Source organism: Phodopus roborovskii, unplaced genomic scaffold, assembly GCF_943737965.1.
Source record: "Phodopus roborovskii unplaced genomic scaffold, PHOROB, whole genome shotgun sequence".
NCBI classification, from domain to species: Eukaryota; Metazoa; Chordata; class Mammalia; order Rodentia; family Cricetidae; genus Phodopus; species Phodopus roborovskii.
In genome coordinates, this window is record NW_026126407.1 from 19,648,633 (window position 1) to 19,756,759 (window position 108,127).

Below are 108,127 nucleotides of genomic sequence, written 5' to 3' on the forward strand. Positions count from 1 at the left end.
GGTAGAGCAGGGCCTAAAAACGAGGCAGACTGAAGTCTCGTGCAATAGCCAACTTTATTCAGAGCATCAGACAATTAATATTCTGAGGGCTTTGCTGGGGTGGAGCATGGTCATGAGCAAAGTTCACCATGAGTTTAGGCTGTATACAGTCAAAAGGACTGTGCTTGGAAACATCTTTGAATAACAGAAGATGGCGAGTAATCTGAAGCAAACCCACTCCTATTTACTATACCTGGGAGGGGCGCAGAAGCACATTCCAGAACAACCCACTTTATGGAGGAACAGAGGTCGCAAGACTCTTATTACAAGCTCTCAGAAATCTCCTCACACAAAGCCAATCACAGATGGTGGTCTGACAACCACCTGTGACACTACCTAGCTATAACAAATACTGATGAGCCGAGAAAGGGGAAAGGCTGTGGTTTGGTTCCTTCTTACTTGTAAACAACATTCTGGCTGTTTGGATTTATGATCCAGTAAGTTTGCTGGCAAGCTATTTCTCACAGTCAAGACTTTAGTTTTCTTGTGTGTGCTCTTGGTACCATTTTGTGAAGAAATATTGAAAAGTGGCCAAATGGAATTTGAAGAGGTGTTGCCAGATGTGAGACTCCACTGTGCAGCCCTGTAAGGCAGGCTCAGGGGGAGAATGGACCACACAACTAAAAGGACCTCCCAGGGTACAGGAGGAATCTGACCAAGACCAGACGGGCCCAACAAACAGGCCAAGAGTGGTCTGTTGTTTTTAACTATGTTGTTCTATTTACCAATAAGGCTTGGGAGTCACAGATACTGGTTCAGAGGACAAGAGATAAGAGAAAATGGGGGTGATGTGATCAAAATACACACACACAGAGAGAGAAGTGGTGAAAGAATAAACAGTCTTGTTTTTTAAATCTTGAGGGAAATCAGGAACATTCAGCATGCTTGTCATTTGCTGAGTAATTGGTTATGTGACAAGAAAGTTTGTTTTGCTTGCAGAGGGCTCACTTTGTTTGCATTTCTGAGTGGCCTGGTTTGCATTTATGGCTTTAGATTTTTGATGTAATCTTTATGAGAGTCCTTTGGACTCTTCTTGGTGTGGAGGGAAGACCATTAGTAAGTGACCCTAAAGACTGTCAGCCTCTCTCTGGAGAATCCTCACAAGTAGTTCCAGGCATCCATGGCTGCTAGCTTCTGAACCCATAGCCTGGCTTCAAAGAGCTACAGAAGTTGCCAAATTTAGGGAAAGAGATACACTTCTGAGTACAAAAGGCACACATAACACCAAACACATAGATCACTTCACACTGATTAAGGGAACAACCCCTCAAGAGTGCATTAAAGTTGTAAACACACATGCACTAGACACAGCTGTACCCACTTTCATAAAACAAATACTAGCTATGAGTCACAGACTAACCCAATACAGTTAAAGAGATGGTGCCTTCATTATCACATTCTTAGCAACAAATAGGTCATCATACCAAAAAAGAAACAGAAAAACAACAGAGTTAAATGGCATCTTTGATCAATTGGACCTAACTGTCATCTATAGAGCATTCCAACCCAAAATACAGAATACACATTATTTTCAATAGCCCATGGACACAATGGAATAAAGCTAGAAATCAACAACAAGATAAACTACACAAAAAACAGTCATCTATGGAAATTAAATAATGCACTATGGAATGCTGAATGCCTTATCATAGAAATCAAAAAAGTCACAAATATTTCTAGAATTGAACAGAAATTAAAACACAACACATTCAAACTTGCAGGATACAAGATAATCAATCTTAAAAGGAAGTTCCTATCTGTGAGTGCCTACATTAAAAAAATTGAGATATCTAAAATAAACTATTTAATGGTGCACATAAATCACATAAATGGGCTTAAAGAAAGAAACTGCATGAGCATCTCAATAGATGAAGGAGAAACTTTTAACAAAAATCTAGTGTATTTTTTTCATGAGGAACACACATTAGCACAATGAAGGCTTTGCACAATAAGCCAACAGCCAGCATTATAGTAAGGGGGAGTCAGTAGGATGACAGTCAGGAGCAAGGGTGTCCACTTTCTCCACCCTTATTCATGACAATGTTTGGACAGTCTTAGCAAAAGCAATAAGATAAGAGAAAGAAATAACAGGGATACAAACTTGAAAGGAAGGTATCCCAGCATTCTTATTTGTAATCTGTAGAGTTGATACAGTCCATCAAGGTTTCAATGGCATCCTTCACAGAGAGAAAAAAAAAACAAACTTAAAATTTGTTTGTAAGCCACAAAATACCTGGAATAGCCTAAGCCATCTGAGCACAAAGGATGCTGGAGTCATCCATCACCTGCCTGATTACAGAGCCTTAGAAAACAAACAGCACAGTACTGGCACGAAACTGACACATGGATCAATAGACTAGACTCAAAGACACAGACATAAGCACATACAGCTACAGTCACCTGCTTTTTATTAAAGATTCCCAAAAGACACACTGGAGAAAAGACAACCTCTTCAACAAATGGTGCCGGGTAAACTGGATGTCCACATGTAGAATGAAATTAGTTCCCTATCTCTCACCCAGCACAGAAAACAAACAAACAAACAAACCCAGAGCTGCAGAGATGGCTCAGGGATTAAGAGCACTGGCTGCTCTTGTAGAGGACCCAGGTTCAATTCCCAGCACCCTCATGACAGCTCACAACTGTGTGTGACCTGTGCTCCAGGGAATCTAAGAACCTCTCCTGGCTTCCACAGACATAAGTGCAGGCAAAGCACCCATATGCATAAAATAAAATTAAAATAAAAACAAAAAGAATACAAAGAGTGAATTGATAGAATTGCTTTGAAAAGATAAACATGATCAACAAACTTATCTAAATAAAAGAAAGAAAACACCTAAATTAATAAAATTCGAAAGGTAAAGAGAGACACAATAGATACTAGTGAAATTTCGAAAATCATTATGACATAGTTTTAAAATCTATATTCCACTAAATTGGAAAATCTAAAATAAATGAATGAATATCTATAGACGAATATGACCTCTCAAAGTTGAAACAAGATGGGATAACTGTTTAGATCTATAACAAGAAATGAGATTAAGGACTTGGATCCATCTGGAGATGATTCTGTGGTAGGATATAAAATCTTTTAGCATGTGGCCAGGAGTAGTATAGTGGGCCACCTGATAATTCTATTTTTATCTGTTTGAGAACCCCCCCATGCTGTATTCCATAATATCTGTAGGAGGTTACATTCCTACAAGCAGAGAGTAAGACTCCTCTTTAGGAAGTTCTTTGCTATTCCTATTATCTATGTTTTCCTCTAGCAACTATAGTATCTGTAGATGTCAGAGAACAACTTTTGGGAGGTCTGTAGCTCAATATCCAGTTTTTTAATAGGGTGTCACTTTTCCAGTGTATTTTCAAAACTTAGGTGGCTGTAATATGTCTGCTTCTGTGCCAGTATACGCCATCTTTGTCACTTTAGCTCTGTGATATAATTTGAAGTTAGGTGCTATAATGTGTCTGAGTATCCTTTCTGCTTAGAATTTCATAGTCCTTTTATTGTTGTTTTCTTGAGATTTTTTTGGTGTGTGTGTGTGAGAGAGAGAGAGAGAGAGAGAGAGAGAGAGAGAGAGAGAGAGAGAGAGAGAGAGAGAGAGAGAGAGCACTTCACCCTGGCTGGCCTGGAACTCTCTAAGTAGCCCACAATGTTTTTAAACTCACAGAGATCAGCCTGCTTCTGCATCCTGATGCTAGGATTAAAGGTATGCAATACCACACCCAGCTCCTTGTAAATTTATGATTTTTTAAAAAATTTTTTGAGAAACACCATTGTAATTTTAATGGGAATTAAATTGAATCTGCATATTACCTTTGGTAACATATCCATGCTACAATAGTAATTCCGCCAATACAGAGGCATAGAAAGTCATTCTACTTTAATTTCTTTCTTTTTCAATTAAAATGTGTGTGTGTGTGAGATGTTTGTTTGTGTGCATGCCATCGCCTATGTAGGGAAAGAGGGCCCCCCAAAGAAACACCCTGATCAGAGCCAAAGAAACACATTTTGGACCTGCAACCAGAACCAAAGAAATGCACCCTGACCCTTATACCAGTGCCACAGAAACACACTTTGTCCCTGGAATCAGAGCCAGTGAAAGAAATACACCCTGGCCCTAAAGTTAGAGCCAAAAGACTAAAAAGGACCACTGAAAGAAACACACTTTGGCGCTAAAACCAGAGCCAAATCTGACCCTAAACCTGTGCAGAAAACCAACCAATCCCTGAGCAAAAGGTCTAGCCAGTCTGAACTTAAGGGCTGAAATCTGACCAATCCCCACTCTGGAAATCTCCCTAGGAAAACTCCACCCCCTAAGAATTCCTATATAAACTCCTTGTCCATTTTGTGGCTGGTCGGCCTCCAGGGCTGTCCTCTGCCACCTTAGCAAAAGGCAGCCGCTCTCCTGGATTCTTTCCTCCCAATAAGTCTCTTGAAAGAGGTTTGGTTGAGATCTTCTTTCACTTCTTTTGCCGGAGCACAGATGCAGAGACGGGCAAAGTGAAGTTGGTACACTCCACTCTCTGGGAGACTTGAGCCGAACTGTAACTTCACCAGGAAAACCCTCTCCTGCCACAGCAGAGCTGATACACTGGGGAAGCCTTTCCCTGAAGCAGGGCTGTAAGCTGCTATGCTTACTGTGACCTGTGGTATTCCTTGGCCTCGGAGTGCCACGATACCTTCCCATCTGAGCTGTAACACTCAGTATTCTTTGGCTCCCAAGTGCCAGAGTCCCTGTCCATCCCATCCAAACTGTCAAAATGCCTACAGTCTATGTGTAGGAGTCAAAGCTTAACTTTGTAGAATTGGTTCTTTCCTTCCTTCGTTATCCACAAGGATCAAACTCAGGTCACAAGGCTTCTGGAACAAGCAACTTTACCCACTAAGCCATTTAATTTTTTTTCAGTGTCTTAAAAGTTCATGGTAGAGGTCTTTCACTTTTTTAATTAGGATAAGTCCTAGGTATTTTCCCTAATTTCTTTCTCGGCAAATGTGTTTCTATTATATATTGTAAGTGTTGGCAAATTAGAAAGCCTATTTGAGGCAAGATACTTAAAAATATTCAACTTTACACTTCTGTTGCTCTAGAGCCACTTCTGGTGCCAAAATCTGTATTAGTCTGGGTTTTCTTATAGAATTAATCTCTCTATAGAAAAGGGATTCATTAGAATGGTTTACAGACTGTGTGGTCCAGCTAATCTGACAATAGCTGCCTATGAAAAGAAGGTCCAAGAATCCAGTAGCTGTTCAATCCCCCAGGGCTGGATATCTCAGATGGTCTTGAGTATGTGCTGGAATTCTGAAGAAGTAAGCTCTAATTACAGTGAAGGAATGGACCTACCAGCAAAAAAGGATGCCAGCGAAAGGTGTGACCCAGATTAAAGGTGGATCTTTTCACCTCTAAGATCTGAATTAGAAGTGAGTCTTCCACTACAAATGACTTGAAAATCCCTCAGAGGTGTGCCTAGGCATTTGGGCTTTAGTTCATTCTAGATGTAGTTAAACTGACAACCAAAAACAGCCATCAAATATATGAAAGCTCCTGCTTTTAATAAGTTGATTTTGTATACTGTAACTTTACTGAAGGTGTTCATCAAATCTAAGAATCTTCTGGTGTAGGTTCTTCCAAGTATACAATGATGGCATCTCTAACTAAGGATAATTTGGCTTCTTGTAACTTTTGTTTCCTTTACACCTTTCATTTGTTTCAGTGTTCTAAGACTGTAGGTACTGAATGAAAGTGAAGGGAACAGATGCTCTTGTCTCATTCAAGGTTTTAGAGAAAATGCTCTCAGATCTCCATTTCATATGTTGGATAAAAGTTTGTCATATGTAACTTTTATTATTTTGAGGTGTGTTCCATCTGTTCCTAATTTCTCCATCAATGTTATAATTTAAAGCATGTTGAGCTTTGTCAAATGCTGTTTCTATTGATCTTTTGAATCAATTGCATTACTACAATGAAGCCTACTTTGCTCATGGTGTGTGATCTTAATGTGAAGCAAGTGTTTTGTTGTGATTTTTTTTCCATCTATGTTTATCAGAGACATCAGTCTGTAGTTTTCTCCTTTTGTTGTGTCTTTATCCAGTTTTAGTCTCAGGACAATACTGACTTCATAGAACAAATGTGGCAGTGTTCCTTTCTTCGTGGAGTCATCTGAGAAGGACTGGTATTATATCTTCCTTTAAAGTTTGATAAAATTTACCTTTGAATCCCTATGGTCCTTTGTGGGGAGACTTTTAACTATAGCTTTAATTTTATTGCTTGTAATGGGTATATTTAAGTGTTTTGTATTTTCCGGCTTTAAATTTGGTAGGTCATATTTGTTTAGAAATTTGTTTTAGGTTTCCCATCTTTGTAGAATACAAGTTTTCAAAATATTCCCTGATGAGCCTGTGAATTTCACTGGAGTCTGTTGTATAACAACTCCCCTTTTTCCTGCAATTTTATTATTTTTCCTCTTTCTTTCTATAAGTGAGAGTGCAGTGAAACTTCCAAATTGGACCACTCCATAGGTAGAAAGAAAAGTTAATTGGAGAAATTAATTGTCAGACTGCCTCTGGGAATAGAGGACATCAACTTGGCGGGAAAGCCAAGTGGATCTTATATGATAGCAGCCAGCAAGATGGCAGCCGGGCTATTGAACTGATGCAGGCTGTTAAGATTAATAAGAAACCAGATGCCCTTGTCTAAGGTGGTTATCTATTTTGGAAGATAAGAGAGAAAGTAGTTTTTCTGGTAAACAGAATTGGCTTTACATGTTTCCTAAAGAGTGCTGAATTTAGGCTTCTGTTTATCTGGTCAGAGTCTGAGGTAAAAGTTCAACACGTAATATTGATATGGGGGAAATCAGGGTTCCTATGAGTTTGGCAGAGGCGTTCTGTCTTGCCTTCAATGTGGTAGGTAGGGTGCTGGGTGCTCATGGTCACACTAAATTTCCACCAAGCCAATGACCTCTGGGTTCTTCCCTTGAAAACATGAAGAATCAAATTCATGGACCAGAAAGGTTAAATTTTGAAAAGCTTTAATACAGATTCATAAGTGGAAGCTTAATGAAAGAGAAAATATAGCTCTTGTGCAGAAGGGGTGGGTCATCTGAAGTAGAGTACCATTCAGGGTCTTAATACTAGCATTTATAAGGCTTTGCTAGCTGGAATCATAAAGAAGTAGAAACTGGTCAGTCCAGTTGGCCATTCTCAAGGTGTCCAGATGCCTCTCAGTTTTCATCACATCCTCAGATACAGTTTCCAGAAAGGAGATCATTCGGGAGAAGAGAGATGATGAGAAGCCAGAACTCCCTCCTAATACCCCTGGCCCTTGGGGAGGCAGGACCAAAACATTTTAGGCTCAACACTTCTGGTGGCCTTCAGCAAGACAGAACTGATGACAAGAATAAGGACACCCTGGCTTTCAGGAGGGAAAAGCTTTCAGGGTCCTCTATCCTGGAGACTGGCCCGTTGCTATATCCTGTTCTTATTAATATCAAACATCTATTTGAAGCAGCACAGTTTTCTTTAAACATCATCATGGTAACATTTACAAACACTGAATGACTGAATTTTATCAAAATGTCTACTTGGGGAATACTAACACACTGGGATTTTCAAAAAAAAAAATAGTTTGGGTATTTGTCTGACATTTATCTGAGTGTCACACAAAACTTAATTTTTGTAAATATCTATCTTTTCTTATAAATATGCTTATGTTTTTTTATTGGGTAGCCACTACCATAACAATGAGAAGAACTGTATTTAAAGAATTATTCCTGTCTGGTGCAATCTTGTTTAAATTACATGATAGTTATAAAACTTATCTTTCTAATCATAAAGTTATTTTAATAGACAGATCCTAAAAGCTATTGTGTATGTTGTGTTTAGTTCTCTAGACTGGCAACCCTTCTATATTGAAGAGACATTTAAACTTTTGCTTGATAAAAATTGACCTAATTGGTAAAAATGATGGTTTGTTTTAAGGTATATTTTAAATACAATTATTCTTTACTTTTAAAAAATGTACTGGGCAGTGATAATGCTCACCTTTGATCCCAGCACTCAAGAAGCAGAGGCAGGCAGAAAACTCTGTAAGTTCGAGGCCAGCCTGATCTACAGAGCAAGTTCCAGGACAGCTATGCCTGTTAAACATAGAAACCCTTTCTCTAGAAACTAAAAAGAAAAAAAAATGTATTTTATTGTTTTATGTAATTGAGCATTTGCCCAGCTAAGGTTTGCCCAGCTAAGGATGTAAATCTTAGCTTCTAATTCCCTATGTATGCACATCTATGTGAGAGTGATGAGCATAAACGAATCTAGAGAGGGGCCCATGAGAAAAAAAAATTACTTTCAACATAAAATTGGTCTATAATTAAATCTCAGTAAATATTACCTATGTTATATTTAAAACCTAAAATGCTATGATGGTTGGATTAGTGTTTTAACCTCTCTAGAGATCTTAATTTTCTGAGCATGTTCTATGAGGAACTGCTGTTACTGTTGACTTACTGTCCTGGTGAATAATGCTACAGAAAATGTTGTGGTGTGTGTGTGTGTGTGTGTGTGTGTGTGTGTGTGTGTGTGTGTGTGTGTGTGCATGTAGTTCTGAACATTTAACAGTTTCTACCCAAGTGCGTTTTTTTATTTTGATATTGATGCCTTTCCTCTTCCATTGGTTTTCATTATGTCAATTCATATCTGCTGATAGATTAAAAAACAAAAGAAAAAAGCAACCTTCCTAGCTGAAAACTGCATTTCTTGTAGTACACAAACAATGAGTCTTGCACCCTCTATTCCCTCTGACTCAGCTCTGGGATGTCAAAATGTTTGTTTAAATCTGACCCTCAGACTCTCAAAAAGAGCTTATTTTTCTTTCTAACAAAATTTCCTTTTATATCCACTCCAAGATGCCACTCATGGTGCATTAAGCTGTAACTACATTTACTCTTTTGGCATACTTTAGAAAATGACTCTGAGGTCCCCTGCATCCCAGGCACTGTGACCTCTCAGCTGTGAGAGGGATGTCATATGTGCTGCACCAGACTCCTACGCTAGCCTGTCTCTTTAAACTTAGCTGCAGATGGTGTTCTTCATGCACACATAAGTCCCCACTCAACCTGAGCTTCTCCACACCATCCATGCCTCCCTGGCAATTCAGCTCCCATTTCCTATTTAACTCTTCAGTCTCCCTCATGTACTTACTTTAGAATTTCATATATGAAACTGAGGGGACAATTCTCCTCAGAGAACATCCTTCCTCTTCATGAGATGACTAATGGGGATTTTGGTACCATCTGGTTACCCCTTCTCCATTCTGACCAGTCCCAAATGCAATCCGAAGTATGGTCATTTAACCAGGATCCCTACTCTCTTTCAGGAATTCAACAGATCCACTGTGGCTTTTGGTCTAACCCGACAAGATAAGGCTACCATCCCGACCACCCACTGCACACATAAGAAATCCTGCATCTGGTCTTTAGCACAGACTGCTTAATGGGTTCATACTTGGAATCTAGTTACAGCCAAGCCAAGCTCCTCGGGGGTGCCTGGTTTGGAATCTCGTTGATCACGTCAAGCCACTGACACAGGAAGTGATGGAGGAAGGGCCTGCCAACTCCATTATAAAACCCACTATCATAACAGGATGCAGGGATAACACTTGGAACTCGTTTGTCAAGGAAGTCAGCTGAAGCCAGGACCTCCATGTCCAGGCAGCCTGGATGCACAGTTCAAAAGCCAATCTCTTCAGATTTTAAACAAAAGCTTCAAAGACCACACCAGGAGCCCCCCAGACGCTCTCCCCATTTTAAGCAAGGCCTCCAATGTCTACCAGAGACCTTGACAAGAGTGAGAAGGGCGCAATGCAGGTGTAAAGAGATAAACATGAGTACTGGATGCTACTGCAGCAACTGCCACGCCCAGTGCATTTCAGGAGGTCCTAGAGCTCCACCTAGTGACTGCCTGCTGCAGTCTCGGGGAGCGAATCAGCTGTGGGTCCAAGGACAGTCTCCTGTTACCATGGTCGGCCAGGAATGTCCAAAGTCGCTGGGCTCCCATAAGACCATGTCTAATCTGCAAAATGAGGAACCAATGGAAGTGAGACCCTCCCTATTTCCCCCCAAGACCCCACCCCTATGTGAGGGAAGGCCAGCCTCCATCCAAGGACCTCACACACAGCTCAAACGTAGCTCAGGAATACAGCCTTTGCCTAGCACGTGTGAGATTCTAGATTTAGCCACAGAAATGGAAGACAGTAAGGAGGAGGAGGGGGAGGAGGGGAGGAGGGAGGAAAAGACAAAAGATAAACGAAAAGTTGACTGTTGTCTAACTTATCTGGCTTACTTAATGATCGTCTAATGGTGCCACTCCCTATGAGCCTAAGTGCTGTGTGGCATTTTTCTTTCAAACCACCACAGTCTCCAAGACCAATGAAGTCTGCATCAAAATAGCTGTGGGTTCATTTTTTCCTTTTTAATGCTGGGGCTCAAACCTAAGGTCTCATAACATATGAGGCAGGGGCATGGCCACTATGATATACCCCCATCACCTCTGGCCTTTAAACTCTTTCCCCTGTTTCAACTCTCTTCAGTATACCCATCATTTCCTGGTCTGTAGGTGACTGTTAAATTCTGTTTCCAAACAGATGCACTTTGGAGAGCATCTCTGACTGTTATTCAGGTTGGTGCCATTCTAGGCTCTTGGCTGTAAATGGGGTTATAAGAGATATTTTGAAGATGGTGTTCCCCAGACTTTTGGTCTTGGGGGAGCCACATCATCCATGAGCTGAGGGCCCCACCCAGGCCTTAAGCACCAGAGGACACAGATAGCACTCTCCCAGACTTTTTGGTCTGGGGAGGGGGTCACAATTAACCAGCAGCTGGCTGGTGCATCTGGCCCCCGGTGATCAGGCATCATCATACACCAAGTGCTGCCTACGGTCTCTAGGCCTGGGCAAGGGCGAAAGGAAAGGTAACTACTCCTTTATGGCTGGGGCAGGGGGTACTCAACCAAGTACCACCTATGACCCAACTAAGAGCCCTGGTGCTGGGTGGTCAGGCACCAATATGGCGAGAGAGTACAGGACGGGAAGGTGGAAGACAGGGAAAGACAGAATGGCTCATGGGCTGGGAAGAGAGGTGGATCTGGAGAGGGGAGGGCAGTGGAGAATGGGCTGGCATGAATGGCTGGCTGGCCACTGGACTCCAAGGAGATGTCTGGGCCTGAGCTATGACCAATGGTCAGACCTTGGTCCCTAGCCCAGGAGCAGCTGAGACCTATGTTGAGTTCTACGACTCCTGTTGCTGCTGGGCGATGTGCAGGGACATGTGGTCTGGGCTGCCACCTGGGGCCACATTGGTATTCAAGGGCCATGCTGCTGTGGGGGCAATGCTGGTCCAGGTAGCCTGCGCTGTCATTGGGACCATGGTGACATCGGGCCAAGGCTACTGCTTAGAACCATGTCTGGGTCCTTCGTCCTACCACAATTAGGGTCTATATTGATGTCTGCGGCCCAGTTTCCATCAGAGGCCACATATATAGATGCCCAGGGGGTCTGAGCTGCAACCTGTGGCCAGGAGGGCATCCAAAGGCCATGATGTTACCAGAGACATCCTGATCTGAGTGGCCTGTGCTGTCATCCGGGGCCATGGTATCATCTAGGCCAGGGCTGCTGTAACGAGAAGGGGTTTTTCCTCCCGCCGCCAGGTCTAGTCCTGCTGCTGCGCCAGCCCCAAATAATACACAGAGACTCTGTATTTGGTACAATACTGTTGGCCCTGTTACTTGTTTCTTATCGGCTAGCTCTGCCTTAATTATTAACCCATTTCTGCTGATCTATGTTTTTCTCTTACCGGGGAGCCGGCGGCATACTGCTTTCTCCAGACTCTCCATCTTGGCTCCTCCTTACTACTTCCTATTTCCTCCTTGTCTCCTAGTCCCTCCTATCTTCCTTTCCTATTGGCCAACAGTGCTTTATTATTAACCAGTATGAGAAACATATATACATAATGGCATCTCCCATCATCTTCTCTTTTCTGTTTAAATAAAAAGAAGGGTTTTAACCTTAACATAGCAAAATATATCACATAACAGTTATCAAATAAGAATCACAGTTAACATTATTTAGTCCATTAACATTTATCAAGATTTATCATCTATTTTATCTTTGTGAGTCTAAATTTATATATGTAACTTATCTTTAATCCTGACTAAGGAAAACTATAACCATAACTATCTGTCTTCAACTCCTTTAAAGACCACAGAAGGATAGTATATAAACTCTAGATATGACAGAGACATCTTGTTTTGTCAGTCACCTGAAGTGAAGTTCTATTGTAATCTTCCATCTTTAGCCCATAGGCCATAGTGTGTCTGGAAGACTCTTCAGCCAAGCAGGAAACTTTAAACTGTCTTCTTGTATTGGCAGTTTATCAGTCACTTTTCTCTGTGTCCTGCATAATGTCTGGCAGACTCTTCCATGAAGCAGGAACTCTGTAGCAATGTCCATCTTGAATCAGCAGTCACTTTTCTGTGGGTCCTGCATGTCCAGTTTATACAGCATAAAGTCAAACAGTCCAGACAAGAGCAGTATCTTGTCCAAATGGCTAGTCTTGCCATATTGGAAGTAAACTTCATAATGACACCAGATATTGCGGTAAATAAGGATCAGGATAAACAAATAGGCAGAATAGATGTTTATTCAGGGAGAAATAACTTACAACCTAGACAGATGAACACCAGGAAATTCAACCCGATCCTCTCCTGTCCGAGTCACGCCAGCAAGAGAGAGCGCCTTCCTGGCCCCCTCCGACCTCCTTCCTCAGGTCACCTCCGCCCATCGCTCCACCCCCCAATGGGCGTGGTCAGTGCTACAGAAGGACTACCTCACTACAGGCTGCTGCAGACATTCATCTCTGAGTTTGTGGCCCTACAGTAGCCAGGGTCTGAGTTAATGTCCTGGGATCCTGTTGTCATCAATGGCCATGCAGGTGACCAGGGTCTAGTTGGCCACCTCAGACCATGTCAATGTCCAAGGACCATGCTGTGCTTGGGGCCAAGCTGATCAGGGTGGCTAGCACTGCCCCTTGTAGCCATGGAGAGGTCTGGGCACAGACCACTGCCTAGGGTCATGCCTGGGTCATGGCCCTAGAGTTACCAGGGAATCTTGGGTGGTGTCCATGGCTCTAGTTGCCACCAAGGACTCTGCACACTAGAGCTGAGCCTGTGATCAGGGATACAGGTGAACCAACCCTAAGGGCATGAGGGCATGAAATCGGGAGAGCTGACTCCCCGCCACCCACCTCTTCTGACAGGCAGTGACATGGGCAAGGGAAAAATGCCCTCTCCCCTCTGCCCCTTGCTACCTGTGGCAAGCAAGAGACATGGCCCTGGGGTCAGGAGAGTGAGAGAAATACCCTGCCCCATAGCAATTGTACCCATAGGAGACTGAACCCTGCACCCTGCACCCTGCACCCTGCACCCTGCACCCTGCACCCTGCACCCTGCACCCTGCACCCTGCACCCTGCACCCTGCACCCTGCCTGGGCAGCACAATAGGGCTGGCCCTGTTGTCAGGGGCACAGGTGAGCCAGCCATGAAGGCATGAGAGCAGGATAGCTGACCCCACTACCCCTCCATGTTCCCCTTACAACAATTAGGAGAGAGGGCCCTGCACCCTGCCTGGGAAAAACAGTAGAGTTGGCCCTGATGATGAGTGAGGAGGACCTGAGTTTGAGGATCTGAGAGCAGAACTGGCCCTGCTCCTTGCTGTATGCATCGGGTGAGCTAGCCAAGGCAGTGCCGGAGACCTTGCCTGGATAGTGATGATGAGAAAAGCTAGTGAGCTGACCAACCCATCTACCACCCAGACCCAGAACCAGGACTATGAGTTGGCCCACCCCAACATACACCTCATCTGTGAACTGTTGGAGCATGTGAAAGGGATGAAGCTACAGACCAAAACAGCAGGACCTCCGTGACACAGGACAACAGGGTACCCAAGAGGAGCCCCCGTGAGCACCCATTATTGGAGGTATAGCAGAAACCAGCTTCGAGTGAGACCAATGACTCACAGCAAGGAACAGTTGCAAGTAAAGATGAATGGATTAAAGAGTAAACTGTGACTCAATAGGCCACACTACAGCTTCCACAAGATTCATGGGGTTTTTTTTCTCCCACCCCCTTGTTTTGTTTGGTTTGGGTTTTGTTATTTGTTTGCTTGTTTTTAATTTGGTTTTGATTTTTGGGGAGGTTGCAAGGGCAGAGGGTAGATGCAAGGAGACAGGGAGATAAGGGGGATTGGAAAGCAAGATGTGAAATTCACAAAAAGAAATCAATAAAAGGAGACACTTAGAAGCCACTCCTGCTAAAAAAGCATCTGCTAACCACTTGGGCCATCAGGGTAACTAAACACAGGACAAAAGCCTGGTCCCTCTGACTTCATTCTATGCCTGTCATCTTTACTTTGGACTAGATGCTTGCTTTATTTTGTGCAGGTATTAGACACTAACAGAGTGTTTCTCCTTAACCTATTTTACTACTCCGCTAGGCTGAAGGCAGAAATCAGGCAAGGTCCTAAACCTGAAGTCAGCTTGAATTTTAGAAGAGAGCCTCTTAGCACAAAGCAACTTCCAAAAGAGGACCGCTATCCATGATGGCAAAGCTGTATCCTGGAGCAGAAGTGAGCCTTTTGTGGGAACTAGATTGACCTTATCAGGCAACAACAATAATGAGCAGACTAATAATATATTAGACAATCCTGGCAGACCAGAGCTGAGACAATGACCAACTGGGACTTGGTCAGGAGTGCTTAATTATCTGTATTCTTTCCCTCTGCCCTAGTTCTTGTACTTAAACTAAAACATCCCCCTTTTCATTCATCTTTCCAATGCACATTGATTACATTTCCTTCCCCTGCTTTACACCATATTGTTTCTTTAGCTGGCCTTAGTGGGACCCAGAGCCATGCCTAGCCTCTTATCCAAACCTCCAGTTACAGTGTCCATGGCAGACAAACAAACCAGACTCACCAGGTGGTGTCAATCTCAGTGTGTTCCTCATCATGAGCTAAATGGAAATACCAAGGCCCAGTGAGTTTGCACTGCATACTGAATGAAGAGCTGTCACAGAGGATTTGTAGCTGGCCATTCTGGGTCAGTGTCCAAGTGTCCATGCTCATGTCCTGCAGATGTCCAATGAAGAGGATGTGTTGTTTGGGTTGGCCTAGAGGCTACTTATAAAATGAGAAGAAAATTCTAGCTGGAAGAGAGACTTTGTATACTGTGTGCCCATTTGGTAACTTGGAGGCCTGAGGTTCTTAGCAGTCTTGCTTGGTGGATCCCAACTATCAACAAGAACCTGTCTGAGCCTTGGTTTGGGACCCATAATGACTGAACTACTTGCCTGTCATGGTTTTTATGTCAGGGATCCCATAACGTCAAGGAGAAAGTGGTTACATGGGCCCAATTCTCTGGATCAATTACATACATCACCTCTCCTTCCTCCTTACCAGTAGTTGCCTGCAGTTTCCACTCAGAACGACAAGACCCTAAGATATGTCAATGTGTTCATTGTCCTACCTGCATCTGTCTGCCATACCCAACAGCAGTCGTCAGCAGTCATATATGGTGCTTATTCTCTCCCAGTGTGTCACCCTTGTGCAAGGATGTGCAATCTTCTCCATAGTCTCCAGTGTTAGTGTCTGTGCTACACACATGAGCTACAGACCTCTTGAAACCTGATTGGTGTACCTGAGGATCTGAGTTTTTACTTGTATGTTTTTAACATGTTCATGTTAAACATGTCTTTCTGTTTTATTAGTTTTTATGGAATTTCATTAGATTTATGGAAGACACAATTAATAGCCCTCTGGTCACCTGCCCTGTGCATTCTATCTATCATTACCTCTCTGTGTTCTTTACTATTCTTAAATTATAATTTATTTTGTGTGTGTGTGTGTGTGTGTGTGTGTGTGTGTGTGTGTGTGTGTGCATATGGAGGGTAGAAACAACTCTGGGGAATTAGCTCTCTCCTTCCACCATGCTTTTCTGGGGATCAAACTTGGGGGGTTGTCAGATTTGTAACAGACACCTGAGCTATCTCTCCAGCCCCACATTTATGTGTTCTTAATGCCAGCTTTCCCTGTTTACCAAGACTTAGCCATCTCAGAAAGATCATATCTGTGCTGAAACTGAGAAGGTCTGGCTCCTACCTTTGACCTGCATGTTGCAAGCTTTTGTCTAAGTAGTAACCCACAGGGCCTTTAGTGGGGTTTCTTTCTATCCTTTCTATCCAGGTCACAGTTATGTTCTTGCTGTCTCCCAGTGTTTATATTTTTTATAAACCTAATTTGTTTTCATTTAATGTGTATGTGTGTTTTGCCTACATGTATGTCTGTGCACCACATGTGCAGTGCCTGCAGGGGCAGGGAGAAGGCATTGGGTCCTCTAGAACCAGTTATGGGTGGTTGTTAGCCACTGTGGAGGTACTGAGCCCTAGTTCTCTGCAAGAGCAGCAAGTGCTGTTACCTGCTGAGCCATCTGTCTGCCTCTACTCTTTCCCAGTGTTTGAAAGCCATTGTTTCTGGGCCATGACCTTCTGATCTCAGCTGCTTGGGCAGCTAGTGAGACCTTGTTAGAAAGCAAAGAGTAAAAAGAGGGTTTAGGATGTATCTCACCTACAATGCATCCATTTAGCAGGCACAAGGCCTTCCGTTTACCCTCTGATACTGAAAGAAAAAAAAAAAAAGAAGAAGAAGAAGAAGCACACAAGACCAAAAAGAAACAACAAAAACATCGCTTCTTGTATATTTTACCAGTTTCATGTTGTTTCTAGAGCAGGAGGTAAACTCTGTCCTAGTACTCTGTTCTAGTTTCATTTCTGTTGCTATGATAAAAATATTCTGGGGGGAAAAAGTAGCTGAGTACAATTCCAAGTTATAGTCCATTGTTTCAGGGACATCAAGTCAGGAACTCAAGTGACTAATCATGTCCCATCCACAGTCAAGAGCGAAGGAAGAATAAACACAGCCTTCCTTGCTGGCTCTCAGATAGCTTTTCTCATAATTGCCTAGGAAATGGTGCCACCAACAGTGGGCTGGGTCTTCCTACACTAACTAACAAGACAACCACCCACAAACATGCCCACAGGCCAAACTGATCTAGCTAATTCCTTATTAAGACTTCCTTCCCTCCTGGCAGTGGTGGCACATACCTTTGATCCCAGCACTCAGGAGGCAAAGGCACTCTGATCTCTGTGAATTACTGGCTTGCTCTCCATGGCTTGTTCAGCCTGGTTTCTTAGAGAACTCAGTACTACTAGCCTGGATCAGCACCACCCATGATGGTCTGGGCCCTCCCACATCAGTCACTAATTCAGAAATACCTTTTATCCTATGGTGGTGCACACCTTTAGGCATGTCTTTAATCTCAGCACTCAGGAGACAGAGACAGGCAGACCACTGAGTTTGAGGTCAGCCTAATGTATAGAGCAAGATCCAGGACAGCCAAGGCTACACAGAGAAACCCTGTCTGGAGGGTGTGGGGGACTGCTTTCAGTAAGTCCACAAGCTGCTGGAGCTAATGGAGAAAGCAGTCCTGCAGAACCAGATGTCATCTCTGAGTAGTGCTGGTCCTAGGCTCATCAGCCAGCACCCAGTATGGAGCCTGCTCTGCTTGCCCTGCGTGAGACTGAGAGCACAGGTTGATGGTGCTTCCTGTAGGCTACAAGCACAAAGGTCAAGTTCCAAGCTCTGAGAGGGAGGGCAGGGATGAGCACAGGCTTGAATGGATTATGCTCTCTGACATATACCCTGTATAGGCACAAGATCACCCAGACTCTGGGCAACTGCAGGATGATGGAGAAGATTCTCAACAATGGTTCAAGTATTTATGATGGGTCAGAAACCAAAAAAACTTGAACCAGATCAACTTCTCATTGCAATGAATATTTGCATGTAAAGCTCTTTGAACAAAAAACTATACTGTGTGGCACACTGCAGCTGTCACTATGATGAACAGATATGAGATGGAGAAATGGGAAAGATGGAGGAATGGAGTGGTGTGTGTTTGGTGGAAAGAGGGAGAACTAAAGACTTGACTTTGGTGACAGGCGTGAGAGGATGCAGTTAATGGGGGGATCGTGTTGCTGCCCAGTAGGGTGGGCAGACTCAGCCCCCAACACAATGCCCAGCTGAACTATTGCCCTGGCTCTGAACAACAGAATAGTTCATTTTCTGGATTGGACCTTCTCAAAAGATCCCTTATGGTCCCTGGAGGCCGTATTGATTTCTTCTGTACTCACCTGTCCCAGGCTTTGTTGAAGCCTGAGGTTCATGTGGATATCCCTGGTCTGGGCTGCTACTACTGGCGGGCAGATGGATGCCCATACTCTATGCTACTGCAGGAGATCATATATCTGTGTTTATGTTGCTACTGGAAGGCCATGTTGATGGGAGTGGCCCCTACTGCTGCCATGTTGGGGTCCATGGTCCTGCTGCTACTGGGGGAGGTTTTGTTTTGCTTTAGTTTTGTTTATTTGCTTTTGTTTTGAGATAGGGTCTCACTCAGTATGTCAGCCCTGGCTATCCTAGAACACTTTATGTGGAGCAGGTTGGCCTCAAACTCACAGAGATCTGCCTTAGGGTTCAGAGGACACTTGACATAAACAAAGTCTGAGGCAAGGGAGGACCCTTTTTCATGTCAGAGTCCACTTGCAGCAGGCTTAAACAGCACATGACCAACACTGAGACAGCATAGACTTAATTTAAATTATAATTAGTCAAATTTTTATTTTAAGTTGCAGCTGTCCTCAGTTCTTGTGGTTGGATTTGGATCTAAGGTCCAGCTTGGGATGGGAGGTGCTTTTAAAGGCAGATCCCAATTCCTTCATCCCCATGGAATTTATAGGTAAGTGAGGAATTACCTCACTCACAAGCAGAGTTCACAGAAACCAGAGCAAATGGTTAATCATTTCATAACAGTTTTACCAATCTGGGGACAGAGGGGGCAAGGAGCCACAGTTGCTAGGAGTTTATCTTTAGGAATGTAAAAATGGGTGCCTAGTACAAAATGGAATTTTTCATAGCCATTACAATGTATATTACACTAGGCTGGCCTTGAACTTGTGATCCTCTTGCCTCAGCCTCCCAGGTGCTGGAATTATAGAAATGAAGTGCCATGCCCAAACTCACAATACTTATGAGAGTTAACCACATACAACTTCTCTGAAGTCCTGGAGATCAAACTCAAGGCTTGAAACGTTCTAGGTAAGACATTGTCTGCATAGAATCTAAAATTCCTGGTTGACTTTTTTATAGGCCAATATTCTTTTCTCTAGCATACCTCTTCTTTAATGTGTGAAGTGTTTTATTCTGTGAAGTTTTTTTGTATGTACATGTGTTTTGCTTGTTTGTTTTTTGTGATTCTCCTATAAACATGCTTGGGGTTTCCATTACCAAGTACACTGGCTAGGTTTATGTCACTTTGACACAAGTTAGAGTCATCAGAGAGAAGAGAACCTCAAATGAGAAAATATGTTCATAAGATAGGACTGTAGTCAGGCCTGTAAGGCATTTTCTTATTAGTGATTGCTAGGGAAAGGTCCATTGTGGATGGTGCATTCTGGCCCTGGGTTCTATAAGGAAGCAGGCCGAGCAAGCCATCGAGAGCAAGCTAGTAAGCAGCATCACTCCATGGTCTCTGTCTGCATCAGCTTTTGCCTCTAGGTTCCTGCCCTGCTTGATTTCCTGCACTCACTACTTTTGATGATGAACTGTTAAGTGAACTGTGAATGAAATAAATCCTTTCCTCCCTAAGTTGCTTTTGGTCTTGGTTTTTCATCACAGCAATAGTGACCAAATTATAAATCAACAGGTAATTTTGAATACTCAAATATTCCTGTAGGCATTGGAGAGTAGGAAATAAAACATACAAATTACATCCTCATCTTTTCTTTTTTCCTCTTTTTTTTTTTTTTTTTTTTTTTTTTCCTTTTCTTTTTTTGGTTTTTCCAGACAGGGTTTCTCTGGCTGTTCTGGAAATAACTCTGTAAACCATGCTGGCCCTTGAACTCACAGAGATCCACCTGCCTTTGCCTCCAGAGTGCTGGGATTAAAGGAATGTGCCACCACCACCCAGCGTAATTTTTCATTTGGAGAAAAAAAAAAAAAAAAAAAGGAAAGAAAGAAAGAAAAAGAAAAAAAACGGCTGGGGGTGTGGCTCAGGTGCTAGAGTGCCTGCCTAGAATTCATGAAATCCTGGGTTCAATCCCTAGGACCTTAAACACTGGGCAAGATAATGTTTACCTGTAATCTCAGCACTTCCAGTGTAGGTACACGAGTTAGGTCATTCTCAGCTAAAAAAGCAAACTAAACAACTGTATGCTATCAGATAAAAGTGATACATTCTTTCAAGTAAAATAAAGCAGAAAGTGGGCGTGGGGGGAAAGGTGGTTATCATTTGCAACAGTGTAGCAGTGGAAGACTCACTTAAAGGAAGCTTCTGATGAAACCTGGGAGGTTAGTTAGGGACTATATACTGTGGGATGCTGGGTTGATGCAAAGCATTTTAGGTAGGGGCTCTGGGCGTCTGCTTATTTGTCCTCAGCTTTAAAGAAAGAAAGAGAGAGAGAGAGAGAGAGAGAGAGAGAGAGAGAGGGAGGGAGGGAGGGAGGGAGGGAGGGAGGGAGGGAGGGAGGGAGGGAGGGAGGGAGGGAGGGAGGGAAAGGGAAAGGGAAGGAAAGGAAAGGAAAAGAAAAGAAAAGGAAAGGAAAGAAAAGAAAAGAAAAGAAAGGAAAAATTGAGGCAGGGTTTCTCTGTGTAGCTTCGGCTGTCCCAGAACTTGCTCTGTAGACCAGGCTGGCCTCAAACTCATAGAGATCTGCCTGCCTCTTCCTCCCTAGTGCTGGGATCAAAGGCATTGCACCACCACCTCCCTGAACAATACGGATTCTTTATTCTAGTTTTCCATTTATTAAACCCCACAGCTTTAAGAGTTTAGGGATCATGACAATCTGGATGACAGGTACTGTTTTGTCCCACCTATGTGGGCAAATTGTTTACACATAATATTCCCTTAGTACACTGAAACCCTCAGATGCTCAAGAGCTAACTATAAAATGGTATAATATCTGCCTCTAACCTATATGCCCTGCATGTACACTTCTGGGTTGCCCCCCCTCCCACCTTTTCAATATGAGTCTCACTATTTGCTTAGGCTGGCCCCAAACTCCTGTGTTCAAGTGATCCTCCTACCTCAACCTGACACAGATACACCAACATTCCCTGCTCTTCTGTGTGCTTGAACCCATCTCTGGGTGATCTCAATTCATCCATCATAGGTTGTAAATGCATGGACAGTATGCTAAGCCGTATCTAAGACCATTGTTGCTTCCAGGCCAGGCTGCTGCTAACCAGACGAGCCTCAGCTGCTGTTGCTCCTGGGAACCATGTCATTAAAATGCTGTCTATTTCTATAGGACACCCCACCACCACCACCACCATAAAAGCACTCCACTGAATGCCTGCTGGGAATTTCTTTCTGCTGTTTTGCCTGCTAGCTGCTGTTACTGCAGTGCATTTAACGAACTGTCTACTTCAGCCTTTTTCTGTCTTGGTGAATTATTTCACTGCTCCACATCATGGGTACCTGTCACCAGTGTAACACCTAGCTGCTATAATTTTTTAAGGAATAATGGTGTGTGTGGGGGTATTTATTCAGTAGATACAATTTGTATGGAGGAAAGACTGAGTTGATTGACGGCTTAATCTGTGTAACCCCCAGATAGGAGAATTGAATGCATTATAGGTCTGTACTCTCCCCCACTTAATAGGACCTAGTGTATCTAATGTGGCTAGCACAAATTGAAGGTGCTGTACCGAATGAGTAAAACACGAGATTTCAAAGCCAATGCAAAATTTTTAGGCTAGTTCACTAATAATTTTACAATATCACACATTGACACGGTATTGTCTTTATTGGATTACTTGTAAAAATTAATTTTGTTTGCTTCTTGTTGCTTTGTAGCCACTAAAAAATATTCGTATGCCGGCTGGCATTCAACAGGAGAACACTGGATTAGACTCTAGGGAAGGAAACTCAGTCTGTGTTCTCGCCGCTCCCAACCCCTGCTGTTGCACTGCAGTACCCAACACAGTCGCCAAGATGGCAGTCTGCAGAGACGCCTGAAAAAGAAACTCTAGTGACCAACAAACAGAACCTGGAAAACCCGCCTCGAAAGAAAGCGCAGACCAGGGCCCCGCCCCACCCCGTCTGGCGTCCCGCCTCTTTGCGGCAGAGCTCAGGCCGGTACAAACCGGTTTAGTGGCCTGAGGGACGCTCGGTTTTACCCAATCAATCCTTAGCACGCCCCGCCTCCCAAGTGGAGACTTGAAACGTCACGTCGCTAGCGTCTCCGGGAGGCGGCTCCAAAGCAAACCGGAGCAGCCCTCCAGCCTATGATAACCGCCGATCGTGCCTCGGACTGGCAGACAACCAATCATGTGACGCGAGGGCGGGATTCCTTTGGCCCCACCCCCTTTGCCCCAGGCATCTCGCCGGAGCCATTGGGCTCGAGCGGGGCTGTGGGGCGGGGCCTAGAGCGGTGGAGCCTGCGCACTGCGGCCACCAGCCTGGGTGACGTTATCCTCTCCCGTGGACAGCCCCGCCCTGCCCCGCCCTCCTCCAAGCCGGAGAGTGGTGCGTGAGCGGTCGGTGCTGCAGTCGCTTGACTCGGTTTTCGGCGCGGTCTTTGTCCGCCGCTTTGTTCTCGCCGCGCTGGCGTCGTCCTCGCCTCCATCGCCGCCCGCCCCGCGCGCCCGGGCCTTGCCCGCCATGGTCGCCCGGCCCGAGCCTGAGGTCGAGGCCATGGATGCTGAGCTGGCTGTAGCGCCTCCGGGCTGCTCGCACCTGGGCAGCTTCAAGGTGGACAACTGGAAGCAAAACCTGCGGGCCATCTACCAGTGCTTCGTGTGGAGCGGAACGGCCGAGGCCCGCAAGCGCAAGGTGAGCCCTAGGCCTGCCCCTCCTGCCTGGAACACGGGGAGGGGGCGGGGGGTGGAGAGGGAGCGGGGCGGGGGGGCGGGGAGGGAGTCTTTCGGTGCGGGGTTGGGGTGAGGGGAAGGCTCACGGTGCAGGGAGGGGACAAGGGGTGGGAGCGGGAGAAGCCTCGCGGTGCGGGGAGGGGCAGAGGAAGGGGCGAGGCAAAGCTTCGCTGTGCAGGGAGGGGTCTTAGGGAAGCTTGGTGGTGCTGGGAGGGGGCAAGAGACTTCCTGGAGCTGTGGGATGGTGGTGAGAGGAAGCCTCTAGGTGCCGGGAGGTGGGGTCTGAGCAAAAAATGATTCTGAGGAGGAAGACTCCCCTTGGCGATCAGCCTAGACGTTCGTTGCCGAATAGTCCTTGTCTGTGAAGGTCGCCGTGCGGGGTCGGGGTCTGCAAGGTGATTCTGTGGATAGCGGCAGGGATTGAGACCCGCTGCAGACAGATGAGGCTGGCAGGGCCTCTACACACTTAAGTTGGGAAGCGAGATTTTAGGTTGTGGGAGGTGATTGACATTCGCAGCCATTGAGGCAGTGGCTATTTTGTTGTTTACTGATCTTGTAAATCTCATCAATGACAGTTATATTACTCGTGATTTGGAAATGGGAAAACGTTCTTCTTTAATCTTAGACTTCATTACTACAATTTGATTTTGAAGATAAAAATGGCAATTTTGTTTCCATCTTGAGTAGCATTAACACTACTCAACTGACAAATCCGCTGGTTGTATGTCATGTTAAGTATTAAATTCTCTTTTTTATCAATCATGGTGGAAGACACCGCAGTGATATCTTTTAGGTGACTGAAGACTTTTATGTTCTGTAACAGATAGCTTGTTAGGATCAAGCTTGTTAGGATCAGATATTTTTGGTAATAGAAGCATGTGCCTTTAAACAAACAAACAAAAATACTAAGACTTGGGTTGTTTTGTATTTTTAGATGTGAGTCTTTCTGTGTAGCCTAGGTTGGCTTTAAACACCCAGTCCTCCTTTCTCAGCTCTGTGAGGACTGAGATTACAGAGGTGAATGTCTGATTGACACCAGTGTTCCACAGTCATAATTTTGTCACTGATACATTCTGTTGCTTCCTGGATTGAGATGTGTTTGTAGTAAAACTCATTTTTACATGAGAGTAAATGGGGGCTCCTCCCCTTTATGCTTTTTCTCCCCATCCATCCCCCCTGACTCTAGTTCTGCATAGCATTACACAAGGAAATGAAAAGTTCCCTTTTTAACTAGGACTATTTAGCTCGATATTTAAATTTCCACTGTGCTAGAAGTCTTAAATGATCCTCACAACCCAGAATTCAGACACCAGTGCAACACTCATGTTTTGTTGGACTACAGTGAAGTAGGAAATGGAGGCAGGTAGTTATGCTCGTGAAGGTACCTGGGCTTCAGCTTGTCTGCAGAACTCCACTCTCCTCAAGTTCCCTCTGGCTAGGCATGTTTTCATTTCACAAGCCAGTTACTCTTGTAGAAAAGTTTGGCCACACATGATGGTGCAGAGGAAGGAATACAAATTATCTAGAAAAGTATTGATCTTCAGCCATCAGAGCAATGGTTCCCCCCAAGACAAATGACAGCAGATATGATATGGGGGGAAGGGGAACCCTTACATACACTACTGGTGGGGGTGTGATCTGCTAGAGATAGACTACCATGTCACTGAGCCACACCACTCCTGGATTAGATAGACCCAGTGAGTTCTAAACACAGGACAGTAATGCAGAAAGGGGACTTGTGAGGTGGGGAAGAAATCCAAGAAGTTGGGTAGAATTGGAGGTGAGTTTGAAAAAGGTACAATGATAAATGTATACTAAGATATATAATGAAACCACTCTATGACAACTACAGAATGAAAGGAAAAGCATCATGGGTGTGTCTCAGGTTGTTTGTAGCCTTAATGTGAGTGTTGTGATGAAGGCTCCCTTCGAAGGCTCCCTTGGATGCCCACGTTAGCTTCCAGTTCCCACCATCCACAGAGCTAGCTTTGGGTACTGGCTGATAGGTAGGCTGACCCTAGGCATGCTGCTGCCAGCTCAGGAGCCACATTTCTTCTCAAGACAGCTTTTCATCTTTGTATCTGGAAAGCTCTAGAGGCTGGCTGTGCTGCTCCACAGGTGCCTCATCAGCACCCTGTGCACCCCACTGTGCCTCTCCCTGGCTGCTTCATTGCTGATGCCTCAATGGGGTTTTTAAAAACCTGAGCCTTGAGGATGACTGGAAATTCAAACTTAGCAGTTTTGGTATGATGGAAACTAAGGTAATAGCTGACAAGATGTGTCTAACATGCACATGGCAAACCTGCAGCTCTGCCTTAGTCTCACTGTGCACACACATCTGTGTATGGTAGAGTCATGAGAAAGAGAGAGATAGACCTTCCCTGAGGACTTTCTAATGCTCCCACACTTGCATGGCTCCTTATTTCCTGTGTTGGAATCGTACCCCTCTTATTCCACAGTTTAAACTCTCTTCTCTCTTTAATGATCCCCCCCATGCTCTTCCAAATATGTTGGCCCTTTAAATTATTGCAGCATTTTACCTATTAATTTACCTATGTAGGTCCTTTGTTTTGTGTTCTACTTTTCAAACCATCTGTAGAGGATGTGTACATTTGATGATTTAATAGACTAGACATAAAAGACTACCATGGGGCCAGCAGTATTGCTCAGTTTGTAGAGGTGCTTGCCACTGAACCTGATAGCCTGAATTTGATCCCAGGACCCACATTGTAAGAGAGAGCCAGCTTCCACAGATGGTTCTCTGATGTCTGCATACCCCCTGTGGCATTTGTACATTCGCACACAAGTAAATATAATACATTTTAAAAACAAGACAGTACCTCAGAGGAGAGCACCCATCTCTTCCTGCAAATCCTTACCTTCATCTGCATTGATATTTCATAAGGCTTTCATGGTGTTTGGTTTGCTTGCCTGCCCCTGTGCTTCATGTGGTGGGAGCGATGTGGTGTCTACTTACTGTGTAGCCCCTTTCAGTGTTGTGTGTGTTGAGATTCATTCATGCTACAGATTAAAGCCTTCTCTTTTGCTGCATAATACTCTGTTGACCAACCAAATCAGCATTTATTTATACTCAAGATGAACATTTATACACTACTGTGAACATTCTGTTGTGTCTCATTATTTATAAATCTAGGAGCTGTACAGTTTATATATTCAGTATAATACTTTCCTTTTATAAAAACAAAAATCCTGCAATAAACAACATGTCATAAAAATTGTTATATATATTTATGTAGTTTCTTTTGTTGTTGGGTGTTGTCGTTGTTGTTTGAGACAATGTTTGTAGCTTTGGGGTCTGTCCTGGAACTCCTCTGTAGACCAGGCTGGCTTCGAACTCACAGAGATCCATCAGTTTCTGAGATTAAAGGCATGTGTGCTCCACCACTGCCCGACTTTATTTATGTCATTTCATTGGTTTGTTTTTGCCATTCTTTATTTTGTTTTATATGTATGAGTGTTTGCCTGAGGTATGTTTGTGTACCATTGTGGGCCTCTGCAGAGGCCAGAAAAGGATGTCAGGTCCTCTGTGAAAACAGCCAGCGCTTTTAACTGTTGAGCCTTCTCTAGTATCATTTTTGCCATTCTTTTTCCTCAAATTATCTGAGAATCAATTGATGGCATCTAGGTAATTATTGCCATCTACCTTCAGAAGAATGAGGACATAGTCTTATGACCATGGTAATGAACACTGCCCAGGAATAACGAGTGAACATGGCCATCTCATCTCATACATAGTCCATACTTGAATACTGACTTGTGTTGCCTTCAGTTACTACAACTCCCTGAGCTAACCTACAGTGAGAAGTGGCTGTGACAAGATGTTCAACAGGTGGACCTGGATCCAAACCTAAGCACAGGTTTAGCAGTAAAGAAACAGAAACCTAGTCGTCAAAAAGTACAGCGGATACAGAACAGTCAAACAACTCTTCACAGCCATGCCACCCAGAGTATGCCAGCTTCCATCTTTGAAAGAACACTGGAGCATGAGTTGGAGTATTCAGTAGTATGCAGTCTGCCTACCTCCACCAGATTTTGGCACATTGCATCTGCTCCCTGTCCTCCCCAGTTGAAGTCTGCATGGTTGTCTTGTACTGTGTAGCCTGTGGTCATGCCCATATCAACATGTCTGTTCATTGACTTGGTAAATATTTGGTCAGTTTTTGAGTACCATTGTTATCTTACTTGGGATTCCAGTATCCATGAATGATTCTGTTTGTCAGTTGATAATTGTGATGGTTATAGAAAATGATCTTTGTTTTGTTCACATTGCAGCTTTATATGGAATTCCCTAGAAAGATGACTTTGGGAGAGCTAGGATGTGTGCTTGTATAGTAGTAATTTTAGTATGAAATTTAGTATGAACTTCTGTTTTTTACCAGATTTAAGTAATTCATTCTTACTGTTGATACCTATGTCAAATTGTGCCCTAGTTGCCCAGTGAGCATTTATAACTCTGGCCCTTCCTCTTTCTATACCTGACCCGCAGTGCTACAAACTGGCACATTCTTGGGTAGTGTGAGAATGTAGAATTGTCTGCTGCTGCATTTATTTGCTATGATTATATTGCTGGGTCTCTGTGGCCTGATTCTTGGCAATGGATTTTTCTCTTTTGTTTATTTATTGCTTTGATTCATGTCTATTTTCTGTAGTTCTTGGATTGTTTTATATTGTTTTTTTGTTTTGTTTTTCTTTTAAACTCATTGTGCATCGTTTTTAGAACCTTGGTACCTGAATTAAAGATGGTTGGGTATGAGCTGCTGGTTGGAGTGCAGGTGGCACTTGCCTAGGGCACCGTTCATTCAGTACTAGGGGTGAAAAAGTGATGGGAAAAACCTGAAAGAAAGGAGTGATATGTTAAAGAGTAGAGACTCAGAAGAAATCTCTTGTACTTCCTCCCACCAGCGTCCCAGTTGTGGTCCTCTGACTTGGACTCTATGTTTCCCCTTGGGAACTCCTGTTGCATCCACACTGCTCATAACTCCTCATTTACATTTCAGGCAAAGTCCTGCGTCTGCCACATCTGCGGCATCCACCTGAACCGGCTGCACTCTTGCCTCTACTGCGTCTTCTTTGGCTGTTTCACAAAGAAACACATCCATGACCATGCAAAGTCAAAGCGGCATAACCTGGGTAAGGCACCCTCCTGCAGTAGGGTCATAAGCAGGCATTGGCTCAGTAAGCATGTCATCATACCCCAAAACCTCCTTATAAAACTGAACTTATCAAGTGGGTGTTACCATTTGCTTGAAGCCTTTTTGTTTTTTGCTTTAGCAATGGGTTTTCCTGGTTTCCAATAATGCAGGTTCATGAAAGACTAGCTAAGAACTATATGTCATAAAGAATATGAAGTAGTTGTGCATGTGTGTGTGAAGTAGTTGTGTGTGTGTGTTGTTGTTGTTAGTCTCGTGCTGTGAAATTGCCATGCAGCCAAAGATAACCTTGAATTGAACTTCTGATTTTCCTGCTTCCACCTCCCTAGTGCTAGTATATTAGGTTATGTATACCATGTCCAGCTCTTGCTTTCTTCTTTTAAATAGTCATGTTTAAAAGCTTCTGACATGGGATACTCTTTTGTCAGACTTTGGCTTGCTATGATTCCAAGCATGCATGATCACATTTGGCTTGATCTTGGTTAGTGTTAGCATATACAGCCACCAGTTTCCATCTTAGCATTGTGTCCATCTCCTTCCCCAAGTCCCTAAGTTTTAGTTAGTGTGATAGATTTTTCTTGTCTTTCTTTTTTCTTCTTGAGACAAGGTTTCTCTGTATAATAGCCTGCTGTCTTTGAACTTACTTTGTAGACCAGGCTGGCCTCAAATTCAGATCCACCTAACACTGTGTCCTGAATGTTGGGACTAAAGGTGTGCACCATCATGCCTGACAGATTTTTATTTTCATTTCTCTTGAAATAGTTTCTAATTTTCCTAACATTTCTCCTTAAATTCAATTGGGTTGGTTTCTGTCCCATCCATGTGTTTTCCAAGTATTTTTTGTTTTGTTTTGTTGTTTTGTTTTGTTTTATTTTTCTTTCTCCTGCTAATGTAGCGTTATTCCATTGTGATCAGAAAGCAATTGTTTCAGTGGTATGCTTGCTTCAGAGTCTGGCAGCAGCTCAAAGTGACACCTGGAATCCTGTCACTCAGCAATCTCAGTCCCTAATTTTGAAGTGGCAATTGGAAATATACCTTTGTAAGTTTGGTTTCTGTGCTGTGAAGTAAGGTTTTCTGAGTGGAACCTGTTTCACCTGTCCCTGGAAGAAGAACAACACTTAGTCAAGATAAGAGGAAGCAGCAAATAGTTGCTCTTACAAGATTGCCAGCCATTGGGGATGTAGCAAAGTCTCATTCTCCAATCAGGTTACTGAGAACTCTTGTGGACCTAAAATAAATACTTTATGAAGTTTTGCCGTAGTTTTGAGTTTTATGCTTGCACAGCTGAAGCAGAGCATCCTGATTCTTGAATCTGTACTTTGCATTCTTGAATCCGTACTTTGCAAGCCACAGATATGCACCTCCCATTCTTGCTCAGCCCTCCAGGAAGCTTCTGGAGACAGCAGACATACTCCACCTACCTGGATAAACCCTCATAGTTGGAACTCCTGAAGCTTACAGAAAAAAGTGTTCTGGGCAGCTCGAGTCTAGAACACTTGGTCCGTGTTCAGCTGCCTGAAGCACTATCTTACCATGCTGGATTTAATTTTGTTCTCTTCCCTCCTTTCTGTCTGCAGCTATTGACCTGATGTATGGAGGGATATACTGCTTCTTGTGTCAGGACTACATCTATGACAAGGACATAGAAATCATTGCCAAAGAGGAGCAGCGCAAGGCATGGAAGTTACAAGGTGTGTGCACGGTGCTTAGAGAAGGTTAGGTGACAGAAAATAGTCAAGGAAGCTGGCTTACTCTTTGTAAGAGAGAAAAAACAAGTCCTACTTTTCCTGTGTCAGTCACACAGCTCACAGAAGTAAAGAAACTAACACAGGAGCTATGTAGATTTAGTGAAATGGTTTGGTCCTTAGGAGAAGACAAATGGCTCTTCCACCACAATGCCCCAGGCTGTGTCCATCTTCCCTGCAAAAGGTCTGTTAGACAGTACACTTCCTCCCTTTCTTTATTCAGTTCCTAGCTGACAGATTGAGATACTGTGTTGCCTCTTGCTGGACTGGTGGAAATTCCTTAAATGTTGGACCAAGTGTCTGGCTTAATGGTGGAGCCATTGCCTAGCATCTACAAGGCTACAAGGTCTTGAACTCCAGCACTATAAAAAAGAAAGAAACAAAAACTGTTGAAATAGGCCTGTCTTAATTAGGGTTTCTGTTGCTGTGAAGAGGCACCATGACCATGGCAACTCTTATAAAGGAAAACACTTAATTGTAGTGGCTCGCTTACAGTTCAGAGGTTCAGTCCATTATCATTATTTTATCTCTATAATGTCCTTAACACAGGAGGTCAGTCACGGTGTGCCTGCCCCTCCTTGAGGTATGGTGACAGTAGAACCTGATGAGACAGTGAGACACAAGGAACAAAGGAGCCAGTCAGCACTGGGTTTGTGCAGATTGGCATCTGGTTTAATGGATGAGCCTCTCCAGCAGCTCAATCCTTCATTCCCAGGGGCATTAGCCTGGCCAGGTACTCAGTGCCCCTGTGATTGTGACTCGTAAGGGGCAGTGCCTGGGTCAAGAAGAAGGCAAAACTCATTCTGATTCCATCTGGTCAAGTTTATTGAATTGGAGAGTGCAGTGTGCTCTGCATTACCTAGTGGGTACATTGTCGTGGGTTCCAGTCTTTTGTAGTACGTTCAGCAAGCAAATTGGAGGTGCATTTTCAGTAGGCTATGGTGCATGTTTTCACTGTCCCAGAACTTGGGAGATGGGCAGGCCGATCTTTTGAGGTTGAGGCCAGCCCACTCTACATAGCAAGTTCCAGGCCCGCCAGGGCAGCACAGTGAGACCCTAACTCAGGCAACAAACAAAACAAGGAAGTGCACTTCTCTTCCTTTGGCAGTCCTGAGGATCAAACGTGGACTACACATACTGTCGGTGAGTGCTCTGCCACTAAGCCGCACCCTAGACTCAAAGTACATTTTCTCTGTCAGTCTCCTTTTCAGAAAGATCCTTCATGAGTTATCAGGGTGTCCCCATTGGAGCTGATGCTACCATCTCTGGACCCCGGGATCCAAGGCAGTCATGAAACATTAGTGTCTGTCAGTTTGATGGGTCGGTCTTGTTGCTTTCCTTGACTCAGTCAGTAAACATTCACTGAGGGAAACTTGTGTGGTGATCTGGCACCTCTCAGCATAGCAGGGTGTTAGCAGAAGGGTGCCTCTCTGAAATGGAGCCCAGTGTAGGTCAAATCATCACAGCTTTTATTTAGAAGAGAACTTCGCTAACAGCGCCTGAGACTCTTCCCTTTCCCTCTGCTTAGGTGTGGGAGAGAAGTTTTCGACTTGGGAACCAACCAAGCGGGAGCTGGAACTGCTGAAGCACAACCCGAAGAGGCGGAAGATCACCTCCAACTGTACCATCGGTGGGTGAGACTCACAGAAACCTCGCACCTGGGCTGGCCTGGGTGCCTTCCTGGGTTCGTTCAGCACCCATTCTTCAGCAGCCGCTGTAGGTGTGGGACCCAGAGGGACGAGTGGAGGTGATCCCTCCCAGTTTCTTTCTTCACGGAGATGAGATGCCAGTGAGTGAGGGTGTTCACCAGCGTAGTTGAGCACCGGATTCAAGAGACTAGGCTTGATACAGGTTATAATTTTATTTGGGGAGAAGTCACTCACATAAGAAACAAATGACCTCTTCAAGTTCCCACTCCAAAGATCCACACAGATTGCTCTCTGCAACCCAACCTGGAGCGAGAGAGCCAACTGTGCCCTGACCCCAGACCTAAAGCCACTCTCCATCATGTCCACACCTGTGTCCATTTGGGTGCGGTCAGCACTACAGGTGTGGGCGGGATGGGCATCTCATCACACACCAGATTGATTGATTGATTGATTGAGTGAGTGAGTGAGTGAGTGAGTGAGTGAGTGAGTGAGTGATTTGAGGCAGGATTCATCTTGTGTAGCCCTGGCTGTCCTAGAACTTACTCTGTAGACCAGGCTGGCCTCAAATTCAGAGAACCACCTGCCTCTACCTCCCTAGTGCTAGGATTAAAGATGTGTGCCCCCCCCCCCATAACCACTTCTTCTAAGAAGGAAGAAATAATATTTTAGAGCTTGCTTTGAAAAGTATTTGCCTTATTACAGAGGCTCCATTCTGACCTGCCTGCTTTCATAGTAAATACATAAAGGACAAATGAAGGGGGCAGTGGTGATGAGCGGTCTGCTATCCTTTCAAAAATTAGAGAACACTACACTTTCCTGCTCGTCTCATGCTGCTTGAATGAGTTGATGGAGATGGGAAGGAAGCTTCGCTTTGGCCAGGATCTGACATCCTGGGTGTGAGATCAGTGCACAAGTGACCCTGCTCTTGATGACTCCCCATCCAGGTCTTCGAGGACTGATCAACCTGGGGAACACATGCTTTATGAATTGCATCGTGCAGGCACTGACCCACACGCCGCTTCTGAGAGATTTCTTCCTGTCAGACAGGCACCGCTGTGAGATGCAGAGCCCCAGCTCCTGCCTGGTCTGTGAGATGTCCTCTCTCTTCCAGGAGGTGAGTGCAGGAGCAGCTGTAACTGCCTCTTTCCCCCTTTTAAAGAAGTGAAACAGTTGGCGACAACCTTGCTCATTAGTTTTCACTATGTGACTGTACTGTGGAAGCCATGGCTTTACAAAGGGGTTGCTAGAGATACTGGTTGTTGGTTTGGTTTTTGGAGATACATTACTACTCACCAAGGAGAGGAACTCTCAATCAAAGTGGGCAGAGTCACCTTATGGATGGCATTCATCTCCAGTAGTCCTGGCAGTTTCTTGTATAAATACTGTTGTCTGGGGGCTGGAGAGTTGAATCAACAATTACCAGCACTGGCTGCTCTTCAAGAGGACCCATTTCAATTCCCACCACCCACATGGCAGCTCACAGCTGTCTGTAACTCTAGTTCCAGGGGATCTGATGCCCTCACACATAAACTTGTAGGAAAAACACCAATGCTTATAAAATACAAATAAATTATTAAAAACAAAGTCTGACCCCTGCATTCAGGAAATCCTGCAGATGTGCCCCAGCCCCTTTGCCTACTTTATTCTCAGTAGATAGCCCTTCCCAAGTGTGCTTTGTCAAAGGCCTCTGCTCTGCACACTGGCAACACAGAGTCAGTGCTTGCTAATGCTGTCCTTGATCTCATGATAGCTGCACTTGTGTTGTGCCTATCCATGCCTATCCCTAAACAAAGTGATGCTCCTTGTTCAGGCTTGGTCTCAGCACCTAGTGTCTCAGTGGTCTCAGATCAAGTATCAGAGTAGAAATAACTTTTCCATCCCAGAAATGGGATGCCCTACCCTGCACAGAAGCCAGCAGGCTGCCCTCATTCCTTTCAGTGATCTTTTACCAGTGTGCATCCAGGCATCTTTGCTCTTTTGTTGTCAGGGCTGCCTTGGGCCACAGTCCAGGGTTGATACATTAAGGTCCATGTGTGGCATTTGCGTCAGTGCTGTCCTACCAAAGAATGCTCTGTGGCCAAACACTATACTGCCTGGTTCAAACACTTGTGTGTGGTTTCCAGTTTTTACTATTACAAGTTGTAAGTGCATTAATATATACAGTTTTGTGTGAAGTGTTTCTAGCACCTTCCTTGGTTTAAGTTAATTTTCATCACTGCCCTTGCTTTTCAGTGTGTAGTCTTAAACAGTCTACTACTCTAAGTAGCTTTGGTGCTATGTAAATCTCAGTTCTAGTCTCTAGTAGAAGTTGAGCATCACTATCTGATAAGTAAAACCCCAAAAATTCCAAATCTAAGACTTTGTGGTCAATGAATTCCATACCTTCCCTGGGATAGTTTAGTACACATACTTCATAACTTACCTTCATACTATATGTTGAGGTTTTTTTTTGTTTGTTTGTTTTGTTTTTTTGTTTGTTTGCTTGTTTGTTTAGACCTGGGTCCTATATGCCTCATTTGCAAAAATTCTAAAGTCTTAGACACTTCTGGTCCCAAACTTTTTGTGTGTTCAGCTTGGCTGAGGCTGTTTTGTGGCTTGACTCACCCATATACATGCAAAGTGCATAAATAAAAAAAAAAAAAATTTTTTTTTTTTTTAATCAGTTTGTGAAAAGAAAGGTAATGCCAGACAGCCAAGGCTAATATACAGAGGAACCCTGTCTTGAAGGAAGGAAAGATGGATGGACGGGTCTGTTTGATCAAACTACCTACCCAGTCTGCAGCTGTGGATATGTGTGTGTGTGTGTGTGTGTGTGTGTGTGTGTGTGTGTGTGTGTGTGTGAGACAAAGACTGGCAGGTGTCCTAGTTGTCCCTTTTCCTTCTCTCTAAACAGTTTTACTCGGGGCACCGCTCCCCACACATTCCGTACAAGCTGCTGCACCTGGTGTGGACACATGCCCGGCACCTGGCGGGTTATGAACAGCAGGATGCACATGAATTCCTCATTGCAGCCCTGGATGTCCTCCACCGGCACTGCAAAGGTGGGCCTGCCACCATCTCCCTGCTGGGCTGGGGCAGGCGGGGAGTTCCCTTAAAAGTGGAGCAGAGCAAGGCTGGTGCTCACCCAGGCATCTCTAGGAAAATGCGTGATTTGTCTTGGAGACAGTATAGTCAGGTTCTGTTTCCACTAAGGAAAATGGCATGGTTTCTTCTAAGGAGTTCTCCACAGTTTGTTTTGTTAATACCAATTGATTTGGGGTATTTTTGGAGACACGATCTCCCAAAGCACTGGTCCCCTTGTCTCAGCCTCCTGAGTGCTGGAATTATAGGTGTGAATCTCTACAAGAATAGTGGTCACAGAGCCAGTGTGCTGGCTCATCTGTAATCCCAACTCCAAGATGGCAGAGGCAGGCAGATCTCTGCAAGTTCAAGGCCAGCCAGAGCTACCGTACCCTGACTCAGGAAAGAAAAGGAAGAATGACACACCCCACCCCACCCCTGCTACCAATAGCCTTCACATACCTCATAGAGTGTTGATACCCCTGGTGTCCTCCTGTCTCTGCTGGGTGATGTGGACTTGGTGACATTACTAATGGTAATCACACTTCTTTGTCCTCAGGTGATGACAATGGGAAGAAAGCCAACAACCCTAACCACTGCAATTGCATCATTGACCAAATCTTTACCGGTGGGCTCCAGTCTGATGTCACATGCCAAGTGTGCCAGTAAGTGCTCCCATCAGCTGGGCAGTCACTAGGAGTGTTTTAATCTGCCATGGCTGTGCCATATCCTGGTGCATTTCCCAGTCAGCAAGGGAAGGTCTTGTTTGGACCTGAAGCCTAAAGCTCAGTACCACCTTAGAGAAGGCTCCCTGAGTTCTGTGGTGTTTGTAGTGAAGCACCTACACCAGTTTCAGGAGAGGGACAATTTTATTTAAACAGCTATGCTCTGGTCATTTGACATACGATGCCTCTGACAGAAAAGACACAAGGAATCAGCAGATGGCCTGAATCTGAAAGCTTGGAGCTCTTCCCTTGGGGACTTTAGAGTTTTACTCTGCTAGCAATTAGCAGGGTGTCCTCAGCAGCTTCATACATGTTTCTTGTGGTCTTCAAGACTAAGAACCAAAGCAGATAGCCCCTTCACATGGCAGATCATTGCCTTCCGTGCTCCAAGTGTGAACTGGCTCCTTTTCCACTTGCTTACATAAGACCACAGTCCTTTCCAGGTGTAGCCATTGCTGAGTGCTTCCCCTCCAGGTGCAGATCGGGTCCTTTGGCAGTGGCTGGAGAAGTCCCTACCCACCCTGCCATGCCTGGTGGCTATGCCTGGTGTGTGCTCCACTGGCTCACCCCAGGCCACTGCCGTTCTTACTCTACCCCTGGGTTTGAAAGCCCTGGTCACCTTCCCCTGTGCTCACCTGTATTCTGAACAGGGTTCAAGACTGCCGTGCAGGAATCTAGGGGTGCTCCTATGGTTTTCCAGGTATGGAGCTCCTTTGAGACTTTTGAAAAATGTAGAATTCCTCCCTCCTTGGCCTGTAACTACTACATTCTGTTAGCAAGAGGTAGCCTTGAATTTTGGTTCATATTGAACCCAATTTCCTATTCTGAATTTCCCCACTTTAAAATTGTGAAGTAAGCCTCCTGATAGGAGTCAGTGTAGTTGTAGGTTTCTTATTCTGCCTTCCAGTTCCCAAATAACCTTCTTAAATGCAGTGGTCCTTGTTTGTGGGACTGCCAAGTTTGGCCTGTGTACACTGTGGATGGGGGTTTCTGAGTGGCTTTGCCTATGCAGGGCACCTAGTTTCTGAGCAGTGTTGCTGCAGTTCCTAAGTATTATGAGCTGGATCCCAGCATGCTGAGCTCTGATACTCTGCCAGACTCACCAAATAGTCATTACGGTGGACGCTCCTGTTCTGTCCTGAGGCGTTTGGTGGGCATGTAGGCAGAACAGGCAGCATGTTTGGCCTATCTCTAGGGGCTGCCTCCGGCCACAGTACACACCAGTCCTCACATGCTCTCATGTGTTGTCATCTCTTCCTGCAGCGGCGTCTCCACTACCATAGACCCCTTCTGGGACATCAGTTTAGACCTGCCCGGTTCTTCCACCCCATTCTGGCCATTGAGCCCAGGGAGTGAGGGCAGTGTGGTTAACGGGGAGAGCCATGTAGCAGGCACCACCACTCTCACAGACTGCCTGCGAAGGTAAGACACATCCTTGTGGTGTTGGTTCAGAATGCCACTTTGCCCTTCCAATTGTGTATGGGGTAGGTCATGCCATTCCGTTGCTTACTGGTAGCCAATGGGTGATGATGCCATTTGTTTATTGAGCCATTTGGGTCTTTGGAACTGCTGCTGTCACCATTTATAGCTTTGTGTGGCTGGGTGCTCTATTGTTCTAAGACAGGTTGAGTTGCTGGAATGTATAATAATGAGAAAATTAGCATTCCTCCAGACCTCTCACTAAAATATATTTGTGTGTGTAGGAGATGGATGGATGGATGGATGGATGGATGGATGGATGGATGGATGGATGGATAGAGAAAGAGAGCTTAAGAGAAGCAGGAAAAAGATAAAGGCATTACTGTGTTGTGAAATACAATGCTTGTAACTGTTGGTATGCGCTTTGGGTGGTAAAATAACCTGTTCCCTTTTCTCTCTGTCTTTTACCTTTCCCTTTCCACTTACTATCTTTCTTTCTTCCTTTCTTTCTTTCTTTTTAATGCATGTTTTTTGTTTGTTTGTTTGTTTTTGTTTTTTAATGCCTTGTAGATTTACCAGACCAGAGCACTTGGGAAGCAGTGCCAAGATCAAGTGTAGTGGTTGCCATAGCTACCAAGAGTCCACAAAGCAGCTCACCATGAAGAAGCTGCCCATTGTGGCCTGCTTCCATCTCAAAGTGAGTTTCTCAGAAAACCAGCCATGGGAGCACCCAGCATTAGCCTGCAACATGGCCTCAAGCTCAGCAGCTCAGTTTAGAGCCTCTCAGCATGCACCAGTCCCAAGAAGCAGGAAGTGGAGCTGCTTCCTTCACCTTTCTGTCTCTTGCTGACAGACTGTGCACCTCCTTGTGAAGAGAGGAAGGAGCTGCTGTAGGAGGTGGACTTAGATTTTACTACTTCTGTCTCTGCGGACATAAGCCTGCTCTGTCATACTCCATCTTACCACATGGAGACAGGGTTTCTCACTGAACCTAGAGTTAGGCTTGAGGTTGGCAAGCCCAGTGGTCCTGTCTGTGCCTCTCACGGTGCTGGGGTTACAGGTGCCTGCATCCAATGCCGGTATTTTATGCAGGTGCAGGTATTTGAACTCAGGTTCTCAGGCTCTTGTAACTGCTGAGCCATCTTCAGCTCCTCTTACAACTTTGTTTCACTTAAAAACAGAGACCCAGGCTAGGGGGTGTGAGTCCGTGTAGAGCTCTTACTTAAAATGCACAGGGTTCTGAGTTCCACTCCAGAACTGAGGGAAGAAAAGATGCAGAAAACAAGGGCCTGAGCTTTATGGTCTAGTCACAGGCCAGCGGGCTCTTTGTGGGAAAAGCCAAGTAGTGGAAATTTGAGTCTTTTTGTTGTTCCATGTATGGGTGTTTTACCTGCATGTAGGTCTGTGCACTGCATGCATACCCGGTGCCCACAGAAACCAGAAAATGGTGTTGGATCCTGTTGGATTGGAGTTATAGGCCGTTATGAGCTGCCATGTGGGTGCTGGGAATCAAACTGAGCTCCTCTGGGAGAGCAGCCAGTGCTAGTATTTGAGTCTTTAAAGGCTGCATGTGATCTGTTTCCTATCTTTATTTTAATATCCTTGCAAAATGTAAAAGATCAGTGAGAGTTTGGTAGTACACAGCTGTAATCCCAGCATTCGGGAGGCTGAGTCAGGAGGGTCCTGGTTCTGTGTCAGCCTGAACAGGGCTGTCTAAGAAAACTCAGTAAGTTAGAAGCTCTTCAGGGGCCCCTTGCTGGGAGCCTCCAGGCTCTGTGTCCCAACTATTGCTCAGTCTGATCATTTGTTCCCCCTCTCCCTTCATGTCCACAGAGATTTGAACACTCAGCCAAACTTCGGCGGAAGATTACCACATATGTGTCTTTCCCCCTGGAACTGGACATGACACCCTTTATGGCCTCCAGGTAGGAAGGTTTGGTGCCCCTGTGTGTGTCCAGGTGGCATGGTGACAAGTTGTCTGGGTGATAGCCTAGTGCCAGGCTTTAGACAGGCTATCTTATAACTGTATAGACTTCACCTCCCCAGCTTCATTACTTGTCCTGGCTTTACCCTGGGTACCTATCTGTACTGTTAAACCTGGCCGTTACTTCATCAGAATACTCAAAGGCAAACCACGTGACAGTTTTTGGTTAATGAAGACAGATTTTGAAATACAGATAAACAGGGTGAATTGCATCAATGGATTCTCTTCCTTGAGATCAAATCCTGTGTACCATAGACCACACAAATTTAACCCTCAAAGATCTACAGTGCTTACTAATGTGTTTGCTGTCTGTGGCTACCATCTATAAATGTGGTAGCTTAAAACAATAGAAGTTTATTCTCACAGTAATAGAAGCACAGAAATAGGAAGTTTGTAGAGATGGGTCCTGACAGGGTTCCCTTGTGTCCTTTTCTGGCTGTTACTGCCCTGGGCCCAAGGCCCTTCCTGAGTGTGTGTGTCTCATCTGTTTTCTAGGTACTGGTGGATAGAGGTAGAGCCTGTCTATAAAAGGCCTCATTTCAACATCTCATCACATCTGCACAAGTCTTCTAAATGGGTCACATTCGCAGTTTTTTGAGGGTCAAGATGCAGACAGAACATTTCAGAAACCACACCTCAGCCCACTGTACACTCTTGATAGGCTTCCTATTATTAGTCTTTGATGTCCTTCCTTGTGGCTGTGTTCCTGTGTTCACAGGTCACTAACTGACATGATGTGAGAGACCATGAGAATTGTCTCTTTGGAAAATGAAGTATTAACATATCTAGGGAGGGGGAGACATTGTTGCTGATACCAAGGTCTCGTAGGTCTTGCTGTCCTTTAACTTTGGCTGTAGTTAAATAAACTAGTTTGAAATGTGCCTTTCCCTGCACAGCCTCTCCTCCCATTCTACCCAACCTGCTGCTAGTGAGATACTTCATGGTAACCCTTGTGCTCTTTAAGAATGTTATTATGGGGCTAACTTACAGCCTTTAGAAGGAATTCTTTCTTTATTTGGTGTGCTACAAGCAAGACTTCACAAAGCCAGTATCAGAAGCTCCTGGGGCGGAAAGCGGCTTCAGGGTTCAGAGTAGGAGTGGGTTGCTGCCACAGAAGCAGTAGGAGGTCCAGGATCTCCAGCCCAAGCTGGATTTCTCACCACTTCACCACTGTGTGGGGCAGTCTGCCTAGGAAAAGTGGTGTGTATGAAGTGTGCCTCTTGGCATCGGTTAATGCTGTCATTGGAGCCTCTCTCTCTGGTGAGTTACTAATTCAGTTTTATTACTGCCTTACAGCAAAGAAAGCAGGATGAATGGGCAGTACCAACAACCCCTGGACAGTCTCAACAATGACAACAAGTACGTGGGGTTGCAGGACCTGGGGGCTGGGGGAATGGGCATTTCTCAGGCAGCTAACCTGTCCTTCCCTCCTTCCAGTCTCCCCTCTGAACAGTCTCCCTCCTGGTGGCCACCCCATTCTAGAGACCTGTGGTATGAGGGTCTGCCTAAGAGCTCAACCTAATGATCTTGCTTCTTCTGGTATCATTCTTCTTGCTTTGGTAGCACAGGCTGATGGCACTAGTAAAGCAGTTACTGCCACTGTGGATTGCCACTCAGTGCAGTTCTAGGAATTCATGGTTCAGATGCTGTCTCCTTCCACCCCAGGTACTCCCTCTTTGCTGTTGTTAACCATCAGGGGACCTTGGAGAGCGGCCACTATACCAGCTTCATACGGCAGCACAAAGACCAGTGGTTCAAGTGTGATGATGCCATCATCACCAAGGCCAGCATCAAGGATGTGCTGGACAGCGAAGGGTATGTCTAAGGGGTGGGGTTGGAGGGCCTGTGCTGGTGTTTGTCCACCTCTCATGTCTGACCAAAGCCACAGGCTAGGCTGCATCTGCCACAATGGAAATTCACCTTAGTTTAGTTTGGCTTTGTTGCTGAAGGGACAGTGGCTCCTTGGATCAGATGTTACTTTTAGGTTGTGATTACAGGGTGGGAGTGTTGCCGAACAGAGTTCTCTAGATCTCTGTCTATGCCTCTTGTAGATCAAAGAACATTATAGTCAGCATTTGTCCTAACAATGCTGTGCAGCATTCTGATCAGCTTCTCTGCTGCTTTTGTTACTCATGGTGTGTCATCATTCACCCCAAGCCTCCTCGGGTCCTTAGGATTCCCAGCTCCAGCGTCAAGACAGAACCTGCCACAGATGCAGGTGGTGTATGTGAGGCTCTGGAGACTGGGAGCCCCTTGGAGAGAACTCGAGGAGAAAAGTGTATTACTTACTGGGCAGGGGTTGGGGTTGAGGGAGACAAGGCCCCTGCATGAAGGTAGCACCACTGTGAACAGGAGAGTTAATGACTACAGAGGGTCACCAAGTCAAGTTGGGTGATGGGAGGCCAGAAATGTCTGTTTTTTGAAGACTTGAGATGCTACAGTACCCATTCAAAAAGTCAAGCTTGTGAACCATTCTTGACTGGCATAGCTATTTTTAAAGTTAGGACTAAGCCCACTTTTCCCTTTACCTCCTCAGGTACCTACTCTTCTACCACAAACAGTTCCTGGAATATGAGTAACCTCCTGCCCTGCTGGCCAGGAAGAAGAAAAAAGATAAAAAAGAACAAGTTGGCAAGCTTCCTGACATGATCCCTGGTCTCCCCACATCAGAACACCATGGTATCCCTCCTGTGCAGACATGCCTCACACATGGCCCCTCTGCACTAGAAGATGTCAGGGTGGGCATGAGCTGTAAGATTGAGTGGAGTGTGCCCTTGGTGGACAGGAACTAGTGGGCCACCTCTTGTCAATCTTGTGGTATGCTGAGGGTGATGTCTTCCCAGCAGATGAGCCTCTGCCTGGTGTTTCACCCTGTCATCCCACACGGGTTTAAAAAGCACCTGTGTTGAAAATGAGCCCATGAAAGCTGTAGAGTAGGCAGAGATGATGCCAGTGGGCAGAGTGCTTGCAGCACTCTGTGTCCGGTGGCATTAAGAACAGGGAGTGCCTGTTCTTTCTAAAGTAGTAAAATAACCCTGAGCCTAGGTTGAGGCCACCCACAGGCTAAAAATATCTGTCCTACAGATAACTTAGCATCAACTGCATGTGGAAACATCAGCCCAGAGGTTCCCTTTGTTTTCTAGAAATAGGCATCTTCTTACCTCTACCCCTTGCTCTTTTTCCATGATAGTGACTTTCATAAATGTGCTAGTAGTAAAGTGAATGATTATCAAGTTTATGTGGAAATGTGGGTGATCCTCTTTCCTTCTGAGAACAGAGTGTCTTGCTTTATGGTTAGTGCTGTTTCCTTGCCCTGTACCCTGCCTTCCTCTCCACACAGTTAGCCAGTGGCCAGGCAGTGGAGAATGGGGTCTCTGTTATCTTCATCTTTGCAGTAGATGGAATATTATTCCTTGGTGGTTACAGTGACCCAGTCTTCCATGTTTCTTCTTGGTCATTGGTTCTTTTGCCTGTCCAGGTGGTTTGGTGGCTATGTGAGAATTGAAGCTGAGTGCTCTTGATGGAGACTGCATTGCATCGTTTCACCCACTTGCCTCTGCTCTGTGTTCACTATAGTTTCAGTTTTCAGTTTTATGGCCAGAATGAAAAGGCTTGGTGACCAGTTCTGCTGACAGGGTTAATCAATGAAGTTTCTTGTAAGATATTTTGCATGTGTTTTTGGACAAGGCTTAGGTTGTCTATTTCTAAGAAATTAAAATCTAGAGTCTTAGTGCTTTCTCTTTATACCACTGCCTTTTCAGTGGTGCTTGCCCAGGAGCCTATTGGCACATCACCCCAGGAGTTTCAGGACCAGCAAGTGTTTCCTAAGAGCCAGGCTTAGAGCTGTAGGTCTACAGCAGGTATCATGTGCACCACTCATGCGTAGCAAGTACAGCTGTATTCTGATCGTCTTTAATTTACACGCCCTAAATTTGAATTACATAGAATTATGTGTACAGAATTTTTTTAACTGTTTGAAGATAAGACTTTTCTTCACTGTCAGGCTACAAAGAGGCAGGGCAGGTTCCATCCCAGCTCCTCAGTTGGTTGTGATGTGATGAGGTAGCAGTGGCAAAACTGAGAGGTTGCTATTGAGTCATGTAAAAATCACGGAAGTCAGGGGGGGGGCAGCTAAAGCCTCCTGTGTAGTGTGTACACTTGCCATGTTCTCCTCTGTTGTGCATTTCTATTTCTGCATTTAAAATAAAGAACAAACTTGAAGCATGTTTTAGAAAATGCCCTTTTTGAGAAATATGGGTGAGCCCAGATTCTCAGGCATGGATTGGTGTTTGTGGGACTCAGCTATGGAGCTGCCCTTGGGGAATCATATTCTTCTGTTTGTGAGCACCCATAGGAAAGACTTCACTGCAGTTGGCCTAGAGGAACCAGAGCCCAAAACGTCCTGAAGGCCTGCCTCCTTGATACTCTGGTGGATGGGGCATCCAGAAGCAGGGGAAATGAGCAGGTGTGCTGGCCAGGCCTGCTTCCTCTATCCCCACAGCACACAGCCCATCTCTGCCTGAATTTGGGGCACTGAGGAGGACAGAACCTGTTTTCTGTCAGAGCGGCTTTCACCTTTTATATCCAAGTGCAGCATTCCCCTTCTTTACTGCGGGCTTAATTCTAAGTACCTCCCTCTGTGCCTGCAGCAAGGAGGCCAACCAACTCCATGACTGCCACACCTCTATCTGGCCCTACCTCTGTGTCCTGGGACCCTCAGCATGATGTCTCAGCTAGACAGGCATATGTGGACAACTGAGGAGCACGAGGTCTGAGCAGTGAGCTTGGGAAGTTCTTCCAGTTACCCCATTGAATAGCAAGGCAGGAAAAGGGTTTCCCATCCAAGGAAGTGCTCAGATGGCCATGAAGCGTGTCTCCTCCTACAGGGCTGCATTGCCCAGCCCCTCACTCCACACTGCTGGTACCAGCCTCACGGGAGACCACACTAGCCCTCTTCAGATGTCTTCAATTCAGGAGGTAGGATGGGATCCGTGATTCCTCTCTTCATCCCAGGAGCCCCCCTCAAGCTGGGCACTGGTCTGAGCACCCTACACCATGTGAACCTGAGTGCTGTTGTGTTTGGCTTGGTATATATGCTTTTCCTTGTGTAAAATTATTGTTCTTTTTGACAAGTGGCTTGTTTCATTTATTATAGCTTTGAAATAAAAAATTGGGAGGCGGGGAAATCTAATGATTGTACTATGGTTAGAAGTTTTATTACCAAGACACTTTCTCCCCTGTCATTTTGAGGGATTTGGCTGTCTCCTCCCTTGTGGCTTTCAGTCTTTCCTATATCCTAATAAAGCTGCATTTTATTCAGAAGTGACTGCTGACTGCATTACTAAAACAGGCAGCCACAAGGTGGGTAGGAGCAGCTGAGGTGGTAGGGAGAGCTAGCCATGGGTTGTCTGTGGTTAGAGACGTTGTGCACTCCACCTCCCACCTGCCAGGTGTAGAGGCCACAGTTTAATTTCTGCTCTTGAGAGGCAGAGGCAGAGGCAGACAGATCTCTGCCTGGTCTGAATAGTAAGTTCCAGGTCAGCCAGGTTTACACATCAAGACCTTGGCTCAATACACAAAAACAAACACTGCTGTCTTCTACGGGGAGGAGGAGCAGTGAGGTGGGAACATTCCTCTGGGCAAGGCCATGACAGTATGCCCAAGCAGAGGTATGTAGTGGGTACCGACGTCTATTCCCTCACTTCCAGCCTCATCAGAGCTCATCTGGTTAGAGAAGACCCTTGTCTCAGAAGCCAGTGAGGTCTGGCATTCTGCCACTCCTCTTTTGGATGTTCTTCTATCAGAATGGTCGAGAGAAATACGCCCCATAGAGTCCAGAGTTGATTCTTGACCTCACTGTATGGCAGTCTCGTCAGATTAAATGGGACAAGCTAGGAACCACAGCTAGAAACTTTCTCCCCCCCTCAGAGTTTAAGACTTTGGGATTAATACTGGAAATGGTGTGGTTATAGCTCCTAGATAGAGGACACAGTGCATATGTTAGTATGTATAACATTGTGGGTTCAATCCCCAATCCCCCAGAGCAGGGGGCCTGGAGAGATGGCTCCGAAGTTAAGAGTACCTTTCCAGAGGACATGGGTTCAATTCCCAGAACCCATATGGTAGCTCACAACTGTCTATGACTCCCAATTCCAGGGCTTCTGACACCCTCACACAAACATACAGGCAGGCAAAACACCAACGCACATAAAAAATGTATTTGGTTAAAGCCCATTTAAGGGGCAGATACAAAGGGATGGGGAGATGAATGGGATCTTGATGTGGGATGTGAAAGCCAAAAATATGTGTTTTTTTTTTTTTTTTTTTTAAGCCCATTTAAACAAAACACTCAATTTTTCTAAGACGAGAAATAACAAGTCTGACTTAGTTGCTAAGCCTAATATTGAGCAGGTTTCATAATCACCTGAGTTCTCACCCAATACTGCACTGGCTTTTGAGGCACCAGCATTACATGATGGTTTAGTTATAGTGTGAAGCCTGCCATAGACATCCTAAGTTCTAGGTCCAGCCAGCAGGTGAAGTGATGGGAACAGAAGCCATTGCCACCGTCCTCTGCCATGCTGGTGCAGAGTTGGCAGGATGGTGTGTGTGAAGGTGCAGCTAGCACATGGTGCTGTCTGGTTTACTTTGGGATCCTGATATACCCAATCTTTAGAACTCCAGTCACAAATTCCATCAGACAAAACGGCAGAGATGGGGCAGGACTGGTGCCGTCATTCCCAGCAGCATCTCATGGAGACCCAGCTGGAAACAGCTTTTCCCTCCTTGGGCATCTGGTCACTCCAGCAGGGCAGTGTTAATGTGGAAAAGACATCACCTGCTTGAGCAGCTCCCCTGTCTTCTGGATGGACCAGAGCTCGTGCCTTAAAGCTGTGTCTGAGATAACGGATGGCTGCTACAGGTGGTGACCTTAGGGCTGAGTGCTCAGGATACTTGTTTGATTATGGGATGATCTAATTGGCTCACCTGGCCTCTGATAGCCCATCATTAGCTCTCCAGTCCAACTGAGTCACATGTAGGAGGATGACTGCACCCAGCTTCTTGGGCTCTGGAACAGGATCTTACTGCATGAACCACAGCTGCAACTGCATACCCTGGCTTGGCCCAGCCCTGGGTGAAGGATAAGATGTCCCCAGAAAGGAGGCTTGGCCTAAGATAGGGGGCTTCCTTCATTCACTAAAGGCAATTAGTTCCTGAGAGGCTCAACTGTGAGCTTAAACAGGCAGTCCCCCTGCAACAAGGGAGTATGTCTTTGGTCCCTGAATTCCAGGTCCTTGGGTTAGTCCAGGCATAAAAGACCATGAACCAGGAAGGTGTGGGGGGTCCATTTTAACCATATTGAGCTTGAAGCACCAGCCTAGATCAGTCTACAGAAAGGACCCTGCTCCCTCCTGAGGTCAGGGAACAAGCCACTTTTTCCACCTGAAATATTAACTTGTATAAAGCCACCAGGATTTAGTCGTTAGGCTCTACTCTGGCATCACCTAAATGACCACCTCTGGGCTCTGCACACCAGTCAGACCACATTTGCATCCTCATGATGCCTCTCTGGTCACTAAAGCCTTGTGGGGAGGGGCAACCTCATCCAAACACAAAGGGAACTCACACCCACCACAGGTTCTTCAGATACCACCTTTAACATGCTGGGCACAGAGAGAGCAGCCCCCGTAGCAGGCAGAAAATGCACAAAGCTCCAGGAGCAAACCAATTGGCCTTAGGTTCAGGCTAAGAGTCACTGGGGTTGGAGGGAGGGGAAAGGAAGTATCCTCTGCTGTGTTTGAGTAGCAGAGGCTATCTCAATGCATGGAAGGGTTACCCCTGTTGGGGAAGAGCTGCCAAAGTGAAGCCTTCTGGGTCTGAGAGCGCCTGAACTGCCTCAGCCTGAGAGAGCAGCAAGGCAGTAGATAGTCTCGTCCCATTCTGATGACAATCATCACCTGAAACCTAGGAAGTGCCCACCACCCTCCATGTGGCCCCACCACCCTCCAATGTGGCAGAGCCCCAAGAGGAAAGCTGAGGCAGAACAAGGACATACTGAACTCAGTTGCCATCAAGAGCCAGCAGCTCTAAGGGAACATGAAGCCATCAGGGCTCCAAGTGTAAACAGGCCGACAACCCAGACCCACCTCAATTCATAACTAGATCTGCTCCACCTCTTGGAGAAATGAAGTACATACCTGGCATTCAGTCAGAGCAAATGAAAAAAAAAAAAAAAACGGCCAAGAGACAGACAACTGGACAGAAGCAGACAGCATGTGGGAGTAGGTGGGGATTGTAGCAGAGAGATTGTATCAGGAAGAATCAAGAAGAAACATTAGAGGCAGCTGTGGTAGGAGACCAAGTGTCTGTCCTAGATGCCCTGAAGAGAAATCTCAGCAGGTGATGAAAGAAACAGAATTTGAGGTATGGTGAGAATGATCCAAAGTGAGCCACAAAGACAGTGGGGCCTCAGAACTTAAAGATATAGGAGAGAGAAACATCAAACCAATAATAATAACATAATCCTAAAAGGGCAGAATAAATTAACCAAAACAAGAAACCCTTAAGCATCACATGCAGACCCCCGGGGGGGGGGGCAATAAGACAAAGATATGTATTATAGAGGACAAGGCCAGGGATCTGCAGCCAGGGAAAGATGAACACTTGCTGTACGTGTGTTACAGCTCTGGAGGGAAAGGTATCACAGAAGTGTTACAATTCTTTGCCTGGGAAAGTTTTCCCTAATGTAAGTGTAACAACTCTGGTCCAGCAAGGGAGGGTTTCCCCAGTGAGGTTGTTACACCTTTGCTCTACTCAGCTCCGCCAGAGTTGGGAGCCAGCGAATAACACAAAGTCACACTGCACAGCAAGCCTCACTCGAGATGTATTGGAAGGGAGGAGTCCAGGAAAGTGGCTGCCTCTGCAAGGGTGGGAAAAGGCAGCTGCAAACTCAACAGGCACAGGCCTTATAGAGGGGTTCTGTTTTCAAGACAGGGTTTCTCTGTGTAACAGCTCCGGCTGTCCTGGAACTCACTTTGTAGACCAAGCTGCCCTTGATCGGCCAGCCTCTGCCTCCTGAGTGCTGGGACTAAAGGCATGCGCCACCACACTCAGTTTATGTAGGGTTTCTTAGAAGCAGAGCTTTCCAGTGTAAAGATTTTCAGGGTGGGGATTGGTAGGACCTCAAGTCCTCAAGCTTGGAGATTGATTGGATTTCAAGCCCTGAGTTTGTTAGGGATAGGGTGTGTTTCCTTGGCCCTGGTCTCGGGGCCAGGCTAGTCTTTCACTGGCCCTTTTTACTCTACAATGCACCACAGGAAAACCACATGGTGTACATCCCTGTCTGGCCACACCTGGTCCATTACAGAAACATTGATCAATGGTAGGAAGAAAGATATCATCAAAGAGGCTGAGGGAGGCTGGCCCCGAAATCCAGGTAAGAAAATCAGAAATGAAGACAACTGTGAATGAAGAATAAAATTTTATCTTCAAGAAAATGGTTGTGTTAAGGAAAATACGATTAAGCAAAGCAAATGCCAAGTTTTCTCACATTTATGGAGTCTAGATATTTTTAAAAGACATTGGGTTGAGAAGAGACCAGTGGAAGGAAATGAGAGAATTATGGTGGGGGGGAGGGGGAACTACCAAAGCACATTGTGTACAGGTTTGTAAAAGCTGCAGCAAAATCAGTTTTATTCAATTAACATATACTAATAAAGAGTTTTTAAGGGGCAATACATGTGGAATCAGGTTATATTCTGCAGGCTGACCCAACACAACAGATAAAAGTGGCAACAGAGCCCTTTCTTTACAAAGAGAAAGTAAGAAAATTTACACGGGATCCACTGATAAGCTGAGCACTGTCGAGATTGTCTTTAAACGATGCTGAGGCTGGGCTCTCAGCACCCTGTATCTTGGCACCTCTCCTCCCCCACCTCCAGTTCCAGAAACATCTTGCATTCACAGCCCCTAGGGTTTGGATAAGCAGAATTTTAAAACCACAGATCTTAAAGTCTAGAAATAAGTTTGTTTCCTAGACAAGCTGAGCATGTGCTTGTATGTTCCTCAGCCCACAGCCAGCATAGGCCTGTAGCAGTGGCCAGGGCCTTCATAGCAACCATATTGTAGGGCGTTGATCATGGTGAGCACTGTAATGATGTAGACTGGCCCAGTACTTGATGAGACATATCTTGAACAAGAGCTTGTTAGATGCCAACTTGTCAAACAAGGTAAAGCAGTGGTGGTTTCATAGGGTCTCTGCCGTGAAACACAACACATTATGTTGAAATCCTAACCCTTAGTGCTTCAAATGTGGCCTTACTTGAAGATGGAGTTTTACAGAGAAGTAAAAACAATTAGGTGGGTTATAACATGAAATCTGAAAGGGAGAATGAACCCCGGGGTGGGGCATGGGGAGACATAGAATGTAGAATGTCAGAAGGACCACTAACAGGGTAAGGAGAAGTCAACAACAGACCTGGCATGTATAACCTCAGGCATGTACAGCCTCAGGCATTGCAGCCTCAGGAAGAGCCAATTCTGCACACCTTGACTGCAGGCTTCCAAACTCTGTGGATAGCCACTCTGTGTTACCAGAGCTGTCATCAGTGTTATATTGTGAATAGCAACCTTATCTCTGTGCAGTCTACTAGCTATGAATGGTGAGAACAGGGGCACTTATGTAGCTTTTGGGGTGGGTGGGTCTGCCAAGTACTGGTGTAGGAAGGATGAAATTTCAGTGTGTACAATTTCACACTTAAGCTTGCTGGGAAAATGCTTCCGAGGATATTTTTGTGCATCTGGAGGTTTAAATGTAACTAAAAGGTTAAGTATAGGTGCTCATTAAAAATGGATGCAATTTGAACATACTCATGTTGAGGTGCAGGAAACACTCATCATGTTTTTAAACTTTTGGCCTTCACCTGGAGGCCCTCACCTTCCTGGCTACATTGCATTGGCCGAACACACATGAAAACACATTCCTGCATGCACCAAATTCACACACATACACACGGTGCACATACACACACGATTTGTACAGACACACAATCCGCATACACAGGTATGACACACACATACAAATTACTTAATTCACAAACACACACTACATTCAACTATCTGCCTAAGGCTCTAGGGAAGAGCGCTTGTTTGTAAGAACTATGAGAACATTGCTCCAGGTGACCATTCTCCATCTCTCTCCACAAAAGAGGAGCGCACAGGTTGACTGCTCTGCCTCGAGTATGGGACACAATGGCACAGGTGGCTCTGGGGAATGGGGGCGCTGTGGGTGGTTGCTTTATTGTGGATGGGTGCAGCCAGGCTGCCTCTCTCATGTCGTCTTCCCGTCTCTTCTCCATCCCTCACCTCCTCTTGCACTCCATCCTCTTCATTGTCTCCTTCTCTGGCTGTCAAGCTCCGGGACCCGCGTCCCCGATGGGCACACGCCCAACTCCCAGGCCGCCAACTGATGCGCGCCCACAGGGCTGCGGGGCAGCGGTGCCCGCAAAGCCGAGAATCCCCAGTGTACGAGAGCTCTCCTGTGTGGGCGACCTGCGCTCTGGGAAGCAGAAGCTACACGTCTCGACAGGCTGGGGTGGCAAGGCCACCTCGCTGCGAGCTTCCATCTCAGGGCCTGAGGAGATGGAAAAGGGTGCCGTGGGCACCGAGGGCCACACCATGATTCCTGATCCAGGAGCCCAGCGCTTCTACAGCCACTGGCCACCCCAGGATTCGTCCTCTTGCATGCAGTCTGTCAAGACTGGGCTCACTTCTCCCTGAACCCTGAAACCACCTAGCCCCCCGCCCCTAGGTGACCCTCCATCTGGATCTTCTGTGAAAACCGAAGCCAGCAACCTGACACCCACCCCTTATCCTGGCCTGCTGCTTGAATCTTTCTCTGAGATGCTTCAGGATGTCCTTCCCACCAGGAAGTAGGGGTAGTGGTGGATAGGGAAGGGAAGAAGACTATGGGTGCTTGTCTGGGAAGGGAGCCTGGCTTTCCATACTTACGCTGGGGAGTCTTGGCCTGTGACCCATGCGTCCCTGAACACTGGCTAGGAAGTGCCTCTCTACGCCGGAGGAAGCAGGCCAAGGCCACCAAGAAACAGCATAAGATGACACAGAGGCAGAGCCCCAGTGTGCAGTAGATGAGGGCCAGCTGGTCGGTGCTCAGCCTCAGTCCTGTGGATGCTTCAAGACAGACAAGAACATGAGTTCACGTGGCACCCCCCCCCCCCAGTTTTCCCTTCTTGCAAAGGTGTTATATTTAGGCCTGTAGCTACCCATACCCTTCCTCATTCCAGGACTAAGTGCCCTCCCTACCATGGGCTTCCTTTTTACCGCATTAGACCCAAGCAATCTACATGGTCATCCCCAGGCCTACCTTGCTGGTGAGGATAGGAGTTCCCTTTCTGGCCCCAAAACATCACTGCTATGCTTCCTGAGTACTGGGGGAATTGGCCCCTTCCACCCCAAACTGATGGCACATTTTTCCAACATCTTAAACCTGGACCCCCTGGACCTGCCCCATCCTGTCTTCTCCACATGCTTTGGAGGTAGACAAGCCCAGGGATGGATGTGTGCATGTTGGTATACAAGGATGCAGTCCAAGGAGGATGACTCCTCCTAGCATCAGAGTGAGCTTGGACTTGAAATCAGGACCAGGGAGATGACTGAGAAGTCTGGGCCCAGGTGTGAAGCAGAAGGACTCCAGGAACTGGGGCATAGGAGACTTAACAACTCAGGCCAAAACTCTGCTCCTGGCACTGTTCCTCCCAAACTTATCCTGTGTCCTGCAATGCAGGGACTGGGGCACACTTTGTGCTAGTGAGTGGAGGGACCACTCCCTGAAGGAGGACATGGCAGTAATAAGCTTAGGGGATAAAGGATTTATCAGTAAACTTGCTGAGAAAACACTAAGCTGCACAAAAGTAAAGTTTAACAATGGAGCACGGCCTCTGTCAGGCAGTTTAGAGGTCAACCCTGGCTGACAGTGCTCACACATCCCTGTGCCTGTAATCAGGACCCCAGGTAACAACTGCCTGGGAAAAGCAGGGCTGGTTTGCCTAGGATAACTATGACAATACTTCACATCTGTCCAAACAACCACCACTTGGAGTCTGTCTCTGCAGAACAATGGACAATTGCTCAAAGTGTAACTTGGGGCCATGAGCTAAGGGGACATCTGTTCAGGACTGGTTCCCTTTTTTGGATTAGCCAGATCTAGTCACACACTATTATTCAGTTTTTCCTTTATTAGTTTATTAAGAGCTTGGGGTGTTTTCAGACTGATACAGCATAATAGCACGGCAATAGCTCAGCTCACTCTGGTGCCAGGTGCTTTTTGAATTGGACTTTCCTTAATTCTGTTCTCTGATTGGGGTGGAGATGGAAGACAAAGGGGGTGGGTCATTACTTTTGTTTTTAAAACCAGGATGTAATTTGTAAACCATCACATTCACCACTTAGTGAATTTTGAATTTTTTTAACATGAAGTTGCACAACCATCTTCACCCCCTAATTTAAGACTATATCTCCAGTGAAAAACTTCCTGTCTCCCGGTTTTCTCTCACCTGGCCCCCAGTGACATTCATCTGCCCTCCATCTCTAGGACTGACTGGCCTGTGCTGGACATTTTGTACCTTGCAATGACAGGTTTGGAGAAATGATTCGGGATACTCATGTAGTATCCATGAGACATTACTGGAAAAACATATATATTCATGTATGTATGTATGTATGTATGTATATGAAAAGACCTATGAGATTCTATTTCTCTTTTAAGTTGTTAGTTAGATGCTGACTTTAACTGGGTTCCCTTAGTTTCCAGGCATTCACTCCTTATACAAACAGGAGTCTGATGTAACAAACAGCTTATTCTATAGAGACTGTATCCTTTTGCAGGGCTTTGGTACAGATCCAGCCAGCTACATGATTACCAGACAAAGAATACATTAATTGTGATGTTGAGGCATTTTCCTCATTAACTTTGCCTGTTGACATTCCTCACAAAGTTGTAATAGAGGAAACCCAATGGCCAACCTCTGAACTTAAAACATAGTCTCCTCCATGTATGTACATGATGGTAACAAAGCAGTCATCAATCTCACTGGTCCCTGTGACAGAGCCTGCCAAGTGTTCTTTGGCCTGTCCGCTTCCTCTAGTGAGGGCAAAACTACCCAACTATTTTAATACACTCTCAGGGAGAATTGCAGTGCACGCATAACAGTCTCACTTTTCGAGTCACAGATGCTCTGTTTCTGTTGCTCTCATAGCTCACTCCAAAGATGCACACTGTCATCATTCGACTGATGTTCCAGACCTTTGCCATCAGTTGTTAGGGACCCTTTGATGGATCCTCCTCTGAGGGGCTCTAAATGCTTCCCACCCTTTTGCCAGCCCATAAGCAGTTAGAGCAGTCTGTGCCTCCAAGTCCCTAAGCAGTTAAGGTGATGGCTGAGAAGGGAGAATGTGGGAAAAGAGTTAGACAGACCCCCTGGGGGCAGACAGATAGGGGGAGGGAGGGACCATGGTTAATGGTAAACCTCCAAGATGGCCAGCTTCTTCCTTACCTGAGGCAAAAAAAAAAAAAAAAAAAAAAAAAAAAAAAACTGCTGCTTAAAACAAAGGCTTGATGGTTTTTTCTTAGTGGGGCCCCTGCTAATGGACTGGCCCTATGAGATGAGTTCAAAGCCAGATTAGGAGGCCACAGTATGAGCCAATCCTGTCCTTGTTCAAATCTGTGCTAGTCAACCCTTGCTGGTCATAAGCACACACCTTCAACCCCAGCACTCAGGAAGCAGAAGCAGGTAGATCTCTTCAAGTTTGAAAGTGTGCCTGTCTACAGCAAGTTCTAGGACAGCAGTGTGCATACTGCCTCAAAAACAAAGCAAAAACAGAAAGCAAAGCAAAAACAAAACAAAAACCAACAAGGAACGAAACTGAACACCCTAAATTAAGAGGAAAAGACTCTAAAGATTTAAAAATCAAAACCTAGTTCTTGAGGAGAGACTGGATTTGGGGGGGGGTCCCAAGTCCCCTCTATTTGTAGAGGGTTTTGCCTCTGTGCCTCATTTTTGGGTGTCTGCATTAGTCTCTAACTTCTAATAGAGCCCCACTCCCAGACTGGCTTTTACTTCACTACTGGGAGGACCCTTGTAACAGTAAGGAGGGATTTCCTACATGGATTGTACCTCTCATCTTTCAATTCCCTCCAATCTCACCAGTGAAACCTCACGTCACCACCCTTGTTCCACAAGACTGTCTGAATCGGGACTGTCATCTGAACAGCTTCCTTACGGACAGCTCTCCTGGCACTATCCACGGCTTTCCATCTGTCTGAATCCTCCTCTGGTTCCTAACACTGGGGACAGGAGGAAAACCTGCCTCCCCTACTCTAGGAAAATCCTTTCAAATCCTTAATCACCCATCATCCCCATTCAAACCTAACCCGGTGGTGGTCTCTGGGCTCCTGGAACCCCCTTACCTTACCAGTGTTCCCTCAACACCAACACCTTTGCCTAGTTCAAAATGAACTAACTAATTAATTAAATAAGCCTGTCATTCCTAGTCAGCCTAAAGCCTTTCACTGGTGTGTCCCTGGGACACCCTGCAGAGGGAATGCTACACCAGATAACCATTTTTGACACCATTCCCTGTCTTTCCTATAAAGCATGGCTCTTTTGGGGTTGTAGGACAAGCATCTATGTGTGCTGGACTGGAACCTGTACTCTAAGCCTTTTGTCTCCACCATTCCCTTTGTCCCGCATTAAGCTCTGGCCCCTAGCTCTACACCGACATCAACAAGAGCACAATGAGCCATCCAACTCATCCCTCTTCTTGCCACTCTGGGCTTTCTTCCAGGACAATAAAGGAGGACATCAGGAATAGGGGGTTCTAACATCCATCAATCAACCTCCCTGTTTCAACAGCTCACAGACAGCCTACAATTCCAGATCAGCTCCACACCCTTCAGGTCCTCCTCCAGAAACGATGTTACAATACATCGACAGATCAAAACGGATGCAGGACCAGGCACAGAAAACTCAGGAACAAGCCTCCTCTGGGTGGGCTCCTGGTTCCTGCTGGTCCTGGCTCCTCCCCTCCCACCCTTTTCCTCCTTAACATCCTCATACTTAGAATTTAGCCTGTCTTTTCAACTTTTTCTCCTAGACTGCATCATTGCCTTCCCCTGGTCCACCACACAAGATGAAGTAAAGACAATGCCTTTTCTAGTCACTCCAGACTTGAGAACCCCAAGATGATACTCCCCCATCAGAGAGTAGGCAGATAGAAAATGGCACCCCATCCCTTGTGTGTAAAGGGTCTGGGATTAAAGGAAATTTCCCCCATTGCCCCTCTTGAAAAACCGATGCCCTAAGCAAGCAGAAGGTCCCAGGAAATCTGCCACCATGGAATTTCCAGAAAGCGGCTAATCCCCTGGAGAGTCAGAGAAAAGCAACTGACCTGTCTTTCATCCTGCCATTCTGAGAAACAGCTCATGTAGAAAAGCAGTTCACTTCCTCATCTGCCCCTGACAAGACCCTCCCCTCTTCCTTCTGTTCCCTTAACTATCCCACCCCCCAAACCACATAATTTGCATTCCTCTCTGTAAGTTCAAATGCTGTGCCTCTGGGTCTTGGGGGCGCCACCTCTCGAACCAATAAATGTCAACTTTCGTCATCAAGGTCAATCTAAGTTTTCATTCTTTCATTTCCCTCTGATTGTTTAATTCTTTCGTTTACCAAAAAAGTTTGCCACCTCCACCAGCACCTGTGGAATCACTCTCTTCAACTCTGTTCTTGGCTGGGCTCGGTTTGATCCCACACCATGAGAAGCTCAGAGAGGTTATGCAGAAAGGGACAACCCTGGGAGGCTGCCAGTGCATAGGGTATCGGAAGCTAGAGGGAAGTGTGCATGGCTCAGCAGTCACCAATTGACTAGCACCATGAGGATGGGGTCCACACCCGGGCATGCACAGTATCAAGGGGAAATTTAAATGGATTTGGATTATTTTCACAAAGACTAGGTTCAGTGTTTGAGTCATCAGATTTGAGCAGTATACACCATGAGTGCTTGTCAAAATGTCCCACTTCTGAAATTGTCATCTAAATGGCTTTTCTCCCCTGGAGTGACCTCCCTGGCTTTTGGCTATTTGCCTAGAGTCTGGGCCTCTTGAAACAAAGACGCTTGTTCCTGCAGTGTGCTGCCTGGCCTCCCATCCATCCCAATCCTCAGCTGCTGTAGGCACTCACCTGAAGCTGCCTGCAAGACTCCATGCTCTGCTCCCTGGTACCTTCCTGAGTTGCCTGGCCTGGCGTCCACCTCCTCCGCCTGTGGTCCCCTGAGCTCGGGCTGGAGCTTCACCTGGCTTCGGGCCTTTTTCTCACAGAAGTGTGCACACTGCTGAGGGTGCTGTGTGCAGGTAGAGTCACAGCTGACACAGACCCCCAAGAGATGGTCGTAGTACTTGCCTTGCTCTCTGCGGCAACTGAGGAACTCTGTGAGACACAAAGAACAATGCGACTGGGTGTTCCAGACTTACAGGAGCTTGGAGTCCGACGATAAACTGTGTCAAAGCAAAGAAACAAAAACAAACCAACCCTGTACAGTTCAGTGTGAGAACAGCAATTCCAGTCGTGCCCTCTGGATGCTCTCTAGCTGTTGACTTACATTCTGATATTTATATCTGTATTTATACGCTCCTTCCTGTACCTAGTTCAGGATGTTTCTGTTTGTTGTTGTTGTTATTTCTTCTTTGACCCCCCCCCCCAAAAAGAATTCTTCATACTTCTTTATTTCAAAACATGGTGGTTTTCTACACATATTTAAATTTTTCTAGATTTATTTCTTTTATTTTATGTGCACGAGTGCTTTGCTTAAAGTATGTATTGCATCACATGCACACCTGGTGCTCGTGGAGTTCAGAAGGGAGCATAAGATCCCTAGGGATGGTTGGGAGACACCATGCAGGTGCTAGGAACAGGACTGGGTCCTCTGCAAATTAGCGAATGCTTTTAACCGCTGAACCATCTCTCTAGCCCCCTCTATGTATCTTTTAAAATTAAAGTCTATATTATTACATTGTCATATAAATTGTTTATTTGCATTTTCAGATCTCTTGGAGGAGAAATGCACTGCAAGTTAGTGGAAGGAATAGGAGAGAAATTGCCAGAATCCTCCTTGAAGAGCTGGGGAGGGAGCTGGAAAAATCCATGGTGATATATTGGTAATACAAACGGGAACCATGGCAGCCTACATAGGTACTGATGCTGAGCAGAAGGGTCACAGGATGAGGATTAATAGAGAAGTCCTCCAGGATATCCATAAGAGGCACTGAAGGCTGAATGAAAGGAAGCTAGGGGAAGACTAGGGAAATGCCTTCCAGGCAGAGGAGTAGGCAATTTCCAAGGGCATGGGGCAGGAAAAAATGGACATGTACAAGCAGCTGGAAGGCTAAGGGTAAAAGACCATGCGGTACGTCTCATCCCTCTCTGCTCCTCCACCTGGCTGCAGACGGGACAGAGAGGTTCTGGGGCAGGCGAGGGACTGGCTCAGACTTGAGAACTCACTGCAGAAGTCTGTACAGCTGCGCTGGCTCCTCTGGCTGCAGGACACACAGGAGACACAGGATTTTGTCAAGGAGTCCCAGTACTGCTCCTTGGGGCAGGATGCCATAGTCACCCTGACCACCAGTTCTGTGGAAGGAGAGATGGAGCGTTAGGAGAGCAGATAACCAAATGGAGCCCAGGTGGCCTCTCCTGCCGCATTCTGAGATGGTCTCTGCTCAGCAGGCCAAGCACAGCCAGACAAAGCTGGCTTCCAGCCTCAGCTGCGATCTGGGGTGATTCTTCACTTTTTACCATTTCCCATTTGTGGCATAGTTTCTCTGAGGATCCCTGCCTAGTAGAGTTACATCCTGTCTGTCCCCACATTGTCCTCCACGTGTACCAGGTCTCCTCTCCATAATCTCTGCTTATTTCTCCATCATCCTTGACAGCCATCTAAATCTTTACTCCCGGGGAACTGTGGGAAACAGAGGGCCATGAGGACCAATTTATGTTTAAACAATCTGGCACTGATGAAGATATCCAGCATGGGCTGAGATGGCTAATGTTAGGGGTCTATGAGTCAGCACAAAATGGCTGACAATGGACATCTGGGGAACCCAAAAGCAAACAACAATGCCATCTCTTCTCTTACTGTCCTTGACAGAATGCCATTTTGTGTGACTCTGTATAAATATGGCTTTGAGGTCAGAGGCAAGGGCATTAGCCTTCACCTTTGCCAGCTTGTCTGTGTATGTCTGCCTGTGTGCCTGCATGCCTATGAGGCCTGTGTGCTGGTCTGCACGTTTGCAGGCGTGTGCCTAGGTACCTACCACTGTCTGCTTAGTGGTCTGTGTGGAGGCCTTCATGCAGAATGAGTAAGGGATCTTTTTTTTTTTTAAGATTTATTCATTTTAATTTTATGTGTGTGCATGTATGTGTGCCTGGTGTCTGTGGTGCCGAGGAGAGGGCGCTGGATCATCTAGAACTGGAGTTATAGGTGGTTGCGGGCTGCTTTGTGTGGGTGCTTCTTGCCTCACGTGACCCTTCTCCTTTCTTGGCATCAGAGCACGGACCTCAGAAGGACCCTACTGTCTCCAGCTACCATGAACCCCTCCTTGCTTCTCTCTGTAGCCTTGGCATTCACGAGTGGCTGCTTCCCACCATTGTTAAGATTCACCCCGGGCATCATTTGGCAAGGCCCGGTCCTAACCTTCTCTCCAGTGTTGAGTCCTCAGGATTTAGTTGGTGCCCACTAAATGAACAAAGTTTTTACAAGCAGCCCTCAGTGCCAAGCCTACAGGGGGCACTCAGTGTAGAGTTCTTCCTCTTTTCCTGTTCACTGACACATGAAACATCACAATGGTGCTTTGTATTATGGCTCACACCGAGGCCCAGCTCACACCGAGGCCCGGCTCATATCAAGGTCCAGCACACTTGCTGCATCCAGGAGAAGAGCAAACATTCTGACTTGTCACTGTGGGCTGAAGATGCTGTCTGGTGTGTTACACACGTGATCCTTCTCTCCCCAGAACTGCACGCAGCCGTCTGCTTTGCCGCTATGACGCTGCACTCTGACTCTGTGTCATTTGTTTTGGCCACAGCTTCTCCTGAAGTACTTTTCAAAGTGTCTGTTTACCCTTCAATGAAAGAAAGCTGACTTTCCTGTCTTAGTCAGGCAGCCTTGTAGCTCTGTCGGAAGTCCTCAGAGGCAGGGATAATGACAGCAGCAGAGGGTGGTAGCAGCACTTGAGGTTGGCAGGCCCAGGGACATTGCTAGGTCCTTCCCGGCACAGGGAGTAAGGAGAAGCTGCCTCCTGATTATGGGCCTTCCCCCATCTCCTCCTCCAGCCTGCACCTAAGCAGCACATGTCCCAGTGAGTGACATCCTCAACTCTTTCCTTCATTTTACTTTGAGACAAGACCTTGTTAAATTGGACCAGGTTGGCCCTGAACCCCCTATCTAGCCAAGAGAGGGCCTTGAACTTGTGATCTTGCTACCTCAGTTTCTCGGGTACTTGGATCATGGGCCTGCACTACCAGGCCAGCATCCATAAACTTTTATAAAAGCAAGAATTACTGCACACTTGTTATGAGTTGACACTCCTATTTCTCTACATAATTTAATAGACACTACATAAAACAAATATTTAAAACCTATGGTAATAGTCATTCAGTGTTCAAAGAGAAAATATGTAACAGCACAAAAAAGAGATGGACAGAGATTTTTAGGAACAGAGTTTTGCATGTTAATGAAACTAAGTAGATATTCAAAGTAAGATATCACAGGATCGATTTGTTAATTGTAATCCGTAAGATAATCACTGAAAAAATAAAATTAAAATCTGCAGAAAAGAGATGGGGCAGAGCCATGACTCAGTGGTTAAAGGTGCCTACTACCAGTCCTGACCACATGAGTTCAGTCATCTGAACCCATACAGTAGAAGGAGAACATTGGCTCCCACAGGATGTCTTCTGACCTCCACTCACTCTTCAAGGCACCGAACCCACACACATATACACATTCATGCCCAAAACAAATAACATCGGAGCAGTATATAAACAGCACAAATAAATCTTTATCAGAAAAACATTAAATATAAACAGTCTGAACTCTTGTATTTGAAGGCAGAAATGGGCAGACAGATTTGCAAAAACCCACAAGATTCATCTATATGCTATTTATAGAAGATTTGTTTTTGTTTGTGGTGGTGTTTCCGATGGAGCCCAGTTAACAGAGCTAGGCAGTCTCCCCCCCTTAGCCATGCCCCAACCCCAGTACTTAGATCAAAGAACACAGAAGATCTAAAGTAAAAGCATAGAGCAAGACACTTCATGCAAATAGTGTTCATAGAGCAGATACAAATTTACAATCACTGACAGACAGAATGCATCTTATGCCAAGCCCCAAAGTGACATTAAAAGAAAAGAAAACCCCAGATATGTCCATGAATACAGGTGCAAGGACCTCAACAAAATGTCAGCACATCCAACAAGCAGCGTGTTAGTTACCACAATCAAAGTGGATTGTCCCTAGATTGCAAGTACTCAGTTCTACAAAAAGCTATCAGTTCCATGTACAACACTGAAGGAACTAAGGAAACCACATTCATCCCAATGGATGCAGAAAGGTATTTGACAAAACAACACCTTTTCTGATAAAACAAAACAAAACCAAGAAAACACAAGATGTAATAAATGAGGGTTAAAAACAACCCTTTCGCACAAGAAAGGCCATAGGCAAAAGATTTTACAGTTAGTAACATGCTTATGGGGAAACCCAGAAAGTTTTAGGTAAGATCAGGAATGAGGCAGGACTGTACCCCTCATCCTCTTCTCCACATGGCACTGGTCAACCACACACTCTGGCTGCTTTCCAACTCCCTGTTCTGGATCCTGTGGCATTTTCTTTTGGGTCAAGGTAGCCTCTGGTCAATGCCTCATCCACTTCTCTGAGAAACTTTATGTGTTGATATCCTTGGTGAATATGTATCTGTGGACATGGTTGCTGGATACAGGTGAAATTAGGTTAAAGGCCTGCCCTAACCCTAGCACTTAGGCAAAATAATAATGATAATACTGAATAAAGTTACCCAAATTGGAATGAGAAAAGGTAAGCCCACCTCTGTCCACAGATGACATGATCCTATAGTAAAAAGGACTACAAAAGTACTAGAGCTGATAAAACAGAACATAGTTACAAGGGGGGGGGGAAATAACAATCAAAAGCTGTTGACTTTTCATAGACTTGCAAAGAAAAATACTAAAGGAAATTAAGGAACAATTTAGCTTATAATGACACAAAGAAATAAAATACTTAGTAAATTTAACCAATGAGGTGAAAAGTATATGCCAAAACTAAAGAATATTGTGGAAAGAAATTACCTAAATAAATCAAAAGATGCTATGTTCGTAGACTGGAAGACTTAAGAAGTCAATATGGCCCCAAACAATCTACCAATCATGTAACTTATAGCAAAATCCTAACAACCGTTTAAAAACATAAACAGAAACCCTAAAAATGGAATTACAAGGAGCTGAGCAGTCAAAATAATCTTAAGAAGGACAAAGCTGGAGAACTCACACTTCCTGGTTACGTGGTGCCCATGTAGACAGGGGTCCAGCCAGTGCAGCCAGAAGGGAAACACAAACAAGTCTTTGCATGTGTGAGCCTTCTTTACAGGAGTATCATGAGCATTCAATGGGGCAAAACCCAGTCTTTTCAATGAATAGTGGACATCATTCAAATTAGGATGCTATATGTTTAAGATGTTACAGCAATCAATCTTGAATGGAAAGCTGGATAGACACATGCAAAAGAATGACCTTAAGTACTTAACCAATACCATTAAAAATAACTCAAAATTGGTCACAGGCTAATGGTATGCCTTAAAAACTTTAGAAAATGGACTAAAGAACTGAATAGTCATTTCCCCAAAAATACACGTGAATGTGCAACAAGTTCGGGAAAAGGTGCCCAGCTCAGCACTGGAGAAAGACAAACAGAACCAGCGAGCAGCCATGTTCCCTGCTAGGACTGCTACACAGAAAGGATAGGGGACAGGGACACACAGTGACGATCCTGTGCATTAAATAGGATTAGACAGTAATACGGTCACTTTGTCAAGTGGCTTGGCAGTTATTTAAAGCATTCAGCTGAAACCAGGCTGAGTTTAGTCCCAGCATTCAGGAGGCAGAGGCAGGTGGATCTCTGTGAGTTCGAGGCCAGTCTGGTCTAGAGAGTGAGTTCCAGGACAGGCTCCAAAGTTACACAGAGAATCCCTGTCTGGAAAACAAAAAAAAAAAACAAAAAAAAAAAAAAAAACAAAAACCAACAATGAAACATCCAACTGAGTCACTGTGAGAGCCAGCAATTCCAAATCTAGACAGCTGACTATTCAAAAGAATGGATCCACCCAAAATATAAACATTTTCACAAAAGCACTGTCCTCAGTCTGCAGAGAGGAGCAACCACCCAAATGCTGGCCAGCTGATGAATGGCCAGCTATGAACACAAAATATTGGTCATGCTACAACATGGGTGACTTGTGAAGTAAGACTTAATAGGAAGTTACAGCACACACCGAGTGACGCTGCTGGTATAAAATATCCCAAGAAAGAAGCCAACCTCTAGAGATGGGAGATAGATTGCCTGGAGGCTGAGGCTGGAGGTGGGGGAAATGAAGATTGACAGGGTTTCTTTTGAGGTATCGAGAACATCCTAAAATTAGATTAGGTGATGGCTGCACAATTGTGATACAAAATCATTTGCTTTAAGTGGAGTTACTGGCCTCCCTGAGGAGAGAGTTAGATGCACAGGCCAGTTGAGAGGCTCCATGACACACTGGAGGTCTGGAGCCACCACAGACACTGGGTCCGATGGGGAGATGCTGGTTGAAGAAAGGGCAAGTGCTGGCTGATTGATCAGAAGGAGCTGTGCTCATCCTTCTTTCTTATCCACAACCAGATCCATGTAGAGCCCAGAAGTACCAGCCAGTCCCTAGGATGGACAGAAGACCCCCAAGGATGACGGTGGCTGAGGCATCGAGGAGGTGTCTTCTCAACGAAGGCCAAACTACAGCTTTTTGCTATTAACCAAATACTCATGGTTTATTTCATTTTCATACAAGACATTTTTTCCTATTTGAGCAAAACAAAACTGTTATGTGAAATATATTGAAGTGCTTATTTTCATTATTGCATATCATCATCATTATTTATAATTTTTTTTTTTTGAAACAGGATCTCACTATGTAATCCTGCCTGTCCTGAAACTCACTTTGCAGAACAAGCTGGCCTCAAACTCACAGAGACCCACTTGCCTCTGCATCCCGAGTGCTGGGATTAAAAGTGTGTGCTACTACACCTGGCCAATGGTTTTCTATTTTTAGTTTCATGTGTAACTGTTTGAGTTTTTATTGTTATAGAGGAACTATGAGCAGAAAGAATATATACCTATTTCATGGTGGTACAAATATAAGAAATATTAAAATATTATTTAAGTCAAAGGATTTTTGTTATTTTTAACTTTGGAGCCTTTGGACTCTTCACAAGGTTCGGAAGGGTTGGAAGCAGGTTTGTGTCATTTTGTAGGTGAAGAGAAGTGGCTCATCCGAGGCCAAGGGTAAGTGTATGCACAGTGCTAACTTGAACTCTTCTCCTGTCTCAACCCTCACCGCAGCACCAAGAAGCTGCTATAGGTCCCAGCACATTCTATCTGAGCTCTAACTCCTGGTCCCAGGTCCTTTGATATTTCCTCTTGGGTGAAGGTGGCCCGGTCACTGACCCATGGTATTCCCTGAGAAACTTATGTATTGGCACCGTTGGTGGACTTGGTTGCTAGACAGAGACGAAAATTCTAGCAAGGGCCTGCCTGAGGCAAGTCTGTGTGTGTGTGTGTGTGTGTGTGTGTGTGTGTGTGTGTGTGTGTGTGTGTGTGTGTATTGGTGGGGGATAGGTGGAGCTGCTGTCAGCAGTGAGTCCTGATGGGGAACCTTAGAGGAAACCCCCAAAACCTCCTCGGCACTACGTGTAAACAGCCCTGATTTATCAACAGTCGTCAACAAGGAAAGAAGGAGAAGGGGACAGAGAGAGGTCAAAACATGGAACCCAATTTGTCCTGTGGGCCGTGAAGGACCTGGGCCGAACTTAGCTACCTAGGACACCATAGGTACTTCATGCTGAACACCTGTGTTCTTAGGTGTTCCTTAAGAGTTCTTAGAAACTTGTGACACTCAAGCAGGGACAGAGTTCTAAATGCTGAATCCTGAGGCACCTAAAATCTACCCAATTCACTTAAAAATCATCCAGGGGCATGAGGAGAAAAACTGAAGCATGTAGATACAAAAAGAAGGTCCCCACATGTTTGGCCAACCCCCATAACCCTGGCCGGCAAGACATGAACCTGGAGACCTCTCCCATGGTCAGGCCTGGGGTTGTCCCAAGGCTTCGTAGCCCTGGCTTGTGCCTGTATTGATATTGCTGAATTCCCAGCCCCTAGAGCATCTTTTTGGCCCTTACCCACCACAGCTGGCTACTCACCACGCTCCTGTGCCACTGGCTCCAGCCTCCTGCCTGCCTTGGCCCACACCACTCATTACTCAGGGCGTTTATTATTAGTCTGAGATTTTGTTAGGCCTCGGCCACACTTCCTGGGTTTTCCCCTCGACCTGGGCATGTAAATAAGCCACCCTGCTGACCTGCGCCTGCGCCTCAGTTCAAGGAGTACAGGTGGGTAACCTGTCCCTCTTGGCTCAACACTGGGGGCTTAGCTTGACCTGGCTGTGAGACCACAGGGTTTGGTTACTTCTAGCTCCTCCCTGACCCACCCTGATTCCTGTCCACTGCCCACTCTCTAGGCTGTCCAAACAGCTCTTGACCTCCCCAGACAGCTTTCCCTCCCTCCGTCCTCTTGGACCACCTCATTATGTGTTACTACCTGGTCAATACCTGTTGTCCTTCTTCAATTCTCCACTGAAGTATCGCCTCTCCCAGGAAGCCATCTGTGACTACCCAGGCCATTAGGTGCCTATGTTCTCCGCAGATCCTGCAAATCTGGACTTTGCTTCAGGGTTCAAGGCCCTGGCAGGGACTTACATAGACAGTAACCTGTACCTCATGTTCTCATCAGAAAGGTGGGCCTTTGAGTCACTGTGAGAATGACAGGAGTTCACAGTCACTTGATTGTTGTTCGTCTGGTTTTCGGTTCTTCTGAGACAGGCGTCACTAAGTTGCCCAGGGCTAACTTGAACTCAAAATTCTCCTGGCACAGATTGTAGAGTGTTGGGATTTTAGGTGTGCTCCACACTCCTGACCACCACAGGCCCCTTCTTACAGCGAGTTCTCAGCACATAATGAATTCTCCAGTAAGCAACATGGAAAAGTCAATGCTACAGCCATGGTTATCCCATGCTTTAAGGTCATTTCTGCATATTCCCAGGTCTTCAGAATCCTGAAGAGATAGAAAGTCCAACAGTTCCACTCCAAAGTTCATTGCAGTAGTGTTTACAGTAGCCCAGATATGGAGTTAATCTGCATGTCATCAGTGGATGAGTGGATAAGAACCATGGTATGTGTCAACAACAGGGTTCTATTCATTCTCAAAAGAGAACAAAATTCTGCTATTTGCATCAATCAACATGAATGGAACTGGAGACCCTCATGTTAAAAAAAAAAAAAAAAAGTCAGGCTGAATGTGGTGGTGCACACCTGTAATCCAGTGCTTGAGAGGCAGAGGCAGGCAGATCTCTGAGTTTGAGGTCTACGGAGTGAGTTCCAGGACAGCCTGGGCTACACAGAGAAACATTGCTGAGAGAGAGAGAGAGAGAGAGAGAGAGAGGAAAAGAAAATGAAGTCATGGCCTAGAGTGAAGGCCCAATAGTTAATAGCACTGACTGCTCTTCAGAGGATCTGGGTTCAACTCCCAGGACCTACATGATAGCTCACAACTATCTGTAACTCCAGTTCCAGTGGATCTAATGTCCTCTTCTGGCCTCCATGGACCCCAGATACACATGTGATGCACAGACACATATGCAGGCAAGACACCCCTACACATAAAAATTGAAATTATTTAAATAGAAAGAAAAAGAAGTCAGTCATGGAAAGACAAAGCCATGTGTTCTCATTCCTGTACAGAATACAGAGCATGTAGATCTTACAGCTGGAGAGAAAACCAAGTCATCAGAGGCGGTTGAGGGTGAAGGACAAGAGGACAGGGACAAATTGGTCAGAAGGTCCCAGCTTCAGCTAGGTAGTTCTGTAGTTCTGTATAGCAGGCTAAGCATGGTTAGCATATAACAGTAATATGTTACACAGCTCAGGAATTACACAGTTACACAGCTAGAGGAGAGCTGCTGTGTGGCTCAGTGGTCAAGTAAGGATGGACAACCCCACCCACCCCGTCCCACCCCACCCCACCCCACCCCCGTTCATCCTCAGCTCTGAAATACATGATAACACATACCTTGATCCCAGTGTTCAAGAGGCTAAAGTAGGAGGTCATGAGCTCCAGGCCAGCCTGGGCTACGCAGTGAGACCTGGAGAGTGTGGGTGGGGGAGACAAATCCAGTTTAGGATCTGGGGTAGTGGTGCTTAACAGTCACAAGGCCCTAAGTTCAAACTCCAGGACAGAAGGGAGGAAGAAGAGAGGGAAAGAGGGAAACAGAGAAAGAGGGAGAAGGAGGGAAGGAGGGTAGGAGGGAGGGAACTAAACAATGACAAACTCATGTCATCCATCAGGGTCAAACCTTTGAGTATGATCCAGAGGCAGGCTGCAGGTGATTTAAGGAAATATGAGCATCCTTCTGCTGGAGCTTGTGACTGCCCAGAGCCATTCTAGGGGACAATCTACCCAGAACTGACCCCTGAAACCCGGAAGTCCATCACTGAAAGTTCATTAATGGCAATGGGCTTAACACAATGCAGCTGCCCATCCACTGGAGGATGACTGCATAGCCAGGCCAAAGAAAAGGCAACAGCTGCGGTGGGAGTGGGAGAGCCTGGGCTGGGCAGGCCTCTTAGAGGAGAAGTGGAGGAACAGGACACTGACAGTAGGATGTACACACACATGCACACATATACATACATATATGTATGCATATAACACATACACATGCACAACAACACACACATATACACATGCACATATAACATGTACATACACACACATGTTGTGCACACATATACCTGTGAACATATACATGCATGCACATACATACACACATGTACACACACACACACTGGTGCTGTTTTCCCAGAATGATGTGCCTGGGAAGGTGATATATGACAAGACAGGACAAAAGGGTGAAGTTTGAGGGAACCCCAGCCTTACATGGAAGTTTTCATAGCTAATGTTAATGAATAGTAGCAAAACCACAGCTGGGCTAAGGGAGTGGCAGGGAGAGCCCATTCATTGCCAGGGACATTTTGTAGGAGAACAGGGCAAGCTTGGGGTTGGTGGAATGCCTGGGTTGAGTCCCCTCCTTGCCGAGGGCTGCCTGGGGCTCAGGCCTGTGAGGGGAAGTTGTCTGGGGCAGCCAAGCACCCTGTGCCTTCCACACCTCGAGCTGGGATGAGTTAACTGAGGACGGCGGTCCTGAACCTCACACACCATCTTGGCCAATACTTACAATGTTCCGTGCATAAAATGAGAGACAAACAGAGCCCAGGTTGCTGTGGGGAAACAGCAGGGAAGAGAAGGGGAGGGTCCCCCTAGTCACATCCAGTCACCACTGGCTGATGCTTCAGTGCACATGTGCTCTCTCAGAATAGTGCTGGCAGTTTCCAAACCTCATTCTGAAACCAGACTCTTCTGTGCTGTCTCCTGGGGCACCACCGGCTTCTCACTGTGAGGCACATGGCCAAAGTTTTAGGACCCGGAGTAAAGACACTTTGCACGCCACAAGGCTTGAGAGCTGGCTCGTTTACATTAGTAGGGTCCAACAATTACAATGCATAGGCAGTTGAGACAAGTCCAGAGAATAAACCCAGACCATCTAAACACTGGGTATGCCATTTCCTACTTTTTAGCTGTACCACTGAGGGATGTGGCCACTCCCATGCCCCCCTTTGCTTACATCACACTGGCTGGGACAGCTCAGACTTGGCATTTCCCACGTGACTCAGTCTCTGGGGTATCCTCCAGCAGCTCTCACGGGCTTGCTGTGGCCCCTGCTCTGCTTCAGTGCTCAGTCTATTGTGTCCTACACCATCTCACTGAAGGCCTTGAGTTGCCTCAGTGGAATTACCTAATCAAAGGGAATGTTGCCCATCATTATTGCCCAATGCCGCTTGTGCACATGATGGAGTTTCAACTCCCAGACCATGGCAGCAGCTAGCTCTGACTTACCTCCCCCCTAGTCCCACTCGATAATATCCTCTGAGTGGGTTCTAGGATAAGCAAGTGTCCAGTACGGACATTTTTAGGGCTAGAGCTGAAGCCCTTGTCAAGACTGCAATTTACACATGAAATATTCATGACCACTTCCCAGAAGTGCTAGACTGTGCTTGGGCAAATCCCAAACTGAAGAAGCAGACAGTAGACTTATTATTGTTCGTTATTATATCAAGTCCCCAGCTTCTTATGGGAGAAAAAATTACTTTTTCTTGTGAATTTTAAAACAAAGGACATGGTGGAGATGGGGACACAGGCAACCACGGGGGGGTGGGGGGGGGAGACTCCGCCTGCTCACAGAGTCTCTTTGGCTATGCCCACCTGCGTCTACCTTCCTGAATACCAGCTCTGTCTCTCAGTCTTGTTGTCTAAAGCAGTGGCTCTCAACCTGTGGGTTTTGACCCCTCTCCCCCTTGGGAAGGATTGAATGGCCCTTTCACATCACATATCAGCTACCCTGCATATCAGATATTTACATTATGATTCATAACCGTAGCAAAATCACAGTTATGAGATAGCAACAGAATAATTTTATGGTTGGAGTCACCACAACACGAGGTACTGTGTTGGAGGGTTGGGAACCACTGGTCTAGAGTGTTCTCTCTTATTCAACCTTCCATTTCTTTTTTGATCTGTACTGTAGTTTATCTCCTGTCCTCTAACAGTCCATGTTCTGAAAGCCTGACTTGGGGCCTAAGGAGATGCTGGGAGGCGGTGAACCGCGTGGCAGATGGGACCTGTGGAAGGAAGCTGGACCATCGGGAGCCTGGCCCTCTCTGTCTCTTTGCTCCCCCGCTGCCTGCCCTACCACAAGCTCTGAAGCAGCAGAGCAGGAGTTAAACTCAGGGAAAACACCAGCTAAGTCAATCCTCTCTCCTACAAGTTGCTTCTGTCTGGTTCTTCACAATGATGGGAAGAAAATACCAGGCGTCTCCATGGGAGGCAATGGCCCCTTTGTAAGCAGTGACAACTGTGGGTTGTGCTTAGCTGTTTCCCCCACCCCCACCCTTGTTTGCACAGCCCTGGCTTATCTAGCTCAAACTCAGAATAAGAAGGATGACCTTTCTGTTGACAGCTTAAATTGATGATCCTTGGCCAAAACAAATGTCGCCCTTGCAAAGCTGGTGGCTTTCTAAATGTGCCATCATTTCTATATTTTTAGTGTCTGTGAGGAAGGGCGCTCTCTTTTTGCTGTCTTATAGATAGGTGTCATGCAGTCATGTGTTAAAGACGTGGGCTTGGTCTGTGGTATTAAAGGAAGCTAGTGGTATGTGTAGGGGGTCAGAGAATACGTTGTGGAAACGAACCTTCTCTCCTTCCACCATGTGGTTTCTGGAGAATCAGACTTAGGTTTAAATCAGACTTGGTGGCCATCCCCCTCCATGGGTCTCTAGAAACTTTTAGATCTTAAGATAGGAGAAAATCCATTTCTCTCCCCATTGCTCCCTTGTCTTTCTGGCTGAAGTCCTCTATTGTACAAATAGGGTTGAGAAAGCTGCCTTCTCCAGGATTCTTAGGGCTCTAGAAGGGAAGGGACTTACAAGAGGATGGTCCTTCACAGTACTACCTATTTTACAGATGGGAAAATTGAGGTCGTGAAATTTCTGGACTCTGAGCTATTTGAACATCTGGCTTGTTCTCAGACTCCAGCAAAGACCCCAGCACACACTGTCCATCGTCCAATGGTTTTTGAATGAGTAAGTGAATGGAAATTAAAAAGCAAGTGAACAAAACCCCAAGTTCTGCTTCCTAGTAGAGGTGACCAATTCGTGGAAGGAGACTCAGTGAACCAGGTCCTATGTGAAGAGGAAAGGCCACACTCTGAGAGGTGAGGAGGGGCAGTGACTCAGAGAGCCCTCTGTGTACAGCCTGTGACTCACTCTAGGTGGGAGCACTCAAGCCAGGAGTGCGTGCTCCATCGCCTGCTCTTCTCTCCCCCTCCCAGTGCCTGACCGCAGGCATCCCTGGAGTGGGCCAGTGACATCCCTGGTAACACCCACAGCTTTTGCCCTACATTCCTGCCCTGGCAACACTTGGCCTCCTGTGCTCTGCAGCATGAAGTCTTGGCTCCAACATCTTCTTTGAGAGTCTGTTCAACCACTGGCCAGAGTCCCCAATGGAAAGTTTCTACACTCCATAAACCTCTTCACCAAATCAGACCAAATCAAACCAAATTAGAAAAAGCCCACTTTTAATGGATACATCACTCCCAGATGGCCAGTTCCCCAGAGAAGAGACAGGAAAGGAGACAGGAAAAACCACAAGTCTTGTTCTGGAGGACAGTTTAAATACCCTGTGAATATCCCACTACAGCAGTGTTCTTGAACATCTCTGGGGGAGGGGGTCATCATTTGGGGGCCTTTCTGAGATGCAGCAGGGTTTGGAGGGGGATGGAAGAGAGGGGCTTGGGTGGAACCTCAACCATAACATCCCAGAATCTTTGGGTATGTGGATGCCAGCAACCAGGGCAAAGCTTCTATCATAACACCCATCTTAGTGAGGGTCACTATTGCTGTGATGAAACACCATAGCCAAAAGAAACTTGGGGAGGAAAGGGTTTATTTCATTCACAGTTCCATGTAACAGTTCATCATCAAAAGCAATGAGGTCAAGAACTCAAGCAAGGTGGGAACCCAGATGCAGGAGCTGATGCGGAGACCATGGAGGGGTGCTGCTTACTGGCTTGCTCCTCATGGCTTGCTCAGTTTGGTTTCTTATAGAATCCAGGACCACAAACCTAGGAATGCCTCTTCCACATCAATCACTAAGAAAATGCCCTACAGACCTACCTATAGTTGAATTTTGTTGTTATTTTTGAGACAGGATTTGTGTAGTCCTGGCTGTTACTGTCTTGGAACTAGCTTGGTAGATCAGGCTTGCCTCAAACTCACAGAAATCCACCTGCCTCTGCCTCCTGAGTGCTAGGATTAAAGGCGTGTACCATCACCACCAGGCTTAAAGCTGAATCTTATGGAGGCATTTTCTCAGTTGATGCTCTCTCCTCTCCAGCGACTCTAGTTTGTGTCAAGTTGACATTAAAATAGCCAGCACAAATGACCCTTGTCAACTTGACACACAAATCTATCAGTATTAAGCCACAATCTTTACTTTCTTATTCATCCCCAATATCTCACATTAATAGGAACATCACAATATAAAATATTCTAAATTTTAAAATCCCGCTGTGTTTACAAATTCAAATGTTTCAGCCTGGTCTATAGAGCGAGTTCCAGGACATCCAAGTTACACAGAGAAACCCTGTCACAAAGGGAAAAAAATTAAAATACTTAAAAGTTCAAAGTCTCTTTTAAAAATACCCAAACTGTCTCTTAAAATTCAAAGTCTTTGTAAAATTCAAAAACCTCTTTAAACATTTCAAGTCTCTCAACCATGGGTTCCCGTAAAATGAGAAATAAATTAAGTACTTCCTTACTTCAAGAGGGAAGACACAGGGCACAGTCACAATCTGAACAGAGCAAAACCAAACTCCAGTATCTCAAAGTCCAACGTCGGAGACCACTCACAGTCTCCTGGGCTCCTCTGAGGGGCCTGGCTCACTTCTCCACCTCTGCCAGCTGCAGCACACAGTTTGTTTTTTGGACCCCGGCTGGCTGCACTCCACCTTTGCTGCTGTTCTTAGTGGTCCTCCCACAGTACTGGCATCTCCAAAACTCCTTGGATTCCTTGCTACAAATGGGCAGCAATTGCACCAATAGCCTGTCCTGGGCTCTCTTCTGGGATTCCAGCCCTGCCACACAGTGCCAACCTCAACTGCTCTCTGTGACCCCTCATGCCTTCAAGACAAGCACTACTTGAGTGAATCTGAAATATCATGTTCTGCTGTCGGGGGGTACAGCCTTCACCACTCCTGGCACACAGCTTCCTGTGTGCTGACCCTGAGGAAACACTTCCCAAAAAATTTCACCTCAGCAATGATGGTCTCTTCTTAATCACACCTGACATTTCAGCCCCATCTGACCAGACACCACAGTTTCTTCATGTACACCAAAGGCTTAGGAGAACCTTTGCTTCCCTGTAATACTTCACAAGCCAGGCCTCCATCCTCTGTATTACTTTCAACATTCTTATTTTCCAAGCTCCCATAGAAAAGCTCACCAAGCTTTGAACACTCAGGAGCTTTTCTTTTCTTTTCTCTTTTAATAATATTGTCAAGCATTTTCTTTTCTTTTTTTAAAGATTTTATTTATTTATTGCATATACAACATTCAGTCTGCAGACCAGAAGAGGGTACCAGACTTCATTACAGATGGATGTGAACCACTATGTGGTTGCCAGGAACTTGACTCAGGACCTCTGTAAGAGCAGTCAGTGCTCTTAACGTCTGAGCCATCTCTCCAGCCCTCAAGAGCTTTTCTAACCCAAAGTTCCAAAGTCCTTCCACAATCCTCCCAAAAACAACATAATCAGGTCACAGCAATACCCCCACTCCTGGTACCAAATTGTCTTAGTTAGGGTGACTATTGCTGTGATGGGAAACACCATGACCGAAGCAACTTGAGGAGGAAAGGGTTTAGTTAACTCGCAGTTCCCTAAACAGTTCATCATCAAAAGCACTGAGGGCAGGAACTCAAGCAGGGCAGGAGCTAATGCAGAGGCCATGGATGGGTGCTGATTACTGGCTTGTTTTATGGCTTGCTCAGTCTGCTTTCTTAGAGAACTTGGGATCATGAGCCCAGGAGTAGCCCTACACAAAATTGCCTGATCCCCACCCCATCAATCATTTCTTAAGAAAATATCCTATAGGCCTGCCTTTAGCCAGATCTTATAGAGGCATTTTCTCAATTGAGGCTCCTTCTCTAAGTGACTCTAGCTTAGACAAAGTGACATAAAACTAGCCAGCATGCCATCTGAGCATATCCATCTATCATAATCTTGTGTTTCCTCTGCATGCATTTCTGTGCTCATCAGGACCATTTGCTTTCTCAGCTAGAATGTGAGCTCCAGGCCAGGTGTGGTGTCCCAGTTCTCAGAACACTGAAGGAGAAAAGCCACAAGTTTGAGGTCAGCCATGGTGGGTCATATAGTCCAGCTTGGGCTGCACAGTGAATCTCAGCAAAACTTGACAAAGGAGAAAGAATGTGAACTCCAGGACACTGGGCCTTTCTCTTCACTTGCAGGGCTGTGCCTGGCATGCGAATGATACCAAACAGATGACAGGTGGTCAAAAGGAGAGGAAGGATGCTGGGATGACTGCTGTGCAAGGGCCTTTGGCATCCCTGCAGAAGGGGACTGTGGCTCATGGTTCCTGTAAAGTTGCTCATTACTGAGTTGGAGTGGGTAGGCTAATAGTAAATGATCAAAGTTTGTTAACCACTTGTCATGTGCCAGGCACAAGGCACACACTTGGTATTTCATCTCAGAATGAAGGCAAGATGGCTGCTTCCATTTCCACACATAAGAAAGCAAGGTTGGCTGGGAAGATGGCTCAGAGGTTAAGAGCACTGGCTGCTCTTCCAGAGGACCTGAGTTCAATTCCCAGCACCCACATGGTGACTCACAACTATACATAATGGATCTAATGCCCTCTTCTGTCCTGCAGGCATACATGCATGCAAAACACTGTGTGCATAATAAATAATAATGATAAAAAAACTAAAAACAAACAAAAAAGAAAAGAAAACAAGGTCAGAGAGACTGAGCATTTTCTACACAAATAGTGGTATGGTGGGGAGTGGATTTGCTTCCACAAATCTCAAACCTCAGAACATGCACTGCTCCTACCAGGTACTAGTGTCCCTGGCCTGTGAGAACCACATTCCTGCTGACCCCTAGGCTCTTTAACCAGTGGCCCCAGTCGCTGAGAGGACAAGCAGGTAAGGGGCAGAGAAGTCACCTACAGGGTTCCTAAGCAGTCAAGTGCTAGATGTAGACTGTTGGCAACAGCAAGCTTGAGGCAAAGCAAAGACTCTGTACGGGTGGAGCCCACAGTCGGCTGGAGGTGGGGTCAGGTGGGCAGTGGCCTGTTTCCAGGAATGTTATTGAGCATTCTGCTGTGGTTTGGATAAGAAGGTATCTACCCAGGTTTGCACGTTACCGGCTTGGTGCTGACTGCTGTTGAGAGGAGGAGCCTCAGGGAAGCAACTCTTTAACAGGTGGTAGAACTGTGGAAGGTGGGGCCTGGCTGGATGCAAGCCTTTCAGGGACATCTTGTCTTCTGTCCCTTCTTCCTACACTCCTCTCTGCTTCCTGTGCCCTGCCCCGCCACACATTCATCTCAGAAATCTGCACCTCACCTCAGATCCACACTATGAACGCAGCCACCCACTATAACCTCAGAAACTCTGAGCCAAAATAAGCCCCTCCTCCTTGAAGCTGCTCTGTGGGGCATGTCTCCAGAGCCACAAGATCTGACAGTTTGTGGCTTTAGCTTTATCCTGCAAGGGGCTCATGGTCTATCTCAAATCCACGGCTTCTTAAAAGATCCTCTCAGGAGTGGGGATGTAGCTCACCAGTGAACTGCTTGTTCAGCATATGCAAGGCCCTGGGGTCTAGCTCCATCACCCTCCCTGCCACCACATGCATACATGTATCACCTTTCTTCAGTTGCCATCTCCTGTACTATAGCCACTGTTCAATGCCTTTTCCTCCTTTGCAACACTAGGTACGTGCATCTTAGACTTTTAAAATGTTAGGTTTCAAATGTTATTTATGAGCTAATTTTATTATATTATTATTATCATCATCATTATTATTATGGCTTTTGAGACAGGGTCTCTTGACATGGCCCTGGCTGTCCTGGAATTCACTCTGTACACCAGGCTGGTTTAGAACTCACAGAGATTCACCTGTTTCTGCCTCCCAAGTGCTGGGATTAAAGGTGTTGTACCACCATGCCTGGCTTGTTTATGCTCTATTTAATTTTGTTCTTCAGTCTGAATATTTTCTTCTGACTTATCATCCAGTTCCTTATAACCCTCTCCAGCTGTATCTAATCAGTTATCAAACTTACCTTTTAAGTTTTTAATTTTAGTTACTGAATATTTTAGCTTCACATTTTCTAATTTGTAACTAATCCTTCTTCAATCTTTATTTTTTTCTGTCTACTTACCTTTTTCTTAAATAGTAGATATTTTTAGTGAAGACTTAGACTTAGCTTCACAGGAATACCCTTAGCCAACTCAGCAACGGCCTCCCTCCCACCTGATGTGTCCTGTACAGAGGGTACTGTGCTTTTCTCACAGCTGTGACACAACACATGACAAGAAGCAACATCAGGAAGAGTTTATCTTAGCTTCAAGAGGCTCCAGTACATCGTGGCATGGAATGCGGGACAGCGGGCTCAGCAGGCAGCTGGCCACATTCCCACTGCCTCTGCAGTAGGGAAGTGGAGAGTGATGGACAAGGTACCCAGATCATTTTCTTCTTTTTGTTCAGTCCAAGGCCCCAGCTCATGGAACAGCCCTGACCATTGAGGTAGCTCTTCCAACACCAACCAACCTGATTAGGTAATCCTTCTAAGACTCACCTCTTAGGTGATTCTAAATCCAACCAAGTTGTCCAAAGAGATTAAGCATCACACAGGGATGTATGTGTCACAGTCAGTGGATCCACACTGACAAGTCATTACACCTCAGAGTGCCTGGTTTGCATCCTTCACTGCACCCTAAATTGGCCTCTAACTGAGTGCTCAAGTAAGAACAGAATTGTGACTGCTCCAGTCCCTCCCCGCCAGGCCCCAAACCTTGGGCTGAGGGCTCCCTGGCAGGAGACTCCCAGGAGATGAGAATCTGAACTTAGGTCCCAGCCCCCAACTGGAGGAGCAGCAAGACCTGCCTGACCTGCTTAGGGTCGTAGGTGGTGTCCCCAGCAGAGAGGAAGAGCCCAGATAGCTGCTGTCTTGTGGGTTTCAGCCCTCAACAGTGGCCATGTTGCCAGTTAAATAAAGTGAAAAGGCAGATTTCTTGATTTATTTATTTTAAAATAACCATGCTAAAGTCCCCAATTTGTTAGCACACACTAACTGGTAAGTCCAACTAGGCAGGCACTGAGGCCAGAGCGAGAACTCCTGCTGCCTCCTGTTGGCAGACAGCTCTGGCTTGAGAGCCAGTGCCTGCATGCTGAGGATAACTGAACTTACACAGTCAGGGCAGGATCTGGCGGGTGCCGTTAGGATGAGCAGCTGGCACGAATACTTAGGACACAAGGCATCGTCCTCTGTCAGAAACTGGGTCCTAGGGCGAGTCACATGGCCCTGCTCCCTTCCTTCCTTTTGAAGCCTGTTTCCCCCTCTGAGGAAGTGAACCATGGCAACCTCCACTTCCCAGGGTGCAGGGAGCTTGCCTTTGAGAACACACCCAGCGCCTTGCACCAGCAAACAGCAGCTCAGCAGCTCGTGTGGTTTCTCACTGACAGGGTGTGGGGGTACACTCCCTTCCCTCCTGCTGTGCAGTCTGAGATAGGGCTGGATGGAGGGAAAGCAGCACAGAACCCAAGACCCAGCGTTCTCCACACTTTGCAGTGTGCAGAGGCCGAGAGAGAACCCGAGAGATGACCGCCTCACACTGCAAAGACCCAGAAGAGCTGCAGACTACCCAGGTCTTTATAGCAGACAGGGGAAGTATTTACCACTACAGGCAGCCAGGACAGAGGGGACATTAAAGTCCCATGCGGCTGATCTCCCCTCTGACAGCCTCATCTCCAGGCCCGTGGTCCTTAACCAAGACCCACTGGGACACTGTATGGCAGGGAGGGTTTCTGGTCTCTCCCTCTTCCAGCCCCCAGCAGCTTCTTTTGATTATATCTATATAACCAGGGCCCACACCCCAGTCCAAAGAAGGCTCTTTCTCTGTCCCCCAAACAGGGGTTACTACTGCCTGTAACTTTCGCCTTGTCTAACAGTGAACTTCACATGCAGGAATAACACAACATCTGTTTGTGGAGTCCAAACCCGCCCCCAGCATCATGTGTGCATTCCTTTGCTGTGTATAGCTGTCCTCCATTCACTTTTATTGCTAGTTCCCTTCTATTCGAACATCCACAATCTTATCCAATAGTCTGTTCGTGGAGATTTGGCGTAATTACCGTTTGGAACCATTATAAATAGGGCTGGCATGAGAGTTTTTAAAAATACAAATTATAGTGAAAATGCTAGCATACCTGAGTTGACCCTATACCCAGGAGTAAGGTGGCTCCTGAGAGGAGGTGTGCATTTCGCTCAAGTGATGATTGCCACATCATTTGAATACTTTCTTCAGTTCTTGTGCCCTCTACCCTGTCACATCCTGAGGCTCCTAGAAAGACCCCTGTTCATGTCCCTCTGCCACTTAGAGGTTGTGATGCTTGGGCAAACCTCATAACGTCTCTGAGCTTTGGTGTCCCATCTGTGAGTGGAGTGAGCCACAGCATCTGGCTGGGAAGTGGGGTGATCTGCAGTGTCCTGTCTGTGAATGGGTGGTCCCCTGCCTCACAGGGCTACAGTGAGGGGTAGGAGAGGTACAAGCTCTAGCCTTGAGTGACAACTCTCCTCTGCCTTGGAGGAAGACACAGCCACTGACCCACATGAAAGCCTGGGAACGGCACTGGACGCTTTTCCTTGTTGGAGCAGGAAAGGCCCTGTGCTGGGCTTTGAAGTGCTGTCCCACCCCACAATGGTTCATGTGCCCGAACCATTATCCTCAGAGTATATAGTGAGTATCAATGGTAATGGTATTTGGAAATTGGGGGGAGATTTGATAGGGTTATGAGGATAGGGCTCTGCCATGGCATTATTGAGTTTGTTTGTTTACTTATTTATTTACAGAGTCTCTCTGTGTAGCCCAGCTGGCCTGCAATTCATGAACCCCGTGACTCAACTTCCTGGGTGCTGCAGTGACAGGCCTGTGTCACCAATCTGTTTTCTGAGAAGAGTCAGCATGCCTACTGCGCCTGTCCTGGGGCCTTTTGCTGTGCCATGATGCAGCAGGAAGCCCCTAACTAGGTGCTTGAATGACTCTAATGCCATTCACTGGGACTTCTCTGCCTCTAGAACCAAGATCCAAATAACATCTATTCTTTATGATTTCTTGGCCTTAGGTATTTATGAACCAACACATCCTGGGCCACCCTAGGTCATTGTTTCCAGGAGCATCCATCTGAGATCAAGATGTGCCTTGTCAACCAGCAGGCTTTTCTAGCATCTGCCTATTGGACCTAGAGCCCAGCTGGCCCCCCTGCAGAGCGCTGGCCTTGGCCCCATGACCTGTACCCTACCCCCCGGGTCATTTCCAACATCCCATCATAGTAGAGACCTGTAGCTTGGAACTAAGGGGCTGAAAATAGAATATGGCTCTCCCCTCTTCCCAGCAGTGGTCACCCCATTGTAAATTACATTAGAGACAAGGCACACAGCCAATGGCTAGCCATGCTAAACCAGAACCTAGTGTACCTGCTTCTTGAGCTGTGCCAGAGAACCACGGTTGCTGGTCTCCCAGCAAGTCTCCTCCACATCCTACTGGCACCCAGCCCATATGCAAACCATGTAGGAGTCACCTTCAAGGTCATTCTGGGGACCTTTACTCCTCCTTCCCTGCCTGCCCTAGTAGCCAGCTCTGCTCTCACCTGAATCAGGTTAGAGCCCTCCTCGAGGCCCCTCCTGCCACCACCTGGACCCCTCACTGTTATTGTTACCCAGATGTATGTGACCTGCCAACATCAAATAGCTTATCTCTCCTTAGCAGAATTCTCTTCTGGCTCTCCATCTCTTTTGCAAGCCTAGTTCCTTCCCAAACTGATGTCTGCTATTACCCGCACTCCCACAGCTGCAGATACAGGGTTTCCTTCCCGTATCTTAAGCTTGCCAATCACACTTCTGCCTCAGGGCCTTTACACACGCTGGACCCTGGGTCTGGACTGCTTTGCCAAAGATCCACTGGGGTACCCTTTAACTTCCTACAGATGTTCAGATCTCACCTAACTGCACTATTGTGTGGTCCAACAACTACACAGAGAAGGAAAGAAGGGGAGGAGGGGAAGGAGATGAGAGCCTCACCAAGTGTGCCCTCAGCCAGCCTGAGCCTCAGTCCTGTTTCCCATCCGAATCAGGGGCATCGGATGCTGGCATTCATGGGACAGCCCTTTGTGTCTACTACCTCCTGGGTGTTTCACTCTGATGCTGCTACTCCGCACCTGGGGTGACCACCAACCCAGGACAGTGTCACCTGGTGTCCCCTCTCTACACCTTTCTTCTCAAGAGTGGCTTGGGTTTCACATGCTACAGCTAAGGTCCCAAAATAGTCTGTGGCCACTTGCTGGTGCCAAAAAGGAAGTGAGAGAGGTGCACCCCTTCCCCTGGGTGGAAAAGGGCTCTTTTGCAGTGACGTTCAGTTGTTCCCCGGAGCTTTGCTGTCCTGGTTTCCACCTCATCCTCCTCTGGGAAACAAAGGCGTAGCTGGCTAGGGAGGCAGGTGCACGATGGATTCTCTACAGTACATCATTCCTGTGAACCACCACAGGGGACGTGGTATGTCAAGAAAGTCCCCTGGAACCCGAGTGAGCTGTACTAGTCTACTGTTTCTGCCCTGCTTGCAGCACCATATTGCTTGGGGAATATGGAAACACATCAGGAGGCTGTAGAAATGTTACCATATCATACATTCTGAGGCGTTTTGAATTCATGCCCCCATAGTTCCCAGTGTTGGGGGTAAGGTTCTCAGAAACTTATATTGTTTAGTTGATTCTATGGAACCTTTTAAAATCCCAGGTGGTTAAAGTTGCAGCCAGCTCCCCCCACCCATGGGAAACTCAGGTCAAGTCACTTGTCTCCTGAGGCTACTGTGGAGATGGCTGCTACTTTTAGCAGGATGTTCAGCCTGAAGGAAAAGTTAAAAGAACCTTTTCTATCCTCACATATATTTGGAACATCACAGGATAACGCCGGCAAAGCAAGAGTGGCATGTTGCTGAAAGGAAGCAATTTATCCCTGATTACATCTCACAAAATTCCATCCTCAGAGAGTTTGGAGTTGACAATCATCGCTGCTGAATCTAGTCCCCCTTAGAGATGCTGTTCTCCTCCGTGGCCTTGCTCTTGGGCTGATGTATCTGGGAAGAAGGAAAACAAGTTCATCTGCTAAGTTATTCTTGAGTTCTCACCTCTGCTTGTTGAATAAGCTGAGGCCTGAGGGACTTCTGGGCATCAACAGATGTCCCCTGACAGAGAGGGATCATCTGTCAGACACAGGGCCAAGGCCCAACTGGGTCTTTCATTCTTGCTCTGATATAATAGGTATTTAGAAATTGCTTTTACTAAAAAGCATCAACTCATCCCTTGGACATAGAAGGCATCTAAACATAGGACAAGGCCCGGCATCTCTGCCTTCATTTTGGGTTCATTTCCTTTACCTTAGGTCAGATTTCTGCTCAACTCTACACAGGTGTGTTGGTTTTAACAGTGTGTCTGCCTGCCTCATCTGTTTCAATCTCCTTCCAGGGTGAAGGCACAATGGAAAGTCATTGTTCTAGACCAGTGTCACCTTGGATTCCAGTAACAGCACCGATAGACACCCCACCCCCAGGGTGAAGGCGTTTATCCACTGTGGTGAGGTGCAGCCTAGAACAGATAGTCATCCCATAAGAGCAAGCTTGCTCTCCTCAAGTGACAGAAATTATAACTGCTTCAGAACTGCCTTGTAAGACAAAAACTGGGAGAAATTATCAAACAAATTGTACCGTGGCCAAGACTATTTAATTGTGCATAACTTTTAAATGTATCTGACTGTTTTCCTGCATGTATGCATGTGTACACATGTGTACTTGGTGTCTTAGACCCCTTGGAACTACAGTTACAAAGAGTTGTGAGCTACCATGGTGCTGGGAATCGAATCTAAGTCCCCTGGAAGAGTAGCAAGTGCTCTTAACTGCTGAGCCATTTCTCCAGCCCCTAATTATGCATAACTTTTAATCCTATTCCAATTCTTCCTCTGTTTAAGTTAAATCTCAGGTCAGTACTTGGAAGACTAATTTGGGGTGACTGGGCCCATTTATCTGCTCCTCTCCCCACAGCATTGATTTTTCCCTCTGCTTTACACTATTGCTTGTTTCTTCAGTTGCTGTATTGAGATGGGTGACTAAGCTGAGTCAGTTGCAGCTGCCAAAATGTACTTTTGCCCCCAAACTCCAGTTGCATCAGGAGAAACACTTCGGGTAGCGACACCAACCACAGGCAGCAATATAAACGGTTTGATTAATTTTAGACACGAGCCAAATATTCTCTTCCTAAAGCCTCTAAGGAAAGACTTAGTGAACAAAACCCAGAATCACGTATTCCAAATGTGTCCGCCATGTGTTATTATAAAGAGTACCTTCTGTCTGTGGAAAAAAGTAAGTTCTATTTGCATGTATAGGAAAAAGCATTATTAAGACTGTACACATGTAAGAATGCCAGGTGCTGAGACCCAGTGGGACCCCGTGACAAAATCTTCCATGCTATAGGGCATTTCTGTCTTGTGTGAGCCACATTTATAAGTAGTCAGTGTCATCATGAGCAGTACACATATGACGTATAAGTACCAAGCACTGTGACTCCAAAATAGACCATTTTCATAGGAGATGGGACCTCTCTGTGCCATTGACAGCCACTGTCCTATGTGCATTCTGGATTCCACTCCATGGAGTCTGAGGCATATGTTGAACTAGGTGTATTTGAGCCAAGGCAGAGACATGCCAGTGTAGACCAAAGGCCCCATATAAAAGAGGAATCCCTACACTTTGCTAACCTACTGACAATTCCCTCTTTCCTACCTCTGGTAAACACATTCACTGTTCATGCATCACTGTCCTTGACATCATGGTAATGGCTGGTACAGGGGAGATTAAAGGTGACTGTCTTGAGCATTAAATGGGTGAAAATATTCTACAACATTACCTGGCTCTTACTTTGGCCGGTTTGGTTTGGCTTGGTTTGATTTTTTAAGTCAGGGTCTCATGTAGCCCAAGCTGGCCTAAAATTTACTAAGTAGCCCCGGATGACTGGAATGCTGACTCCTCCTACCTTAATTTCCAAGTGTTGGGGCAGCAGATGTATGCCTTCATGCCAGGGCATTTTGACTTTGACTTTTCCTTCGATTTTTTTTTTCTGGGGACCAAGCTCATAAATGCAGCCTATGTTTATGAAAACCACCCTCTCACCTGAGCCCCCATGGCTGCTCCTTGGCTAAGATTTCCATAGGGAGCAAAAGGTCAAGAATGAAAGTAGAAATTAGCTCACTTTAACATCAGACTTCAGCTGCCCAGATTCTGACCTCCCTAACTTGGGACATCTTTCTTTTTATTGTTATTGTCACTTTATATTTTTATTGTTTGAGAATTTTACATATGAATAAAATATATTTGATCGAATCCACACCCTCCCCTCAAATCCTCTCCCTTTCTCTGTGACTTTCCCCTTCCTATTCCGTGTTTTCTTTAAGTTGCGGAGCCCACTGAGAGCTGCCTGTTTGCACAAGGGTGGGGGACCATCCACTAGCGCATGGCAAGCCGCTCAGGAGCCATATCCCCACAGAAAAGTCACTTCTGGTGCCCCCCCCAGCAATTATCAGTGGCTCCAAAACAGGGGCAGGAGTCCATGAGCCCCTACCTACCCATGCTGGGGTTTTGACTGGCTTCATCTTGTGCAGGTCTTCTACATACAATCCCAGCCTCTGGCCACACATGTGTGTGACTGTGCTGTCATGTCCAGAAAATAATGCAGACACCCATTCCTTCTGCTCTTGAAATCTTGCTGCTCCCAAGTCTGAGGTGACCCCCAGGCCTTGCAGGGAGGAATGTGATACAGATTCCCATTGAGAGTTGAGCCTCCACCCTGCATACTCTCTCAGTCCCTGCACACTGACCAGTAGTGGTCTCTGTATTGGTCACTATCACTGTTAAGAAAAATAAATAATAAATAAATAAATAAGTAAGCTTTTCTGGTGAAAGATGAGCACTGCATTAATGGTATAAAGGAAAGGTTAGGGAATGGTTTATGACTTTGTTCATTTAGCAGAGGCATACATAGTATTAGGGTCTCCCTTAGCGCTCAAGACCTAACCAGCTACATGGTTTTGGTCCAGTTAATAGTACTACACATGAGTTCAGTCTTGTGGAGTAGACCTTAAATTCAATCAAAACATAGGTGGTTACTTCCATAACATTTGTGCTATGTTGGCACCAGTGGGCATATCATGCCAGGCCAGTCGTTATTAAAGCTTACAAGGTTATAGCTGGGTAAGAGTGTCACTTATCAGTTCAACATCTAATGACTCTTGCCACCTTGTCCTAAATAACCAAAGTCAAGGTGATAAGTGATGCTATAAAATTCATTGTTTGGGGGCTGGAGAGATGGCTCAATGGTTAAGAGCACAGACTGTTCTTCCAAAGGACCTGGGTTCAGTTTCCAGAACCCATATAGCAGCTCACAACTGTCTGTAACTTCAGTTCCAGGGGATCCTATATGCTTGCCCAGATATAAATGCAAGCAAAACACCAACACACATAAAAATTAATCAGTTAATTACAATTTTTTAATTTAAAAAATTCATTGCTTAAATTGAACTATGGTAACATATGACTTTAGTCCCAACACTTAGGGGACAGAGTCAAGAGGATCTCTGAGTTTGAGGCCAGCCTGGTCTATGGAGTTAGTACCGGGGCAGCCAGAGCTATTTCACAGTGAAACTTTGTCTTAGAAAAATAAAATAAAGAATAAATTGCTGCTTAGCAAGACAGTGAACTGCCCAGTTAGTTATCTCCCCAGATATGGACCCCACCAGACAAAATATTTGTTCTTAATTGTATAAAAATTCCCTTTCCCTTTTAAGGAAGGGTTCTCTGAGAATTTGCCCCCTACATCTCTGTCTTTCCTTGTGGCATATTTTATTTAATGAATTTTTCAATCTATATATCTATTGTAGTCTGGCAAATACTTCTACTTTCATGCCTTTAGCTCATCACGTTGTTCCTGGCACATCTTGGTACCCCATAGGCAATACTCTCCCTGACTCCCTTGGCTTCTCCACCCTGGAGAGTTTGTTGATCCAACCATGGGCATGAAGGCTTCATGGTAGTGTTGTACTCCAGTGAGACCAAAGACCTATGAGCTAAGGCATAACTTCCAGCCCTTGTAGAAGGCCTTACTTCCCATTTGCAACTGGAGGACACTGGCCGAGGCTATTCTTTGGTAGCTCCAGAAGAGGAAGATGGCCAGCTGTAAGTCCATAAGGAGTCACTTTGCCATCCTTCTAGAAGCCATCCTGCATCCCCCACATGTGATGTGGCTGACAGTAGCAACTTGTCCAGGGTGCATTTCTTCAGATTGTAAGGATTCCTTCCATCTCCCCCTCACCCACCTTGCTGGTCCTGGCATTTGCTGCCACTCTCTGGAGCAGGCCAGAGTGGAACATGTGGCTGACTGTGTTATGCCCACCCTTTGACCATCCTGGCTGGAATTCCTGATCCAAAAACATATGGATAGTAAACCCTTTACTTTCCACCATGACTGAGTCCTAACCAGCTTTGGCTTGTGATGTTTTCTTTAAGTTCAGTCTACCCTAGCCAACAAAGGTGATTTGTCACTGGGGTAAAACTGTGAACAGAGGGGTGTATTATAGTCATGGTGGCCTGGGCTTCCCCATGAGAACATTGTGCATGGTTTTAGCTAGCCTACACTATAATGCAAGAGAGCAAGGGTACCCCAGCTTAGAACACACCTCAACTGTATCAGTATGGTAAGACTAGGTCCCTGACAATAAGGTAGGCCCACCATCTTCAAGGGACACCCACATTCAGTAGGACCCAAAAGATAGGACTCTGACCATCTTTCCTATGATTGGTCCCTAAGACACAGTCTCAAAAATTGAACTAAATTTGATCCCCAGATTTATAGAAAGTGGGAAAAAGAAATCATCTTGTTTGGCTTTGTAACAAAGTAGATCAAGGATTCTGGCAACCTCAGGGCACCCTTAGCTACAATCGGCCTGTAATTAATCCTTTTTGGATGATTTAGGGAGGACACTAAGATGCCTTCGTGGCTGTACACTCCATGGCTTTCCCATGGAGCTCTCAGTTGTGACCAGGATGCTGCATGTGGCATACTAGAGGCTCCTACACAAACTGACCTTCTAATTCAGCCTCAGATGACACCTTGATGGCCTTCCTTTGTGTGTACCCCAGCCTCTGCCCACCCACTGGCTGTTCTGCGACCAGCCTTGCCTCCTCCTGGCAACACTGCTCCCGCCTCCCTCTTAGCTTCTCCTTACCAGCACCTTGTCCTCTGCCCACAGAGCTTTCTCCCACTGCTCATGAGAACTGCATCCCTCCTCAGACACTCACCCAGGAACTTCACGTAGTGAACTTGGAATGACAAATAGCTGTGCCCTCTCCCTCAGAGAGCATCTTCTCCTTCATGAGGAGGCTAAGGGGGAGACCTTAGCAACACCAACTACCTGCTCCTTCCTCATGTCTGACCTGTCTCAAAACAACCCAAAGTAGGTTGTTTAGTTAGGATTTTCCACCTTCGTTAAGGACGTCAAAAGACCCACTGTGGTTTTGACCTAACATGGAAAACATCTGTATCTTCTAACCACCTGCAGCACACATGACAGGTTCCAGTCTGGTCTTTAGCACGCAGCTGGCCTGATGGAGCCCATACTCATAGCCTAGTTAATAGGCAGGCCGGGCTCCATTGTGATGCTAATACAGAGCCCCAGTAGCCATAGCAGACCACCAATATAGAAAACAATGAGGGGAGTTCTGCCAAGACTGCATGATTGTCTTTACAAGGGAATCAAAGGCTGAAGCCAAACCCATTAACTACAACAGGTTATCAGAGATAACAGGGGAACCTGGAAACCCTGTCTTCTTGTTACAATCTAGGGCACCTGGAGGCATGCTCAAGTATCCTAACGACTCTGGGAGTCAGGAAGGCCAAGCCACTCTGACTGTGTTACACAACTGCTATTCCCAGCACTGACATTAGATAAAAGCTTGGAAAACTAGACCAAGGTCCCCAGACCTCTTTGCCAACTTTACTGCCCACAGCCTTCAAGGTCTTTAGAAAATGAGAGCCAGGTGTGTCCGAATGGGACAAAGTTGGTAAACTGGCAAGCTCTATGGGTAGTGGTAATGACTGTCCAGTTCCTGACTAGCCCAGGAAACCCTCCAGTGCCATCTAGTGGCAATCTGGTTCAACCTAAATGTACAAATGTATTCAAATGAGGTGTGTGGTGAAGGATGGCCACCAGTGTGACCCAGCACAAAATCCTACATTTACTTGGAATATGAGGAGATTGGATTTTTGTTTGTTCAGGCATTTTTGAAAGGGGATATTGTAGCACACCTGCACAGTTCTCAAGGGTTATAGATGACAACCTCATGTTGTAATGTCAAAAGGTTAGACATGCTTAGAGGAAACAAATCCAGCCTCAGGTTGAATGACTTTGTTGGTATTGTTGAAGTCACTCAGAATATCTCAGTTGGGAGTGTGCAAAGCCAATGGGATATGACACTACTCTACTCTGGGGCAATTTCTAATCAGTAAAATGGGTTCCCTGTAAGGGAAAAAAATACTTTTCTCTTGCTCCTGGGGGATGGCCAACTGTTTGTCCAGGGTCTCATGTTGGAATAAACCTTGAATTAACTCTGCCAGACCCTGACTAAGGCCCTATGGTGACACTCCAGCTTTTTCCTCTGTGAAAGTGAAGCCTGGAGACCCCAAGATGTTGGAGATGCCAAAGCTCTAGGCTGTCTGTTAAGGAAAGCTGCATTCATGGAGTAGAGGCAGCCCAAGAGAGAGCAGTGTACTTCAGACAGTAAAGTTGGATGGGCAGAGCCATCTAAGCCCTTTTATGTTGAGCATGGAGCTGTAGGATTTGGTATTTGCCCTGCTGAGTTCTGGTCTTGCTTTGGTGCAGGATTTCCTTACTATGCCCCAATTCCTCCCTTTTAGAATGTCAATGTATATTCTGTGCAGTTGTAAGGAGGAAGCATGTAACTTGCGTTTTGATTTTACAGAGGGTTACAAATAAAAGAGATTGCCTGGAGTCACAGATTAGGCCAAGGACTTTTAAACAGTGAAAGGCTATGCAGCTGAGCTAAATGCATTTTGCAATGTATGTTCATGACCCGGTGAGAACAAGAGAATGGAGTGTGATGGTTTGGGATCGAATGTCCCCATCGACTCATGCATTTGAACACTTGCTCCTCCGTTGATGATACTGTTTGGGGAGGTTTTAGCCACGTGACCTTGTTGGATGAAGTTTGTTACTGGAGGTGGCTTTGGGAGTTTAAAGACCTTTGCCATTGCCAGTTGCTCTGTTTTGTGCTTTTGGTTCAGGATGTGAGGTCTCAGCTTGCTGTTCCAGCCACTGTGTCTGCCTGCTGGCATGCCTCCCCACACCAATAGAGACTGATAGACTCTTACCCCTTCTGTAACTGTAATCCCAAATAATCCCTTCCTGCTATAAATTGCTTTGGTCATGGGCCTATTCTTTTTCTTTTCTTTTTTAACATTGCTTTTCTACTTTTTTTCATTTTAAATTTCTTTATTTCTTTTATTTTAAAACAATCTTTGCTCATTTTACATACCAATCCTAGTTCCCACTTCCTCTCCTCCTCCTTCTCTCCCTGCCTTCTCCCCACCCCACCCCTCATCCACTCCTCGGAGAGGGTAAAGGTTTCCCATGGGGAGTCAACAAAGTCTGGCACATCATTTTGAGGCAGGACTAATGGCCAGGTATTTTGTCACAGCAATAGAAAAGTAACTAATAACCAGGCATGGTGGTATTTGCCCCAGCCTTTAATCCTAGCACTCAGGAGGCAGAGGCAGGCTGATTTCTGTGAGTTCAAGCCTAACCTGGTCTACATAGTGTGTTCCAAGCCAGCCAGAACTACACAGTGAGGCCCTGTCTTAGAGAAAGAGGGGACTAATACAAGGAGGAAAGGGTTTATTTGGCTTACAAGTTGCAGTACAGCAACTTGCAGGACAGGAACTCAAAGCAGGAGCTGAATGCATAAACCAGTAGAGGACCACTGCTCACTGGCTTGTCTCCAGGCTCACAGTGAGCCATCTTTCTCACACAGCCCCAGCTCTCCCACTTCTACTCACAGTGGGCTGGAGCCTCCTAAATCTCCCACAGACATTGTCATGGGCCAATGTGATTTAGTAAATTTCTTAATTGAAGTTCCCACTTCCCAGGTGTCTCTAGGTTTGTGTCCAATTGACAGCTGAGAAGCCATAACCAGAACTAAGGGTGAATGAAAATGTCATAGAAACCCACTGCTTAGTAAGATTGTGCCAAAATATAACGTGGTTTATTAAACAAAAATCACAGTGCCAGGTACTCCCTAGGAATCACTGGCCAGGGTGGCCTCAGAGTCCCTACAATAATACAGGCTATTTACCATTGCCCTTAATTTTTCATCAAACTACACGGCAAGGCCTTTTGCTGCAGAACATAGAGAAGTCCATCTCAAACAAACCCTTTCCTCCCTTAGTTGCCTTTGGTCAGGGCATTTTGTCACAGCAATAGAAAACCAAACTAAGACACACACCCAAAGGGCTCACAGCAGTGGCCAGTGTGTGCATGTGGGTACTATTGCAAACAGTCCACTGCCAGGCTGACCACACATTCCATTGGCCTGCTGTGCTAAAGAAACGCCTAAGAGCTTGCCTTGCATTGTCACAGGTGATTTTTGTGCTCACCTTCATGTAGGCTCCTAGGCACTTTGCTCCCCAGGGAAGACACAGCCTCTTCCTGTTCCCCAGACTTTCATCTCAAGCTCCTCAATTAAAAAAAAAAAAAAAAAAAAAAAAAAAAAAAAAAAAAACCCTGGGAAGGTTAGTTAGCTGCCAGACAGGCGTTCTTAGGAACAAACTTCTATACATATGGAGATGGGGCTGCTGGCCTTTTTATTTTGAACATCTTTTATTTATTCTTTAATAATTCATGATTATAAACAATGTGTCAGGAACCCATCCACCCTCCCCAATCCTCCTTGTCATTGTCCCCAGACACCTCCCACCAGGTCCTCTTGCCACCTTCATGCCCCACCCTTCATTGTAGCCCACGAGTCCAGTTAGAGCTGCCTGCTGGAATGCTGACTAATCTTGCTGGCTTGATCTGGACCAGATCTCAAGTATGTAGCACAAAGACCACATCATGTTCAGTTCACAACACCCCTCTCCATCCTCCAGCTCTCTGCAATATTCCCTTAGGTATGTGGGGATTGATGCAGATGTCCCATTTAATGTCCCATTACAGAGCACTCACGGTCATTTATCCTTAGCACTCTGACAGTCATGAGTCTCTTCATTGACAGCTGCTCACTGCAGAGAGAGGCTTCTTTGGCTAAGGTTGAGAGCAGAGCAGCCCTAATCCATGAGTGCAAACATAAACATTTAGAAGGCAATTTGACATGTCCAGTTGGCAGGATAGCAGTAATAGGTTCACCCCTCTGGCCTGTGACCCCCAGAACTGTGGGATTTCACCACATTTACAATACCAGGCAGGAATTCCTTTTAGTGAAACAGGCCTCAAAGCCAATAACTTTCGTGCTATTATTGTAGCACTGGGCAACCGGGCACAGTCTGCCTGGCAGGTCAGTGCTGTAGCATTCAAGGTTCACTGCTGGCCAAACCACTGATGATTTTTCTCCCCAGAACCCTTCATAGCTCCTTCTAGCCATATGAAAACTACTCAGCAAGGAGACAGTTCAGGTCAGTTCCCGTTTGATTTGTCTATGTTCTGCAGCTACAGTGTGTTGTGTCTTCAGCAATAGGGTCTTACTATCTACCTATCATGAGAAGCCAAGAGAAATAGCAGTAGCTTTTATTGTTTTGGGGTCCTTGAGGCCTCCCCATATGTGGCAGGAGATTTTCATTTAATAATCCATGTCTTCTAGGAGAAGCAATGTCACCCATTCTGGCTTAAAAATTACCTATTAAAATGAGATTATAAAGTAGTAGGTTCCCATAAAGGCTTTTATACATTTCCAGTTTTGGTTAACTCACTGTTCCAACCTATCTGTCTCTCTAAGTCCTCACTTAAATTTAAAGCCCTAGAATTCCACACTCCCACTTTTTATAGCATTTGTGTTCTACTGTCCTCTCACCCTGCAAGACCTCTTCTTCCATACCTGTTTTGGCCCCTTTAAAGTCTCTGATCTCTACAGACACTCTAAATTAAAGAGAAAAAAAATCCCAGAAACTGAAGCTAGGGTCTACATATAAGAGGGAACATGAGGTATTTGTCTTTCTGGGTCTGGGTTATTTTTCAGTTTCATTCATTTTCCTGCAAAGTACTTAATTTCATTTTCCTTTACAGATGAATAAACACTATTGCATGTATGTGCCACATTTTCATTATCCATCTGTTGGTAGGTGTCTAGGCTGATTCCATTCCCTTGCTATTGTAATAGAGCAGCAATGCCCATGGCTGTGCAAGCATCTCTGAGGGAGAATGTGAAGTCCTTCCTGGGTGTGTGCCCAAGGAAGGTATAATTGAGGTATAAACTTGTTCTATTTTTAACCTTTTGAGAAGCTTCCACACTGGTTTCCATAGTAGCTACACCCATTTACACTGCCACCAAGTGGACAAGCCTCCCCTTCCCGGCATCCTTACTAGCGTTCATTGTTCTTTGTTTTATGATGACTGGAGTATGGTGAAAAAGAATCTGAAAGTAGTTTTAATTTGCATTTCCCTGAAGGCTAATGATGTTGAACTCATTTTTTAAAAAAATATTAGCCATTTGTATTTCTTCTTTTGAGGACTCCCTATTCAGTTTCATGCTCTATTTTTTTTTTTAATTGGGTTGTTTTCTTGATGCTTAATTTATTATTCTTTATATATTCTAGATGTTAATCCTCTGTGGGATGTATAGCTAGCAAAGATTTTTTTTTCTCCCATTCTGTTGGCCACCTCTTCATTTGGTTGAGTTTTCTTGTCCCATTTGTTGATTATTGACCTACTTCCTGAGCTATCGGCATCACGAAAGTCCCTACCTGTGCCTGTCTGTATCTTGAAACGCTCTCCTTACATTACCTCTAGCAGTTTCAGAGTTCTAGATCTTATATTAAGGCCTTTCATTTTATCCATTTACAGTTGATTTTTGTTTTCAGAGTGAGAGATACATGTTTAGTTCCATTATTATCTTCACTATAATATGTATTTTCAGTATCTTTATAAAAAATAATGTGTCTACGGTCTTGTGGCCTCATATCTGGATCTTCCATTCTATTGCATTGACCTGTGAGTTTGTTTTTGTACCAATACCATCTGTTGTATGACTATGGCACTGTAGTGTAACGGGAAGTCAGGTAAGCTGATAACTTCAGGAGTCTTCTTTTTGCTCATGACCCTCACGCTCTTATGCTTCCGTAAGAGATTTAAGATTTTATATATATATATATATATATATATATATATATATATATTTAAATTTGAAACAAGCTTGTTTTACATATCAATCCCATTTCCTGCACCCTTCCATCCTCCCCTGTTTCCCCCACCAACCCCCATCCCATCCCCTTTCTGCTCCCCAGGGAGGGTGAGGCCTTCCATGGGAAGTCTTCAAAGTCTGTCATATCATTTGGAGCAGGGCCCAGGCCATTGCCTGATGTGTCTAGACTGAGGGAGTATCTCTCTATGGGGAATGGGCTCTCAAAGTCCATTCGTATACTAGCAATAAATACTGATCTACTACCAGAGGCCCCATAGACTACCCAGTCCCTCCTACCTAGCACCCATATTCAGGGGATCTGGGTGGGTCCTAATGCTGTTTTCCCAGCTACCAGACTGGAGTCCATGAGCTCCCCCTTGTTCAGGTCAGCAGTTTCTGTGGATTTCTCCAGCCTAGTCTTGACCACTTTGCTGTTTTTCTATTTCTGTGAGGAATGTCACAGTATTTGGATTGGGATTGCATTAGTAAAGTAGCCACTTTCAAACTATTGATTCTTTTAATCCATGATCATGAGAGGTCTCCTCATCTTTTGGTGTACCTCTCAATTTCTTCCTTTAGAGTTTCAAAGTTTACATTATAGAGGTCTTTCGCATTCTGGGTTAGGCTATTCCAAAGTATTTTTTGAAGTTATTGTTCCCCTGGTTTCTTTTTCAGTTTATCATTGATGTGTTTAAAATTTTGTTTTGTGTATATTTAATATAACCAAGTCCATTTAAATGTGTTTTGTTTTTCAAGACAGGGTTTTTCTGTGTGTGTGTGTGTAGCTCTGGCTGTCCTGGAATTCACTCTGTAGACCTGGCTGTCCTCAAACTCACAGAGGTCCATCCACCTGCCTCTGCCTCCCTAGTGCTGAGATTAAAGGTATGCACCATCACTGCCTGGCTGATACATTTAAATTTTTGTGTTAATTTTGTATATTGACACTTTGATAAAAGTGTTTATCTGATGGGGGATATCCTCTTGTATGCTGTGAATGTATGTTTCTCTTATTGGTTGCTGAATAAATGCTGATTGGCCAGTAGCCAGGCAGGAAGTATAGGTGGGCTACCAAACTAGGAGAATGCTGGGAGAAGGAAGGCAGAGAGGAGCCGCTGAAGGTGTAACATGCTGGAGAATTACAGGTAAGCCACAGGCTCATGGCAATACGTAGTTTAATAGAAATGGGTTAATAATTAAAGAAAACTAGTCAATCAGAAGCCTGAACCATCAACCAAATAGTTTATAATTAATATAAGCCTGTGTGGTTTTTTGGGTACTAAATGGCTGCAGGACCAGGCAGGACAGAAACTCTGTCTTCATTTATCAGCTCCAAGAGTTCTCTTCTGGAATCTCAGAGTCTCTTCCATCATCTGCAAACAGAGATGATTTGAGTCCCTCTTTTCCTATTTGTATATGTTTTATTTATTGCACTAACTACGCCTTTCAGTTCTATATTGGTTAAAAGTGGAGATAATGAACACCCATGTCTTGCTCCTGATTTTAGTGGAAGTGATTTGAATTGAACTCAAGACCTCTGGGAGAGGATTTAGTGTTCCTAACTTCTGAGCCATCTTTCCAGCGCCCAGCAACGTTTCAAGCTGTGCTCATTCAGTATCATTCAGATACTCCAGAGTGACAAGTGTGCAGATAACACTTCTAGAAAAAGTGACAAAATTAGGTAAAATAAAATGTGTACATTGAAATGCATATGATTATAAAATGTAAAATCAATTTTAGACAGATAATAAATAGGAAAAGGAAGTCTTTTAGCCTATAAGTGATACACTTATGGTAGGACATCGTGTGACTGGCTGAAATGTCAAGGGGTGATACCAACTCACATTGAGAATTTCTTCTCAAGAAAACTGCAATCCTGGGAATGAACCAAGCACTCCAGTACCATGCTACATGCCCAGCTCCTCCCTGTGCTATCAGACCCAACTATTCAAAAGGTACCGAGTGACTAATAGTGATCTTATTATGTAGAAGTGACAAGATACTAAATAACTTGAAATAAATGTTTTTTTGTAAATGTTCTTTTAACTGTCAATCACACAGTAGGGACACTTTAAAAAACAATGTCTCCCATCAATTTATATAAACATGATGAGGAACTTAGAAAGTGCACCGTTAGCATGTTTTTAAATTTTGTATGAAACAGTGCGTGCGTGCAGGTGCTCTTGGAGGTTACCTCCCCAGATCTTCCTGAGCTGAGGTTATAGGCAGCGGTGAGCCACCATGTGGGTGCTGGGAACAGAGACTGGATCCTTTGCAAGAGCAGCCAGTACTGATCCATCTTTCCAGCCCCATGAACGTGTCACTTAAATATAATCATTTACCACATGCTAACATGTCAGTAATAAAGTAATATTCTTCTATTGGAATTTAAATTTCTACTTAAGATGTTAAAAAGGAATTCATAATTTTTATCTTACCAATACAGAGAACTTGTATGTTTTAATGGTTGTTTCATAGCTTAGTATTAATGAAACAAGTACAGATAATACAAATAAAGTCCATGAGATTTTAAATTTAGAGTTTTTATATACACACAGCTCAACACTAGTGGCATCCTTAATTACCATTATAATTCTGTGTCGTCATTTAGCATTGCACTTTCTAAAATTATTTTATGTTTATTTTATTTTATGTGTGTTTTGCCTATATGTATGTCTATGCACTATATTCATGCCTAGCACCCACAGAGGCCAAAAGAGGACATCAATGCCTTGGAATTGGAGTTTCGGGTGGTTGTGAGCTGCCATGTGAGTGCTGCAAATTAAACTCAGGCCCTCTACAAGAGCAACAAGTGCTCTAAACCACTGAGCTCACTCCCAGCTTCATGCTACTGTTTTACTATTACATGATTTTAGCGCTTGTCAATTCTGCCAAAATCATTTCCTTGTTTTGAATTTGGGGCATGATCACAACCAACCAATCACTGAGTCTTCTGTTTTAACCTCTGAGCATTCTCCTAGGCCGGGTGCCGCTAGAAGACATGTAATATGATTTCAATCTCAGTTGTATTTTATTTAAGATGCTTTGGTTAAAAGGGTCTTTTAGCTGGGTGGCAGTGGTACATGCCTAAAATCCCAGCACTCAGAAGGCAGAGGCAGGTGAATCTATGAGTTTGAGGCTAGCCTGGTCTACAGAGTGACTTCCAGGACAGCCACAGCTATACAAAGAAACTCTGTCTTAAAAAACAAAACAAAACAAACCTTTTTTTAAAAAAAAGTTTTGTTGTTGTTGTTGTTGTTTTGGTTTTGATGCTGGATGTGGAGGCTCATGTCTTTGATCCCAACTACTCAGGAAGCAGAGGCAGATAGATCTCTGTGAGTTCAAGGCCAACCTGGATAATAGTTACAGACCAGACAGAGCTAGCTACATAGTGAGACCATGTATCAAATTTAAAACAAACAATAGGGCTTCACTATGTTGCCCAGGCTTGTCTCAAACTTTTGGGCTCAATTCATCATCCTACATTGCTCTTTGGGAAAATGGGAAGTTTTTAAAATATAAAATCTCCAAGCCTACTCATTCCTTTAAATATAGTGGAATGGTGCAGACTCAGGACAGTCTCTTCCATCTTAAGTATGCTTCTCAGAGCTGTTCTGGAAACTTCATCCCACCGGAAACTCATATGGCAGCCACAGCTAGATGTGAGTTACGGCACTATGTAAGAACTTCACGAATGGATCTGAGATTGAGACCTGGAACACTGAACCTACACTACGGGAGGGAGCTCAGCAGGGCCCAGACTGCCTGCTCCTTCCTGGCCTGGCCCAGCAGACACCTTATTCACACCTCACACTTTGCTCCTGTAGCCTACCATACCCCACCCCCACGCCAGGAAGAGAAAGAGTTAATCACATGAAATGACTTACTTGTGAATAAAATCACCAGAGGGGAAAATGTCTTTAAAGTTACTTTCCAATCACCCTTCTAAATCAGTTCCTTGAAGGGAATGAGTACTGCCAGCAGGTGGCAAGATGCACAAAGCTGTGTTGATCTCGTGCAGTCAGAATGAAGGTGAGTCTGAACTGAATTTTAACTGCAAAAGGAAATACGAATTTAAGTAAAGTATCAGAATTCAATATAATTTTTATAGAATACTAAAATCTTTTAGTTGCCAAGTTTGGTTGTATTCACCTTATAAAACACAGCCTGACTTCTGGCAAACCTTACATCTAGCAATGTGAAAATATGTCTAAGATGGATAGTCTATCCAGTTTACTAAACCATATAAAACATGAAGTAGCTCCCTTTGCCTCCCTGTGCTTCTCCCCGCTCATCTACTCTCAGTGTGTTGGTGCCTTGCAGTGGGGCATGCTGGGACAGAGTCTGTAAGGCTCGTATTCCTGGTTTTATATCAAGGCCCTTTAAGTCGATGCAGTTTTCTTTTGTGTTGTAAAAGGTGTCACTGAGTCATGCAGAACATTGCCAGAGTGTCAAAAATGAGCATTCAGGAGGTTGTCTGCCATGCGTAGACATACCCTAAGACACACCCCGTTTGAATTCACATAGTATGAGAAGTTTGTGAATGAAAACTCAGTGCTGTTGTGTTGGGCACCAAGTTCCCAGCAAACCCGAGCCACAGCCAAGGGCACTAAAAACAAATGAGAAAGAAGCTGGCAAAGATCCACAGCCACAGTAGGGGAGCCCGGAGCCACACCTCCACTCAAGGCAGAGCTAGGAAGCTGTAGCCCATATCCATCCCCAGGACTCCCTGAAGCGCCCCTTCTTGATGCAGAAGTTGAAACAGGTAGTGTCACTTCTGTCCATCCTTGTTAGTAGCAGAAACAGAAGCACAGATGGGTGTTGTGATGTCCCGCCCCAGGGCAAACTGTTCCTCTGTATCAGGCCCAGCCGGTTGACTTGTATTGATCGAGTCTTGCTAGAAAATCACAACCCCCCCCCACCCCTATGTTAGAAGCCTCTTCAGGAGGGGAAAAAAAATGACAAATGGAACAATATCGCCTTAAAGAAAGATCATGTGACAGTGCACATTTCATTGCTTTGGAATACTTTGGGACTCTCTGTGAGACAGAGGACTGGAGCACAGAGAGATCAAATCATCTCTAAATTCATGGCAATTTGCATCTGCTTTCTGCCAATGGTGACTTTGATAGCAAGAATAAATGAGCTGTCATCTCAGCTGGATTCTGGGGAGAAGTGTGCTGTGCTGAGACATTGGCGCTATGATGCCCAACATGCTAGAAGTGTGTTGCTCTGAGCAGTAGGCTCTATGATGTCCAGAATGCTAAGAGAAGTGTGCTGTGCTGTGCTGTGCTGAGAGGGTGACTATGCAATGAGCAAATGGCCACATTCACCAACTCGTTGATTTTTCAAACCCGTACTTTTGTGAGTCATTAATGAGTTGTGGTGCATTTCATATCTGGCTGAGATGGTTTCTAAAGTCACTAGAAATCACAGGATTGACTGTCTCATCTTGCTTAATTAAGGAGTCCTTAGAAGGATTGTCACTTGCTGCATCCTAATAAATGGAATATTTACCTATGAATCATTCTGCATCTTATGAGAATGACACATTGAGTTACAAAATGAGAGCAAGATCCATAAAGGAACCATGAACAAAAGTACCAAGCAAAGGTAGACCTGATAGGCAGGATCAGGACATCTATTCACAATGTGCCTGGCCATGCCATAGACCAAGAGAGGAGAGCAAGAGCTGGCCAGTGGGGTTGCATGAGATTAAAACTCTAGGAAAGAAGCAACCAGCAGAGTGAAAAGATCCTACAGAACAAGAGGGGGTCCTTCCGTGTCCATGGAACATTTGACAGGGATTTAGTAACTAGAATCTATGAAGAACAAAAAAATTAAAAACACCAAAAACAAACCCATAAATCACCTAATCAATAAATGGGTAAATGAACTAGACAGTTCTCAGAAGTAATAAAATTGGCCAATGGATATATAAGAAGATGTTCATTTGATTCCTGTATCCATTAGGAAAATGCAAGTCAAAATTACATTGAGGTTCCACTGCTCCCCAACCAGTATGGCTAGCATCTGGAAAACAAACAGCAAACCCTAGTAAGGACATAAGGGCGAGGAATGCTCAAACACTGCTGGGAGGAACAGAGCACAATGCTGGCTCAGCCACTGCGGAAGAGACTCATGGTAGATCTGCCAGAGCAGTGCCATCCCTGGATATGCACCTGACGAATATGAGGGCTGCCACCCAGTTCTCTCCATGCCCTTTAATGGACTTCATACTTAATGGCAATGTTAGAGGATCAAGCCAACCATGGCAATACCTCCATGTTTCTCTGGAGACCTGAGTGGCTTGACATGCCATGGATACTCTGGGAACCCCAAGTCCCTTCCAATAAACTCTCTTGCCCTACTGGGGACACAAGGTGACCTCTGGAGTTTGGCTGATTCACAGGACCCAGATGCCTACACCTATGGCTTGGAAAGGCTGTGATTAGAGCCCATGTTACCTGGTAGCCTCTGGGTGGTCAGACTTCCCACAGAGGTATACATGTCTTTCCTAGAACTATGAAAATGTATTAGATGACCTACATGATATGGGCTGAGTAGTCCAACAATGACTAAATGCATGCTGGAGAGGCTGTGAGGCCAGTAGATGCTCAGTCATGAGGCTGAATGCTCCAGCAAAAAGGCCCTGGAGGATTCCAGAGAGTCATTGCTCTTCAGTCCATACTGGAAGGCCAAAGAAGTTGATGGCTGCATCAATAATAGGATAGATGCCCTCATTTGCAACAAGCAAAGGTCAATAAGCAAACATCATTACTTTCTCAACCTCTTCATATTTGGGCCACTGCCAGACACTGCCCACTCTGTGAAAGGACCTCATGCCTCCCCAAGGTAATATTTCCTGGAAGCCCGGGAGTCATGCCTCTCAGTTGATTCCAGATGGCAATTAAGATAAACTATCATACAGGGCCTGGAGCCACAGAGGGTTGGTTGTTTTGGTTTTTTGTTTTGTTTTGTTTTTTGAGACATGGTTTCTCTGTGTCGCTCTGGCTGCCATAGAACTGGCTATGTAGACCAGACTAGCTTCAAACTCACAGAGATCCACCTGCCTCTGCTTCCCGAGTGCTTGTCTCACCACATCTAGAGTGACACAGATTTTTGATCCCAGCTACTTAGGAAACTGAGGCAAGAGGCTATGGGTTTGAGGCCAACTTGAGCTGTAGAGAGCCCAAGGCTAGCCTGGGCTACTTACTGAGACCCTATCTCAAAATAAAAGGTGGGAAGAAGCTGAAAGACAACATTGATAAGTAAGTAGAGGGGTAAGCCATGCACAATTTTAAGAGCTCCTGAAACAAACAGAAAATATAGAAAAGTGAGTACAGTGGTCATCAGAATATCTTTGAGTAGTCACAACTCTGGTGTGGGGTGGTTAGGGAGAGATGGACACTGGGAACCCTGGTGGAATCTAGTCAATGAGCCACAGAGGAAGCTACTTCCTGCCACAGTCTTCATGACAGCAGAGTTACGAAAACAGTGACATCCCCACCAACAGGTGAGTAGGTAAAAGCAAATGGAGTTACATTTCAATGGAGCTTGTTTCAACAGAAAAAAAAAAAAAAATTCAGGAGAAGAGAATGGGACTGGACAACGTCACAGTGAGTGAAGCAGAAAGACAAGTGTGTTGTGTCTTCTCTCCCACATGTGCCTAACAGGAAGACAGGGAGGGCATGGTCACAGCACATGACACACTGGAGTAGAAGTGCCATCATAAAACCCATCACGTTGGATGAGGAAAGTATGCTAATTTAAAAAAATAATATGAGATCAGGTCTTACTCTGAAGCCCAGGCTGGTCTGAAACTCACTAGGTAACCCAGGCTAGCCTTAAACTGATGGCTATCCTCCTGTCGAAGTCTCCCAAGCGCTAGGATTATAGGCAAGAGTCACCCCTACCCAGCTTACAAGCTTTATTTATTTTTTTTAAACACACACACGCAGTCTTGAAGTACCAAAAACTTGTCCCAAACGTCTGTTGGCTAAACCCACCTGCCTGTGCAGAATTCAGTCCTTGCTTTCTCAGTTGCTGGTGGCTGCTTTCTTTTCTTAGCTCGAGGCTGCATTTCTTTACTCACCTTCTCTGTCTGCCTCCATCTTAGAAAAACACCTTTGTAGTTAGCTGACCCAGGAACTCGCTCACCCTCATCTGAAGACTATTAGCATTTGGTCACACCTGCAAAGTGTTTTCCCATGGCCAGACACCCAAAGGGAGGAGGGCCCGTAGACTTGGGCTACAGTTGTGCAGCTAGCCACAACATGTCTTCTCTGACCTTTCTTGACTGTGTTGGCAAGGCCTCTTTGCTTATCACACGTGTGTTAATGCTCAAGTGCCAGTATGGTGGTCCCGAGAAAGTCACAGTTGAGAAAGAGCAGCATGCTTTCTGATTTCTTTGCAAACAGAGTAAACTCTCCCCCCGCCCCCATTCTCTCAGGCCAGCTTCTTTGAGAACACGGGACCTGGCAATGCCAGCACATTCCATCTGTGTTTCCTCTTTCCCATCCCCAGACAGTGGCTTCCAGTCAGAAGTGCTGGGAGGGACACTCTGAAGTTCATCTGCAGGTCATAGCTGGTAATTCATGGACATATTATGAGCCGGGAATACAAAGTGGCGTCTCTCCCAGTGGGAACCTCTTTCCTCTCTATCCCAGAAGTGATTTGAACATGATTAATATCCCTGCAGGGACCCTGACTGGGTCTCTAGGAAATAGCTTAGCTTCCAGATGGTATCTGTGGTACCTTCCATCTTCACTTGGTCACCCCTCTGTCTGTCATCCCATGGTCATCCCTCTGTCATTGTCCCAAACTCATCTGGTCTCACTTCACCTTAGTCATCTCATTAAACACTCCATACACTGAGTTAATGCTCTGAGATAATAGGAGGTCATGAACTTGGAGGATACGGTTCAGCTTCCACCCTGTAGCTCTGATGGGCTGGCCCAGGATAAGCTGAATGGAAACGTCCTTGGTTACATACATGATGATTTGGATTCAGAGAACAGAAAACACAGTTCAGGTTCAGACACAGCCTGTGCTGTTCTGGGGAATGACAGTCTGGCACCCGACTCTATGACCTCAACTTTTGTCCTTCTTACTCGGGACCTCCAAGTGGCAATCCCCGGTTACCATTTCCTACTCTTCACACTCTCTCCTTGTCTGTGAGCACCTCTGGTGTCCACATTTTCTGCTCCATGGTAGACTTGCAGCCCATTATTCAGTCATCATCACTAGGACCCCAACCCATTCTTCCTCCACGAGCCTCTCCTGACAAATCTCATTTCTTTTTGATGAGCCTTCATTAGCAGGAGGTTAGACTTGTTGGATCAACTCCCACAAGAATGGAGACTGCTGCCAGACTTAAAGTTCCTGGTCAGTCCTAACATCTCATATTAATCATTCATCCATGCACTCATCGGCCCATCTATCCACCCACCCACACATCTATCCCATCCACCCACCCTGTCCATCCATCTAGCCATTTAGCCATGGACGGCTACTCATTAATTACATATAAGTTTAGTAAGTGCCTTCTACATTAGTCAGAATGCATCAGTGTATAATATAGACAAAATTTCGCTGCTTCTCAGAGCTCATATCAAAGGTTATGTAAATGTTTTCTATAAACAGTGAGATATTAAATATTTTAGGGTTTGCAGCCCATATGGTCTCTCACAAATACTAAATACTGCCACAGCTGTACAAAGGCAGCCATCTATCCGTGAATGAACGAGCATGATTCTATTCCAAAGGACATTCACATTGGGATTTTGTATTATTTTTATACATCATGATTGTTTTATTAAAACAGCACAATGAATGGCCCTTCTACCCCAAGGAATCATGTTTTCTAGACATCACAAATGCTTTGATTCTGTTTGTCCCTGAGCTCTTTGCCTTTGGTAGTGTTTCAGCACACAAAAGAAGGGTACTACCTCATCTCAGTGTAAATGTGCTTTGTGTTTTCCCTTGTTTAGAAAAAAGTGGAGTGGTTGATCTGACTCTTCTGCTACCAGTCTATCCCCACTTAGATTCTTAAAAACTAAGGCTGTGTTTTTACACACAACACACACACACACACACACACACACACACACACACACACACAGAGTTTGAGGTGACAGTTTCAATTTTCCATGTTGGATACACCAGCAACTGAAGAAGCCGTGTTGCAGATGGCATTGTCAGTGGCTGTGATTAGTTGAGACAATTTCATCACTTACATTCCAACACACCCTTCTCTTTGATCAGCAAATGTATTTTTGTGAAGTATACACCAGCAGGTAATATATATAAAGGAAGAAAATGGAAATTTTAAATTTGCAATCCTGTTAGAATATTCAGTTTTGTTTAATTGGGTCCTTTTGCAGAAATTAGTTAGTTATTTTCCCACTGTAATTTGAGTAACCATTCTGTGTTCTTTGCTACCTCATTGCAGAAAAGATATTTGGAGATTTGCATGCTGGTTAAGGCAGAAGACTTAGCTGTTCTCTTTAAGAATTGTTTATCAGCCCAGGTGCCAAGAACCAAAGACACCAGAATGTGACTTGTCCATAGTCTGAGTCACACATTCCAACAACTAGGGGTTTTCTGCCCTCTTCTGGTCCCAAGTGGAATATTTACTTAGGGGTGCACATATGTGTGCCTATTAGAGAACATGATGGGGGGGGGCTGAATGTGCACACACAAGGTCAGAGGTCAATATTGGAAGTTTTCTCTAGTCTCCCCCCTCCTCTTTACAGATAGGGTCTGTTGGTGAACCCAGAGCTCACTGATTCAGCTATTCTACCTGCAAGCCCCAAGTATCCTATCTCCAATTCCCCAGCACAGGGACTTCAGGTACCCGCTAATAGGCACAGCTTTTATGGGTTCTGGGGATTCGGACCCAGGTCTTCATGCTTGTATGACCAACAACTTACTGACCAGGCCATCTTTCATGCCCAACAGCTGTATCTATGGTGGGTAGAATTTTCATACACTTCCCCTTATAAACAAAATAAGCAAAAATAAAACAAAGTAAGAGTGTGACAAGCTGAAGCAGACTCTTAGCCAAACAGCCAAAATCCTGATGCCATATAAGACATCACTGAGGGTTATTGAAGTTGTAACACTTTGCCCAGAATTTTAGATTCCCAGTAGAGTTCAATAATGATGACTTTTAGGAAAGAATGTCCCCCATGCAATTTTCTAAACAGAGGGCCTCATCTGCTAGCCCTTGCAGAGAATGCTCTGTGAAGGCTGAGAACACCATGCACCACTATCCAAACATAAGTCAAGCCAACGACTTCAGCCTTCCGATGATTTTTATTTGGTGTGTGATCCCAGTAGGCTCCAGGAATTTTCCTGCTGAGGCCAGGAAGCTTTCAAACTGGAAAACATAGACATATGAACATCCAGAGAAACAACACACAGATGCACAAGTGGAGAAGCAAAGGAACATTCACACAGGCACGCACGCACGCACGCACACACACACACACACACATGCTTGTATGCATACATGGATGCACACGTGCACACACATGTGAATGACACTGCACAGCTTCAGGACCCTGTACTCTTTTGAACTGATGTCATCTGTCATCTTTGAATGATAAAGTGCCATCAACTGCCAGTTCTCACTTTTCCAGATCTTTCTGCTGACACTCTCCATAAGTACCACTTAGGACACTACATGAGCATGCTACAGACAGATGTGTAGGTGATGCCACCACTAGCCAGGCCCACACATGCCGTCTGCATTGTGTAACCTCCTCAAAGAGTGGGGCTCAAGATTGAGGAGTTTCTATTCTAAGTGCTGCTTCTTGTAAATGGCAGGTGCCCAGCCCCTCACTGGTTAATCTCCCTACACAGTAGCATAACATAGACAGCCATGGCATTTCAGCCAAGGATTTTTCCACAGCTGCTGGGTAAGAGTGTCAGTCTTTCTCCACGGCAAAGTTCAGCACTTAGAAATCAACAGTCTTAAAGAGAAGATTAGTGTGGGGGAGGAGGATCACTTTCTTCATCTTCATGGGCATACACTGAGCACCACTGCAGAGTCCAGAACCCTTGCAGGTCTTCCCCGTGTGAGGTGTGACCCTACCTCCATCCCCACTACTTCCCACACCAGACAAGTACAAACAAGCTCCAGACATCGATGTTTTGATTTGCATATACACCATGTTGGGGGGGTGCCTAGCTCTGGAGAGTAGGGGATACTTGTCTACCACTCTCCTGGGTCCTATCTGGGACTGGTACTGGTGAAGGGAATGATAGAGACAGGCATTTGATCCAGGGAGCCTGATGTGGAGCACACCGCAGCTCTGAAGAGGAAACCAGGCTGCATCATACACCACAAACACAACGACACAGAGGAAAACATCAGGACATGGTTTCTACTCCCTCACGGATACCCGTACCTGTCCTTTCCAACTATCTCTGTCTGTCTCGGTCTAATCCATAACCATCCCTACAACCAAGACACCACCCTACCCAGCCTTCAGACACTGTAAGGGCTGTGGTTTTCATACTTCTGGTAGATGCATGCAGAAAGCGGGCATGGGATAAAGGCTTGGATAGGTAGCTGCTCTGACCCAAAACTATCTCCCCCAAATGCTCCCCTGGCCCCTGCAGACCCTCACACACTCAGTTCACTGCTTCTTCATTAGCCTCATTACTGAACCCCATTATGCATTTTTTCTTCTCCCTTTCTTCTTTCTTTCTCTATTTCTTTATTTACTTACTTTTAAAGGCAGGACCTCATTATATGGCCCAGATGGTCTGGAACTCACAGCAAAATCCTCTTGCCTCAGCCTTCGAAGAATGTTGCTATCACAGGCTTAAGCCACCATGCTCAGTATCTTAGTGAAGTCTTTAACACCCCTCATTCAGCTGCATCCACACCTGTGTATCTCTAGTCTCCACCTTCACACCTGCTTCACTGCTGGAAATCCACACTGGTGTCTCTAGGCACCAGTTCTATTATTTATGTTTTTCTTTCCCCTTTTAAAAACTCAGGTGCAATTTGTGTAGACTCAGTCTTGTGAGCTTTTGAAGTGTATGGAGAGATATGGTGCTTTCTGCCCACCTCCACATCTCCTGTATACTGATTTATCCTACACACTGCAGCCCATTCTGACATATGTGCTCTGAGCCTGTGACTTCGTATTCTTCAGAACGTCACTTGGTAGCCTTACGATGGAACACAGAAGGAATCACACTGGCTCTGACTCCTTTCGTTCTGCTTCATGGCTTCAAGAGCATCCTGTTGTACCCACTTTTGCTTGTTACTCAGTAAGATCCCATTGTGGGGTAGGCCATGGTCTACTTAGCTATGAAGGAGTTAAGGACATGCCAGTGTAGAATACATACATCAACCTGATTTGCTGAAAATATCAAGAAGCTGTAATTGTGGAAGATGATCCTATGCCTTGCCTATCCCTACACACAGGCCACAGACTTCTTTACCTTCGAAGAAGATGATACTTCCTCACACCAGTGGATAGAAGCACTCTTGGCTCCTAGGTCTGGGCCCTGGGGCTGTGATGAACATATAGAACCGTCCCTTAGCCTCTGCCTGCACAACCCCACACACCTCTGGTGAATCATTGTCCTGGAACCCACTCACCTGCACCTGCAGTGCATGTTCCGTCCATCGTGTTAGGCAATTATCTCTTAGTTCATCCCTAGCTCCATAAAGTTATTCAAACGAGTTTGAAACTCTGATGCTTTTCTCTTGTACATCTGTCTTTTGCATATTTGGTTTCTAGCGCCAGAGATGCCACTTCAGGTCAAAGATGGGTAAGGGTCATTATTGTCCTTATTAGGATGCACTGTGCTCCTAATCAGCACTTGTCAGCTGAGGGGCTTACTGAGCCTCTTAATTTTGGCTAGTCAAAATAAAGCTACCCTAAACACCTGCCCAATCTTGTGTGCCAGCAGAGCATTGTTTCTCTTAGTAGCTTGGGTTCGTGGAAAGGCTGAGATGGACTGAGAAGTCAGCCTATGTCTGAGTTTATTAAGAAACTGCCAGATTTTGGACATTTTTGCGACATTCATTCTCTGCTGAGCAAGCAGGAGGCTGTCCTGCCGCTGTCATCTTGTGGTGCTTTGAGAGCCACGGGGATGATGCTGGCTGCCCCTGGAAATGGGGTCAGTATCATTTGAGGACACAGCTGTGGACGTCACCAGTCAAGAGTGGGGGAACCGCAGAGGAAATCTGCAGGGATGACACTGGACACCAAGAGCAGCCTGGAGCTCTTGGAGCACCACATGGCCAAACCTGAATGGTCTTCAGGTGGGAACATGGATTTGAGCCATGGAGTGCAGTAGAGGCTTAAGTGTGGAGCCTCCAAGGTTGTCAAGACTCCAGAGGTCAAGAGTTGGCCTGAGGAACTCAGCAAGATGTCACAAGAGAGAGAGAGAGAGAGAGAGAGAGAGAGAGAGAGAGAGAGAGAGAGAGAGCAAAGCATTCTACTTGAAGTGTGTTTCATGTGACGTCTGAACCCACATCAGTGCAAAACCCTACAAATAAAGACAGCCACCTCCCAGCTGAGCTTGAAATGGCACCAAAAAAAAAAAAAAACCCAAAAGAAAAAACCAATAAAGGTCTTCTTCAAGCTGAGGAGCTGAGGAGAGCCCCGTAGTAAAACACACTGCTATAGTCCTCCTGACTCTGTGCCAAGAGCCACTGAGAAATCCCACAGACCCACATTAGCAGGCATCAAATACCTTATGAAAGTGAGAACTGGCTTGGAATTTAAAAATAAATGGGACTCAGGATGTAGCTCAGTGGCAGTGTGCTTTCAATATTTGTGTTGTGTGTCTACATTTATAAATTCTTCATGTTATCTTTATCTTTGAGGATCTATACCCATGGGTGATTGTAAATATAATCAGTCATGGAGAAATTGCAGTCAATTTAGAATTCACCTTGGGCAAGGTCATTTGTTCCATCACGGTGAGTTAAAAACAACAATAACAAAAGCCTTTGCTAAGAAACAAGGTGACGATGGGTAACATACAGTCTTTGAACTCACACTGTTGCCCCAACCCTCACACTGTTGTCCTGGCTGCTGTTAATTACTATCTACCGCCATCCTCTTGACTGACTGACTGGATTATAGCCATGTGTCACCACATCCAGCCTTAAATTTAATTTGTGAAGATTTTCGTTATAACACTGAAACTGAAAATTTTATACCTCAGGATTTCTTTTTGAGAAAAATGTCCATACATGTAAGTCTGATGTTAATTTTAAAATTGAATTATTATTGGACATTAAAGTGGTTCAACTATAGGCAAATAAAGAAACATAATGATACAGAAAGAATCAGAAGGAAGAAAGGAAGGAAGGAAGAAGGAAGGAAGAAGGAAGGAAGAAGGAAGGAAGGTCAAGCCAGATATGGGTGTGGTTCAGTGGTAGGACATGTGTTTATTATGAGCCTTGGATTCCACCCCCAGAAGGGCAAGGAGAGAAAAACGGAAGGGGGAAAGAAGGGGTAAGGGAGGGGGGCTGTCAAACTGACTTCCAAGGTGGCTGTGTCATTTTTGGATGTCTTAAAATGTCCAGCAGATGCCATCACTCTGGCCAAGCCTAGTCCCCATCCACCCGGCTCTCATGCCATCCAGCAGGCAGCCTGAATGCCTCAAGACCCTTCAGGACCCATGAACCAAGCTACTTAAAATCCCAGCTCCAGTCCCTGTCTGCTGCCTCCTTGTCAGGACCTTGTTGCTGGCTCTGAGTAGTTCAGCTCAGCTGATTTTGCTCCTCAAACTCGCTGAGCACCAGCCCAAGACCACCCTGCCAGGGACATTGGAGCCTGTGCTTAACTCAGTCCTGTGGGTGCTGGGCAGTGTCTCTGAGCAGCTCACTCAGGAGGTCTTCACAAGCTGTGTTCTATTTCACATCAGCTCCATTTCACAGAGAAGAAGACTGAGGCAGAGAGATGCTCCCTCACTGGCTTACACCAGACTGAGGCACCCACAGAGCAGGAAGCATGTGGACTCCCCAGGCCTTCTTGGGATGCTTCAGAAGAGAGGCTGTGTTTGCCATTGAGGAAGGCAGAGGCCCGCATGGCAGGCCCTGCTGGCCAACAGTGGGTGAAGAAATGCAGCTCACCAAACGGATTCATCAGATGCTGAAACCGGGTTCCAGTAACATAGGTTTCCCTTGAAAGCCTGGGCATCTTTTTGACGTAATGTCCTTCAAAGCGTTATTCTAAAAGGATGACACGGGGCACAGGACAGTTTTAAAGCATTCAGCGGTGAGTTCCTAAACTGGGTCTAGCATTTACCACACAGCCTGTATCTCTGGGGCTAGCTTCACAAAAGCCTCTTAGCCCTCCGGGGGTTGCCCACCCCCATCACAGGGGCTCACCTCCCACCCAGCTAGGAGCAACAGTGAACCACTTATTCCCTGTGGATCTTTTATATCTCTTATCTGGCACCTTCTAGGTAAAAGGC

The 108,127-nt window shown here is 45.5% G+C and overlaps 2 protein-coding genes across 2 annotated transcripts; one reads left to right on the forward strand and one right to left on the reverse strand.

Annotated features, from left to right (window-relative positions):
- The first annotated feature begins 22,692 nt into the window (after positions 1-22,692).
- Positions 22,693-44,144, forward strand: Usp22 (ubiquitin specific peptidase 22). The gene is made up of 13 exons (XM_051180479.1): positions 22,693-23,031; positions 28,088-28,220; positions 29,818-29,931; positions 31,514-31,615; positions 32,579-32,748; positions 34,528-34,675; positions 35,254-35,359; positions 36,683-36,841; positions 37,409-37,535; positions 38,672-38,763; positions 40,119-40,181; positions 40,488-40,637; positions 41,359-44,144. Exons 1-13 carry the CDS (start codon positions 22,861-22,863, stop codon positions 41,399-41,401), a joined length of 1,578 nt encoding a protein of 525 aa, XP_051036436.1. The 5' UTR covers positions 22,693-22,860; the 3' UTR covers positions 41,402-44,144.
- A 4,140-nt stretch (positions 44,145-48,284) lies between these two features.
- Positions 48,285-64,514, reverse strand: Tnfrsf13b (TNF receptor superfamily member 13B). Its single transcript, XM_051180481.1, has 6 exons — positions 64,409-64,514; positions 57,392-57,517; positions 56,075-56,320; positions 50,832-51,011; positions 50,187-50,454; positions 48,285-49,079 (listed from the first exon to the last, which is right to left on the reverse strand). Exons 2-5 carry the CDS (start codon positions 57,495-57,497, stop codon positions 50,231-50,233), a joined length of 756 nt encoding a protein of 251 aa, XP_051036438.1. The 5' UTR covers positions 57,498-57,517; positions 64,409-64,514; the 3' UTR covers positions 48,285-49,079; positions 50,187-50,230.
- Between the last annotated feature and the right edge of the window lie 43,613 nt (positions 64,515-108,127).

Excerpts from the sequence above, each read along its gene's own strand:
- Tnfrsf13b (XM_051180481.1), bottom strand. The coding sequence starts at position 57,497 with ATGGCATCCTGCCCCAAGGAGCAGTACTGGGACTCCTTGACAAAATCC. Across the intron at positions 56,321-57,391 it reads CAGCTGTACAGACTTCTGCA|AGTTCCTCAGTTGCCGCAGA; the intron begins GTGAGTTCTCAA and ends TGTGTCTCACAG. Across the intron at positions 50,455-50,831 it reads ACAGGCCAAGACTCCCCAGC|GCCCTGAGATGGAAGCTCGC; the intron begins GTAAGTATGGAA and ends CCATCTCCTCAG.
- Usp22 (XM_051180479.1), top strand. The coding sequence starts at position 22,861 with ATGGTCGCCCGGCCCGAGCCTGAGGTCGAGGCCATGGATGCTGAGCTG. Across the intron at positions 31,616-32,578 it reads CACCTCCAACTGTACCATCG|GTCTTCGAGGACTGATCAAC; the intron begins GTGGGTGAGACT and ends CTCCCCATCCAG. Across the intron at positions 40,638-41,358 it reads GATGTGCTGGACAGCGAAGG|GTACCTACTCTTCTACCACA; the intron begins GTATGTCTAAGG and ends TTACCTCCTCAG.